Source organism: Carcharhinus amblyrhynchos, chromosome 34 (genome assembly GCF_965287045.1).
Source record: "Carcharhinus amblyrhynchos chromosome 34, sCarAmb.v2.hapA, whole genome shotgun sequence".
NCBI lineage: Eukaryota > Metazoa > Chordata > Chondrichthyes > Carcharhiniformes > Carcharhinidae > Carcharhinus > Carcharhinus amblyrhynchos.
Genome location: NC_137357.1, coordinates 17,077,120 through 17,179,681, shown reverse-complemented (window position 1 = coordinate 17,179,681; position 102,562 = coordinate 17,077,120). Strand labels below are relative to the sequence as shown.

Genomic DNA, 102,562 nt, shown 5'->3' with positions numbered 1-102,562 from the left:
CACAGGAAGATTGGGATTCGGAGCAGAAGTAGGCGATGAAGCCCCTCGAACCTTCTCCACCATTCAATCAGATCATGGCTGATCTTTCCCTGGTCTCAAATCCACCTCCCCACCTGTTCCCCAGATCCCTTTAACCTGCTTTTTTTTTTGAACCAGAAATATATCGTTCTCCTTCTGGAAATAATTTGGGGATTCAGACCCCACTGCACAAATTCAGCAGCCTGTGTGAGAAGTAGTTCCTCCCCATCTCAGTTTTCAATCTCCTGCCTCTCTGTCTGGACCTGAGACGAAGAGGAAACGTCTGATCCACATTTACTCCATCCCTCTCTTTCAAAACTTTATCTCCCTCGATCAGACTCCCTCCCTCTCACCCCTCTAGACCCCAGCCTACTTCATCTCTTGTCATACGCCAACCCTTTCACCCCTGGAATTTCCTCCAATGCCACACCATTCTTCCTCAAAGGAGACCAAAACTGGACACAGCACTCCAGATGTCACAGGTCCGTCCAATGGTGTCGAGGCTTTGATTTGAGATATCACCTCGCGCAATCTCAAGATGGACAATTGCTTTGTGGGGATGGGGTTGAGTTTGGAACATCAGGGAATGAGTGGATACAAAGATACCTGACTGATTTCCTCCACACGATGTCTCTCTACTCCCACCAACCCAACAGAAATTCTATCTGTGCGTGACGCTGCTGCAGCTGGCTGTGGAATACGGAGAATCAGCATGTGCCAGGAAACTTCAGAGTGTTACAGATATCGGTACGTCCTCCACCTTTCCAAACTTTACATTCGATCGGGCAAAACCAGCTAAACACGGGAACTGTGTCTGTCTGCATCCAATCTGCAACTGGGTGCTGCCGATGGTGAGGGGCCCCAGTGCCATCATAGTGGGGTGTTTGTCCCAGCCTTGGGTGGACTTCCCTGCATGCGTCTTTCACAGTGAGGCAGAGTGTCTTGGGCTACACGAGGATATAGACGAGATGCTCAAATGTTCAGACAAGTGGCAGATGGAATTTAACCCTGAAGTGTGTGAGGTGACACACTTTGGAAGGAGTAATTGAACAAGGAAGTATTCAATGAATGGTAGGACACTCAGGAGTCTGTGCAACCAAGGGACCTCGGTGTGTCTGTCCATTCATCTCTGAAGGCAGAAGGGCATATTAGTAGGGTGGTGAGAAAGGCCTTCATGAGTCAGGGCATAGATTACAGAAGATGGGAAGTCACATTGGAGTTTCATTGAACTTTGGTGAGGCCACAGCTGGAGAACTGTGTGCAGTCCTGGTCACCACATTGTCGGAAAGATGTGATTGCATTGGAGGGGATGCAGAGGGGATTCACCAGGATGCTGCCTGGGATGGAGCGTTTAGGTTATTCAAAGAGAGATTGGATAGGCTTGGGTTGTTTTCTCTGGAGCAGAGGAGACTGAGGGATGAGCTGATCAAGGTGTACAAGATAATGAGGGGCATAGACAGACTGGATTTGGAGCAGCTGTTCCCCTGAGTTGAAGGGTCAGTCGCGAGGGGACACAGGTTCAAGGTGAGGGGCAGGAGGTGTGGTGGGGGGATGTGAGGAGAAAGATTTTCACCCAGAAGAGTCTGGAATGTGCTGCCTGGGAGGATGATGGAGGGGGGATCTCTCACATCCTTGAAAAAGTATCTGAATGAGCACTTGGCACATCTAACATTCAGGGCTGTGGGCCATGGGCTGGCAGATGGGATAAGGTGGGGGTTGAGGTGTTTCTGAAGTGTTGGTGTGATTTGATGGGCCAAAGGGTCTTTTTGTGCTGTGTGATTCTAATGATCCCATGATTCAGTCCCACATCCACGCTCCAAGACACACGGACCTTTCCCTGAGGGATTGCCTTTCTCACTGCCCCCTTGAGCTCGCAGAGGGATTTGGACCAGTTCGAAAAATGGGCTGAAAAATGGCAGATGGGGTTTAATGCAGACAAGTGTGAGGTATTGCACTTTGGAAGGACGAACCAAGGGACAACATACAGGGTAAATGGTCGGACACTGAAGAGTGCTGTAGAACAGAGGGATCTGGGAATACAGATACATCATTCCCTAAAAGTGGTGTCACAGGTAGATAGGTTCTAAAGAGTGCTTTTGGAACACTGGCCTTTACAAATCAAAGTATTGGGTAGAAGAGTTGGAATGTTGTGGTGAGGTTGTATAAGACATTGGTGAGGCTGAATTTCGAGTATTGTGTACAGTTTTGGTCACCCAATTACAGAAAGGATATTAGTAGGATTGAAAGAGTGCAGAGAAGGTTTACAAAAGATGTTGCTGGGACTTGAGAAACTGAGTGACAGAGAAAGGTTGGATAGGTTCGGACATTATTCCCTGGAGCGAAGAAGAATGAGGGGAGATTTGATGGAGGTGTATAAAATTATGATGGGTATGGATAGAGTGAATACAAGCAGGTTTTTTCCACTGAGGCGAGGGGAGAAAAAAAAGGAGTGGACATGGGTGAAGGGTGAAGGTGGAAAAGTTTAAAGGGAATATTAGGGGGAGCTTCTTCACACAGAGAGTGGTGGGAGTGTGGAATGAGCTGCCAGATGAAGTGGTGAAAGCAGGCTCACTTTTCACATTTAAGAGAAGCTTGGACAGGTACATGGATTGGGGGCATGTGGGGGGAGATGGTCAGTGGGACTGGGCAGAAAAATGGTTCAGCACAGCCAAGAAGGGCCAAAGGGCCTGTTTCTGTGCTGTAAGGTATGGTTCTATGGTTCCCTGAGGGTCCAGGAAGGAATCGGCCAATATCCTGTCTTATCAAACGAGCAAACTCTGGTCCTCGGTGCCAAGACTTTCCGAAACAATACCAATGTGTGGATTCGACCGACAAACAGGCCGCGGGCTCATTGTGGTAACCACGGAAACACTTTCCCAGCACGTTACCCAAAGTCAGACCCAAACGTGTGGTGAGTCAGCTCCTGACCTTTAACCCAGCCCCAAGCAGGAGGAAGCAGCCAGGAGTCACTGAGGGTAGATCCTAACAGTTCCCAGATTCCCGGCTGTCAAATGCTCAGGGACGGATCCTCCTGGAAAAGGAAGCTGGCTCTTGCCAGGTCCATGGAGCTCAGTGACAGATACTAATGTGATCCAGTTCCCCAGGCAATCCTTCTAAAGCACAACACTCAATGTTTCCCCATTATACTGGTTCAGTCTGTGATGAGGCATTGACCGACTAACGTCTCTCTCTCTCTCCCTCATTCTCCAAATTAAACTGGAACCTCAGAATCATTGAGATGTCGAGGTGAGAAGGGAGACTTTTATAAAATAGGGGAAAGCTGGATCAGCTCAAGCTGCATGGAATGTACCTGTCTGGGTCAGTTTACATGGTGCTGTGCTCAGTAAGTGACCCTCTGCTATTCCACCTTGAGTATCTCTCATTTGTTGTTCTGCATTAATGCTTCTTATTAAAGCAGAAAGAAGGCCTGATTTAACAACCAGATATGGGAGCACATTCCACAATGCAGTGCCAATTATATAAAGCGAGAAGTCACTCATACAGGATCGTGGATCTAATTGTCGAGTCTCGCCGCACAAATACAAGGTCGGAAGATTGCAGCTGTCAGAGCTGTGCTCTGCTCTGCTCACTGGCAAAAGTGACACAAGGACTGGATCACATGACACACTTCCCTCCTGGTGATGTCACGTTGCTATCCCTACAAGGAATATTCTACATGTTCTGGGGAGTTTACTGACAGGGAAACAATCCCTGATTGATGGTTTCTGCTCAGCAGAAAAGTGAATCGAATGCAAAATCTCTGACCTCTCGTTCCCAGGTTCCTCAGCACCTCTTATCTCCTCAGCCCCTTCACAGCTTCCACATACAGGCATGGAATAATGGAGGGGAAGAAACAGGAGAGAGTGGAGTGAGGCTCAGGAAAACATTCCCAGACGGACATGAAACACAGATCTCCATTTGCTGGAGACAGGGAGGGCATGGAGAGAGAGAGAGAGAGAGTGGAGATGGAGGGAGGTTGGGAACAGGGGAAGGGGTGGGATGGAGAGAGTGGTGGAGAGGGAGGGAGTGGAGATGGAAGGAGGGAGTGGAGATGGAGAGGTGGGGTGGAGATGGAGGGAGGGAGTGGAGTGGAGAAGGAGGGAGGGAGGGAGGGAGTGGAGAAGGAGGGAGGGAGTGGAGATGGATGGAGGGGCAAAGATGGAGAGAGTGTTGCTTTGAAGAGATATTCTGTGATGTGTTTCTCTTGTCAGGGCCGATGGGAAATCTGTTCTCTGCTCTGCCGCTTTCCAATTGGCTAGTCAGGAACTGCTGGGGCAGAGTGGGGAAAGAAGGAAAATTCTCAATATTTGTTATTCACTTTACAGGAGTTCTTGGTGATATTGTTGAGTGAAACAGTACAGGAGGAATGTTACCCTGTGAGATTTCTGATACTTTACCCCTCTATCATTTCCAGGTATTTTGAACCTGTCAGTTTTCCAAACTATTGTGTCCTGGATTTTGACCCTGAGAGTTGTCGCTACAGTGTCCATGTGATGGGTGATCCCAGCGTTAAGTGTGAGGTGTATTCAGCTATTGGGAAATGAGAACCAAATTCTTTCCAGTTCTGTGGTAAAGGGGAAGTGAGTGTTGTGGGAGAATGGGGCTGCCTTCTCTCCTCTGTCAAACATCCGTATCACAATAAAGAGATTTCACAGTGCTTATTTTCTCAACTGTTATCTCTGATTTCAACACAAGTCTGTGTGTGCCAGTGTGTGTGTGTGTGTGTGTTCGTGTGTGCGCGAGTCTGTGTGTGTGCGCGCGCAAGTCTGTGTTTGTGTGTGTGTGTGTAAATGTGTGTGTGTGTGTGTATGTTAGTGTGTGTGTGTGTCTCTGTGTGAGTCTGTAAGTCTGTGTGTGTGTCTAAGTCTGTGTTTGTTTGTGTGTGTGTGTGTAAACGTAAATGTGTGTGTCTTTTAGTGTGTGTGCGAGAGTGTGTGTGTGTATGTTAGTGTGTGTGTCTCTGTGTGTGTGTATGTATGTTAGTGTGTGTGTGTGTAAATGTAAATGTGTGTGTCTGTTAGTGTGTGTGCGAGAGTGTGTGTGTGTGTATGTTAGTGTGTGTGTCTCTGTGTGTGTGTATGTATGTTAGTGTGTGTGTGTGTAAATGTAAATGTGTGTGTCTGTTAGTGTGTGTGCGAGAGTGTGTGTGTGTATGTTAGTGTGTGTGTCTCTGTGTGTGTGTATGTATGTTAGTGTGTGTGTGTGTAAATGTAAATGTGTGTGTCTGTTTGTGTGTGTGCGAGAGTGTGTGTGTGTGTATGTTAGTGTGTGTCTCTGTGTGTGTCCAGATGGGTGGCAGCATCAACAACATTCAAGAAGCTCGACACTCTCCAGGATAAAGCACCCCGCTCGATTGACACCCCATCCACAAACATCCACCCCCTCCACAAGGCACAGTGGCAGCAGTGTGTACCATCTACAAGATGCACTGCAGGATCTTGCCATCGCCCCTATTTTTGATCACTGTGAGTAGTACAGTGGCACAGTGGTTTGCACTGCTGCCTCAAAGCGCGAGGGACCCGGGTTCAATTCCTCGGGTCACTCTCTGTGTGGAGCTTGCACATTCTCCCCGTGTCTGTGTGGGTTTCTTCCAGGTGCTCCGGTTTCCTCCCATGCTCCAGAGATGTGTGGGTTAGTTGGAGTAACCACGCTCAAGAGCTGTCTCTCAGGGGGTTAGCTGGGGAAATCAGTGTGGTTGAGGGGACAGGGATGGGATAGGATCCTTCTCGATGCAGCCTTGTTGGGCTGAATGGTCTCCTTCTGCATGGGAGGATTCTGTGGTTCTAGAAGGACAAGGGCAGCAGATACATTGGAACACCGCCATCTGTAATCCTCCTCGGAGCCACTCGCCATCCCCACTTGGAAATATATCGCTGTTCCTTCACTGTCACTGGGTCAAAATCCTGAAATTCCCTCCCTAACAGCAGTGCGGGTGTACCTGCATCACAGGGGCTGCAGCAGTTCCCAGACAGCTCACCACCACCTTCTCAAGGGGCAATTAGGGATGGGCAATAAATGCTGGCCTTGCCAGTGACACCCACTTCCCACGGAAGAACGAAAGGAAGTGAGCCCGCATGTGGGAGCCACCATTCAGCCGCGAAGGCAGAGAAATCAATATCATCTTCACTGGGGAAATGTTTGTGCCTTGAAGGGTTCTGAGCCTGAGATTTCCACGGTCTCATCCTCCCGCCTGCTCCTCCAGTTCAGTTCCCAATTCCCAGCAAGGAGCCAAGAGCTGGGGTGTCATGGGGAGTGAGGGGCACAGTTTCATGGTGTTGTGTGTCCTTTGTAAAGGGGCCAGCTTTGAACTTGTCCCAGTCCCAGCAACACTCTCGCCGTGGGTAGCTTTTTACACGTCAAATCTTCAGCATGGTTTGCAAGCTTCATTTCAGCTGTTAGACGGGAAGTGAGATTTCCCAGGATATCGTTCCTTGCTGGACAATGGAGGGGGATAGGAGCAGGAGTGGGCCATTCAGACCCTCGAGTCACCAGACACATTGATGGGTTTGTTTTTGATGTTCCACATTTTGTGAAGTGTTGGACAAAGCTGCCTGTTTTATGAACCTCTGCAGTGAATAAAGACACAAAGTCAACTTTCAATATTGAACACAATGTCCTTCATTCTGTGGCTACTTTCATTGTAAATACCGGCAATGCAGAAACCAGATCTTTACTATCTGTTACCTTACTTAACTTCAGGTTAATTTCCGCTGACACATTACTTTGCGAAGGTGAGTCGATTTGTTGTTTCTAAAATTGTAAAAAAAGTGTAAAATGCTGAGAGGAGAAAGTATTTCATGGTTCTGCTTCAAAAAGCTTTCGTTCCTGTATGAAGAGATTAGGTGCATGCAGTACCCAGACTGAAACATTATCTCGAAAAGGGTTACTTTGATAACAAGCTTCAGGCATTTGAATCAGAACATGGGGTTTTGAACGTTAACCAATCAATTTAATCTTGGTATTTGAATAGCAGCAGCCTATCAGATTTGAATTTGACGTTTTGGTAACCTGTAAACCAATCCTATTGTGGGGATGTTGACATGTCATCAGGGGTATAAGAGCCAGCTCCCAGCTCCAGAGAGCCAGACACTCACTGCTGTCTCTCTCTGCCCCAGCGAATAGCTTCTCACTCAAGCCTCATCTGAATTGAAAAAAATACCAAAAGAAAGCCTGACCTCGATACTCAAGACAGAAAAAAATCAGCAAAAAATAAGAACATAAGAACATAAGAAATAGGAGCAGGAGTAGGCCATCTGGCCCTTTGAGCCTGCCCCGCCATTCAATAAGATCATGGCTGATCTGTCGTGGCTCAGTTCCACCTTCCCGCCCTCTCCCCATAACCCTTAATCCCCTCGCTTATCAAAAACCCATCAACCCGCGTCTTAAAAATATTTAGCGAGGCAGCCTCCACCACTTCAACGGGCAGAGAATTCCAGAGATTCACCACCCTTTGAGTGAAGAAGCTCCTCCTCAACTCCGTTCTAAACCGCCCCCCCTTTATCTTGAGGCGGTGCCCCCTAGTCCTACTGTCCTTTCTGAGCGGGAAGAGTCTCTCCACCTCTATCCTATCCATCCCATTCATCATCTTATACGTCTCAATGAGATCTCCCCTCATTCTTCTAAACTCTAACGAGTGCAAGCCTAGTTTATTCAGCCTCTCCTCATAGCTCAACCCCTTCAACTCCGGCATCAGCCTAGTAAACCTCCTCTGCACTCCCTCCAAGGCCAAAATATCCTTGCGTAAGTGAATAAAGAAGATTGCAGGGATAAAACCTGGTTGTATTTTGAGAGAGACAAAAAAATTCTGTTTTTTTGTGAATAAGTGGGAATTGTATTTGAAACAACACTCCATTAGAACAGTGTTTGATTGGGTTTGTTAATAGTTTAGTTAACCTGTTCACTGTTAGTTTGATTTCGTTACTTGTTGATTTTACAGAGACAGTCTCAGGTAGTTATTTTAATTTAGCCACTAAAAATTGAAGCGCAGTTATTCCCCCTTCTCACACTCACTTTAACAGATTATGAAGGGAGGGACTCCTGTTTGAGTGGTTGAGTGTTCGTTCTCACAGAGGAGATCAAACTTTCCCTTCATATACCCGGCCAGGATTTTGTCACGTGGAATCAGCCTTTCTTCTCTTCTTCTTCCAGATGTTCGCTGGAATTCAACAATCCCGCCCTCCACGGAATCGGAGTGGAAATGTGCGTTGGTCTTGGGTGGGGATTTCCAGTCTTGCTTGAACAAGGCTGTATAATCCCACCCGTTGTCTCTCCTTGTGACCTTGGTCCTCGGGTTTTTCACACTGCCTTTCTGAACAAGCTCTTTGTATTTGCAGAGTTAAATGCCAAAAGCTCCTTGGCGTACAGCCAATGGATTGATCAGAAAGCCCAATTGCGTTGTTGGATTTGGCCAATAGAGCAGAGGCAGAACAGGGCTACTGGTCACTCCAGGCTCCAGGTTTAGGCCCCCACCTGCATATTACTGACATTTCAATGCCCAGAAGGAACACTGGCTCCAACAGTCTGGAAACAACTCCTCTCTGCTCAGGACAGGTTGTTCAATAGAACACCTTGTGTCCTTTCATAAGGACACATACAATCCCCGCAGAGTAAAAACACTTTAACCAAAAATCAGGTTTGTTCGATTGAAGATCTTCCAGCATGTTCAAAGATTCTACTCAGCAGATCATTTAGCCACAGAAGGAAGGAAGTCGCATTCTTTCTCTTCCTGCTCCTGGAGGCACAGTTAGCAGAAAAAAGTGCACACACTTCCACCTGTTGCTGCAGCTTGTTCTTCCTGGAACAGCTTCCCACCCTGAAGACACAGCTGGATTGGCATCATTCCACATCAAACAGGAGCCTCCCCCACTGTCTGCCATACATCTGGCAATGAGCCTCCACCACCCTCCAGGCACAGCATCCTCGCCTGTCTCCGCCCTCTGGGTAAAAATCCTTTCCTCCTATCCTCCCGAAACTTCCTGCCCCTCACCTTGTCCGACCTGTGACCGTCCCTTTGACAATGAGGAGCAGCTGCTCCTTATCCTCTCTGCCCGTGTTCTTCATTATCTTAGAAACCTAAACAATACCCAACTATCCATTCCCATCAGTGTTAGAGAACATCCGGTAACAAATACAATATGAATCCCGGGAATCTCACCAACAACATATTCCCAGATGAAATAATGTATCCTCACAAACACAGATACAATCTCACTCAGACACACACGTACCATACTCAACCCAACGAGACACCTTTGCAGTCACGGACAGAGTCTTTTCCCTTCTGTTCTCTCAGGCGGTCCCGACTTTTATTCTTCCCTTTGAAGGTTACAAAGTTCAAGTTGTCAGAGAGCACAGCGATGCCCACGTCAGCACTAACCATTGGCTGTCAGTCAATGCCACTGATTGGAGACATTGTCCACACTGATACTGAGGCCAATGAGTTTGGAGAGGTCAGCCAGTGAACAAAGACCACAACACAAAGTCCTCAAACCTTGTTGGAAACAGTTTCTTGGGACCTTTTACAGTGAATGTCATCAGGAGCTTTGTTCAATGTGTGGTGTGACAGTGCAGCACTCCCTCAGTACAGGCTCACACACCCAGATGATTCACTTCCAATCCTTTGATTTGATTTATTACTGTCACGTCGATTAGTATACGGTTAAAAGAATTTTTTCCAGCATGCTATACAGACAGAGCATGCTGTTCAGAGAGGAGGAAACAAGAGAGTGCAGAATGTAGTGTTACAGTCATCGCTAGGGTGTAGAGAAAGATCAACTTAGTGCGAGGTAGGTCCATTCAAAAGTCTGACAGCAGCAGGGAAGAGACTGTTCCTGAGTCGGTTGGTACATGATCTCAGAATTTTATATTTTTTACCCGACAGAGAAAGGTGAAAGAGTGAATGTCCAGGGTGCGTGGGGCCCTTAATTTTGCTGACTGAAGTGTAGACAGAGTCAATGGATGGGAGGCTGGTTTGCGAGATGGATTGGGCTACATTCACGAGCTTTTGTAGTTCTTTGTGGTTGAAGACAGAGCCGGGGCCCATACCAAGCTGTGATCCAACCAGGAAGAATACTTCCTGTGGTCTATCTGTAAAGGGTCGTGAGAGTCGGAGCTGACATGCCAAATTCCCTCAGCCTTTGAGAAAGCAGAGATGTTGATGGGCTTTCTTAAGCATTGTGTCGGCATGGGGGGACCAGGATAGATTGTTGGTCATCTGGACACCGAGAAACTTGAAGCTCCATGTTAGCCAGGGTGATGCTGGGTAGAACGTCATTGACCACCACTGGACGGAAGGAGTCAGATCCCCGGCCAGTGTCTGCTGGTGATCTCCATTCCCTGGGCAAGAGGCCTCAGCAACATCACAGTTGACAGTGTGATTACTGTCTGGTGCAGTGCTGTGTCGCAGTGTGAGTGGGTTCAGGAGTGAGGAGGAACACTCTACAGGGTAGGCGCTGGGTGGGTGCAGAATGTTTAGCGGGAGGCTGGTGCAGTGCTGTATCCCAGTGTGAGAGGCACAAGCAAGGAAAGCGAAAAGGAGATTGTCACTGAGAAAGAAAGATCTTTCTCCTCAGTCCCATGGCTGGTCACAGAGTAACTGTGTGGAACTGGGAACAATGTTCCTCTGTTACCAATTCATGGATGGAATCGTGCGATCTCCAGACGACGTGCGATGGGGAACAGGGAGGCTGGAGCGATTGGTGTTGTACATCAGGCTGAGGAGGGGGCACCTATCCCCCCCTGGAGCTGGAGACCCTTATCAGGATGGGGGCAGTCCAGGCTTCTCACCCCCAGAGGACAGCTGCCAAGGTTATAAGAGGGAACGGGGTGTAGCAGGGTGCAGGCTTCCTCCACCTCTGCTGTGTGTGTCTCGGATGTAACCCAACATTGCCGAGTGTTGGAAAAGTGAGGATATACTCCGAGCACAACAGGGGCATGAGTTTCCACTCACAAAATCACATCTTTAAAACAATGGCAAATTGGCATTTATTGCTCGATAAGCTTCAGCTTGGGCAATTATTGATCAATACTTCTTGATTATGTAATTTAATTAACAATTGACTGCAAAACAGCGGGATAAAATTAATATGAAAAGACAAACCATTACAGGCAGCACTTGTATATCGTTCCGGATGAATAATTGTTGGTTTATGTTTAAACATGCCAGTCTCCAGAAGAAAGGAACATGAAGGGAGGCACGGTGGTGCAGTGATTAGCACTACTGCCTCACAGCACCAGGGACCCAGGTACAATTACCTGCTTGCATCACTGTCTGTGCAGAGTTGTACATTCTCCCCGTGTCTGCATGGGTTTTCTCTGGGTGCTCCAGTTTCTTCCACAGTCCGAAAGACGTGTGGGCTAGGTGCACTGGGCGTGCTCCGAACAGGCGTCAGAGTGTGGCGACTGGGGGATTTTCACAGTAACATCAGTGAGGTTACTCCAGTCACTCTCTGTTACCCGCTACCATTTGCCTGCACACTTTCTCACACAGACACACACCGACACGCTCACACAGGCACAGACAGACACATGAAGACATTTCTTGTTGGAATAACGGATGAGATTTGCAAATGGAAATGCAGTGAAATATCTTTATTGTAATACAGATGTTTCATTGAGAACACAAGGCATCCCCAGGTTCCCATGGTACTTTGATATCCCATGAATCTGATGGGTTCATATCATATCGGAGAACAATTGTAATTATTCTCATTTCCCTATACTACTGTACACTGGACATTCGACGGAAGGGTCAGTCTTTTTGAGGACCCTGTAGCGACAAAAATGACGGTCAAAAACTGAGAAACAGTCCCCTGGATATTGGACTGGTATTGAATATCTGGAAATGATAGAGGGGTAACGTATCAGAAATCTCACAGGGTAACATTTCTCCTGTACTGTTTCACTCAACAATATCACAAAGAACTCCTGTAAAGTGAATAACAAATATTGAGAATTTTCCGTCTTTCCCCACTCTGCCCCAGCAGTTCCTGACTAGCCAATTGGAAAGCGACAGAGCAGAGAACAGATTTCCCATGGGCCCTGACAAGAGAAGCAGATCACAGAATATCTCTTCAAAGGAACACTGTCTCCATCCCCACCTCTCCCCACCATCTCCACCCCTCCCTCCATCTCCAATTCCTCGATACCCACCCTTTCCTCCATCTGCACTCTCTGTCCATCTACACACTCTGGCTTGATGACGGAGGTCTGTGCTCCAGTGGGATATCTGTGTAATGGAATGATTTATTCTTCCCATTCCCATTCTATCCCCCTCCAAGCCTTGCCTCCATTGTGTGGGTGCCTGTGTGCAATGCAGTGTGCCGGTGAGATATTCCCTACTCCTATTTGCTGCTCACAAACCACTCGTGCTGTGTTGTTTCTCCATGTGTAAACGATGCTGGGTCTTGTTCTATCACTGCCGATAGAGATGGCAACATAACATCACCAGGAGGGAAGTGTGTCGTATGATCCAATCCTTGTTTCACTTTAGTCAATCAAAACAGCTCGAATACATTCATTCATTCAAAGTGTCCCCATGTGACTCGTGTCTACAAATAGACCCCCATCTTGGTTACACGATCTGGTCTGTGAAATAACTCCTCACAGGCCCTTCACCACATTCCCTTTATTTACAAATCCGACACCACTCCCAGAGTGCCCGTGGATCCGACACTCCCAGTTTTATTCACAGGGGAGGCTCCCTGCTTGGGCAGAGCAATCACTACCTCAATCAGGGAGCTCATACTCCAAGAGGCCAACCTCCTGGGCCTGTTTGTGTTCATTACAGTCTGAGTGATTGGTGTCTTCATATAATTAGAACAGCGTGACAGAGCGGGCCCCCCTCCCCCATGTCTGGCTGTTAAATCAAGCCCACTTTGTGCTTCAATGAGAAGCATCAATGCAGAATGAAACATCAGAGAGACTCGAGGTGGAGCAACAGAGAGTGACTTACGTTTGACAACAATTCATCTCTGGCCAGTTGCAGTGACAAGAATAGCAGTTGGAGTTTTTCCAGGTTTCCCCTGTTTCATGAAAGGTTCCATCATCATTGTCTCTACACTTCAATGATTCTGTTATTCCAGACAGAACTGGAGTGAGAATGAGATGAAAGAGAGAGAGAGTCAGTCAATGTCTCAGCAGAACCAGTCTAATGGGTAAACATTGAGTGTTGTGCTTTGGAAGGATTGCCTGGGGAACTGGATCACATTCATATCCATCACTGAGCTCCATGGACCTGGCAAGAGCCAGCTTCCTTTTCCAGGAGGATCCGTCCCTGAGCATTTGACAGTCGGGAATCTTGGAACAGTTAGGATCTGTGCCTGTGATTCCTGGCTGCTCCTTCTGCTCGGAGCTGGGTTCAAGGTCAGGAACAGACTGACTGCTTGTCAGCGTCTGAATTTGGGCGATGTGCTGGAGGAGTGTTTCCGTGGTTACCGCAATGAGCCCGTGGCCTGTTTGTATTGGTCAGGAAAGCTTTGACCCCTGGAGTTGGAGCTTGCTAGTTTGGCAAGACAGGATATTAGACCCTCGGGGAAGCGGGGAATGTGAAAGGTCCGTGTGTCTTGGAGCATTAACGTGAGACTGAATCATGCAATGATTAGATTCACACAGCACAAAGGAGGCTCTTCAGCCCATCGAGACTACAACCACACATTAGAAATGTCTGAACTCACACCGAATCCCACTTGCCTGAATGCGATGATGTGCCAAGTGCTCATCCAGATACTTTTTAAAGGATGTGAGGCATCCCAGGCAGCACCTTCCAAACCCTCACCCCATTCTGGGTGAAAAACCTTTTCTTCATAACCCTCCCTAAACCTCCCGTCCCTCACCTTGAACTTTAGTTCCCTCGTGACTGACCCTTCAACTCAGGGGAACAGTTGCTCCTTCTCCACTCTGTCCGCGTCTCTCACAATCTCATACCCCTCGATCAGCTCTTCCCTCAGTCTTCTCTGCTCCAATGAAAACAACTCAAGCTTCCCCAATCTCTCTTGAGAACTGAAATGCCCCGTCCCAGGCAGCACCCTGGTGATTCTCCTCTGCACCCCCTCCTGTGTGTTCATGTCCTTCCTCTCACGTGGGTGATTAGAACTGCAGACAGTACTCCAGCTGTGGCCTCACCAAAGTCCGACACAACCCCAACATGCCCTCTCTGCTTTTGCCATCGAAACTCACCTGATGAAGGGGCAACGCTCCAAAGCTCGTGCTACCAAATAAAGCTATGGGACTTGAGCCTGGTGTTGTGAGACGACTTACTTTGTCATCTATGCCTTGATTGATGAAGGCAAGTGTCCCATATTCCTTTCTCACACCCGACTCAGATGTCTTTCAGCTTTCAGAGATCTGTGGACAAACACACGAAGATCCTTTCGTCCTTCCTAGTGCCCTATCATTCATTGAGTCCTTCCTCGTCAAATTACTGTTTCCAAATTGTATCACCTCACACTTTTCAGGGTTAAAATCCATCGGCCACTGATCTGCCCATTTGACCATTCTGTCTATATCTTCTTGTCGACCAAGACGCTCTGCTTCACTGTTAAACACCCATGTGGGGAAGTCTACCTGAGACCATGATGGCATTGGGGCCCATCACCATTGGGAAAACCCAATTGGAGAGTGGATACACACAGACACGGTTCCCACGTTGAGCTGTTTTCGCCCAGACCGAGTTTACAAAGGTTGAAGATGTACCTTTCTTTTGATTTACCCGATAACAGGCCGATTCTCCATGTTCCACAGCCAGGAGCAGCAGAGTCACGCACACAAAGAATTTCTGTTGGGTTGGTGTTGGGTGGGAGTGAGGGGAAGGAGAAGAGAAGGTGTTGAGGAATGCTCTCAAGTTTAAGTTTCTGTCTTACTGTCACAGTCGACTCGCGTTAACATTGCAATGAAGTGAATGTGAAAATCCCTCAGTCGCCACCCTCTGGTGCCTGATCAGGTAGGCTGAGGGAGAATTTAGCACGGTCAATGCACCTAACCAGCACGTCTTTCAGACAGTGAGAGGAAACTGGAGCACCCGGAGGAAACCCACACAGACACGGGGAACAGACACTGCAGTCTTTGCACAGAGGGTGACCCAAGCCAGGATTGGAACTTGCTGGTTAGATGTATTATCCATGCTAAATTCTCCCTCAGTGTACCCGAACAGGTGCTGGAGTGTGGCGACCGAGGGATGTTCACGGTATCTTGGTTCAGTATTAATGTCAGCCTCCTCGCGACACAAATAAATAAAATTTAATTGTATAGTTCTGTGTTTGGAATCATGAGAGGAGCCATGAGAAACTCCCAATAACCTGCACAGTCACCGTGTAACAATTACTAAAGACTATTTATTGAACGAAATAAAGGAGCAATGCAGATGAATAGGACTGTAATACTCCAAGACAGTTAAATATATGAATCATAAACACATAAAAATTACCCCTTGTTCCAAGTTATGTCCATGATCCCTGAACTCCTTTTAGCCTTCCCAGCCCCAAATAACATACAAATTAAATAAACCTATCAGTTAATGCCACACAATACAAGGCGGATTATCAAGTCTGGGACATGTCTTTTCCTGCTCCAGTGAAGATATTTCAGTTGCCTTTATTAAGGTTTCTGCATCACACGCTTCTTAAACGTTAAACTGGCCTCTCAGCTGTTAGATGTTATAATGCCTGCCTTCTTCTGCAGCTGCTGACACTTGTATCCTGGTTCCTATTCGATACTCCTCATTCTGTATATTTGTTCTGTCTACATCTCAACTTTTGTGACGCTCAAAATTAGCATCTGTGCACCTCCACAGATTACTCAGTCCTCTAGATAAGCTGTTTCCTGATGATAGGGCTATTCGTTTCTGATTCAGTCTGGATAACTGCTAATCTCATCATTGGGAAATGTTGAATTGCACCATTCCCTTCGAATGCTGACTACTGCTGTTGGTAGACAGTTACCGTTGCTGACCATATCCTATCACTGCTTGTTAAATTGTCGTGCCTGCTGTTACGAGGCAGACCTGCGATATCATGGAAGAAACCTTTCAGCTCATTCCTGAGCCTGGACACTGGAAACATGGCAAACCCATACTGGTTTTGTTATTGGGGAAGTGCACTGAACCATTCTCGCTTTCCCTCTTCCCCATTTCCATTTGTCTGCTCATGCACACGTACGTCCATCTGAGCTCACGTTGACTGTGCGTAATTTATTCACAGAGGATTGAGAATGTTTCCAGGTTTATGGTTTGGGAAAATACACAACCATTGATAAAGGGGGAAATCGGAATGAAAGAAAACACCTTTCTGTTGATGGTTGGACAGAGACGGGGGAAAATCAGGGCTGTTTCTGTTGGACACTCCTCAATGTTTGCTCAGGAAACCCACCCCGGAAACATCCAGAGACAATGGGTTGGATTTTGTCGGGAGGATTGAGGAATAAAGTAAGAAGTGATTGGTTTAGGATGACCAATGAAAGAGTGAGTGGAACAAGGGATGCATCTCACAATCCTGATGTTACAAACTCTCCGCCATCCCCACAAACCAATTGTCCATCTTGAGATTGCACAAGGTGATATCTCGACTCAAAGCCTCTACAGGATTCGGACGGACCCCGTGACGTACGTATTGAGAAATAAACATTGCTGCGAGGGGGCAGTAATGCAGCCCAGCGCCAGTCTCCCGTCACTAACACCCTTTGCTGTGTACCAAGGGAAAGGCAGCTCCAGCAGTTTACATGATGTGGAGATACCAGGGTTGGACTGGGGTAAACACAGTAAGAAGTCTGACAACACCAGGTTTCACCTGACAAAGAGGGAAACCTGGAAAGCTTGTGAGTTTACTATCAAATAAATCGGTTGGGCTTAAAGCTGGTGTTGTGAGACTTCCAGCAGTTTACAATCAGGTAGACTTCACCTCAGGACATACAACACCAATCCTGCGAAACTTCAAATCCCCCCACTGTAGGGAGGGACTTCCTGGATTTTTGACCCAGTGATAGTTCAGGAACGGCCGATATATTTCCAGGTCAGGATGGTGAGTGGTTTGGAGGGGGTCAGAGGGGCTGCTATTGCCATGTATTTGCTGCCCTTCTCTGTTTGGAGCTGGGAGCTCGTACTGACCATTGTCAGTGAGCGGGTGACTCCGTGCTCACACTGAGCTGCTTCCCCCCATGTGGAACATCGCTGTCTCCACTTCTCCCATTTCTGCCGAGCTCTGCCAGGTATTTGCCACTCCATAATGCTTCAATTCCAGCCTCGACTCAGGATCAGGCTTGTGGACACCCTGGACACAGGAGCAAATATTGTGTGTTCCAGCCGTGTCTCCCAGCTCCCTGCTCTTAATGCTGAATGTGTCTAATGAACAACCTGGAAAGTCACCCGTTTACCCAACCGTCCATTCCCATCAATGTTAGAGAACATCCGATAACAAATACAATATGAATCCCGGGAATCTCACCAACAACATATTCCCAGATGAAATAACGTCTCCTCACAAACACAGATACAATCTCACTCAGACACACACGTACCATACTCAACCCAACGAGACACCTTTGCAGTCACGGACAGAGTCTTTTCCCTTCTGTTCTCTCAGGCGGTCCCGACTTTTATTCTTCACTTTGATGGTTACAAAGTTCAAGTTGTCAGAGAGCGCAGCGATGCCCACGTCAGCACTAACCATTGGCTGTCAGTCAATGCCACTGATCCGAGACATTGTCCACGCTGATACTGAGGCCAATGAGTTTGGAGAGGTCAGCCAGTGAATAAAGACCACAACACAAAGTCCTCAAACTTTGTTGAAAAAAGAGACGTCCTGGGATTTTTTACAGAATCCAGTGAATATAAACAGGAGCTTGGTTCAATCTACGGTTTGACAGTGGGGCGCTCCCTCAGAACGGGCTGACACACCCAGATGAATAATCTCCAATCTTTCGATTTGGTTTATTTTTGTCACATGTATTAATACACAGTGAAAAGTATTGTTTCTTGCATGCTATGTAGGCAGAGCATACCGTTCAGAGAGAAGGAAAGGAGAGAGTGCAGAATTTACTATCACAGTCATACTCGGGTGTAGAGAAAAATCAACTGAGTGCGAGGTAACTCTCGCACTATCAGAAATAACTATCATAAAAAATAACAAGAAATAAACAAGATGAGGCAACATGTCCAGGTGATTGTGTGAATGCACGCCTTCAAATCCTCCCAAGGCCTGTTCAGCTTCAGTTTCTCTCCCTCTTCTTGTCCCTCTCTGTTTGGCCGAGGGAAGCAGACATTTCACACACGTTCTTTATCTGTCAAACAGTATAACTGGAAAGGGACCAAAAAACCCTCGGGGGTGGTGGAGTCTCATATTCATGAACAATTACTCAGGCAGACACACTCTGTCACACACACTTGTGGGCCCTCTCACTCTCACTGCCACATGCACCCACACCCCCTCTGTCTTGCACACTCTTGTGTATTCTCCGTTCCCCTCTGTCATTTGCCTGCACGCTTTCTCACACGGACACACACTGACACGCTCACACAGGCACACACTTGCGGTGGGAATAATGGATGAGATTTGAGAATAGAGCGACAGTGAAATATCTTTATTGTAATACAGATGTTTCATTGAGGAAACCCAGGTTCACCCAGGTTCCCATGTTACTTTCATATCCTGTGAATTTGATGGGTTCATATCAGATTGGAGAGCAATTGTAATTCTTCTCATTTCCCTACACTACCGTACACTGGACATTCGATGGAAGGATCATCTATCTTGTGGACCCTGTAGCGACAATTCTCACGGTCAAAAACCGCGACACAATCCTCTGGATATTGGACTGGTGTTGAATACCTGGAAATGATAGAGGGGTAATGTATCAGAAATCTCACAGGGTAACATTTCTCCTGTACTGTTTCACTCAACAATATCACAAAGAACTCCTGTAAAGTGAATAACAAATATTGAGAATTTTCCGTCTTTCCCCACTCTGCCCCAGCAGTTCCTGACTAGCCAATTGGAAAGCGACAGAGCAGAGAACAGATTTCCCATGGGCCCTGACAAGAGAAGCAGATCACAGAATATCTCTTCAAAGGAACACTCCCTCCATCCCCACCATCTCCACCCATCCCTCCATCTCCAATTCCTCGATACCCACCCTTTCGTCCATCTGCACTCTCTGTCCATCTACACACTCTGGCTTGATGACGGAGGTCTGTGCTCCAGTGGGATATCTGTGTAATGGAATGATTTATTCTTCCCACTCCCATTCTATCCCCCTCCAAGCCTTGCCTCCATTGTGTGGGTGCCTGTGTGCAATGCAGTGTGCGGGTGAGATATTCCCTACTCCTATTTGCTGCTCACAAACCACTCGTGCTGTGTTGTTTCTCCATGTGTAAACGATGCTGGGTCTTGTTCTATCACTGCCGATAGAGATGGCAACATGACATCACCAGGAGGGAAGTGTGTCGTATGATCCAATCCTTGTTTCACTTTAGTCAATCAAAACAGCTCGAATACATTCATTCATTCAAAGTGTCCCCATGTGACTAGTGTCTACAAATAGACCCCCATCCTGGTTACACGATCCGGTCTGTGAAATAACTCCTCACAGGCCCTTCACCACATTCCCTTTATTTACAAATCCGACACCACTCCCAGAGTGCCCGTGGATCCGACGCTCCCAGTTTTATTCACAGGGGAGGCTCCCTGCTTGGGCAGAGCAATCACTACCTCAATCAGGGAGCTCATACTCCAAGAGGCCAACCTCCTGGGCCTGTTTGTGTTCATTACAGTCTGAGTGATTGGTGTCTTCATATAATTAGAACAGCGCGACTGAGCGGGCCCCCCTCCCCCATGTCTGGCTGTTAAATCAAGCCCACTTTGTGCTTCAATGAGAAGCATCAATGCAGAATGAAACATCAGAGAGACTCGAGGTGGAGCAACAGAGAGTGACTTACGTTTGACAACACTTCATCTCCGGCCAGCTGCAGTGACAAGAATAGCAGTTGGAGTTTATCCAGGTTTCTCCCCTTGAATGCCACGTTCCATCATCTTGGTCTTTACATTTCCGAAATGTTGGCGTTCCAGGTATACCTGGAGTGATAGAGAGAGAGAAAGAGTGAGAGACATTAGTCGGTCAATGCCTCATCACAGACTGAACCAGTATAATGGGGAAACGTTGAGTGTTGTGCTTTAGAAGGATTGCCTGGGGAACTGGATCACATTAGTATCTGTCACTGAGCTCCATGGACCTGGCAAGAGCCAGCTTCCTTTTCCAGGAGGATCCGTCCCTGAGCATTTGACAGTCGGGAATCTCGGAACAGTTAGGATCTGTGCCCGTGATTCCTGGCTGCTTCTTCCTGCTCGGGGCTGGGTTAAAGGTCAGGAACAGACTTGCTATTGTCTGACTGTGGGCAATGTGCTGGAGGAGTGTTTCCGTGGTTACTACAATGAGCCCGAGGCCACATCCACATTTGTATTGGTCAGGAAAGCTTTGGTTCTTGGAGTTCGAGCTTGCTAGTTTGGCAAGATAGGCTATATAGGGCATTGGTGAGGCCGCAGCTGGAGTACTGTGTGCAGTTTTGGGCGCCGTACTTACGCAAGGATATTTTGGCCTTGGAGGGAGTGCAGAGGAGGTTTACTCGGCTGATACCGGAGTTGAGGGGATTGAGCTATGAGGAGAGGCTGAATAAACTAGGCTTGTATTCGTTAGAGTTTAGAAGAATGAGGGGAGATCTCATTGAGACGTATAAGATGATGAATGGGATGGATAGGATAGAGGTGGAGAGACTCTTCCCACTCAGAAAGGACAGTAGGACTAGGGGGCACAGCCTCAAGATAAAGGGGGGGCGGTTTAGAACGGAGTTGAGGAGGAACTTCTTCACTCAAAGGGTGGTGAATCTCTGGAATTCTCTGCCTGTTGAGGTGGTGGAGGCTGCCTCGCTCAATATTTTTAAGACGCGGGTTGATGGGTTTTTGATAAGAGAGGGGATTAAGGGTTATGGGGAGAGGGCGGGAATGTGGAACTGAGACACGACAGATCAGCCATGATCTTGGGGAGAGTGATCATTGTATGGTGGAGTTTCTGGTGCAGATGGAGGAGGAGAAAGTGGGTTCCCGGACACGCGTCCTCTGTTTGAATAGAGGGGAGTATGCTAGGATGAGAGAAGAATTGGCGAATGTGGACTGGGGGAGCGCGTTGGAAGGTAGGTCTGCTGAGGAGCAGTGGATGATCTTTAAGGAGATCTTTCTTGGTGCTCAGCGGAAATTTATTCCGATGGTCAAAAAGGATAGTAGGAAGAGAGGTAATAAGCCGTGGATAACGAAGGAGGTGAAGGAAAGTGTTAAATTAAAAGCAGAGGAATTTAGAGTAGCTAAGAGCAGTGGGCGAGAAGAGGATTGGGAAAGGTTTAAATGTCAACAAAGATTGACAAAGAAGTTGATAAGGAAGGGTAGGAGAAACTATGAAGCTGGGCTAGCGCTTAATATAAAAAAGGATAGCAAGAGTTTTTATAAATATATAAAAAGGAAGAGGCTGGCTAGGGTGAATGTTGGTCCTTTAGAGGATGAGAAAGGGGAGCTAGTGGTAGGGGATGGGGATATGGCTAAGGTATTGAATAACTTTTTTGTTTCTGTCTTCATGGAGGAGGACGTGAATAATTTGCCGGGTGTTAGCGATGGAAAGGTGGTAGGACTGGAGGGTCTTAATGACATTACTGTTACTAGAGAGGCGGTGCTTGACAGACTGGAGGGGCTGATTGTGGACAAGTCCCCAGGACCGGATGGAATGCATCCGAGGATTCTGAAAGAAATGGCGGAGGTGATAGTGGATGCCTTGGTGGTTATTTTCCAGACGTCGCTGGATTCCGGGGAAGTGCCGGATGATTGGAAAACGGCTAATGTTACGCCGTTGTTTAAGAAGGGTGCCAGGCAAAAGGCGGGGAATTATAGGCCGGTTAGTTTAACGTCTGTGGTAGGTAAAATGTTAGAATCTGTCATTAAGGAGGAAATTGTGAAGCATCTTGAAGGGAATTGCTTGATAGAGCAGACGCAGCACGGTTTCATTAAAGGGAAGTCGTGTCTGACAAATTTACTGGAGTTCTATGAGGATGTGTCTAGGGTGGTGGATAGAGGAGAGCCGGTGGATGTGGTCTTTCTAGATTTTCAGAAGGCGTTTGACAAAGTACCTCACAAGAGGTTATTGCAGAAGGTCGAGGGACATGGAGTTGGGGGTAGGGTGTTAGCGTGGATAGAGGATTGGTTGTCAAATAGGAGGCAGAGAGTGGGGGTCAACGGGTGCTATTCGGATTGGCGGATGGTGACTAGTGGAGTGCCCCAGGGGTCGGTGCTGGGGCCTCACCTTTTTACCATTTATATAGATGATCTGGAGGAGGGAACCGAGTGTATGGTGTCGAAATTTGCTGATGACACCAAGATAGGGGGAACGGCAAATTGTGCAGAGGGTGTGGAGAGTCTGCAGAAGGATCTAGATAGGCTGGGCGAATGGGCCAGGAAATGGCAAATGGAATTTAATGTTGGCAAGTGTGAGGTGGTCCACTTTGGTAGGAAGAATGGTAGGAAGGACTATTACTTACGGGGTGAAAAAGTGCAGCAGGCGACGGTGCAGAGGGACCTCGGGGTCCTTGTGCATGAGTCGCAAAAACCCAGCCTGCAGGTGCAGCAGGTGGTCAGGAAGGCGAATGGGATGGTGGCCTTCATAGCGAGGGGGATTGAATATAAAAGTAGGGAGGTCTTGCTGCAGCTGTATAGGGCATTGGTGAGGCCGCAGCTGGAGTACTGTGTGCAGTTTTGGGCACCGCACCTGCGCAAAGATATTTTGGCCTTGGAGGGAGTGCAGAGGAGGTTTACTCGGCTGATACCGGAGTTGAGGGGATTGAGCTATGAGGAGAGGCTGAATAAACTGGGCTTGTACTCGTTAGAGTTTAGAAGAATGAGGGGAGATCTCATTGAGACGTATAAGATGATGAATGGGATGGATAGGATAGAGGTGGAAAGACTCTTCCTGCTCAAAAAAGACAGTAGGACTAGGGGGCACAGCCTCAAGATAAAAGGGGGGCGGTTTAGAACGCAGTTGAGGAAGAACTTCTTCACTCAAAGGGTGGTGAATCTCTGGAATTCTCTGCCCGTTGAAGTGGTGGAGGCTGCCTCGCTAAATATTTTTAAGACGTGGGTTGATGGGTTTTTGATAAGAGAGGGGATTAAGGGTTATGGGGAGAGGGGGGGAAAGTGGAACTGAGCCACAACAGATCAGCCATGATCTTATTGAATGGCGGGGCAGGCTCGAAGGGCTAGATGGCCTACTCCTGCTCCTATTTCTTATGTTCTTATGTTCTTATATTAGACCCTTGGGGAAGGGGGCAGTGTGTAAGGAAATTCCTGAGGGAAAAGTCCACGTGGCTTGGAGCATTAATGTGAAACTGGGACTTTCACTCCACCATGATGGCATCGGGGCCCATCACCATTGGGAAAACCCAGTTGGAGAGTGGATACACACAGACCCGGTTCCCACGTTGAGCTGTTTTTGCCCAGACTGAGTTTACAAAGGTTGAAGATGTACCTTCCTGTTGAACTGCCCTAAAACAGGCCGATTCTCCATGTTCCACAGCCAGGAGCAGCAGAGTCACGCACACAAAGAATTTCTGTTGGGTTGGTGTGGGGTGGGAGTGAGGGGAAGGAGAAGAGAAGATGTTGAGGAATGCACTCAAGTTTAAGTTTCTGTCTTACTGTCACAGTCGGCTCGCATTAACACTGCAATGAAGTGAATGTGAAAATCCCTCAGTCGCCACCCTCTGGTGCCTGATCAGGTAGGCTGAGGGAGGAATGCATCGAACCAGCACGTCTTTCAGACTGTGGGGGGAAACTGGAGCACCCGGAGGAAACCCACACAGAGACGGGGAGAAGACACTGCAAACTCCACAATGACAGTGACCCAAGCTGGGAATCAAATATGATAGTTTTTCACTAACTTCATTGCAATGTTAATGTAAGCCTCTGTGTGACACGAATAACTCAATTTTAGTTGTATAGTTTTGTGTTTGGAATGAGAAAATCTGAGTGAGAACTACCTGCCCAGACACCCTGTAACAATTACTCAAGACTATCTATGGAACGAAAGAGAGCAGTGCATTCCAGGCCCCGAACACCCTCTGTGGAAAAAATCTTCCCCTGCACAGCTCTGCTGTACCTTTCCCCGCTTAACTTACACCTCCTCCTAACTGTCATTTCTGCACCTGGGAAAAATCTTCCAACTGTTCACCTCATCTCTACCCCCTCATAGTCTATCAGGATGCCCCCTAAGCCTTTGTCCTTCTGGGGGAACAATCCTCGCCTATTCAATCTCTCCTCACAGCTAATAACCTCCATTCGAGGCAACATCCTTTTCTGCACTCTCTCCAACGCCTCCGCATCCTTTCGGTCGCGTGACGCACAGAATTGGACACAATATTCCAAATGTGGCCTAACCAATGTTTTATACAACTGGAACATAATTTGCCGACTTTTATACTCGAAGCCCCGTCTGATGACGGCAAGCATGGCATCGGCTTTCTTCACCACCTTTTCCACCAGTGCTGCCACTTTTAAGGATGTGTGGAGCTGCATGCCCAGATCTCTCTGTGTCTGTATGCTCCTGGAGGTTCCGCAAACAGCTCCCACCTGAATTGGATCTGTCAAAATGTATCACCTCGCATTTGTCCAGACTAAATTCCATCTCCCATCTCTCCAGCCAATTTTCCAGCCTATCAATATCCTGCTGTATTATCTGACAATCTTCATCACTGTCCACAACTTCGCCAATCTCAGTCTCATCTGCAATCTTGTTCATCAGACCAGCTATCTTTTCTTCCAAGTTATTTATCGATGTTGCAAACAGCAGAGGTCCCAGCACTGAGCCCTGCGGAACACCATGAGCTCCAGACCTCCACTCAGAAAAACACCCTTTCACCTCGACCCTCTGTCTTCCAGAACCAAGCCAGTTCTGTATCCAACTCGCAAGTTCACCTCTGATCCCATGAGATTTAATCTTCTTCACCAGCCTGTCATGTGGGATCTTGTCAATAGGGGCTGCTATTGCCATGTATTTGCTGCCCTTCTCTGTTTGGATCTGGGAGCTCGTACTGACCATTGTCAGTGAGCGGGTGACTCCGTGCTCACACTGAGCTGCTTCTCCCCATGTGGAACATCGCTGTCTCCCCTTCTCCCATTTCTGCCGAGCTCTGCCAGGTATTTGCCACTCCATAATGCTTCAATTCCAGCCTCGACTCAGGATCAGGCTTGTGGACACCCTGGACACAGGAGCAAATATTGTGTGTTCCAGCCGTGTCTCCCAGCTCCCTGCTCTTAATGCTGAATGTGTCTAATGAACAACCTGGAAAGTCACCCGTTTACCCAACCGTCCATTCCCATCAATGTTAGAGAACATCCGGTAACAAATACAACATGAATCCCGGGAATCTCACCAACAACATATTCCCGGATGAAATAACGTATCCTCACAAACACAGATACAATCTCACTCAGACACACATGTACCATACTCAACCCAACGAGACACCTTTGCAGTCACGGACAGAGTCTTTTCCCTTCTGTTCTCTCAGGCGGTCCCGACTTTTATTCTTCACTTTGGTGGTTACAAAGTTCAAGTTGTCAGAGAGCACAGCGATGCCCACGTCAGCACTAACCATTGGCTGTCAGTCAATGCCACTGATGGGAGAGATTGTCCACACTGATACTGAGGCTAATGAGTTTGGAGAGGTCAGCCAGTGAATAAAGACCACAACACAAAGTCCTCAAACCTTGTTGAAAACAGTATTTTTGGATGGTTTACAGAAACCAGTGAACGTAGACAGGAGTTTGGTCCAACATGTGTTGTGACAGTGCAGCGCCCCCTCAGTACGGGCTCACTCTGTCAGGTGAGTAAGTTCCAATCTGAGCTCCATGTTAGCCAGGGTGATGCTGGGTAGAACGTCATTGACCATCACTGGACGGAAGGAGTCAGATCCCCGGCCAGTGTCTGCTGGTGATCTCCATTCCCTGGGCAAGAGGCCTCAGCAACATCACAGTTGACGGTGTGGTTACTGTCTGGTGCAGTGCTGTGTCGCAGTGTGAGTGGGTTCAGGAGTGAGGAGGAACACTCTGCAGGGTAGGCGCTGGGTGGGTGCAGAATGTTTCGCGGGAGGCTGGTGCAGTGCTGTATCCCAGTGTGAGAGGCACAAGCAAGGAAAGCGAAAAGGAGATTGTCACTGAGAAAGAAAGATCTTTCTCCTCAGTCCCATGGCTGGTCACAGGGTAACTGTGTGGAACTGGGAACAATGTTCCTCTGTTATGTCTTCATGTAGCAAGGCGGGCATTGATGTGGCACAGCGGTGAGCACTGCAGCCTCAGTGCCAGGTTTCATTCGTGGCTTGCATGACACCTGCCCATGTTATGGGCGGCACGGTGGCACAATGGTTAGCACTGATGCCTCACAATACCAGGGAACTGGGTTCAATTCCTGGCTTGGGTCACTCTCTGTGTGGAGTTTGCACATTCTTCCCTTGTCTGCATGGGTTTCCTCCAGATGCTCTGGTTTCCTCCCACAGTCCAAAAGATGCACTGGTGAGCTGCATTGACCGCGCTCAATTCACCCTCAATGTACCTGAACAGGCACCAGAGTGTGGCAACTTGGGGATTTTCACAGTTACTTCATTGTAAATGTAAACCTACTTGTGACACTGATGAACAAACATTAACTGACCATGCCTCCTTGTCTCTGAGATCAGAGCTCTTTTCACTGTCCCTCTGAACACTGGTGCCAGTTATCCAGCAGGCACAGATTGCCACGAGCAGGCAATCCCGATCCCTTCTGACAACTGCATCCCAACTACCCCACAATATTCACCATGGGTTTGAATCCCAGCGCAGCGGCTGGGGAAATGTCAATTCAATCAAAAATACCTGGACTCTCCTGATGGCCACCAAACCATTGTCAATTGTCGGAAAAGCTGATCTGGCTTGCTCGTGCCCTCAGGGAAGGAAATCTGCCGTCCTTACCCGGTCTGGCCTCCATTCACACCAATGTGGTTGAATTCCAAATGCCTCTGTGAAATGGCTGAGTGAGACACTCAGTTGAAGGGCAGGGTGGGGAACACATCCTGGCTGAGCCAGTATCCCTGTGAATGCATTTCAAAAATGGTTCCCTTCCTTTCCCGATTCCCTTCCTGTGCAGCCTCGTTCTTGAGTGATTGGTCACAAAGCAGGGGGAAAGCGTTCATGCCTTCAAAGTGTGACATCAGCACTCGGAGCGGGAGGGTCGCCCACTTGCCCGCTCCAGGCTGCTCTCCCATTCACTGCGATCGTTGCTGATCTTGGCTGTCAGTTCCTGCCTCTTTCCCCTGTCACTCAGTTCCCCGAGAACTGGCAGGGAGGACTGGGAGGCTGGAGAATCGCACCCAAGTTATCTGTTTGTGTCCCCCTTAGAAATATCATCCAGAGCGCAGCGTCCACAACCCTCCAAGCTTGAGAATTCCAAACATCCACAAACCTTTCAGTGAAGGTTTTCCTCCTGATCTCAGTCCGAAAGGATTGGCCTCATTATCCTGAGCCTGTGTCCCTGTGCTTTTCATTCCGCATCCAAAGGACAAAGACCGAAGAAAGTTCCAGCGCAGGAACAGGCCCTTCACTCATAGGTTCATAGAGTCAGAGAGGTTTACAGCATGGAAACAGGCCCTTCGGCCCAACTTGTCCATGCTGCCCTTTTCTTAAAATCCCTACATTCATCCCAGTTTCCCGCATTTGGCCCATATCCCTCCGTCCCCATCGCACCCATGGAACTATCTGAATGCTTTTTAAAAGATAAAATTGTACCCGCCTCTACTACTACCTCTGGCACCTTGTTCCAGACACTCAACACCCTCTGGGTGAAAAAATTGGACAGTTTTGTATCTCTCCCCTCTCACCTTAAACCTATTCCCTCTAGTTTTAGACTCCCCTACCTTTGGGAAAAGATATCGACGATCTAGCTGATCTGTGCCGCTCATTATTTTATAGACCTCTAAAAGATCGCCCCTCAGCCTCCTAAGCTCCAGAGAAAAAAGTCCCAGTCTATCCAGCCTCTCCTTATAACTCAATCCATCAAGTCCCGATGCATCCTGATAAATCTTTTCTGCACTCTTTCCAGTTTAATAATATCCCATCTATAATAGGGTGACCAGAACCGCACACAGTATTCCAAGTGTGGCCTTACCAATGTCTTGTACAATTTCAACAAGATGTCCCAACTCCTGTGTTCAATGTTCTGACCAATGAAACCAAGCATGCTGAATGCCTTCTTCACCATTCTGTCCACCTGTGACTCCACTTTCAAGGAGCTATGAACATGTACCCCGAGATCTCTTTGTTCTGTAACTCTCCCCAACACCCTACCATTAATGAGTAAGTCCTGCCCTGGTTCAATCTATCAAAATGCATCACCTCACAGTTGTCTAAATTAAACTCCATCTGCCATTTGTCAGCCCACTGGCCCAATTGATAAAAATCCTGTTGCGATTGAAGTTAACTTTCTTCACTGTCCACCATGCCACCAATCTCGGTGTCATCTGCAAACTTACTAACCATGTCCCCTATATTCTCATCCAAATCATTTGTATGAATGACAAATAACAGTGGGCCCAGCACTGATCCCTGAGGCACACCGCTGGTCACAGGCTTCCAGTTTGAATAACAATTCTCTATAACCATCCTCTGGCTTCTGTCAAGAAGTCAATGTTGTATCTGTTTGGACACCTCAGGCTGGATCCTGTGAGATTTAACCTGATGAAACAATCTACCATGCCCTCCAAGCAGCCTTCCTATCCTGTGCAACTGAACTAAAACCCCTCCCTTTCCGGGCACCACATCCCTCTATTCCCATCCGATTCGTGTATTTGTCCAGACGCCCATTAAAACTCACTATCGTATCTGCTTTCACTCCCGCTCCTGGTAGCGGGTTCCAGGCAGTCACCACCCTCTGTGGAAAACATTTTGTGTTCAGACTCTTGTCCATTTCAATGAGATCTTCTTTCATTCTTAACCACAATCTCCCACCCTTCACCAGGCTGGCCTGTTTCTCACATTGGACAATGAAGCATCACAGCATTGTTACGGTGCAGACGTAGGCCATTCGGCCCATCGTCTCTGCACCCACTCTCCAAGGGAGCATCATGACTGAACCCCATTCCCCTGCCTTTTCCACTTGCTTCTCTTCCAGTGAATCATCTCATACCCTCTGGAAAGCCTCGATGGAAATGGCCTCCACCGCACTTCCAGGCAGAACATTCCGGAACCCAAACACTCGCTGCGTGAAAAAGATTTTCCTCACATCACACTTGCTTCTTCTGCAAATCACTTGAAATCTGTGCCATCTCATCCTTGATCCTTCCAAGAGTCGGGATAGTTTCTCCCTATCGACTGGGTCCAGTCCCCTCATCATTCTGAGCGTGTCTATTAAAGCTTCCTCTCTCCAAGGAGAACAGTGCTAACCCCTCCGATCTATCCTCATCACTGAAGCTTCTCGTTCCTGGAACACTGATGTGGCTGACTCTTAACTGTCACTGTTGTATTTCGAAAGGTCACCTCCTCAGGAGCAATTAGGGATAGCCCACAGCCCATGAATGAACCGAAAAGGAATTACTGAACACTGTGAGGGTCAATTCTGTAAATCTCCCATCTGTACCTCCTCAGAGACTGTCTCGTTCTTCATAGAAACATGGAAGATAGGAGCAGGAGGAGGCCATTCAGCCCTTCGAGCCTGCTCCGCCATTCATCACCATCATGGCTGGTCATCCAACTCAGCAGCCTCATCCTGCTTTCTCCCCATTACCTTTGATCCCGTTCGCCCCCAAGTGTGATATCCAGCTGCCTCTCGAATACACTCAATGTTTTGGCACCAACTCCTTCCTGTGGTAATGAATTCCACAGGCTCACTGCTCTTTGGGTGACGAAAGGTCTCCTCGTCTCCATCCTACATGTTCTCCCCTGAATCCTCAGACTGTGACTCCCTGGTTCTGGACTCCCCCACCATTGGGAACATCCTCCCTGCATCTACCCTGTTGAGTCCTATCAGAATTTTATGAGTCTCTGTGAGATCCAGCCTCATTCCTCTGAACTCCACAGTGAAAACACAATCCTGACCTGGTCAATCCCACCTCATACATCAGTCCCTCCGGAATCAGCCTGCTAAACCCTCACTGCACTCCCTCCACAGCAACAACATCCTTCCTCAGAAAAGGGAACCAAAATCTGCACACAATACTCGAGGTGTGGCCTCACCTGTATAATTACAACACATCCCTGCTCCTGTCCTCCAAACCTCTCGCAATGAGAAATAGAGAATCCAATCAGGAGGAGGCCATTCAGCCCGTCATGTTGGATGCTTGTGTTGCTTCTTAGTGTGCCATGTCCTGTTGCAGACTCACTAACTGGAGCAGGAGGAGGGATGGGAGCAGACTGTCCCGACACCGCAGCGGTTGATGAATCCAGGGCCATCTACTCACGTGCACAGCTCAGAGCGATAAACCATGTCGGAGTGAGTGTCCTCTGATCGAGATAGCAGCTACAGATATTCCAACTCATCACAGCAGTTTCCGCTCGCTCTGGGGCAAATGGTGAGTCTCTGGGCTTGCGGTGGGAACAGGATTGGCTCCTGTTGTGACACCTCCTGCAGTCAAATAGCTTCCAGTCTGGGCTCCCGCGTGAGGAATGGTGACACAGTGGATGTTCACCGGTTGCAATGAGCCAGCAACGTCACGAGGCTGGTGGCAGTGTGGAGAAGGAAAGGAATTCTCACCCTGACCTGTTCTGGCCAGCAACAACAGTGTGAAAGGCATTGACACATCTGACAGTCAGAATTCCTCCCCTTTCACCCAACCTCGTGCATTGTCCGATCAAAACAGTCCACACACCTCCCTGAAACCAAGTCTCAATTCAACTTGAGACATTTTGGAAGCTGCCAGCCTTTGTCTGTGTGCAGTGCACATTGAAAAGTATGGATGTTGTCACTCTGCTAAATACAGCACCCCTCAGCTTTCAACCCCTCTTGTCTTGTGCGATGAAGGCCCCTCCTTCTCAATCTTGCTCCTTGCCTGAGGTGGGGTGATCCCTGAAAGGGGAAAGCAGCCTGTGGTCATCTGGGACAATGGTGACTTTCCCTCATCTCCAATCCCAGCTGTGATGAGTCTGGACTGAAACAAAGTTCACAATCAATGAGAGACCTGTCCTTACACAGTTCAATGCCTTTGACCAGGCCCAGGAGGTTCTCCAGGTCTGTTCTATCAAACCTCTTTGGTTTGAGCCTCTCTTTGTTCATCCTCCCGTCTTATCTCAAGGACAGAAGTCCAGGTGGTTTTGATATTGATCTTTTTTGGAAATCATTGTGTGTGTGGGTTTCGTCTGGGTGCTCCGGTTTCCTCCAACAGTCCAAAGATGTGCAGGGTAAATGTGTGGGTTCCTGGGGTAGGGCCTGGGTGTGATTGTGATTGGTGCAGACTCGATGGGCTGAATGGCCTCCTTCTGCACTGTAGGAATGATCTGATTATCTTTTCCAGATGAACCATAGAAAGCCTTCTTTCTGGTTGGATCACAGCTTGGTCTGGCTCCTGTTCTGCCCAAAAGCCATGAATGTAGCCCAATCCATCACACAAACTCTGCCGACACTTCCAGCAGCTTCAGCAAAGCAGCCAGCATAAGTCAGGGATCCCACGCACCCCGGATCTTCTCTCTTTCATCTTCTTCCATCGGGAAAAGGATACCAACCACCCGGAGAGCCACGGTCAGCATCTTCCTCAACCCAATGCCAGACGTTGACCTGCTGGAGCGTTTGGAGTTAATGATGAGGGCAGTTTCCAGGAGGAAGTAGACCATGAGCAGAGAGAGAGAACAGTCAATGATTGCTCTGCCCAGTCAGGGAGCCTGACCTGTGGACTGGGACCTCAGCAAACTGTCAATCACTGAATCTCTACAACGCAGAAGGTGGCCATTCAGCCCATCGAGCTTGCATGGCAACCATTCCACCCAGGCCCTATCCCTGTAACCCCACATATTTACCTGGCTCATCCCCCTGACACGAAGGGACAATTTAGCATGGCCAGTTGACCCAACCTGCAGATCTTTGGAGTGACAGCCTAGTCAACCCAGAGAGCCCAAAATCCAAAACCTGGACAATCTAGAAGGGCAAACGTCACAGCAAAGAGGGACACTGGCCCATACATCTTGAGACTGTGGGAAGAAACTGGAGCACCCGAAGGAAACCCACGCAGATATGGGGAGAACATGCAAACTCCAAACAGACAGTGACCCAAGCCGGGAATTGAACCCGGATCCCTAACACTGTGAGGCAGCAGTGCTAACCACTGTGCCACCCACCTATAATCTGGTGTGGGTCGTGAAAAGAAAATCGCACAAAATGCAGAACAATCCACTTTTCCAGCCAGGACGTTGAAGTGTCCGCTGTGAGGTGAAGTCTCCATCCGTAGCATTGCTGCAGCTGTTCAGAGAGGCAGGAGATGCTGCTGACTGTGTTTGCAGGTTTAAAAATCTTCAGTTCCCAGCTCAGAGACCAGTTATCCAGGCAGCCAGGGCAGCAGCTGCAACCTGTCTCCAAGGCTTGAATCGTAAAACTGGGGAGGCTGGACTTCAAACATCTTCCTGCCCTCGTTGGTGTTGTGGGTAGTTTAAATGACAGGGCCTCCCCCGCACCACCCTCATCCTGCCCCATGTCCTGTTCGCAAGTTTGAACAAAGGTACCAACTGTGCGGTGGTGCCAGTCAGCCAGCGCCTCTGGGGAAATGTAAGGTTTCTCTGAGGGCTGTCAGTGGCTGGGAGAATGGAGGGTAAAGGGGGGAGCCTGGCACGCTGGCCTTCTGTAAAGAAACAGGCTCAGGTCGTGAGCCAGCCTTCATGCCATTCCTGACCATGTTCTTCAACCACAAGCTGGAACATTTCACACCACCTTGGCGTCTCTTCAAAGATTGGTGTTGTGTAATGTGGTTTGTTCATTTGTGATTTGAGTGAATCATTATAGCACACAAGGTCATTGACTCACTGTGTTACTGGAAAAATGGACCAGAATCAATAGGGAGACCTTGAGGGATTGGACGTGGCTCACACTTTGTCACAAGAACGATTTGAATGCATACAGCGCCGTGAATATGTGAAAATTCCCACGGTAGCATTCGAGGCAAGATTGGACCCTGAACGTGAGATGGTGATCAGAGCGGAGGACCTCAATGAGTTAAGGGGCTTCTTTAAGAGCAGTTGAGAGTTAGAATGATATGGCGAAGGAATGTTTCTCTTCTCATTGATGGGTGTGGGCATTGCTGGCTGGAACATTCCCAAACTGCTCTTGAACTGAGTGGCTTGCCGTGTTGGAATGTAACCAATGGTAACATTGGATCTCTTGTGGTGCGACCAATGGTAACATGCAGTTGGGGGTCAGCTGACCCAGTAACCAATGACAAAATGATGCACTAGTCAGCTGACTCAGTATGTTTCGGAAGCTGCTGGGGTTGGTGGGAGTTTGGAATGGCCCAGAGGGAGGCTTCAAGTGTTGAGCTTTCCTTATTAAACCTCTTTCTTGGATTTATACGTTGAAGTAAGTCTTGTTTGATTTTATTGCCTACAACTGAAGAGTTCCTTCTTTTGGACCATGCTTGGTTTGTGTATTCCCAGCTTTGACAAATGCTTCCTTTTCCTCTTTGACTAGGCTCACAATATCTCTCGTTATCCAAGGTTCCCAAAACCTGCCACACTACTTCATTCTTACAGCCATGTGATAGTCCTGAATCCTGGTCAACTTCCACTTGAAAGCCTCCCACACGCCAGATGTTGATTTACCCTTGAACATCTTCCCCCAATCAACATTCTTCAGTTGCTGCTTTAATACTGTTGTAATTAGCCTTCCCCCAGTTGAGCACCTTCACTTGAGGACTATGCTTAACTTTATCCATCAGTACCTTCAAGCTTTCTGAATTGTGGTCACTGTTCCTCAACTGCTCCCCTGCTGAAACATCGACCCCTGGTCGGGCTCATTCCCCAATACCAGGTCCAGTATGGCCCCTTCCCTAGTTGGACTATCTGCGTGTTGTTTCAGGAAGCCCTTCTGGATACTCCTTACAAACTCTGCCCCATCCACACCCCCAGCACTGAGTCCCAGTCAATATTGGGGAAATTAAAATCTCCCACCACACCAGCCCTGTTACTTTTATACTTTGCCAAAATCTGCCTCCATATCTGTTCCTCTCTGCCCTGCTGACTGTTGGGCAGCCTACAGTAAGCCTCCAACACTGTGACTACATCTTTTTCATGCCTGAGCGCTACCCATATTGCTTTCCTGCCTGAGACCTCTGAGGTGTCCTCCTGCAGTCCAGCTGTGATACACTCATGAACCAGCAATGCAACTCTCCCACCCCTGTTCTATCCCTCTCTCTCTCCTGCCTGAAACATCTGAATCCTGCAATGCTGAGCTGCCAATCCTGCCCTTCCCCTAACCAAGTCTCTGTCATGGCAACAACATGGTGTTTCCCTGTACTAATCCAAGCTCCAAGTTCACCTGCTTCACCAGTTCGACTTCTCACATCGAAACAAATGCACTTCAGGACACCAGCCCCTCTCCGATTCATAATCCTGCCTGCTCTTGCTGAGTCTGAGTGGCTCTGTTCTCTGGATCCCCTTCAGTAAATTCACCTTTGCTTTGGTAACGCCCTCCCCCGCCCCGACACAAACTAGTTTAAATCCTCTGGCGTGACACTGGCAAACCTCCTGGCCAGAATATTTGTGCCCTTCCAGTTTAGGTGCAACCTGTCCTTCTTGTACAGGTCCCACCTGCCCCAGAAAAGACGAGTCATCAATCTGTGTGTAACTGGTAGGACTGAGATGAAAACAAGGCCTGTGCAGAGCTGCGTATTGTAATGAACTTGACACAACTGCACTCAGCCAGAACCTGGGTCATTCTCATCGTCTAGCTGAGAGACCGATTCCCTGAGATCGACATCAAGGCCCTCAACATATGTGGTGGTGGCAGCAGCCTATCCGAGACACCATGGCCGATTCTCTCTCTGATCCACATTGCTGCTGGACTGAACTGGTGGAGAACGTGAAGGAATCATGAATACAAGTTACTGCTGAACTTCCTGTGATATCAGATCATTGTCCCAGAGGCACCCTGTCAGTGAATGGGAATGGAACTTGAATTCACTGTCACCAGATGTGTCCACACTGCAGATGTTGTTCAATTGAAAATGGGAATTTCTTGAAGATGATGTTGGTTGAAGTTGTTTATTTGTCTGCTGCACAGTCCTGCTCGCCGTTAGGAGATACAAGCTTTCCATTGTTGTCTACATACTGAAATTGGAGTACATCTCAGTGTCACATGTTGCCTGTTTGGAACTGACAACACACTGGCTCATTTACCAGTCAACTGTTCATTTTCTGCTGCTCTGCTTTGCATAATGTACCCGGACCTCTTAATTACAGACTTAGAATCATATTGTCATCGAGGTTTACAGCATGGAAACAGGCCTTTTGGCCCAACTTGTGCATGCTGCCCTTTTTTAATACCCCGAAACTCGCCCCAGTTGCCCACATTTGGTTGATACCCATTGTACCCATGTAACTGTCTAAATGCAGTTCAAAGACAAAATTGTACCCGCCTCTACAACTACCTCTGGAAGCTTGTTCCCAACACTCACCATCCTCTAGGTCAAAAAATTGTCCCTCTGGACACTTTTGTATCTCTCCCCTCTCACCTTAAACCTCTGCCCTCTAGTTTTAGACTCCCCTACCTTTGGGAAAAGACATTGATGTGTGTGTGTGTGTGTGTGTGTGTTTCTCTCTTTGTGAGTGTGAAGATATTGACTATCTACCTGGTCTGTGCCCCTCATTTTATAGATGTCTATAAGATCACCCCTCAGCCTTCACTGCTCCTGAGGAAAGAAGACCCAGTCTATCTGGTCTCTCCACATAACGCAAATTGTCAAATCTCGGCAGCATCCTAGTAAATCTTTTCCGCACTCTTTCTAGTTTAATAATATCCTTTCTGTAATAGGGTAACCAGAATTGCACACAGTGTCCCAAGTGTGGCCTGACTAATGTCTTGTACAACTTCAATAAGATGTCCCAACTCCTGTTTTCAATGTTCTGACCGATGAAACCAAGCATGCCGAATGCCTTCTTCACCACTCTGTCCACCTGTGACTCCACTTTCAAGGAGCTATGAACCTGTTCACTTAGATTTGTGTTCTGTAGCTCTCCCCTTGGGTATTGGCACACTTGTGTGTAATGAAATGGAAGGGATATTGAAGGGAAGGTTTGTTTCTGTTTTACGTCCTGCGATGTCTCACAAACACTCAACATGAGTTAAAATACTGCAGGAATTGAAAATCTCTAACACAAACAGAAAATGTTGGGGGAAAAACTCAACAGACCTGGCAGCTTGTCTAAGAGAAGCAGAATTGGTGAGCAATTTTTGGCCCTGTATCAAAGGGAGGATGTGTTGGCCTTGTGAATGTTCCAGCGGAGATTCACAAGCATGATTGTGGGAATGAAAAGCTTGATATCTGTGGAGCATTTGAGAAGTCTGGGTCTGTACTCGATGGAGCTGAGAAGGGGCGGGGGGGCAGGAGTCTCGCTGAAGCTAATAGAATACAGAAAGGCCCGGATAGAGTGGAGATGGGGAAGATGTTTGCATTACAGAGACTCGAATCCAAGGGCACAGGCTCAGAGTAAAGGGATGACTCTTTAAAACTGAGATAAGAAGGAATTTCTTTAGCCAGAGGGTGGTGAATCTGTGGAATTATTGCTACAGAGGGCTGTGGGGGCCAGGTTATTCAGTGTCTTTCAGACAGATGGATAGATTTTTGTTCGGTAAGGGGATCCAAGCTTGTGGGGAAAAGGCAGGAGAATGGGGTTATGGTATAGCAGACTCCACGGGCCGAATGGCCTGTTTCTGCCCCTATGTCTTATGATCTCTAAATTTTCAGGTTGATGATCTTCCATCCAAAATGGGAGAAGGTAGAGATTGAATTTTATAGTTGCTATGGTGATCAATGCAACAGGAAGCTGCTGCCCAGATGTTGAGTCTGGCAGGGCTACTAGACCAGGAAATTGGGCAAACTTTCTCGTTCCTTTTCTCTTTCTGGTGCCGTGGGATTTCAATACTGACCACCAAGACAGACAAACAGAGCCTTGGATTGATAAGGAAAGTCAGACTGACAATGACGCCCTCCCCCAGTGTCACCAGATCCTCAGAATGGTCACCAGGTCTTTGTATCCACCCAGTTCAGAGAGTGAGGTTCAGGCTCAAATCACACAACATCATCACAGTCAATTCTCCTCTCTGGAAACATGGGAGAAATGTCCTCCAGCACAAACAGGGCTTCAGTGAGAGGAGATATCATTGAGATGTACACTGAGACTGTTTAAAAAAGAAGGTAGACAAAAGACGGGTAACTACAATTCGCTTTACTTCTGTAGGAGGGAAAATGCTTGAACCGATCATCAAGGGAGAAACAGTGAGACATCCAGATATAAACTGTCCCATTGGTAAGATGCAGCATTGGTTCATGAAGGGCAGGTCGTGTTTGACTCATTTGGTGGAATTCTTTGAGAATGTTCCATGTGCAGTGGACGATGGGGAACCTGTGGATGTGATGTATCTGGATTTTCAGAAGGCATTTCACAAGGTGCTGCCCCAAAGACTGTGACACAAGACAAAGGTGCACAGTGTTAGGGGTAATGTATTAGCACAGATCGAGGATTGGTGAACTAACAGAAAGCAAAGAGTGGGGTAAATGGACATTTTTCTGGTTGGCGATCAGTGATTTAGTGGTGTGCCTTAGGGATCAGTGTTGGAACCACGACTGTTGACGATTGACATTGATGATTTGGAGTTGGGGACCAAGTGTAGTCTGTCAAAATTTGCAGATGACACAAAGATGGGTGGCTGAACCGAGTGTGCAAAGGGATATCGATAGTCTAACAGAGTGGGTGAGGGTCTGGCAGATGGAGTACAGTTCTGGTAAATGTGAGGTCATCCATTTTGATCGGAATAACAGCAAAATGGTCTGTTGTTTAAGTGGTAAAAAATTGCAGCATGCTGCTGTGCAGAGGGACCTGGGTGTCCTTGTACAGGAATCTCAAGGAGTTGGTTTGTTGGTACAGCAGCTAATTAAGAAGGCAAATGGAATTTTGTCCTTTATTGCTGGAGGGATGGGGTGTAAAAACAACGAGATTATGTTGAGCTGTATAAGGTGCTGGTGAGGCCACACTTGGAGATCTGTGTCCAGTTTTGCTGTCTTCACTTGAGAAAGGATAGACTGGCACTGGAGGGGGTGCAGAGGAGATTCACTAGGTTGATTCTGGAGTTGAGAGGGTTGGCTTATGAGAAGAGACTGAGTAGACTGGGGTTATACTCACTGGAATTCAGAAGAATGAGGGAAGATCTGAGAGAAACATATGAGATTATGAAAAGAATAGATAAGATAGAAGCAGGGAAGTTGTTTCCACTGGTGGGTGAAACTAGAATGAGGGGGCATGGCCTCAAAGTAAGGGGAGCAGATTTTGGACTGTGTTGAGGAGGAACTTCTTCACACAAAGGGTTGTGAATCTATGGAATTCCCTGCCCAGTGAAGCAGTTGAGGCAACCTCACTGTTTTTCAGGCAAGGATAGATGAATATTTGAACAGTCAAGTGTATTAACCAAGATTGAAATGTGTTAACCAGGGTACAGGGTGAACACATTCCTCTTAGAGTGAAGGGCAAGGCTGGCAGAAGTCGAACCCTGGATGACTCGGGATATCGAGGCCCTGGTCAAGAAGAAGAAAGAGGCAGGTGACATGCAGAGGCAGCTGGGATCAAGTGAATCCCTTGAAGAGCATAAGGGGTGTAGGATTAGAGCTAAGAGAGAAATCAGGAGGCAAAAAGGGGACGTGAGATTGCTTTGGCAGATAAAGCAAAGGAGAATCCAAAGACCTTCTACAAGTACATGAAGGACAAAAGAGTAACAAGGGAAAGAATAGAGCCTCTTAAGAATCAATAAGGTCATCTATGTGTGGATCCACAAGAGGTGGGTGAGATCCTAAGTCAATATTTCTCATCAGGATTTACTGTTGAGAAAAGCCTGGGTATCAGTGAAGTTGGAAATAAACATTGGTGTCTTGAGGAGTGTACATATGACAGAGAAGGAGGTGCTGGAAGTCTTAAAGCACTTCAAGACAGATAAATCCCCAGGATGTTGTGGGAGGCTAGGGAGGAAATTGCGGGTCCCCTAGCAGAGATATTTGAATCATTGATAGTCACGGGTGAGGTGCCTGAAGATTGGAGAGTGGCAAATGTTGTGTCTTTGTTTAAAAAGGGCTGCAGGGAAAAGCCTGGGAACTACAGGCCAGCGAGCCTCACATCTGTGGTGGGTAAATTGTTGGAAGGTATTTTGAGAGACAGGATCTATAGGCATTTAGATCTGCAAGCATTGATTAGGGACAGTCAGCATGGCTTTGTGAGTGGAAAATCACGTCTCACGAATTTAATTGAGTTTTTTGAAGGGGTAACCAAGAAGGTAGATGAGGGCAGTGCAGTTGATGTTGTCTACATGGACTTTAGCAAGGCCTTTGACAAGGTACCACATGGTAGGTTGTTGCATAAGGTTCAATCTCATGGGATCCAGGGTGAGGTATCAAGATGGATACAAAATTGACTTCTTGACAGAAGTGGTTGTAGAGAGTTGATTTTCAATCTGGAAGCCCAACGAGCAGTGTGCCTCAGGGATCAGTGCTGGACATTGGAATTTGTCATTTATATTCATGATTTGGATGAGAATATAGGGGACATGGTTAGTAAGTTTGCAGATGACACTAAGATTGGTGGCATGTGGACAGTGAGGAGAGTTATCTCCAATTGCAGTGGGATTTTGATCGATCGGGCCAGTGGGCTGATGAATGGCAGATGGGGTTTAATTTAGACAAATGCGAGGTGATGCATTTTGGTCGATTGAACCAGGGCAGGACTTACTCAGATAATGGTAGGTCATTGGCAAGACTAACAGAACAGAGATCTCGGCGTACAAGTTCATAGCTCCATGATAGTGGACTCACAGGTGGACAGAGTGGTGAAGAAGGCATTCGGCATGCTTGGTTTCATCGGTCAGAACATTGAATACAGGAGTTGGGACATCTTATTGAAGTTGTACAAGACATTGGTAAGACGACACTTGGAATACTGTGTGCAATTCTAGTCACCCTATTCGAGAAAGAGTACAAAAAAGATTTACTGGGATGCTACCGGGACTTGATGGATTGAGTTGTAAGGAGAGGCTGGATAGACTGGGACTTTTTTCTCTGGAGCATAGGAGGCTGAGGGGTGATCTTTTCGAGGTCTATAAAATAATGAGGGGCACAGATCAGCTCGATAGTCAATATCTTTTCCCAAAGGTAGGGGAGCCTAAAACTAGAGCGCACAGGTTTAAGGTGAGAGGGGAGAGACAGAAAAATGTCCAGAGGGGCAACCTTTTCACACAGAGGGTGGTGAGTGTCTGGAACAAGCTGCCAGAGGTAGTAGGAGAGGGGGTACAATTTTACCTTTTAAAAAGCATTTAGATAGTTCGATGGGTAGAGAGGGATAGGGACCAAATGCGGGCAATTGAGAATAGTTGATGGGCAAAGGGGACAAAATTGACAACGCCAGAATGGGCATGATGGGCTGAATGGACTTTTCCAATGGTGTCTGATTGTAAGGGTTTGGAATTGCCAGTTAGAGTAATGACAGTGTGATAATGAGTACCCTGGGCTGGCTCATGGAGAGAATCGAACAGAATCTTAATCTTACAGCCTGTTTGTACCAACTCACAAAGTGGACCTGGAGACGAGGTGGGTGCAGGGAACCGACCTCCCAGATAGCTTCAGGACAGAGTGAGGATAACACAGCCAGCACTCGCCTTGCTCACAATCTCTTTGCAGCAGGTACCCTGGCCACTTCCAGCTGCCACATGCAGAGGATCAATGCTGAGGGCCCTATCCTCAGGGGTTGCGGCAGAGGTTGGGGGTCGGATGTGAGAGGGCAGGGTGGGGGAATGATGTGGCAGTCAGATTTCTCCCCTCGGTGTGTCAGCAGCAGCTACGCACTCAGAAGTGAGCCCCACACAGCTTGGCCTGTCAGAGCTCCGGGAATCCCTGTGAAACCCAATCAAAAATCCTGTTTCTGTGACTCCTGCGTGAGTCTGACGCTGGCACAGACTGTCTGACAGATGGGCAAAGAGTCCCTCTCGAATGCCCAGCCCTCCCCTGTGGGAACACGTGGCTTTGTGCAGGAGGGTGTTTGGATTGGGAGGGTGTTTTGAACAAGGGCTCTCTGGCCTCCCCTCTCACACACGCTCTCTCTCTCTCTCTCTCTCTTTCTCGAAACTACAGAAACAGGAGGATTGAGGAACTTGTGCAATTTTTTTTGCTGGCCATTGCTGAGCTGTTCAGACACGTGACAGAGTTTATTTTTAACAGCTGCAAGAAGCACTTTGCGTGGCAACACCCAGGGGAAGTGTTGCCAGAGCCAGCATCTCCCCCCCGACACACACACACACAGACACACACACACAGACACACACACACAGACACACACACACACACACACACACACACACACACACACACACACAGATCGCGCGGCAACTGTTTAAAGTTGAAAGTTTGTTTGTTTATTAGTGTCACAAGTGAGCCTTTCGTTAACGCTGCAGTGATGTTAGTGTGAAAATCCCCGAGTCGCCACAATCCTGGTGCCTATTCCGGTACACAGAGGGGAAATTTAACAGGGCCACTGCCCCGAGTCAACACATTTCTGGAGAGTGAGAGGAAACCCATGCAGACATGGGGAGAACATGCAGTCTCTACATCGACAGTGACCCGAGCCGGGAATTGAACCCAGGTCCTTGGTGCTGTAAGGCATTAGTGCTAATCACTGTGCCACCCTGCTGACCCTCTAACCCTCAGCTCTATCTCAGTGGAAGTATTTTCTGTCTACAAGAGGAGATGCTATATTTTTATCCTCAGATTCCTGTGTGTAGATGGTTGTCTAAGTCTTAATTTGATTTGATTTATTCATATCACACGTATTGTGATACAGTGAAAAGTAATGTTTCCTGTGTGTTATCCAGGCAAAGCGTACTGTTCATGTGGTACATTGTACCACTGATGGTCTAGTGGTATTACCGCTTGACTATTAATCAAACTCAGCGAATGTTCTGGGGCCTCGGGTTCGAAACCTGTCACAGCAGATGGTGGAATAAAAAATATCTGGAATCTACTGACCATGAAACCATTGTCAAATATTGGAAAAATCCATCTGGTTCACTGATGTCCTTTAGGGAAGGAAATCTTACCTGGTCTGGCCTCCATGTGACTCCAGAACCACAGCAATGTGGTTGACTCTCAACTGCCCTCCAAGGGCAACTAGAAATGGGCAATAAATGCTGGCCTGGCCTAGCCTGCGACACCCATGTCCCATGAATGAATTGAAAAATATTAGGGGAGAAGGAAAGGAGAGGGTGCATAATGTAGTGTTACAGTCCTAGAACAAAGAATAAAGAAAATTACAGCACAGGAATAGGGCCCTTCGGCCCCCCAAGCCTACACTGACCATGATGCCCAACTGAACTCAAGCCCCCTACCCTTCCAGGGACCATATCCTTCTCTTCCCATCCTGTTCATGTATTTGTCAAGACGACCCTTAAAACTCACGACCGTATCCGCTTCCACTACCCCCCCCAGCAACGAGTTCCAGGCACCTACTACTCTGTATAAAAAATCTGCCTCGTACATCTCCTTTAAACCTTGCCCCTTGCACCTTAAACCTGTGCCCCCTTGTAATTGACTCTTCCACCCTGGGAAAAAGCTTCCGATTATCCACTCTGTCCGTGCCTCTCATAATCTTGTCGACTTCTGTCAGGTTGCCCCTAAATCTCTGTCATTCCAGTGAGAACAAACCAAGTTTCTTCAACCTCTCCTCATCGCTAATGCCCTCCATACCCAGCAACATCCTGGTAAATCTTTTCTGTACCCTCTCCAAAGCCTCCACATCCTTCTGGTAGTGTGGTGACCAGAATTGAACACTATATTCCAAGTGTGCCCTAACTGAGGTTCTATAAAGCTGCAACATGACTTGCCAATTGTTAAACTGAGTGCCCCGGCCAATGAAGGTAAGCATGCCGTATGCCTTTTTGACCACCTTCTCCTGCATTGTCACTTTCAGTGACCTGTCTACCTGTACACCCAGATCCCTCTGCCCATCAATACTCTTTAGGGTTCTGCCATTGACTGTATATTTCCTATCTGTATTCGACCTTCCAAAATGCATCACCTCACATTTGTCCAGATTGAACTCCATCTGCCATCCCTCTGCCCAAGTCTCCAACTGATCTATACCCTGTTGTATCCTCTGATAGTTCTCATTGCTATCCACAAATCCATCAACCTGTGTCGTCTGCAAACTTATTAATCAATCCAGTTACATTTTCCTCCAAATCATTGGTATATATTACAAACAGCAAAAGTTCCAGCACTGATCCCTGAGGAACACCACCTATCACAGCCCTCCATTCAGTAACGTACCCATCCACTGTTACCCTCTGTCTTCTGTGACTAAGTCAGTTTTGTATCCACCTTGCCAGCTCACCTCTGATCCCATGTGACTTGACCTTCTGCACCAGTCTGCCCTGAGGGACCTTGTCAAAGGCCTTACTGAAATCCATGTAGACAACATCCACTGCCCTACCCTCATCAATCATCATCTTCGCTTCTTTGAAAAAGTCGATCAAGTTCATGAGACACTATCTCCCCTTCATAAAACCACGTTGCCTCTCACTAATACATCCATTTATTTCCAAGTGGGAATAAATCCTGTCTCAGAGAATCCTCTCCAATAATTTCCCTATGCTGATGTCAGGCTCACTGGCCTGTAATTACCTGGACTATTCTAGCTAACCTTCTTAAACAAAGGAATATCATTGGGACCTCCGCTGTAGCCAGTGAGGACACAAAGATATCTTTCAAGGCCTGAGTAATTTTCTCCCTTCCCTCTCTCAGAATAGCTGGACTGCAGAGAAAGATCAGCTTTATATGAGGTAGGTCCTTTCAAAAGTCTGATGGCAACAGGAAGAAGCTGCTTTTGAGTCAGTTGGTGCGTGATCTCAGACTTCTGTATCATCCTTTCTGGATGTATCACAACTTGGTGTGGTTCCTGCTCTATCTGAAACAGCAAGAAGCTACAGAGAGTTGTGAACGTAGCCCAGTCCCTCACTCAAAACAGCCTCTCATCCATTCACCCTGTCTACGCTTCCTGCTGCCTTGGAAAAGCAGCCAGTCCAATCGGTGACCCTGCACACCCCAGACATTCTCTCTTCCACCACCTTCTCTCGGGGAAAAAGATAGTCAAGTCTGAGGGCCCATAGCAACCGACTCAAGAACAGCTTCTTCCCTGCTGCCGTCAACCTTCTGAATGGACCGACCTCGCATTCAGTTGATCTCTTTCTCTACACCCTCGCTATGACTGTAACACTACATTCTGCACTCTCTTCTTTCCTTCTCTATGAACGGTATGCTTTGTCTGGACAGTGTGCAGGAAACAATAATTTTCACTGTATCCCAACGCATGTGACAAGAATGAAGTAAATGCTGCCATGTCCATGGGGGTGACTGTGTGTGTGTGTGTGTCTCTTTAAATCTGACCAAGCGCATTGTCTGTCTGAGGCCCTTCCCTCGTCACCTCTGATTGGCTGGCCTTCCCTTTTGTTACTTTCACAGCAATGTTACCAATGAGGATTTGCAGCTGATTGGCCACTCGGTCCATCAATCATCTGAAACTAGCTGCTTCTCACAGAAGGAAGGGGAGATCCCATGGCCAGGGCTTTTGTTCAGAGTGAGCTGCTGCTGCTGGTGGGGGAGTGAGCAATCCATACAACAGTCCCTGAAGCCAGCTTCACTGAATTGATGGAAGAAAGAAGCCCTTCAACAAGGTAACAATGGACGTGGAAAGAACCCTTCTTCTTGTCTCCTTCCCTCCGCTTCTGGTTCCTCTTAACCCCCCCACTACATGCACACACACACAGCCAAGTCTTGTTCGGTTTAACAAGGGCAGACAGCGCACTGGTTCCTGGCGTTCGCTTCACTGAAATGACAGTCAGCCAGGAAGATGTGTGGGGATAGAGCAAGGAGTACATTTTATCCCCTCCGCCTCTTGCTCTCATCCCCCACCTTCTGAAGACAGGCTGTTCAGCAATAGCAGAGGGAGGGAGGGGAAGTGAAGATGGAAGTGGGGGGGTGGGGGGTGCGGGTGAATAGTCTGGGGTGCCCTCTGGGCTAGCACAGGGAAAGGGTTAACTCGCGAGGTGTCTGGCATTCACTGTCACGGTCTTGTCAGCGGGTCAGCATTGGAGTGGAAGTCACGTCCCAGAGCACAGGCAAAGGGGATGTCACTGTTTCCCTGTGTTAGAGACGGAGAGAGAGGAGGGAGGCTGGTGTCTGCCTGATTCCCCACAGCCTGGCGTGGAGGGGGGGAGCAGTATGTAGGGGTTTAAGAGGGAGGGAGAGAGATGGCTGGTGTCTGATACCTCCCCTCACCCCCAGCCTGCAGGATTACAGTGGTGTGTGGGGGATGAGAGAGAGAGAGAGAGAGATAGAGGGAAGTTGGCTGATGTCTCATTCCATCCCCCCCCACTGCCCAAACCCCAGCCTGCAGGATTGCAGTTGTGTGTGTGTGAGAGAGAGACAGAGGTTTGCTGGTATCTTATACCCCCCAGCCTGCAGAATGACAATGATGTGTGTGTGTGTGTGAGAGAGACAGTGCACTGACAATCTCATCCCACCACAGTCAAGTGTGGAAAACGCTCTGTCTCCCTCCCTCTCTATCGCTCTCTCTCTCTTTCTCTCTGTGTCTCTCTGTCTGTCTGTCTTAGTCTCTCTTTCTCTCCCTGTCTGTCTCTCCCTGTCTGTCTCTCTCTCTGTGTCTGTCTGTCCTCTCTCTCTCTCTCTCTCTCACTGTGGCACTGTTCCCACTCTGTATTCTGTAAACACATTCTGTAAGATTTTGACTGTGGTGAAATGCCACACTCTGTTCCTCTCTCAGACAGCACACCCCTTTCTCTTGAGTTATTCTCACCTCGAGTGCGAGGTGATCCGGTCAGTGCCGACAGGATGTTTAGCATTGTAACTTCAGCTCATTTAAGATGCTGCAGTGAGGAGTCAGAGAGACATTGCTGTGTGTTGTGGGAGGAGGTCAGCAGGAATTTGATGGAACCCAGATGTGAGCTGCAATGCTGGATTCTGCTGGGGAAAATGGTGTTGTGAATAGCTCCAGCGTCCACCCTGTGAAAGACACAGAGACACACACAGAGACACAGACACACACACACAGAGACACAGACACACACACACACACACACACAGAGACACACACACAGACACACACACACACACACAGACACCCAGCACTGTGTCTATACTGCTTGCTTACTTCTGTAAACCCATTCAGCATGTTTTTTTTGACCTTGCTGCAGCTTTCTGGGATCTTGGTTGTGGTCTGTCACCCACACATTTCCTGACTTGACGCCTGTTCACGGTGTTTCTACCAGTTTCTCTGTGACAGCTGCAGGCTGCATCATCCTGGAACCCAGGGCTAACTGCAGGAAGTCAGTGCCTGTAACTGCTGCTGCTGAAGGCAGCTGTTCTCTGCATGAACAGGGCCGAGCGAGTGCAGAATCCAGCCGGCTGCCCCATCCAGACAGGGTACAAAGCAGCTTCAGGAATGGGAATGAGGAGGCTCACAGCAGCAGAGAAGCTGTTCTCATTTGCAGTGAGGGTTCCCCACATCCAGCCTGCACTGACGACAATCCCACCCAGACTCTATGGCACCTACTTACCCTGCGATTTCCCAACACTAAAGGGGCAATTTACAATCCCGACAGTGCAGAAGGAAGTCGTTCGGCCCATTGAGTCTGCACTGGCTCTTATCCCTCAGCCCCATGTATATCATGGGCTCCCAGGAACAATTTAGCATGGCGTTTGCCCCTAACCAGCGAGTCTTTCAGACAGTGAGAGGAAACTGGAGGGGACCCACGCAGACACAGACTGACAGTGACCCAAGCTGGGAATCGAACCCAGGTCCCAGGCACTGTGAGGCAGCAGTGTGAGGCACTGTGCCACCGTGCCGTTCCGAGTGGAGTGTTCGAGATAAAAGGGTGCTGACTCCAGAATGAAATATCAGAGGGTGGGGACTGATCAGGACAGGGAGCAGTGGGAACACGCTGAATTAGAGTTACTGATTGAAGCAGAAACTTCTCCAGAGTTTATTCAGTGGATGCTTTGATGAGAAAAGGCTGAATGAAACATGAGGAAGGTGAGATGAGGATAGATCTGCACTGTTTGGGAATGGCTGCTAGTGCCAATGTTGTCTTTCTTCAATTATTCGCAGCATGTCTGCATCGCTGGCTGGGCCAGGATTTATTGCCCATCCCGAGTTGGGTGACGGCGAGCTGCCTTCTTGAACTGCTGCAGGACATGTGGTGTAGGTACACCCGCAAGGTGGCATGCTGGTACAGTGGTGAGCACTGCTGCTTCACAGTGCCAGGGACCCAGGTTTGATTCCGGCCTCGGATCACCGTCTGGAAGGAGTCCGCACATTCTCCCCATGTCTGCGTGGGTTTCCTCCGACTGCTCTGGTTTCTTCTCACAGTCCAAAAGACGTGTTGGTTCGGGTGCATTGGCCGTGCTAAATTCTCCCTCAGTGTACCCAAACAGGTGCCAGAGTGTGGCAACTTGGGGGTTTTCACAGTAACTTCATTGAAGTGTTAATGCAAGCCGACTTGGGACGGTAATAAATAAACTTTAAAAAGTGCAATTGGGGAGGGAGTTCCAGGATTTTGGCCCAGCAACTGCAAAGGAATGGCGATATATTTCCAGGTCAGGATGGTGAGTGATTTGGAGGGGAACTTGTAGGTGGTGGTGTTCCCAGGTATCGGCTGCCCTTGTCCTTGTAGATGGAAGTGGTTGTGGGTTTGGAAGGTGCTGTCGAAGGAACCATGGGGGTGCTGGGTGTCTTGTAGATGGTTGGACATCTGTGCTCTGCTCCCTCCATCTTTTTGTAATCCAAAGTGCAGCCTGTCACCCCCAGCGATGCTGGAGTGGATGTTTGTGGATGTGGTCCCAATCGAGTGGGGCTGCTTTGTCCTGGATGGTGTCGAGCTTCTTGAGTGTTGTTGGAGCTACACCCATCCAGGTAAGTGGGGAGGATTCCATCCTGACTTGTGCCTTCCAGATGGTGGGCAGGCTTTGGGGAGTCAGGGGGTGAGTTAGTCACCACAGGATTCCCAGTCTCTGACCTGCTCTTGCAGCCACTGTGTTAATGTAGTGAGTCCAGTTGAGTTTCTGGTCACTGGGAACCCCCCTCCCCCCCAGGCTGTGGGCAGTGGGGGATTCAGTGTAACACCATTGAATATCAATGGGCAATCTCCTGATCCCCCTGTGTTGGCGATGGTGAGTCATAACATAAGAACATAAGAAATAGGAGCAGGAGTAGGCCATCTAGCCCTTCGAGCCTGCCCCGCCATTCAATAAAATCATGGCTGATCTGTCGTGGCTCAGTTCCACATTCCCGCCCTCTCCCCATAACCCTTAATCCCCTCTCTTATCAAAAACCCATCAACCCGCGTCTTAAAAATATTTAGCGAGGCAGCCTCCACCAGTTCAACGGGCAGAGAATTCCAGAGATTCACCACCCTTTGAGTGAAGAAGTTCCTCCTCAACTCCGTTCTAAACTGCCCCCCCTTTATCTTGAGGCTGTGCCCCCTAGTCCTAGTGTCTTTTTTGAGCGGGAAGAGTCTCTCCACCTCTATCCTATCCATCCCATTCATCATCTTATATGTCTCAATGAGATCTCCCCTCATTCTTCTAAACTCTAACGAGTACAAGCCTAGTTTATTCAGCCTCTCCTCATAGTTCAATCCCCTCAAGACAGTATTACCGAGTGTCAGTGATCAACACCTGGACCCCCGGCTCACTTTCCGGCTGGAAAAGATTCCCAGTGAAAGAATTAAATCTCGGTTTTCTTGTTTTCGGGAGCTTGCAGGGTCAATCACCTCCTTCAGGGCTGTATAGGTTCCATTTGAAGCAATGTGCTGGCTCTTTGGCACACTGATATCAAGCACTTGTCCACTCTCCCCCTCAGGGTTATTTATCCTGTACCCTGGATTGGAGGATATTTCAGCATCACTGCAACTCTGGAAGATGATCTGACTTCTCTGAATGGGACTTCCCAACAGGAAAAGCTGCATCACCTTGCAGCTTCCTCCTCACCCTTCCCCCTCTCTCTTTCTCACCCTCTCTCTTTCTCTTTCTTTCTCTCTCTCCCTCTCTCTCTTTCTTTCTCTCTCTCCCTCTCTCTTTCTCTTTCTTTCTCTCTCTCTCTCCCTCTCTCTTTCTCTTTCTTTCTCTCTCTCTCTCTCTCCCTCTCTCTTTCTCTTTCTTTCTCTCTCTCTCTCCCTCTCTCTTTCTCTTTCTTTCTCTCTCTCTCTCTCTCCCTCTCTCTTTCTCTTTCTTTCTCTCTCTCTCTCCCTCTCTCTTTCTCTTTCTTTCTCTCTCTCTCTCCCTCTCTCTTTCTCTTTCTTTCTCTCTTTCTCTCTCTCCCTCTCTCTTTCTCTTTCTTTCTCTCTTTCTCTCTCTCCCTCTCTCTTTCTCTTTCTTTCTCTCTCTCTCCCTCTCTCTTTCTCTTTCTTTCTCTCTGTCTCTCCCTCTTTCTTTCTCTTTCTTTCTCTCTCTCCCTCTCTCTCTTTCTTTTTCTCTCTCTCCGTCTCTTCTCCTCCTCGCTCTCTCTTTTTCTCTCTCCCCCTCGCTCTCTCTTTTTCCCTCCAGCACCTTGAGGATGCTGCAGTGCACAAGTCTGTAATGTTCCCATTGGCGATGCCACACACACACACAGAGACACAGTGAGAAGAATGATATTATTACTGCATTTCCCTTAAACACCAATTCACAAGCAGTCAGTGTGAAGAGCAGCAGGAACAGACATTGGAGAACAGTGCTGTACCTTCAGGACACTATCTCAATGTCAGGAGAGTGATGATAAATGACTTGAGGGGTTCCCAGTGTCAGTCTGTCCCCTCCACACTCCCCACACTGCTAGCTCAGCACTGCAACTCTGCAGAAATATATTGAGCAACACCTTTCTCTGGAACGAAATGGGCATTTAGCACAAGGCGAGTCTCACAGAGGAAGTCAGAGCTCCAGATGCAGCTGCAATGAGCCATTGCCTCGCAACAACTGGTGTTGAGATACCACTGACTCTGAGAATGAGGATCTGAAAGTCTGTTTGAGTTCACCCATCTGGAGCAGCGTGTCTGTGTGTGTGTGTGTGTGTCTGTGTGTGTGTGTGTGTGTGTTCCAGAATTCCACTCTGTCACTGTTCATTGAATCCTGCGGTGAGGAAGGAGGCCATTCGATCCATCGAGCCTGCACCAACAACAATCCCAGTCAGGCCCTATCCTCATAACCCCACGTGTTTACTCCAGTTAGTCCCCCCTGACACGAAGGGGCAATTTCACAGTAACTTCATTGCAGTGTTAATGTAAGCCTGACTTGTGACGAACAAATAACCTTTCCCACATCATGGGCAATCCACCTAACCTGCTTATCATTTGGGGTGTGGGAGGACACCGGAGGAAACCCACGCAGACATGGGGAGAATGTGCAGATTCCTCTGCACAGTCAGTGACCCGAGCCAGGAATCGAACCTGGGTCCCTGGTGCTGAGAGGCAGCAGTGCTAACCACTGTGTTATTTGGCCTGAGTAGCTCTCTCTCTCTGAGAGTCTGGAGTGGTTTCTTGCCTGTTCAATCAGGGATCCTGCAGCCATCACATTCCTCAGGGAATGTCCTCTCCAGCTAAGCATTCCAACATCCTTCCCATTCTGCCTGGTCCGCAGTGTCCTCTCACACACACACAAACTGGAAGCAGCAGGAGGCCATCTGGCCCTTCCAGCCTGCTTCCCCATTCATTCACATCATGGCTGATCATCAGACTCAGTATCCTGATCCCTCCCTCCATATCCCTGGATCCCTTTAGCCCCAGGAGTTCCATCGAATTTCTTCTCGAAATCGCACAATGTTTTGGCCTGAACTACTTGCTGTGGGGGTGAATTCCACACATTCAGCACCCTCTGGGTGAAGAAATTTCTCCTCAACTCAGTTCATCGACTCATAGAATCCCCACAGTGCAGAAGGAGGCCATTCGGCCCATTGGATCTGCACCGACCATATCCCCATCACCTCACATCTTTCCCCTGCTACAGACAATTTCTCATGGCCAATCAACCGAACCTGCACATCTTTGGAGTGTGGGAGGAAACCCACGCAGACACGGGGAGAATGTGCAAACTCCACACAGACAGTCACCCAAGGCTAGAATTAAACCTGGGTCCTTGGCGCTGTGAGGCAGCAATGCACAAAGCACTGTGCCACCATGCCCCCCGTTCAAAATAGTTTACCCCTTATCCTCAAACTATGACCCCTGGTTCTGGACTCACCCACCATGGGGAACATTCTTTCTGAATCTCCCCTGTCTAACCCTGTTAGAATTTTATAAGTTTCTATGAGATCCCCTCTCACTCCTCTAAACTCCAGTGAATATCATCCCAACCGACTTAGTCTCTCCTCATAGGACAGACCTGCCACCCCTTGCTGTACTCCCTCTGCACAAGGACACCCTTCCTCAGATAAGGACACCAAAACTATACACAGTACTCCAGGTGTGACCTCACCAACATCCTATACAACAGTAACAATCCCTATCCCTGAACTCAAATCCTCTCGCTATGAAGGCCAACATGCCATTTACCTTCTCCACTGCCTGCTGCACCTGTGCACTTACTTTCGGTGACTGATGCATGAGGACACCGAGGTTTTGTAGACTATTGATCTACACCTTGCTCCTGTGCTGGAATGTGTAATGATGTATTTCAGTGTGGAGAGAGGGGCGGCGGTGGGGAAATCACTGCACTAACTGCCTACATTTCCATGAATCAAACACTTTGCCTTCTTCTCAGCCTGTGCAGTTTTGCAGCATCTGACTCCGCTCCCCATCCGATTCCCAGTGGGAAATGCTTCAGAAGGTCATGGGTTCAAACCCCACTCTTGGCAGGCTTGATACTTGATCAGCGGGGCTCAGGGAGTGCTACACTGTCAGAGGTGCAGTCTGTCGGATGAGGTGTGCTGAGGTGATTTGTTACAGACTGTCTATTGTCACTGTTCTGAAGCCAGGGGTAACAGTGCACGGTGAGGCGAGGTTGATGGATGAGAGCTGGAATGCAAGCAGAGCTTGTATCGTTGCTGCTGTATTGAGAAGATGGGGGTGGGGGGAGCTCAGTAGACTTCACTCAGACCAGAAAATCATCTCCTCCACTCACTGCCATCTTCCCTGTCTTTCTCACCAGAACCAGCCAATGATGACCGTTCCACCAATGATGGATGATCCCATTCGGATTGGGGAAGACAAGTACATTCCCAAGTGAGTGAATCCCAGGGAACCATGTCCAGCTGGCAAAGCAGAATTGTTATAAAGTTGCCTGTATAAGGTTTAAAAATATAGTGTTTGACAAATGTAAACAGTGAAAAGAAATGCTAAAATCAAAAAGAAGAAATCATACGTTATTGTCTCTTTAAAAGGTGTCTTTGTGCTTGGATTTTTAAATTGCAGAGAGCAGGCTGTAGAAACAGGTTTTTAACATTGCGTCAAAGCCTAGAGGTTAGTATTCCAGCAGAACAAAACAGGCTTTTGAATTGAACCATTAAGTTGAAAGGAAGTTTGCAGAAGCGCAAGACCAATGGGAATCAAATGTGAGTGTTGTTGACAGCTTCAAACCACTCAGATTGCAGGAATACTGTGAGGTCATTCCAGGGATATAAACCCGGACAAGGGGGAATAATGGTTAGAGGAAACTTGCCACCTCTTTATTCGGGAGGAGGGAGAGGCGAGGCTCTCGTCTAGAATACATGTCTTCACAAAGTCGCCATCTGAAGAGAAAGAGATACCAACTCAGAAAGTGTTCGAGACGGAAGCATCAAAAGCACTTTCTAGAACTCGGGGGCATGGCCTCAAAATAAGGGGGAGCAGATTTTGGACTGAGTTGAGGAGGAACTTCTTCACCCAAAGGGTTGTGAATCTATGGAATTCCCTGCCCAGTGAAGCAGTTGAGGCTCCCTCATTGAACGTTTTTAAGGCAAGGATCGATAAATTTTTGAACAGTAAAGGAATTAAGGGTTCTGGTGAGCGGGTGGGTAAGTGGAGCTGAGTCCATGAAAAGATCAGCCATGATCTTATTGAATGGGGGAGCAGGCTCGAGGGGCCAGATGGCCGACTCCTTCTCCTAGTTCTTCCACCAGACACCTGGTATTACATTATTTGAGCGTGACTTTATTCTGTAAGGATTTATTTTATTGTTCCTGAACGAGTCTTGTAATATCTGAACTGCATTCTACTGGGATTTTATTCAGTTAGTTAATTGTTTAATGAGGTTTAAAATAAAGACGTGTTAATTCTTCTTGAGAGAGAGTGTCAGATCCTGCTTTCATTTCACTAATAGCAGCAGTTTCCTATCAGCTCACACACTTTGGGATAAGATGATGAGGTGAGGTACCCCTTGGGGAGTGGGTTCCAAAATCATGCAGAGGGAAAAACCACCTCCGAGTCAAAACAGAATTGAGACCAGTACCTCCCACCTTCCGTTCCCATTCTTTGTCCCTCCCTCTCTCTAGCCCCACCCCCCTCTCTACTGCTCCTGCCACTCCCCGCCACCCCCCCCCCCCCCCGCCTCCCTATTTCTCCCTTTCTGTCGTGTGAGTGAGAGATTGAGACAGGCACTCCATCTGGACTTGCCAAGTTGGCCGTTATCAGATCCCTGGGTGCAGAGAGGACGCTTGCCCCGACTCTACAGGCTAGACTTGAGGTGGGTACCTCGGCATGAGGTACAGTAGGTGAAGTCACATGGGATCAGAGGTGAGCTGGCAAGGTGGATACCAAACTGGCTCGGTCATGGAAGACAGAGTGTAGCAGCGGGGCTGTGATTAATGGTGTTTCTCAGGGATCAGTGCTGGGACCTTTGCTGTTTGTAATATATAGAAATGATTCGGAGGAAAATGTAACAGGTTTGATTAGTAAGTTTGTGGATGACATGAAGGTTGGTGGATTTGTGGATAGTAATGAGGACCGTCAGAGGATACAGCAGGATATAGATCATTTGGAGACTTGGGCAGGGAGATGGCAGATGGAGTTTAATCCAGGCAAATGTGATATAATGCATTTTGGAAGGTCTAATAGAGATAGGAAATATACAGTAAATGGCAGAACCCTTAAGAGTATTGATAGGCAAACGGATCTGGGTGCACAGGTACACAGGTCACTGAAAGTGGTAATGCAGGTGGAGAAAGTGGTCAAGAAGGCACACGGCATGCTTGCCTTCATCGGCCGGGGTATTGAGTTTAAAACTTGGCAAGTCATGTTGCAGCTTTATAGAACCTTAGTTAGGCCGCACTTGGAATATAGTGTTCAATTCTGGGCACCACAGTCCCAGAAGGATGTGGAGGCTTTGGAGAGGGTACAGAAAGGATTTACCAGGATGTTGCCTGGTATGGAGGACATTAGCTATGAGGAGAGGTTGCAGAAACTTTGTTTGTTCTCACTGGAACAATGGAGGTTGGGTGGGCAAACTGATAGAAGTCTCCAAGATTCTGAGAGGCATGGACAGAGTGGATAGTCAGAAGCTTTTTCCCAGGGTGAAAGAGTCAATTACTGGGGACACAGGTTTAAGGTGCGAGGGGCAAGGTCTAAAGGAAATATAGGAGGTAGATTTTTTACACAGAGAGAACTGGGTGCTATCGGAGGAGCTAGTGGAAGTGGATAAGGTACTGAGTTTTAAGGGGCTTCTGGACAAATACATGACTAGGATAGGAATTGAGGGATATGGTACCCGGAAGGGTTGGGGGTTTCAGTTCAGTCAGATAGCATGGTCGGTGCAGGCTTGGAGGGCCGAAGGGCCTGTTCCTGTGCTGTCATTTTCCATGTTTTTTGAAGAGGTGGGGGAATTTTACCACTGGGGGGATAGTGAGTGTCCGGGGGGGGCCTCTGGATGCTAACTTGTTGAGGATATTCAAGGCTGAGATTGCTAAGAGTTTTGAACACGGTGGAATCCAGGGATGTGAGGGAGGGGATGGAGATAGATCAACCACGGTCTCGCTGAGCGGCAGAGCTGGGTCGAGGGGGCCCACTCATCGATTGGCCTGACTCTGTGCTGTACATTCAGCCCACCATGCCTGCTACCAATTCTTCCATTCTTGCCTTCCCCATCGAGCATATCTCACAATTCTTCACTCCTGTTTCTCTGTTTGGGCCTCACTGAGTGTCAGAAACTGCAATGGAGGATTTGGAAAGCAGCAAAGGGTTGGAGGGAGAGGCCACCAGGAAAGGGAACAGTCTCCCCTCATCCTGGGTTGTTGAGTGGGGTCACTGGGGTGGGGGAGGCAGTAAGAGGGAGCCCTCACTTTTAAAACAAGGGTGAGCTCAGGACATAGAATTGTGGATCACAGAATCATTTATCCCAGGGAATGGCTGAAGCTGTGATCATCTCAACTTGGTAAAGAAAATGGGAGGAATATTGGGAAGAAACATGGATTTGATTTGATTTATTATTGTCACATGGATTAACATACAGTGAAAAGTATTGTTTCTTCGCGCTACACAGACAAAAGCATACCATTCATAGAGAAGGAAAGGAGAGTGCAGAATGTCGTGTGACAGTCAGAGCTAGGGTGGAGAGAAAGATCAACTTAATGCGAAGTAGGACCATTCAAAAGTCTGACAGCAGCAGGGAAGAAGCTGTTCTTAGTCAGTTGGTACGTGATCTCAGAGTATTGTATCTTTTTCCCGAAGGAAGAAGGTGGAAGAGAGAATGTGTGAGGGTCCTTAATTATCCTGGCTGCTTTTCCCGAGGCAGTGGGAAGTGTAGACAGAGTCAGTGGATGGGAGGCTGGTTTGTGTGATGGACTGGGCTACGTTCATGAGCTTTTGTAGTTCCTTGTGGTCTTGGGCAGAGCAGGAGCCCATACCAAGCTGTGACATAACCAGAAAGAATGCTTTCTATGGGGCATCTGTAAAAGCTGGTGAGAGTCGTAGCTGACATGCCAAATTTCATTAGTCTGATAAAGTAGAGGCGTTGGTGGGGCTTTCTTAACGATAGTGTCAGCATGGCGGGGACCAGGACAGGTTGGTGGTGATCTGGACACCTAAAGACTTGAATCTCTCAACACTTTCTGTTTCATCCCCATTGATGTAGACAGGGGCATGTTCTCCTTTACACTTCCTGAAGTCAATGACAATCTCCTTTGTTTTGTTGACATTGAGGGAGAGATTATTGTTATTATTATTATTATTATTATTATTGTTGCCACACCAGTTCACCAGATAAGAACATAAGAACATAAGAACATAAGAACATAAGAAATAGGAGCAGGAGTAGGCCATCTGGCCCTTCGAGCCTGCCCCGCCATTCAATAAGATCATGGCTGATCTGTCGTGGCTCAGTTCCACTTTCCCGCCCTCTATCTCATTCCTGCACTCTGTCCCGTCATTGTTTGTGATCCAACCCACTGTGGTAGTGTCGTCAGCAAACTTGAAAATTGAATTGGAGGGGAGTTTGGCCACACAGTGATAGTGTATAAGGAGTATAGGAGGGGTCTGAGAACACAGCCTTGTGGGGCACCGGTGTTGAGGATGATTGGGGAGGAGGTTTTGTTCCCTATCCTTTCTGATTGTGGTCTCTGAGTTAGGAAGTTCAGGATCCAGTGGCACAGGGAGGTGCCGAGGCCCAGGCCACGGAGTTTGGAGATGAGTTTTGTGGGAATAATAGTGTTGATGGCTGAGCTGTCGTCAATAAATAGGAGTCTGACAGAAGTGTCCTTGTAATCGAGATGTTCCAGGGTTGAGAGCAGGGCCAGGGAGATGGTGTCTGCAGTGGACCTGTTGCGGCAGTCGGCAAACTGTAGTGGATCCAGGTAGTCCGGGAGGCTGGGATTGATTCGTGCCATGACTAAACTTTCAAAGTATTTCATCATGATAGATATCAGAGCCACCGGCCAATAGTCCTTAAGGCACACTGCCTGGTTGTCCTTAGGTACCGGAATGATGGTCATCTTCTTGAAGCAGACAGGGACCTCAGATTGTTGGAAAGAAAGGTTGAAGATGTCTGTGAAGATCTGCACCAACTGATCCATGCAGAATGTAGTTAGCACTGCTGCCTTACAGCACCAGGGACCTGGGTTCAATTCCCAGCCTGGGTCCCTGTCTGTGTGGAGTCTGCACGTTCTCCCCGTGTCTGCATGGGTTTCCTCCGGGTGCCCAACAATGTGAAAGACATGCTGGTTCGGTGGATTGGCCATGCTAAATTCTCCTTCAGGCGCCAGAGTGTGGCGACTAGGGGATTTTCACAGTAATATCATTGCGGTGTTAACGTAATCCTGACTTGTGGCTCTGATCAATAAATGTAAAAGGTGGAGATCTGAGGAGGGAGAATGGCAGGAAGGATCCTGGATGGATTGATTCGGAGTGAGCACAGACAGAAACCTCAGTGTGGTCAGTACTTGAGGAATTCAAGATAGTATTTGCAGCGATCAGAGAGATGAATGGGAGAGACCTGGAGCAGATGTGTTCGTTATTCCTGTGTTATTGGTCAAGTATTCATTTTCTTGTAAGGGCTATTTGACCGGGTGTGTGGTTAGGAGTGAGTGTTGACCTTCCTTGAGAAAGGATATACTGGCACTGGAGGGGGCGCAGAGGAGATTCACTGGGCTGATTCCGGAGTTGAGAGGGTTGGCTGATGAGGAGAGACTGAGGAGACTGGGGCTATACTCATTGGAATTCAGAAGAATGAGGGGAGATCTTATGGAAACATATAAGATTATGAAGGGAACAGATAAGATAGAAGCAGGGAAGTTGTTTCCACTGACAGGTGAAACGAGAACTAATGGGCATAGCCTCAAAATAAAGGGGAAGCAGATTTAGGACTGAGTTGAGGAGGAACTTCTTCACACAAAGGGTTGTGAATCAGTGGGATTCACTGCCCAGTAGGGGAGTCTAAAATGAGAGGGCAGAGGTTTAAGGTGAGAGGGGAGAGATACAAAAGGATCCAGAGGGGCAATTTTTTCACAGAGGGTGGTGAGTGTCTGGAACAAGCTGCCAGAGGTAGGAGTAGAGGGGGTACAATTTTGTCTTTTAAAAAGTGTTTAGTTACATGGGTGCGATGGGTATAGAGGGATGTGGGCAACTGGGACAAGCTAAGGGGTTTAAAAAGAATGGACAGCATGGACAAGTTGGGCCGAAGGGCCTGTTTCCATGCTGTAATCCTCTAGGACTCTATGAAGCAGTTGAGGTACCTCAATAAATGTTTTTAAGGCAAGGACAGATAAATTTTTGACAGTGAAGGAATTAAGGGTTATGGTGAGCAGGTGGGTAAGTGGAGCTGAGTCCATGAAAAGATCAGCCATGATCTTATTGAATGGGGGAGCAGGCTCGAGGGGCCAGATGGCCGACTCCTGCTCCCAGTTCTGATGTTCTTGTGACGAAAGCTTGAAGAACATGTCCGACTGGAGGAGCTAGGCTTACAGGAGGGGGTGGAATGGCCAGATTCTGAGGCACAAGCATTTGCTTTGTGGATTTTTTCATTTGTTGATGGGACATGTGTGTCATTGGCTGGGCCAGCATTGACTGACCTGTCCTCATTACCCTTGAAACGGGTGTCCCCCTCGCCCATCTCACAGGGGAGCTGAGAGCCCACCACGTCACCATGGCTCTGGAGTCACGTGTAGGCCAGACCGGGTAAGGACGGCAGATTTCCTTCCCTGAAGGGACATGAGTGAACCATCGACAATGGTTTCGCAGGAATCGGTAGATTCTTAATTCCAGATTCTTTTGTTGAATTCAAATTCCATCTTCTGCCGTGGTGGGGTTTGAACCCCGGGTCCCCAGAGCAGGAGCCGAGTTTCTGGGTTCGCAGCCTGGGAAACGAGTGCAGTCAGGAGTTCCTTGTTGCCTGTGTGTAGAGGCGATGGGCTGAATGGCCTCCTGTGCTGGACATGTCAGTGAATGGATGTTGAGAGTGGTGGGGGAGGGGGGGGGGGGGGGGGGGGGTTGCTTTGGGGCGTGACATGCCCATTGTGGTTGAATAGCCTGCCGTGAGTTATTGTGAGAGGGAACAGAGGTTGCCTGGGAGTCGGAGTCAGCGGGGCCACACAAAGGGAGGGAGAGAATGGTTGGTTGGCTGGCAGGGGGTGTGGGTCAGACCCTGGGGGATACACAGAGGAGCTTTGTTCCGTTTGTGTGGGGTTCGTATTACTGATTCAGCTCAGAGGAATGGACTCCCTCCTGTCCTGCACTTTCTGATAGAAAGTTCCCCGTCCTCCTGTTCACCACATGACTGCCAGCTCTCCGTCTGCAAACCGCTCATGTGACTTTCACAAGCCCGACTGAAAGCGCAGACAGAGAGAACGCGTCCGACCGTCTGACTGCTCCCCTTGTTTGCTGCCTGGCTCCATAGCAACCGCTGGTGTCAAAGACCTTCCCGAGTCTCCCCTTTGTCGTCAAGCGCCTTGAAACCAAACAGCCATTCCATATTCATGACCTGTTACTCTGGGACACACGTCCCCCCCATTCCCGTCACTGCTTCCTCGGCTCCGGAATTCCCTCCTTCAGCCTCTCCGTCTTTCCTTCCCCCCACCCCCCCCACTGGACTGAGTTTCTGTTTCCCCACCGCCCCCCCCAATGGTGCAGTTTGGTGAGGCTGCGATGAAGGAGTCCCTCAAAGCGAGAAGCAGGAGGAGGCCATTCAGCCCTTCGAGCCTGCCCCACCGTTCATTTTGATCACGGCTGAACGTTGAATTCAATCTCCTGATTTCCCCTTCCCTGCCATATCCCTCCATCCCGTTCACCCCAAGAGTGATATCTAATCTCTTCTTGAAATCACACAATGTTTTGGCCTCGACTCTTCTCTGTGGGAGTGAATTCCACACGTTCACCACCTCTCCTCACCTCTGTCCTAAATTTTCTCAGTGACTTCACTGCAGCGTTAATGATCCGAATAAATAAACTCAACTCAAACAGTCTGCCCTGTATCCTCAGACTCCTGGTTCTGGAGTCCCCACCATCCTGAATCTGCCCTGTCTAACCCTGTTAGAATTTTATCAGTCTCGATAAGAGACTTGTTCGGAAAGCAATCGCAATCAACTCAATCTCCCCTCGTACGTCAGTACCCCCCCATCCCGGGAATCAGCCGGGTAAACCTTCGCTGCACTCCCTTCAGAGCAAGGACACCCTTCCTCAGATAAGGACACCAAAACTGCAAACAATATTCGACAAGGCCCTGTCTACTGATAAGAAGGCATCCCTGCCCCCGGACTCAAATCCTCTCACGATCAAGGTTTTATTTGTCTCATTAATCTGACCTGGATGAATGTGTTGGCGAAGGGAGGGCTGGCTGGGAGATTGGATCTTACTGCTTTCTCTCTGTTGATGTGGAGACAGTGGTGGACAGAGTAAGAAGTCTCACAACACCAGGTTAAAGTGCAACAGGTTTATTTGGAATCAGGAGCACTGCCCCTTGGTCAGTTTAGCTCTAACCTTCACTCACCTGCTGAAGGAGCAGTGCTCCGAAAGCTCGTGATTCCAAATAAACCTGTTGGACTTTAACCTGGTGTTGTGAGACTTCATACTGATTCCTGAGCTTGTGAAACAAGAATACTTTCCTTGGAAGCCTGAAGAGACTGAGGGGAAAAGAGATTGGATTGTTTTATTTCTCCCACCTATTGTATAGTTTACAGCTGAGAGCGATGTAAAGATGACAATAGTTTTCGTGGGCAGAATTTGATGGTGTGGGGTTTGCCAATTGGCCAAAGCCGGTGGGTTTTCGAATCACCGCGATGGTGTTGTAAGTCCCACCGTGCGTGTGGAACCTGTTTCATTCACCGTGCTTTCAAATCTCTGTCCCCTGCTTCAACTCCAGCTCTCCCTCATTGCATCTGACTTTACTCTGAGTCCACACCCAGGCTTAACCAATCAACCACAGCAAGCCTCAATGTGAAACAGACATGCAGAACGGTTCAACATGAGAACACCTCCCGAGAGATATTCCCAACCTCTGACAAGGAAATATTAATTTGTAATTATTTGTTTCTAAATATTAGTTGGACCTTAGTCAGGTTGAAGGTGCGAGCTGCAGTTTCTGATTGACTTCATAACAGTGCGGCGCTCCCTCGGCACTGACCCTCTGGTGCTGCGGCACTCCCTCGGCACTGACCCTCTGGCGGTGCGGCGCTCCCTCGGCGCTGACCCTCTGGCGGTGCGGCGCTCCCTCGGCGCTGACCCTCTGGCGGTGCGGCGCTCCCTCGGCGCTGACCCTCTGGCAGTGCGGCGCTCCCTCGGCGCTGACCCTCTGACAGTGCGGCGCTCCCTCGGCACTGACCCTCTGACAGTGCGGCACTCCCTCGGCGCTGACCCTCTGGCAGTGCGGCGCTCCCTCGGCACTGACCCTCTGGCAGTGCGGCGCTCCCTCAGCACTGACCCTCTGGCAGTGCGGCGCTCCCTCGGCACTGACCCTCTGACAGTGCGGCACTCCCTCAGCACTGACCCTCTGGCAGTGCGGCGCTCCCTCGGCACTGACCCTCTGGCAGTGCGGCGCTCCCTCGGCACTGACCCTCTGGCAGTGCGGCACTCCCTCAGCACTGACCCTCTGACAGTGCGGCACTCCCTCAGCACTGACCCTCTGACAGTGCGGCACTCCCTCAGCACTGACCCTCTGACAGTGCGGCACTCCCTCAGCACTGACCCTCTGACAGTGCGGCACTCCCTCAGCACTGACCCTCTGACAGTGCGGCACTCCCTCAGCACTGACCCTCTGACAGTGCGGCACTCCCTCAGCACTGACCCTCTGACAGTGCGGCACTCCCTCAGCACTGACCCTCTGACAGTGCGGCACTCCCTCAGCACTGACCCTCTGACAGTGCGGCACTCCCTCAGCACTGACCCTCTGACAGTGCGGCACTCCCTCAGCACTGACCCTCTGACAGTGCGGCACTCCCTCAGCACTGACCCTCTGACAGTGCGGCACTCCCTCAGCACTGACCCTCTGACAGTGCGGCACTCCCTCAGCACTGACCCTCTGACAGTGCGGCACTCCCTCAGCACTGACCCTCTGACAGTGCGGCACTCCCTCAGCACTGACCCTCTGACAGTGCGGCACTCCCTCAGCACTGACCCTCTGACAGTGCGGCACTCCCTCAGCACTGACCCGGGTGGGTGTACTCACTGTGAGATAGCTGTTATGTGTGGTGATGGGAATGGAGAGACGATAAATGAATATAAGCACACTCTTTGATCTCTTCCCTCTAGGAAGGAGTTACTGGGACACTTGAAGACGTATAACTATTATTATGAAGGACAGACTGCCCAGCTGCGACACAGAGAGGTAAACTCTTCACTTGAATTCAGTGTGGCTGACAGTGACCCCAGGGTCCAGGCCTGGTGTCGTTAGGGTGACCCCAGGGCCCAGGCCTGGTATCGTTAGGGTGACCCCAGGGCCCAGGCCTGGTATCGTTAGGGTGACCCCAGGGTCCAGGCCTGGTGTCGTTAGGGTGACCCCAGTGCCCCAGGCCTGGTATCGTTACGGTGACCCCAGGGCCCAGGCCTGGTATCGTTAGGGTGACTCCAGTGCCCAGGCCTGGTATCGTTAGGGTGACCCCAGGGTCCAGGCCTGGTATCGTTAGGGTGACCCCAGGGTCCAGGCCTGGTGTCGTTAGGGTGACCCCAGTGCCCAGGCCTGGTATCGTTAGGGTGACTCCAGTGCCCAGGCCTGGTATCGTTAGGGTGACCCCAGGGTCCAGGCCTGGTATCGTTAGGGTGACTCCAGTGCCCAGGCCTGGTGTCGTAACGGTGACTCCAGTGCCCAGGCCTGGTATCGTTAGGGTGACTCCAGTGCCCAGGCCTGGTATCGTTAGGGTGACCCCAGTGCCCCAGGCCTGGTATCGTTAGGGTGACCCCAGTGCCCCAGGCCTGGTATCGTTACGGTGACCCCAGGGCCCAGGCCTGGTATCGTTAGGGTGACCCCAGGGCCCAGGCCTGGTGTCATAACGGTGACCCCAGGGCCCAGGCCTGGTGTCATAACGGTGACCCCAGTGCCCAGGCCTGGTGTCGTTGCAGTGACCCCAGTGCCCCAGGCCTGGTGTCGTTACAGTGACCCCAGTGCCCCAGGCCTGGTGTCGTTACAGTGACAACCCACAGGATAGACCTGGTTTAGTTCAAACTGATCACACAAACTCAATCTCACTGGCCCCACGGTCTGGAGTTCTCTCCTTCATCCTCTGTCTCCCATTTGAATCTTCCTGAGGATGTCTCTCTGACTCGGGGCAGAGTGCCAAGGCATCCCAGAAAGCACTGGGATGTGGTCATCACTAACATGGCCAGCATTTATTACCCATCCCTCATTTCCCCACAAACTGAGCATCCCACTCAGCCATTTCAGAGGCAGTTAAGATTCAACCCCACTGGTAATTATACAATCCTCACAGTGCAGAAGAGGCCATTCGTCCCATTGAGGTCTTTGCTGACTCTCTGACAGAGTATCTGACCCAGGCCCTCTCCCCCACCGTGGTTACCATGGCTCATCCATCTAACCTAGACATCTTGAGACAGTAAGGAGCAATTCAGCGCGTCCAGTCCCCCGAACCTGCACATCTTTGGAGTGTGGGAGGAAACCCACGCTGACACGGGGAGAAGGCGCAGACTCTGCACAGACAGTGACCCGAGGCTGGAACTGAACCTGGGTCCCTGGCACTGTGTGGCAGCAGTGCCAACCACTGTGATTGAGGCCAGACCGGGTAAGGATGGCAGGTTTCCTTCTCACCTGGTTTATTCACGTCCACAGGAAGGAAATCTGCTGTCCTTACCCGGCCTGGCCTCCATGTGAGTCCAGAGCCACAGCAATGTGGTTGACTCTTAATTTCCCTGAGGGCTGGGTGATAAACGGCGGCTCAGCCAGTGACTCCTGTACCCCGTGAATGAGTCAATAAAATAGCAGGAGCACCATGCAGTGCTTGCTGAACCCACAGGAGGGCAGCAGTGTATCAGGTACATCAGGCCTGTCCAGCAGGGTCGGAGGGGGACGTGTCTACCTCCCCCCCCCCCACCCCGTCTTAAATCCATTTCCCCCTCTTGTGTTTGTCCAGTATCCCCTGAAATCTATCTACATTCATCTTCACCGCTCCCCATGGGGGCGACTCCCCCCGGGAATATTGGCACAGGAGGCCGTTCTGCCCTTTGAGCCGATGCTGTTTCCCTGGTGGATTTCTCTCAGTGCTGAGCTAAGCCTGTGGACCATTCCCACTGACGGTGTACAGAGAGGGTCACGCTCTCCCTCAACCCCGGGCCCTGTGGCCTTGGACCATCAGCCAACAGGAGTTCCTCTTCGTTGTCCGCCTGGATTAGACCTTCCCTCGATCTCGGTCACTCTGAGGGGAACGACCCTGCCTCCCCGAGGCCGATCTGACGAATCTCCCTCCCCACCCTCGGTAGGAAGAAGAGGAGCTGATCATCGAGGGACTCCTCAACATCTCGTGGGGACTGCGCCGGCCAATCAGATTGCAGATGCAGGATGATAATGAGCGGATTCGACCCCCGCCTTCATCAACCTCCTGGCATTCCGGATGTAGCATCGAAGCACAGAGGTAGGAGGAGGAGGGAATACTGGGGCTGATCCCATCCGGAACCCCCCGCGCTGACCGGAACCCCCACACTGAGGTTAATCCCATCCCGAACCCCCACACTGAGGATAATCCCATCCCGAACCCCCACACTGTCCCGAACCCCCACACTGAGGATAATCCCATCCGGAACCCCCCGCACTGAGGTTAATCCCATCCCGAACCCCCACACTGTCCCGAACCCCCACACTGAGGATAATCCCATCCGGAACCCCCCGCACTGAGGTTAATCCTATCCCGAACCCCCACACTGTCCAGAACCCTTCCACTGACCGGAACCCCCACGCTGAGGTTAATCCCATCCCGAACCCCCACACTGTCCCGAACCCCCACACTGAGGATAATCCCATCCGGAACCCCCCGCACTGAGGTTAATCCCATCCCGAACCCCCACGCTGAGGATAATCCCATCCCGAACCCCCACACTGAGGTTAATCCCATCCCGAACCCCCACGCTGAGGATAATCCCATCCGGAACCCCCACACTGAGGTTAATCCCATCCCGAACCCCCACGCTGAGGATAATCCCATCCGGAACCCCCACACTGAGGTTAATCCCATCCGGAACCCCCCACGCTGACCGGCACCCCCACGCTGAGGTTAATCCCATCCCGAACCCCCACACTGAGGTTAATCCCATCCCGAACCCCCCACGCTGACCGGCACCCCCACGCTGAGGTTAATCCCATCCGGAACCCCAAAACTGTCCAGAACCCTTCCACTGACCGGCACCCCCACACTGAGGTTAATCCCAGTCCAAACCCCCACACTGTCCGGAACCCCCCGCACTGAGGATAATCCCATCTGGAACCCCCACACTGAGGATAATCCCATCCGGAACCCCCACACTGAGGTTAATCCCATCCGGAACCCCCACACTGAGGTTAATCCCATCCCGAACCCCCACACTGTCCCGAACCCCCACACTGAGGAAAATCCCATCCGGAACCCCCACACTGAGGATAATCCCATCCGGAACCCCCACACTGAGGATAATCCCATCCGGAACCCCCATACTGAGGTTAATCCCATCCCGAACCCCCACACTGTCCCGAACCCCCACACTGAGGATAATCCCATCCGGAACCCCCACACTGAGGATAATCCCATCCGGAACCCCCACACTGAGGATAATCCCATCCGGAACCCCCACACTGAGGATAATCCCATCCGGAACCCCCACACTGAGGATAATCCCATCCGGAACCCCCACACTGAGGTTAATCCCATCCGGAACCCCCACACTGAGGATAATCCCATCCGGAACCCCCACACTGAGGTTAATCCCATCCCGAACCCCCACACTGAGGATAATCCCATCCGGAACCCCCACACTGAGGATAATCCCATCCGGAACCCCCACACTGAGGATAATCCCATCCGGAACCCCCACACTGAGGTTAATCCCATCCGGAACCCCCACACTGAGGATAATCCCATCCGGAACCCCCACACTGAGGATAATCCCATCCGGAACCCCCACACTGAGGTTAATCCCATCCGGAACCCCCACACTGAGGATAATCCCATCCGGAACCCCCACACTGAGGATAATCCCATCCGGAACCCCCACACTGAGGTTAATCCCATCCGGAACCCCCACACTGAGGATAATCCCATCCCGAACCCCCACACTGAGGTTAATCCCATCCGGAACCCCCACACTGAGGTTAATCCCATCCAGAACCCCCACACTGAGGATAATCCCATCCGGAACCCCCACACTGAGGTTAATCCCATCCGGAACCCCTGCACTATCCGGAACCCCCAAATTGAGGTTCTTCCCATCCTGAACCCCCACAACTGTCTGGAACCCCCATACTGAGGCTGACCCCATCCTGAACCCCCATACTGGGGCTAATTCCACCCTGAACCCCCACACTGTCCGGAAACCCTACGCTGGCACTGAGCCCATTGCCGTGCCAATCCTCACCCTGCCAGCAGGGCATCCCTAATTCCATACCAAGCACAAGGCTGTTTCCGATGGGATTGAGTTGAGTTCTCTCCCACTTCCCGATCTCTCCAAACCATTGTCCAATATTCGGATACATGCTTACCCTTGCCATAATCCAGCTTGATAATGAGCTAATGTTGAATGTTGCTTTGGCCACATTTGGAGTACTGCTTCCAGTTCTGGTCGCCACACGACCAGAAGGACGTAGAGGCTTTGGAGAGAGTACCGAAAAGGTTTACCAGGATGTTGCCTGGTACGGAGGGCATTAGCTGTGAGGAGAGATTGGGTAAACTGGGCTTGTTCTCCCTGGGCAGACGGAGGATGAGAGGAGACCTGATAGAGGTGTATGAAATTATGAAGGGCAGAGATAGGGTGAACAGTGGGAAGCTTTTTCCCAGGTCAGAGGTGACAAACACAAGGGGTCACAGGTTAAAGGTGAAGGGGGCAAGGTTTAACTCAGACATGCGGGGGGTGTATTTTACACAGAGGGTGGTGGGGGCCTGGAATGCGCTGCCAGGCAAGGTGGTTGAGGCGGACACACTGGGATCGTTTAAGACTGATCCAGATAGCCACATGAACAGACTGGGAATAGAGGGGTACAAACAAATGGTCTAGTTGGACCAATGAGCGGGACAGGCTTGGAGGGCCGAAGGGCCTGTTTCCTGTGCTGTATTCTTCTCTGTTCTTTGAAGAGTGGGAAAGGGAACAGGGGGAAGAGGGTAGGGGTGGGAGGAGAAACTGGACACAGCGGGGGTGGGGGGGGTAACGGGCTGAGATTGGATCAGGGTGGTGGTTTTATCGGAAAGGGTGTTTTCCAATTGCACCGTCAGTTGGGAGAAGTTCCTGAGTTCGCTGTGTAATGAGTGTTCTGATAACTCACTCTCTCTATCTATCTCACACAGACCCACAAAGACAACATTTGTTATCCCCGATGTGAAGGTGGAGGAGGCAGAGAGTGTACCCCAGAACAAGGAAACACACAGTGACAAAGGTCAGATCATTCTCAATCCAGGTTCCAAATGTGGATCAGGAGAAGGCCATTCAGCCCCTAATGTATCCTCTGTATTTAAAACCCATCCCCCTGACTTTTCCAGTTCATGTCTCCTGACCTATGTAGATTCTCCCTATGTCACTCCAAAGATGTGTCGGTTATGTGGATTGGCCATGGTAAATTGCCCCTTCGTGTCCAAAGATGTGTAAATTGGGGGATTAGCCGTGGTAAATTGCCCCTTAGGTGTGCAGGTTCGGGGGAATTAGCATGGTAAATACATGGGGTTCTGAGAATATGACCCTGGGTGAGATACATTGTCGGAGGGTCAGTGCAGGCTGGATGGGCTGAATGGCCTCCTTGTCCATTGGAGGGATTCTGTGATTTGAGCTGGAAACTGATGGATTGAGAGGGTTGCTAACTCCCCAGCATTGTCCTGGAGTCTCCAGGAATAGGAAGGTAAATCTCCGGGATCCTGCTGTATCCAACCCAGGAGAAGAATCATCCAGGCATTGAGAAAAACTGAGCACTTGCATCATTTTCTTTAAACATTTCTCTTTGCCAGATAAAAGAAATGGTGAAAATGGCTGGGGACAGGGGGAGGGAGAAGGCTGGCTCGTTGCCAGTTGAACATTCTCCAGTTGGGGGGTAATGGGTCTTCTTGCTTTGCGATGGGCTTTAGAAGGATATGGATGTGTTGGCCGGCTCGTGGCCGGAGAGGTGGTGGTTGGGTGGGGGGCATGGTGCGACGGCGAGGCATGTGATGGAAGCTCCAGGGGAATCCATGGAATCACAGTTGGCAACGCGACGAGAGAGAGAGAGTTGCTCACGTCTCCCAGGACTTGTGTGAAAAAGTATTTTCTAAATCTAGCCTGCACGAGCTGGCTCAGAGTGGCAAGTCCCCCATCCCGCCCGGTTTTATTGATCTACCCTGCAAAATCCCCCCCACCCCCTCTATCGATCGGCCATGACCAAGCGAAGGGCTCATTCAGTCTCAGGTGGGCCACTCCAATTAATGTCCACCCTTATTGATGATCAGTCCCAGGAACTCTCCGGACAGGGTGGGTGGTTGGGTTCTGCCTTCTGTATCCCCCCTACCCAGCCCTCCCCCAGCCTTCCTTCGACCTCCGCTCCCGCCTTCCCAGTGCGGCTCCCTCGGTCAGTCAGAGTCACCAAGAGGAAGGTTGACTTTGTCCTTGACCGTACACCAGGAGGAAGAGACGGGGCTGGGATTCGGATGGTGATCTTTGTGATCAGCCGCGTTTCTCTATCCAGCAGCCGGGACTGGTGAAGAGCGGGGAGGGGGACATGTCTGCCTGGAGTTTGCACATTCTCCTCGTGTCTGCCTGGGTTTCCTCCCACAGTCCAAAGATGTGCGGGTTAGGTTGATTGGCCATGCTAATTTGACCGTCGATGCATGGGTTAGAGAGGATTAGTGGGTAAAATATGTACGGTTTGGGGGTAGGCCTGGGTGGGATTGTGGTAGGTGCAGACTCGATGGGCCGAAGGGCCTCTCTTTGTCCTGTGGGGTTTCTATGTTTCATTCTTCCTTGGTTAGCCTGACTGCCTGCCCACGGAGGAAAGGTGCACTGAGGGGGTCAGGCTTGGACAAACCTGGAACCAAGGCCACTCTTTGTGCATTCACCTGGGCTCCAACACACACAGTCTGATGGTTTGGTGGCTCAAACTTTCCTTTTGTCCTTTTTTGAGTAACACGAGTGACCTCATTACAGAACAAGTGGCACTGATTTGGTTTGATTTATTATTGTCACATGTATTAACAGACAGTGAAACGTATTGTTTCTTGCACGCTATACAGACAAAGCTTACCATTCATAGAGAAGGAAACGAGAGACAGTGCAGAATGGTTTTATTGATATCTGCCTCAGGGGCCCAGGGTTCGATTCCTGGCTTAGGTCACTGTCTGTGTGGAGTCTGCATGTTCTCCCCATGTCTGCGTGGGCTTCCTCCCACACTCCAAAGATGTGTGCGTTGGATGGATTGGCCATGCTAAATTGCCCCTGGGTGTCAGGGAGACGAGCTAGGGTAAATGCATGGGGTTATCGGGGTAGGGCCTGGGTGGGATTGTGGTTGGTGCAGGATCGATGGGCTGAATGGCCTCCTTCTGCACTGCAGGGATTCTGTGACTCTCTGTGGGTTGGGTGTACAGACTTGGACGCGTGGTTGGGCTTTGTGGGTTCAGCTGAGAGGGCAGGAGACTGGCAGCGGGGAAATGAACACACTCTGTTCTCCTTTCCCTTCCCCAGCTTCCCAGGATGGTACTTCGGGTGACCCAGGGGGCTCACAGCTCATGCGCACCAAGAGCGACGCTGGAGCCCTGATCTTACGAAGAGCGAATCTGCGCTCACCAAGCGACAAGAGGAGAATCAGACGCCATCGCTTCTCCATCAACGGCCATTTCTATAACCATAAGGTAGGTCCTGGGAGAGGGTCAGAGACAGTGCCAATGTGTGGCACAGCACTGCCAACGGGCCTAACCATGCCCAGTGTGCAAGGTCAGGAGCATTCAACTGCCTGTTAGCTTGGCAATGGCTCTTGTACCCGTTAGCTGATTGCCTGCTCAATCAGGGGGCAGGCAGTGGCATTGTCACTGGGCTAGGCATCTCCAGGAACGTCCCCTGGGGCTGGAGCTCCAATCCCAGATGCTGAAAACTGAATTCAATAAAGATCCAGAACCAAGAATGAAACCATTGTTGGAAAAACCCATCTGGTTTCACCAATGTCCCTTTAGGGAAGGGAATCTGCCGTCCTTACCCCGGTCTGGCCCACACGTTCTCTTGTAGAACACAATCTCTCCCGAGCAAGTATAAATGCCATGGGCTGAATGGCCTCCATCGGCACCGCAGGGATTGTGTGATGAACACACTCTCTCCCGAGCAGGTACAGACACGATGGGCTGAATGGCCTCCATCGGCACTAAATGGATTCTATGATGAATGCACTCTGTCCCGAGCAGGTACAGATGTGATGGGCTGAATGGCCTCCGTCTGCACGGTAACAGTTCTCTGATTCTCTCTCCCCGTCTCTCTCTTTACACAGACGTCTGTCTTTACTCCTGCATTTGGCTCTGTGACGAATGTCCGTGTAAACAGCACGATGAGCACTGTTCAGGTGCTGAACCTACTCCTCAACAAGTTTAAGGTGAGCATTGATGGTTATGAAGCAGTCTCTGTCAGCTATTGGCAGGGAAGGGGAGGGCGCGGAGAAATCGGTCATCATTAGGATGAAGTGGTTCCAGTGTCTGGCGACTGCACAGCCACCTTGCTCGCATCTGGCCATTCCCTCAGACAAAACAGGTCCCTTCGCAGGAGAGCAACTCTGAAGCTTTTTAAAACTTCAAGTTCACAAGGCTCACATTAACACTGCAATGAAGTTACTGTGAAAATCCCCTCATCGCCACACTCTGGCACCTGTTTGGGTACACGGAGGGAGAGTTTAGCATGGCCAATGCACCCTAACCAGCACATCTTTGGACTATTGGAAGGAAACCCACGCAGACACGGGGAGAATGTGCAGCCTCCACACAGAAAGCGAACCAAGGCCAGGAATCAAATCCAGGTTCCTGGCGCTGTGAGTCAGCAGTGCTAGCCACCGTGCCACCCCTATGTCTGAGTGTCCAGAACAGGCCACCTTGTTGTCAGGTTGGATTGACCAAGTTGCACACATTAAGCCATTAACACCGCAATGAAGTTACTGTGAAAACCCCCTTGTCACCACAGTCCAGCGCCTGTCCCGGTACACTGAAGGAGAATTTAGCACAGCCAATGCACCTAACCAGCACGTCTTTTTGGAGTGTGGGAGGAAACCAGAGCACCCAGAGGAAACCCACGCAGACATGGAAAGAATGTGCAGACTCCGCACAGACAGTGACCCAAGCCAAGAATTGAACCCAAGTCCCTTGAAACATACAAGATTAAGAAGGGAATAGATAAGACAGAAGCAAGGAGGTTGTTTCCACTGGCGGGTGAAACTGGAACTCGGGGGCATGGCCTCAAAATAAGGGGGAGCAGATTTAGGACTGAGTTGAGGAGGAACTTCTTCACACAAAGGGTTGTGAATCTGTGGAATTCCCTGCCCAGTGAAGCAGTTGAGGTGACCTCATTGAATGTTTTTCAGGCAAGGATAGATACATTTTTGACAGTAAAGGAATTAAGGGTTATGGTGAGCAGGCGGGTAAGTGGAGCTGAGTCCACAGAAAGATCAGCCATGATCTTATTGAATGGTGGAGCAGGCTCGAGGGGCCAGGTGGCCCACTCCTGCTCCCAGTTCTTATGTTCAAATCCATCTCTGGCTGAGTTCTCAGTTCCCCTCCTCCCTTCCCCCTCCGCCACCTCTGGAACTACCTCCCCTCTTTTGGCTCAATGTCCGTTCTTCACTCTGGTTGGTTGGGAAGAGCCAATGGGACCTGTTATTTTATCGTAAAGCTGCCACACAAATGCCAGTTGTTGTTGGTCAGCGCCTGGCACGAAAGGAGATTGGTGGGAAATGGGGGGGGTGGACCTATGGCAGGTGGATCAGAAAGCTGAGAGCTTTTCCTTCTGCACGGGCAGAGGTCTTGACCTGTTTTGTGATGATTAACTTTCTCCCTCCCCATCCCTTCTTTGCAGATTGAAAACAGTTCGGATGAATTTGCACTTTATATTGTCCACACCAGCGGAGGTGAGTTGAGGTCTGTCTCGAGATCTTGGGGAGGATGGTTTGACATCCAGGGGAGAAGGGAACCAGCCTCTCAGACTGGGTAAAAGCAGACAGCAGGTTACTCCAGATCACCAGGCCTGTTTGGATAAGTACCCCTCTGTCACACAGCTCGGTGGGTGGTGTGCCTCCATCACACCAGCCTCACCCACCTTAACTTTGGCAGAGATTGGCAGATGTTCACCTGTTCACCGGGGGCCGGGTGGGGGAGGGGGTGGGTTAGTCCTGCTTGCTTGGGTTTCTGTCATTCAACCCTCACTCACCCCCTGCTGTCAGCCTCAGCACGTTTGTCTTTGCCATTGCAGTTTGTTTCTCATTGAGTTGTGGGACCTCTTTGCAAAGTGATCTCAGGTTGGGCATGATGTGAGTTCTCCCCGCTCACCAGGATGACTTCTCGCCGCGGGTCACCCCACCCCCGTGCCTGTGTGTCAGGGCGTGTGTTATGAACCCCACTGATTTTAAATGCCAGGGGATCCCAAAATCCAGAAGGGGAGCTCACACCGGTTTGTCGTGGTGTATACTTTCCAATTTGGTGTCATGTGGGAAATGATACACAAAGCGGTGAGGAACTGTACAGTCTTATTGTGATCAATTATTAAAGAATATTTATTAATTTATAAAAGAAAACACGCAGTAAGAAAGACTTCACAACAGTCCAGTGAACTAAACAGAAGGTTATACACAGGGAGTATATCATGAAACTGCCCCTTGTTCCCTGCTACCTGTGTTCCCTGAACTTGTCCTAAACAATATCAAAAGTCTCGGAGCTGAATCCAGTCGTGAGATGCCACCCATGGGTTATTTTGCTGGTTTGGGAAGACCTTCAGCTCAGCTCAGAAGTCCTGTGTTTGAGTTTTGTTTTAAAGTGCTGCCTTTCAGCGATAACTTGTTTTCCCGAGAGTCAGTTTTCTCCAGCTGGATGTGGCTGTGTTGGTGGCGTCTGTCTCTGACCCTTTTCTCTCCAGTTACCCTGCGATGGATATGTTGTTTTTTCACCCTTTGATGTTACCCACCCCCATGGACCAGGATTTTAGCCCATCGGGCAAAGTATCCCGTTGTCTTCTCACTTCCACACACCATTGTTTACCCCTGGGGAAACACTTGTTTCCCTCCGGCTGGGCTAATTTATATATCAGAAAACACCCCTTCAGACAACTGCACTCAGCAGTTCTCCCTTTATCCAATTGATCTATCCCAGTTTCAATTTTAATTTTGATTGTACTCCATTCTTAACAGTCACGGGGTGTAACTTTACAGGGATATAGAGTCATGTTTTGACGTAAAATTATCAGATAGAGAAGCAGAAGGAGGCCATTTGGCCCATCAGGTCTGCTGCACCATTCAATGAGATCATGACGACTCTGACATAATGCACAAGTCCACTTTTCCACCACATTAGAGTACTGCTCCGATAGTGAGAACGTTGGAAATGTTGATGTTTCTGAGGGGACCCACACAACAAACACAAAGTTAACATGTCAGCATGGCAAACATTCAGGCTATCAGATCCAACACTGCTCTGCATTGCAAGGGGATTGGAGTGCAGCAACAAAGGATGTGTGGTGACGATTACATGTGGCCACATCTGGAACGCTGCGTGCAGTTTTGGTCTCCATATTTAAGGATATAGTTGTATTGGAGGTGGTACAGTGACGGTTCACGACACTGGTCCCTGGGCTGAGAGAGTTGTGATGTGGAGATGCTGGCGTTGGATTGGGGGAAACACAGTAAGAGGTCTCACAACACCAGGTTCAAGTCCAACCAGTTGAGAACTTTCCACACACCTGACGAAGGAACAGCGTTTCTGAAAGCTTGTGGGTTTACTATCAAATCAACTGGTTGGACTTTAACCTGGTGTTGTGAGCCTACTGACTGTGCCCACCTCAGTCCAAAGCCAGCAACTCCATATTGAGGTTCTCGTGTACACCGAGAACCAGGCACACTGCCTCTCATTGATGTGGTGAGGACACGGAAGAATTTTAGCTGGGATTAGAAAGGCTTAGCTCCCTAATCTTTTCAATGGTATCACTCTCTCCAGAAAGAACAAAACTGAAGGATGCAGACTATCCTCTGATCTCCCGAGTTCTTCAGGGACCCTGTGAAGCCATAGCTAAAATCTTTCTGATGGAGAAGGACCTGGGTGAAGAGGTCACCTATGATGTGAGTCCCTTTTACTGTTCTACACGTTAGCCATCAGTATAATTACCTGACAGCTTACAGCTCAAGAAATTCACAATCAATAAACTATGGTTTTTGATGGGTAGAGATTGAGAGCGAGATGGGCTGCCGGCGCGTGAGAGAGTCACAATTTTGATTTGATTTATTATTGTCACATCCTTAGAGTACAGAAGGAGGCCATTTGGCCCATCAAGTCTGTACTGACCACAATCCCACCCATAACCCTTCACATTTACCCTGACACTAAGGGCCAATTTAACATGGCCAATCAACCTAACCTGCACACCTTTGGAGAATGGGAGGAAACCCGTGCAGACATGGGGAGAACGTGCAAACTCACCACAGACAATGATCCGAGCCAGGGTCCCTGGTGCTGCAAAGCAGCAGTGAGAGCCACTGTGCCAACCCAATGATGAATATTGTGCATTGGCAGAGCATCTTACCCAAGCTCTATCCCTGTAACCCCTCATATTCACCCCATTCATCCCTCTAACCCAGACATCTTGAGACACAAAGGGGCAATTTAGCATGGCCAGTGACCTAACCTGCATATCTTTGGAAATGTATTGGGATACAGTGAAAAGTATTGGTTCTTGCGAGCTACACAGACAGGCATACCATTCATAGAGTAGATAGGTGAGAAGGAAAGGAGAGAGTGCAGAATGTAGCGTTACAGTCATAGCGAGGGCGTAGAGAAAGATCAACTTAATGCGAGGTAAGTCCATTCAAAAGTCTGATGGCAGCAGGGAAGAAGCTGTTCTTGAGTCAGTTGGTACGTGACGTCAGATTTTTGTATCTTTTTCCCGACGGAAGAAGGTGGAAGAGAGAATGTCCGGGGTGCATGGGGTCCTAAATTATGCTGTGAATGGGAGGCTGGTTTGTGTGACGGACTGGTTTCGTTCATGACCTTTGTCTGGGGTGTGTGGGAAGGGCTGAAAGTGAAGTAAGGATGTGCTGTTTATCTGCCTGTTTCTATGCTGTAAACCTCTGTGATTATTCGCCATCTCACTATCAGGGATGAGCTGAGTTTTGCCAACCAGGTTCCCCGTGAGGCACCCTGACTCTCTGGGTCTGATGGCAAACAGACAGCAAGAGTTGTCTCCGAGATGCCCAGGTGAGGCGCTGCAGTGCCACCACAGGCACCAGGGTGTCATTACAGTGTGACTGGTTTACATAGGAATTTACTATTATCACAAATTATAGATGTTTTTCGTACATCTGGATCAAAATCTCATTTCCCCCCTAAACTGAGTACAATCGAGTTGAGCTGCTCAGCCAGGACATGAGGAGGGAGATGTCTCAGTGCTGGATTCATGGTGTAGTCTTTCCGTATCTCTGTCAGGGTTTGTACATGTACCTGATTCTGATCCTCTCTCCGACCCTCACCCAGGTTGCTCAGTACATCAAGTTTGAAATGCCGGTGCTGCAGAGTTTTATTGTAAAGCTGAAGGAAGAGGAAGATCGAGAGGTGAAAAAGTTAACACGCAAGTGAGTTCCTGTCCAAATCTGGCTCAACTGAGGGCGTGGGAGGGAGGTGGTGGTGGGGGCGGTGGGTTCGGGGAGGGCTGGAGCCAATTTCAGCCAACAGGAAGCTGCATCATTGCTCACTATTCTAACTTTGACTGGAGAAATGAGCGCTTCTGGGTTAACTTAGAGAGTCTGAAACACTGGCACGAGACACAAGGCGGCACAATGGTTAGCACTGCTGCCTCACAGAGCCAGGGACCCAGGTTCGATTCCTGGCTTGGGCCACTGTCTGCGTGGTGTAAGCACGTTCTCTCCATGTCTGTGTGTGTGTGTCTGTCTGTGTGTTGCTCTTACGAACTCAGCAGTTAATGGGGAGCGGGGCACGGGTGTGTGGGTACAAAGGCATTTCGCAGATTCTCCCACAGTGCAGAAAGAGGCCATTCAGTAACATGGAGCCCGCACTAACTCTCCGACAGAGCAGTGGGCAGCACGGTGGTTAGCACTGCTGCCTCGCAGAGCCAGGGACCCGGGCTCAATTCCCAACCTTGGGTCACTGTCTGTGTGTGGAGTCTGCATGTTCTCCCCGTGTCTGCATGGGTTTCCACGGGGTGCTCCACTTTCGTCCCACAGTCCGCAAGACGTGCTGGTCAGGTGCATTGGCCGTGCTAAATTCTCCCTCAGTGTCCCTGAATCGGTGACCGAGCATGGCCAGTCCAGGGTTTTCACAGTAACTTCATTGCGGTGTTAATGTCAGCCTACTTGTGACACTAATAAATAAGGTGAAACTTTGAAGTTCCACTCGTGAGCAGTGAACGCAGGTCCTGGCCCAGCACTGAGGTCACTGGCGACGGAGTCTGACGCTGTGATGTTTGTGTTTCCCAGGTATTCAGTGATGCGAGCTGTCATCGAAACACGTGTCCAAGAACTGACCGAGTCCTGGGCACAGATCTGAGACCCAGCACAACTGTCGATGGACTGACTGTACAGGGTGGCCCCGAACAGGCGCTCTTGGCTACTGGCGCCTGTGCAATGAAGCAGAGACTATGCACTTCACCGCTTATGGACTGAGTGGGACATTCAGGCACCTTCCAGGCTGTCACCCGTGAGCAAATGTCACCTGGTCAGGGGCGGGGAGGGTTCTGGAATGGGGTTGCCAGCTCTCTTGTATTGCCCCAAGGTTAAGGATGGATCTTGACATCAGTCTTCCGCACAAAATCTGGGTCTCAGGGGCATCACCTTTATGTCACCCTGTACCCCCAGTATTTTCTTTGAATATGCGCAATAACTGCTGAGAAAAGACATTTGGTCGAAGCTTTTCTTCTTGCACTCATCAGGACAATGGCAAGTATACCAGTGCCAGGGGGGAAACAGGAATTTACACTGGTTGTAAAGAGGATGTTGATTGGTACAAAGAGAATTGATACAGGCATTGACATGGAGAATGCACCGGTTAATAATGGCAGATAGTTAACTGCCAAGCGTTGTTTGACATTTAAACCAGGTAGCTTGACTCTGGTCAAGATATTGCCCTGAGGAATGAACCAGTAAATAGCTATCACTTTTTTTCATAGCTGAAACCACTGCAATGTGTATACCTGTCCTTTCTGTCTGCAAAGAACACTCCCTTCTCAGAGAGCAGAAAGTTGCTGTTCCCCCTGACATGGTATTCTTGTGATTGCCTGATGAGTGCCAGACCAGAAGCTTCAACAAAATGCCTTTCTTCAACAATACTCAAGTTTTGTATGACCATCTGACTCATCACAATTATTGAAAAATACAGGAGTTGAAGGGGAGAGGACTGTTTGAGAGGCGAGAATCCATGAAATGAGTGATCACGGCCTGTGGGTGTTGTGAAAGGGTGGGGAGACAATGTGGGTCAACATGGCAGGGATGGGGAAGGGTCATGTGTGAGACCTCTTGGAATACATCCAATCAGAGCAGGCAATCCTATTCCTGAACCATCCCAGCATGGACATCATGGGCTGAATGGCCTTCATAACTGTTGCTATAATGCGCCCCTGACCACTCCATTTTGCTACTTTTTAAATCGTTGTGGTAGAACAGACTGGAAAGCTCAGGGTGTTTGGATCTCTGGAGCTCTCTGAGTATTGGTACTCAGCTGAGGTGAACCATGTCTTTGGAAGCAAATGTTTTATTGAAATGCAAAGCACAAGGACATGAAACAATTGGTGCAGAATCCTGTTGGGAGTCTCTGTGAAATCTGTGTTCTGTCCAGCAATAACCTGGTTGAAGTGAGGCGTATATGTGAGCACAGCCATGTCCCTTTCCAGATATTGTTGTTTCTTTGCCTTTCCCATTACTCTCTGGATCTTCCCAAGGAGCTGCTGTCCTGCCTCTCTGTCAGAAAGCTGCTGATCCAGACAGTTCCCCACACAATTCTTTTCATGGTGTGCTGGACTGCGGAGTGAGGCTTTTCACTGTGAGAGACCGTCTCGCCCCTCACGGGATCAGTCAAAGCTTCAGGCTACTGTTTTTGTAGAAGATTGAACGAGTTCTCCCCAGTGTTCTGGCCAACATTTCATTCCAACTGACGTCACTGAAATAGGTCATCTGGTCCCTGATCATCTTTCTGTTTCTGGGATCTTGCTGTGTGAAAATTTCCTACTGCGTCTCAGACAATGCAACAGGAGTGCAAAGCGTTTTGGGAAGGTCCTGTTTTGTGAAAGGTGCTCCATCAATGGCAAGCTTGTTCTTTTTCCCTCTCATTTAATATGACATCTTCAGTTTGGAAATTGATGCAGTGTGGACTATCTAGAAGATGCACTTCAGAAATTCACCAAAGATCCGTAGACAACACCTTCCAAACCCACAACCACCTCCATCGAGACGGACAAGGGCAGCAGATAGCTGGGAACACCACCACCTGCAAGTTCACCTCCGAGCCAACTTGGGAATATATCGGCCGTTCCTTCACAGTCACTGGGTCAAAATCCTGGAATTCCCTCTCCAACAGCATTGTGGGTCAATCCACAGCTCATGGACTGCAGCGATTCAAGAAGGCAGCTCACCACCGCCATCTAGGGATGGGCAATAAAACTGCCAGCCCAGCCAGCGACGCCCATGTCCCATGAATCAATACATTTAGTATTGCGCCCTTGTGGGGCGGCCTGGGGAAGCCATCGAGCAGATGGACAATTCCAATCTTGATGTAAATCAGCCAGGGAGGGTTGGCCTGAAACACCTCACACTGGAGCGCTGGTTAACGGTTCCAGGCGATGAGAGCTCGGACACTCCCACGGGTCTCCCTTGTGGAGTAGGAACATCTTGCCTCAAGGGAAGAGACTGGTGTTGCTTTATCTACTCTACCCATCAGGGTGCGCTGAAGGAAACGTAACATTTTTATCTGGCACTTAACACGATGGCACCCTCTCCTCCTGTAGTCACTGTTGGAATTTGGGAAGTACAGCAGCAAATTCCCCAGTGCACAGCAAGATCCCATATACAGCAACATGCTAATGAACAGATGATCCGTTTTTGTTTGCTGAGGGCTACGACTTGTGCAGGACGTTGACGAGAACAACCCTGCCCTTATTCAAAATGGCGCCGTGAGGATTTTCACTCCCACCCTCCCTACAGCTGTGAGACAGGAGAGGACTTGGCATCTCGTGTGCCAGTGCAGCATTCCCTCAGCGCCGCACCGGGGTGTTGGCTTGATTCTTGTGCTCAACCCTTGGGAGTGGGATTTGAACCTTGTGACGTGTACCTGTGGGAGCTCAAGTGGTGACATGAGAGGGAGGGACTCGTACAGTGGAGAAGAGGCCCTTCGGCCCATCGAGTCTGCACCGACACGCGAGAAACACCCAACCTTCCACCTAATTCCATTGACCAGTGCTTGGCCCATAGTCTTGGTGTGGCTCAGCTCAACACCACTGAGTCATTCAGGAGGTGAATTATCACTCGACTCTTAATCCAGCTAATGTTTTGGGAACCCAGTTTCAAATCCCACCACGGCAGATGATGGAATTTGAATTCAATAAAAAATAGCCTGGATTTGAGATGACCATGAAACCACTGTCGATTGTTGGAAAAACCCATCTGGTTCACTCATGTCCCTTAGGGAAGGAAATCCACTGTCCTTACCTGGTCTGGCCTACATGTGACTCCAGAGCCACAGAAATGTGGTTGACTCTCAACTGCCCTCCAAGGGCAACTAGGGATGGGCAATAAATGCTGGCCCAGCCAGCGATACCCATGTCCCACGAATGAATAATTGAGCCCAAGCCTGTGAAATAGTCACCTGTAAAACAAAGGGGCCCTGGTCTGAGCAGAAAGGTAGAAACCTCCACATGGAGATTATTACAGAGGTAGGCAGGATGGACTGTGGATCTAGTTGGCTTTTCCAAATTTTATTACGATGGGTTTCATGTGCCATATGGTCAGCAGGTAATGGATGATATTTCAAACATGAAGATTGATGCAATATTGTAATGTCATAAACTACATTCTAGGTATGGAAAGCACACTGAAAATGTCCAGTACAGAATCTACTTGCACTTTTGATGGACAAACTCCAACCTTGGACTTTTGGGAATGAGGTGAGGGAATGTGAATGGAATCCTGGTTTGACTTCCGTTCATGGGCTTTCAGAGGAAGTAAATGGTTTGCAACAAAAGCACAGTCTTCATTGGACACACGTGTTTACAAACAAAGAGATGTTTCAGGGTTCCCCTTCCTTGGAAAGTGGTGGTAGATTTGGCCAGTTCACTTCTGGCTCATTGTCTTCATTTCTCTTTCATTGGGTTGGTATAGAGGAAGCGTTGCAGAGGAGCACTGTGTGTGAATTTAAAGGGGGGGGGTGGGGGCAATGATTGTATTTGGGGCTGAAAAGTGTGACACAAGCTCAGGGTTCACAACCCAAATGTGGGAATGAAAAGTGAATGCTTCCCCAGTGAAAGCAGTACATGGTCCAATCTCTCTCTCCAGATTCGTCACGATGTGGAGATGCCAACTGGGGTGGGTACAGTGAGAAGTCTCACAACACCAGGTTAAAGTCCACAGGTTAATTTGATAGTAAACAGACTATCAACTAAACCTGGTCTTGTGAGACTTTGTACTGTGTCCAGATTAGTAACACAGAGGGACTGAGAGGTCAGGATTGACGGAATGAAGCTTGCAAACTCCCCACTGTTCCCTTTCTCTCCTTCACCAAGTCTCTGCACGTGTCCTTAGTCCCGGTCCCTACTGTCTTCCAGGAAACAACATTCCTGTTTTCCCCTTTTCATCCACCTGAACTGAGTGCTGAGCTGTTCCCACAACATGAAGAGCCCATCAGTCTTCTACCTAACTTGAATGAATTGTAAGAAATATATATATTTTTCTGTCGCACTATTTCATGACATACATACATTTGGCTAATTAAAATGTGAGCTATTTTTAAAAAGAAAGATGGAGTTAAATAAAGTCTAACAAATTTGTTTTTGTGTGTGGTATTTTCATTTGCTATGAGTGAAGGCTGGACCAGAATTTGAGATTGTTTTATTGTCTTGATCACCCTTATTATAACTTGTCTATCTTCCTTCACCCCCTCTTCCAAACAGAGCTCTGAGTTCGAGCAGCCAGGCACAACTGATTCCAAGGATCTGTGTGCTATTTATTTTGTACTATACAGTATCTTCAGCTGTATTAATACTGGTATTGAGTCGAAGGAGGTTATGTTTTAGTTCTCAGGGTGGGAGACTGCAGCCAGGTCGGAGGGCCATACTCAAGGAAAGATGTCAAGATGTTGGACAGAGTCCAGAGGAGGTTCACAAGAATCATTCCAGAGACAAGGAACTGTTGCTACAAGGATAGTCTCAAACAGTTGGGACTGTTTTCCTTGGAGAAAAGAAGGCTGAGGGGAGACTTGATAGAGGGATTCGGGATGCAGAGAGGTAGGGACAGAGTAAATAGTGAGAAGGGAGTTGAGAGAGTTGGCTTATGAGGAAAGACTGAGTGGACAATATACATCATAATTTAGAAGAATGAGAGGGATCTTAGAAAAACATAAAAAGTTATGAAGGGAATAGATAAAACAGAAGGAGGGAGATTGCTGGCAGGTGAGACCAGAACTAGGGGGCATGGCCTCAAAGTAAGGGGGGGGGGGGGTGCAGATTTAGGACTGAGTTGAGGAGGAACTTCTTCAGACAAAGGGTTGTGAATCTGTGGAATTCCCTGCCCAGTGAAGTAGTTAAGGCTCCCTCATTGAATGTTTTTAAGGCAGAGACAGATGGATTTTTGAAGGGTAAAGGAATTCGGGGTTATGGTGAGCGGGTGGGTAAGTGGAGCTGAGTCCGCAAAAAGATCAACCAAACAAACCAGTTTCTCCAACATCTCCTCATAGTTAATGCCCTCCACACCAGGCAACATCCTGGTAAATCTTTTCTGTAGCCTCTCCAAAGCCTCCATATCCTTCTGGTAGGTGACCAGAATTGAAAACTATATTCCAAGTGCGGCCTAACTAAGGTTCTACAAAGCTGCACCATGACTTGCCAATTTTTAATCTCAGTGCCCTGGCCAATGAAGGTAAGCATGCTGTAGCCTTCTTACCACTTTCAGTGACCTGTGTACCTGTACACCCAGATCCCTCTGCCTATCAATACTCTTAAGGGTTCTGCCATTTACTGTATAATTCCTATCTGTATCAGACCTTCCAAAATGCATTACCTAAAATTGTCCAGATAAAACTCCACCTGCCATCTCTCTGCCCAAGTCTCCAGCTGATCTATCTCCTGCTGTAGCCTCTGATGGTCCTCATCTTTGTCTGCAAATCCACCAACCTTTGTGTCGTCCACAAACTTACTGATCAATCCAGTTACGTTTTCCTCCAAATCATTTATAGATTTATATTACAAACAGCAAAGGTCCCAGCACTGATCCCTGAGGAACACCACTTGTCTCAGCCCTCCATTTAGAAACACACCCTTCCACTGCTACCCTCTGTCTTCTCTGACCGAGCTAGTTTTGTATCCACCTTGCGAACTTGGGTCTGATCCCCTCTGACTTCATCTTCTGTACCAATCTGCCATAAGGACCTTGTCAGGAGGAGATGAGAGATAGGGATTGTTGTAAAGGGTTACAGAGATAAGGAGTGTGCAAGTTTATTTATGAATGTCACAAATAGGCTGACGTTAACATTGCAATGAAGTTAGTGTGAAAATTCCCGAAGGCACATTGGCTATGCTAAATTCTCTAACCAGCACACCTTTCACATTGTGGGGAGAAACCAGAGCAGCTGGAGGAAACCCACACAGACATAGGGAGAATGTGCAGACTCCACACAATGACCCAAGCCGGGAATCGAACCCAGGTCCCTGGTGCTGTGAGGCCATGATGTGGAGATACTGGTGTTGGACTGTGGTAAACACAGTAAGTAGTCTCACCACACCAGGTTTAGTTGGTAGCAAAAGTCACGAGCTTTTGGAGCACTGCCCCTTTGTCAGGTGAAATCCCACTTCCCCGACGAAGGAGCTGTGATGATGTGGAGATGCCGGTGTTGGACTGGGGTAAACACAGTAAGAAGTCTCACAACACCAGGTTGAAGTCCAACAGGTTTATTTGGTAGTAAATGCTACTCGCTTTCGGAACGCTGGCTGCCCCTTCGTCAGGTGAGTGGGAGTTCTGTTCACAAACAGGGCATAATAAAGACACCAACTCAATTTACACAATCATGTTTGGAATGCGAGTCTTGACAGGCAATCAAGTCTGAAAGGTGCAGACAGTGTGAGTGGAGAGAGGGTTAAGCACAGCTTAAAGGGTTGGGTATTGTCTCCAGACAGGGCAGTGAGTGAGACTTTGCAAGTCCAAAGAGGTTGCAGACAGTGTGAAGGAGCTGTGAGGCAGCAGGGAGGGTTGTGGGGACTGGAGGGATGTTCTAGAGATGGTGAGGGGTGATGAGACTGAGTGTTAAAGCAGGTTGTGATGAATGGGGAATGTCTCTCTCTCTCTCTCCCTCCTCCAGATGGCAGTGTCCTGGGTGTCAGTTTCCCCTGCAGCAGGGCGGGGAGTGCGCATGCTCCGGAATGTATCCATTCTCTGGAGTGTTGCAAAGCTGCCGGAAGCAGTGTGTGTGAGTGAGTGAGTGCTTTCAAACAAAGCCAGGGCACATTCATCTGTAAGTAATACATTGTCCAGCTGAAACTGGGCAGTTTGAGTGCTGTGTGTTTGTTCTGGCAGTTTGTGCTGCTTTCTGTCTCTGATCCTGAGAGCTGGCTTCTGCTGTTCCTCCAACAACCCAACAGCAGAATCCATGGACCAGAGTGTTCCTCATGTCCCTGGCAACCTGGAGGACACTGCCCTGCTTTCTGTGTCATCCTGCCACTCTGTTCCTGGGGAAGGGAGAGGTTCTGGGGCATCACTGCCTGCCTGCCTGCCCTTCCAAACATTGCTGTGTCAGGGCTTTTCTCTGTGCATGGGGCTTAGTGCTCAGACTGATCTTTATTCACTCGCCTCGGAGCTCTGTACTGCTGCATCAGGGAGCGGTTTCCTCCACTGAAAGAAGTGGTGCAACTTCTCTAGGTCATTTAACACACAAAGCACTACAGGTTTAGCCCAGCGGAGATAGACTTGGAAAGCTGATTGGTATCGAGAAACTTGAGTTGAACTGGGGCAAGTCCATACTTTGTAAAATTTTATTTATTAGTGTCGCAAGTAGGCTCACGTTAACACTGCGATGAAGTTACTGTGAAAATCCCCCAGTCGCCACACTCTGGGGCCTGTTCGGGTACACTGAGGGAGAATTTCGCACGGCCAATCCACCTAACCAGCAGGTCTTTTGGACTGTGGGGGGAAACCGGAGCGCCCGGAGGGAACCCGTGCAGACACAGGGAGAACGTGCAGACTCCACGCAGACGGTGACCCAAGTTGGGAATCGAACCTGGGTTCCTGATGTTGTGATGCAGCTGTGCCTCCGTGTTGCACTTGGAGAACTGCACACCTTTCCAGTCTCCATATTGGAGTACTGGAATGCCGGAACGGAGAAGTTTCACCCATCTGTTGAAGTGGAATAGGCTGGGGTGACCTGGGAGAATTGTTTGGTTCGATGTGGGGGAGATGGAGCAGTCCCACAATATCACACATGTAGGCTGGTGGTTAGTAAATGCAGTGGGGAATTCAGGATGTGTATTCAGACAACAGCTTTCATTTTCCTAGGATATTCTTGGGACCAGGCAGTGAAGTATTTTTGCAATGGAGGGACTGCTGTAACAGTCACCTTAACATTCAGCAAACTCCCAGAAACAGCAATCAGACAGTGAGCAGATCATCTCTTTTTACTGACTGCTTGAGGGATTAATATTGGCCAGAGCTGCAGAGAGAACACCCATGTTCTTCCAAGGGGCAAGTGCTCAGGGATCTGTGACATTGACTGTGGAGAGCAGACTGGGGCCATGACTGAATGTCTCATCTGAAAGACCTTACCTCTGACTGAGTCGCACTCCGTCAGTACCGCACTCGAGTGCCAAGGTCTCAAGTTGCTGGACTGGGAATCCGTCAGCCTGTGAGCTGAGATAAGGGTAAAGCCAGGATACCATGTGGCTGGGTGCAGATGGGGGAGTGCGTTTATAAGCAGCTTATGCACTTTCCCATCCTTGTGATACAGAACAACATACAGAGTTGGCTCTGGAGAGCTGTACGCAGGGGTTGGATTGGAAATTGTATGGAAGATGAGGAATTGGGTGAAGATCTCTCTGAGTTGTCATTTTAGTGCAGTCCTGTTGCTGGTACTTTGGAGTCTGGTGTTGTGTCATTCCTTTTGCAGGTTGGTGTGGCCGACTGTCCTTCATCCTGGCTGTGTTCCGTCTGGATGGTGTTTATCTTTCCAAAGAAGAAGATGAATTTGTGGGTAAAATTACCCAGGAGCTGGAAGGTTTCCTTTCGAAAACGGTGGACAATCCAAACAAGTGAGTAAGATGAGTGTCAGCAGGAATGTTTGTCTGCAGTTTCGCTGTCCTGTCTGCCCAGTTGCTAGTACACTCTTAGTACTCGCACACTCTCCAAATCACAAGGTTCTGGGTTCGAGTCCCACTCCGGGACTTGAGTACCAAATAAAAAATCAAGGCTGACACTCTTGTGCATGAGAGAGTTTTGTGTCTTTCAGATGAGATGCCATGCCAAGATTCCAACTGATCTAAAAGAACCCCTTGCACTAACTTGCCCCTGCCTTGGAAAAGCAGACAGCATAATTGAGGACCTCATGCAACCCGGACATTGTCTTTTCCACCTCCTCCCATCAGGAAAAAGATACAAAAGTCTGAGGTCGCGTAATAAACTGAATCAAGAACAGCTTCTTCCCTGCTGCTGTCAGACTTTTGAATGGACCTACCTCACATTAAACTGATCTTTCTCTGCACCCTAGCTGTGACTGTAACACTACTTTCTGCATTCTCTTGTTCCCCTATGTACTCTATGAACAGTATACTTTGTCGAGCGTACAAAAAAACAATACTTTTCACTTTATCCCAATACAAGTGACATAATAAATCCAATCACATATTCAGTTGATCTTTCTCTGCACCTTAGCTGTGACTGTAACATGACATTGTACACCCTCTCCTTTCCTTCTCCTCTATGCACTCTATGAACAGTGTGCTTTGTCTGCACAAGAAACAATGCTTTTCACTGTATCCCAAGACATGTGACAATAAGTCATACCATTTGAAGATGAGCAGGGGAGTTATCCTCACAGTCCTGATTTATCCTGTCACTAAAACAGATTCTCTGCTCAGAATCTCACTGCTGTTTGAGGGAGTTCGCTGAGTGCTCATCAGTTGCAACATGTGAAAAGTAGTGTCTGTGTAAACACAGTCTTCACTGGCCACACCATGAAGGTGAGAAATGAGGCAGCTAGGGTCACGTGCTGTGTGTACCTTGACTGGAAAAGCAAACAGCTGCGAGGGGGATTTGGCCTCTTTCTCTCTCTCTGTCTTTCTCTCACACACTCCATTGTGGGCTGTGCTCTCAGTTCTGTCTAGGAACACAGGAACAGGCCCTTCAGCCCTCCAAGCCTGCACTGACCATGCTGCCTGACTGAACTGAAACCCCCTACCCTTCCGGGGACCATATCCCTCCATTCGTCAAGATGCTCCTTAAACCTCACCAGTGTATCTGCTTCCACTACCTCCCCTGGCAATGAGTTCCAGGCACCCACCATCCTCTGTGTGAAATATCTGCCTTGCCCCTCGCACCTTAAACCTGTGCCCCCAAGTAATTGACTCTTCCACTCTGGGAAAAAGCTTCTGACTATCCACTCTGTCCATGCCCCTCATAATCTTGTAGACTTCTATCAGGTCGCTCCTCGACCTCCATCATTCCAGTGAGAACAAACCAAGTTTCTCCAACCTCTCCTCGTAGCTAATGCCCTCCATACCAGGGCAACATCCTGCTAAGTCTTTCCTGTACCCTCTCCAAAGCCTCCACATCCTTCTGGTAGTGTGGCGACCAGAATTGAACATTATATTCCAAGTGCAGCCCAACTAAACTTCTATAGAGGTGCAACATGTCAATTTTTAAACTCGGTGCCCTGGCCGATGAACGCAAGCAGACCGTATATCTTCTTGACGACCTTCTCCACCTGTGTTGCCACTTTCAGTGACCTGTGTACCTGTACACTGTCCCACTGACATTGAAGGGACAGTCAGAAGGCAGGTGGTTGTTTGTTGCTCACTTTGGTTTTCCTGTGTCCCACCTGCAGGGTCCTGCTCTTTCCGCCACTGCCCAGCCGTTTGAGGTATCTAATCCATCGGATTGTGGAGAACTTTGACCCACTGGACAGCTTCTCGGTGGGAGAGGGAGCCAGCCGCCAGACAGCTGTCTGTCTGGCTGGTAAGAGGTGAGTCTGAGGGGAGAATGTTGGCCCTGTCAGTTCACACGGCCTCACCGTGGTAACGGTGCAGATTCTGATCAGCAACAAGAGTCATCACACCAGCAAACATTGCCAACGTCACCGTTTGGAGTTCAGGGTGTCAGAGGGAGTTGCCGGGGGGAGGGGGAGGGGGGGGTGCGGGGATTGGAGGTTTGACAGTGCTGTGAAACAATCATGAGTAAGTAATCTCACAACACCAGGTTAAAGTCCAACAGGTTTAATTTGGTAGCACAAGCTTTCGGAGCGCTGCCCCTTCATCAGGTGAATGCAGGATTTGGTTCACAAACAGGGCATAAAGAGACACAAACTCAATTCCAAGATAATAGTTGGAATGCGAGTCTTAAAGGTACAGACAGTGTGAGTGGAGAGTGGGTTAAGCACAGGTTAAAGAGATGTGTATTGTCTCCAGCTGGGACAGTGAGTGAGATTTTGCAAGCCCAGGCAAGTCACGGGGGTTACAGATAGTGTGACATGAACCCAAGATCCCGGTTGGGACCGTCCTCGTGTGCGGAACTTGGCTATCAGTCTCTGCTCAGCGACTCTGCGTTATCGTGTGTCGTGAAGGCCGCCTTGGAGAATGTTTACCCGAAGATCAGAGGCTGAATGCCTGTGGCATTCTCATCCTTGTTCCAAACCCTTTCCCACCTGTGTAATCTCGGAGATGTCTGTTCTCCTCTCGTGCCGATGCCTTGAGCATTCCGAATTATAATGATTGCATCATTGGTGGCTGTCCCTTCAGTTGCTGGAATTCCATCGCTCTGACTATCCACTCTTGTCCATGTCCCTCAGAATCTTGTAGACTTCTATCAGGGGTTGAAAAGAAGGGGTGGCATGGACATGTTGGGCCGAAGGGCCTGTTTCAATGCTGTAAAGCTCTATGACTGTGACAGATTCTGCTCCAGCATCTTTCACTCACACAGCCAAGACAGACAGACCATTCCGGGAAGGTCAGGTGGAACTGGAGCCCTGGGCTCAGTAATGGGCCTTGATAGTTTGTAACTGGCTGTTTTTAATTCCAGATTATCTCCACCTCTGGAAGGGAGTCGCAGCAGTAATCATTCTCAAAGTCACCAGACAGACCCGAACAGCAATGATAAGCAGACAGAGGCGTTTAGAGTGTTTCCTGATAGGGCCTCAAGATACCAAAAGCTGCCTCCTGGCAAGTTCAGGAACAGGCCCGACAAAGCCTACTATACTGCCAGGCCTCACTGTCAGAACAGTGGCAAGAACAGGAGGTTCCATTCCCGACGGGAAGCGGAGAACAGCGGTAGCAGGAAGAGGGATGGGAGAAGAGACCCAGGAGACGGGAGGAGCAATCACGTCAACTTGCCCGTGGAAAAGGAGCAAGTGGAGAGCGGGCAGCTTTCTCAAGAGACCACTCCACTCTGTGCGCTTCCCAGAGGAGAGACCACTGGGACTGAGGAAGGCAAGAAAGCCAATCGCTCCGACCTGCAGCAAACAGAAGGTGACTTCCACAAGGAGCAGCCAACTGAAGACTCAGCAGCTGATGATATTTTGAATGGAAGTTCCCGGGAATCCGAGGCCCAGCGAGGTCCACGCTCAGAGGAGGAGATCCAATTCCCATCCACTGACAAGAGAGCAGCAAAGGATGCATCCCAATTGGACAGCCAGGGAAATCTGTCAGAGAACATTAGACCGTTGGTGGGTCTTACCGAGGGTGTGATTGGAGACCACCTTGTCCATGGTGGGAGTCAGTCACCCCCGCACACCTCAAAGATAACGGAAGCCCCCACCACCAGCCCAAGGGCGGACTGTCATCTTCAGTCTGAGGGCAGCAACGCTGTCCTCAATGAGGAATGGTCGCTGAGAAGCGGCTCTGAGAACATGGCCAGTGTCCCAGAGGGTCAGCACGCGGTGAGCGAGGAGCACAAGGAGAACCACTGCCCGGATCGGATAACGAACGCTGGAGCACACACAGCAGAAGCTGAACAAGGTGCAGTCGGAGTGGACACTGAACAAGGTGCAGTCGGAGTGGACACTGAACAAGGTGCAGTCGGAGTGGACACTGAACAAGGTGCAGTCGGAGTGGACACTGAACAAGGTGCAGTCGGAGTGGACACTGAACAAGGTGCAGTCGGAGTGGACACTGAACAAGGTGCAGTCGGAGTGGACGCTGAACAAGGTGCAGTCGGAGTGGACACTGAACGCAGTGAAACAAAAACTCCTGGAGCTGCCTTGATAAGTTTACTCAAAGAGGTAAGAAAATGGTTGGAGTTGTATTCACAAATACCTCATTGCAAGCACAATGGGAAATGGAACATTGAAGTTCTGGAGACAGGTTGGGTCGGTTTGGGTTGTTTTCATTGGAGCAGAGAAGATTGAGGGGTAGCCTGATGGAGGTGTATAAGATGATGAGAGACATGGACAGAGTGGGTCAGGAGCAGCTGTTCTCCTGAGTTGAAGGGTCAGTCACGAGGGGACACAGGTTCAAGGTGAGGGGCAGGAGGATATGAGGAAAATCTTCTTTTACCCAGAAGATGGTGACGGTTTGGAAAAGTTTTTAAAGTTTATTCATCAGTATCACAAATAGGCTTGCATTAATATGGCGGCAAGTGGTTAGCGCTGCTGCTTCACAGCACCAGGGACCTGGGTTCGATTCCCGGTCTGGGTCACAGCCTGTGCGGAGTCTGCATGGTCTCCCCATGTCTGCATGGGTTTCCTCCAGGCGCTCCGGTTTCTTCCTACAGTCCAAAGATGTGTGGATTAGGTGGATTGGCCATGCTTAATTGCCCCTTCGTGTCCGCTAGGGGAAATGCAAGAGGTTATGGGATAGAGCCTGGGTGGGATTATGGTCAGTGCAGAGTTGATGGGCCAAATGGCCTCCTTCTGCACTGTAAGATCCTATGATTCTATGAAGTTCCTGTGAAAACCCCCCAGTCGCCACAGTCCGGTGCCTGTTCGGGTACACTGAGGGCGAATTTAGCACGGCCAGTGTACCTAACCTTTGGACTGTGGAAGGAAACTGGAGCACCCGGATGAAACCCATGCAGACACAGGGAGAACATGCAGGCCCTGCACTGACAGTGACCCAGGGCCAAGAATTGAACCCAGGTACCTGGCACTGTGAGGCAGGAATGCTAACTGCTGTGCCACCAATGTGCTGCCTGGGAGGGTGGTGGAGGTGGGTTGCCTCACATCCTTTAAACAGTACCTGGATAAGCCCTTGGCATAGCCTCACATTCAGGGCTATAGGTCAAGTGCTGGCAGATAGGATTAGCTGAGAGTTCAGGTGTTTTCACGTGTCAGTGCAGGCTCGATAGGCCAAAGGGCCTCTTCTGCACTCGATGTTTCTGTGACACATCTGCAGACTTGTAAAGAACAAAAAGAACACAACCATTGACAAACTCTACAATCTGCTTCTCACAACTTTCTTTCGAACAGAGTTCATTGAATTGTGATTGGTGTTTTGGGGTCAACAATTCCAATTTCTTGGCCTTTAAGGTCATGCCATGGTGGCACAGTGGTTAGCAGTGCTGCCTCACGGTTCAATTCCCGGCTTGGCTCACTGTCTGTATGGAGTCTGCACGTTCTCCCTGTCTCTGCGTGGGTTTCTTCCAGGTGTTCCGGTTCCCTCCCACACTCCGAATCTGGTCTTGCTCACTCTCCAGTGAAGGCCGAATGTTACTGGGCTTACGCAGACGAGGATTAGCCTGTTCATAGCAGGTTAGGTGCATTGGCCGTGTTGAATTGCCCCTTAGCGTCCTGTAGGTTAGCAGGGTAAATAGGTGAGGTTATGGGGATAGGCTCTGGGTGGGATTGTTTGTTGGTGCACACTCGATGGGCTGAAAGGCCTCCTTCTGCACTGTGGGGATTCTGTGCCTACTTGCTGCGAATAAATAAAAGACCCTGTGTTGCTGCGAGTGCTGTTGAAATGTTTTTTTGGCTTGGCTGCGTTGTCTGAACCTGCTTTCTGTTGGTTGCAGCTTTCTGCTTGCCTGGGCGAGATGTGTATCAGTATTGAAGAACCTCTGTCTGATTACTCCAGCTATCTGGCAGGGGATGACCCTGCAGCCCAGCTGGAGTTTGGACACATCATTGAAATCTATGACTTCCCAGCCCAGCTGAAAACGGAAGACATATACGAGGCCTTTACCAGTTTCCAGTAAGTGTCCGGATTTCCTCGGAGTCTCCTCTGCCTGGAAGCTCCTGCTTTCTCTGGTGTAGCTTAGGATGGTTCCATGGCAGGACGATTACACACTGTGGGTTTAGTGAGGTCTGAGCAAACCACAAGACTCATCATGAACTTGGAGCTGAAAACATGGCCTATTCAGTCTTCTGTACTGGAACAAGTCTCTCTCCCTCTCCTTCCCCTTTCTCACAGGGGAGGGACATTCATATCATTTGTGTTAAGATTGGAATTATAAAATTGATTTGGTGGAAATTTTTCAAAATTCTTGTGAGCATTGTCTGCATATTTATTGCCCATCCTTAATTGCCCCTTGAGAAGGTGGTGGTGGTGAGCTGTCTTCTTGAACCTGGGCAGTCCTTGTCGTGTCGGTACACCCACAGCGCTGTTAGGGAGGGAGTTCCAGGATTTTGACCCAATAACAGTGAAGGAATGGGGATATATTTCCAAGTCAGGATGGTGAGTGGCGTGGAGGGGAACTTGGAGTTGGTGGTGTTCCCCATGTATCTGCTGCCCTTGTCCTCCCAGATGGAAAGAGTTGTGTGTTTGGAAGGTGCTGTCTGAGGATCTTTGGTGAGTTGCTGCAGTGCACCTTGTAGATGGTACACACTGCTGTCACTGTGCTTTGTGGAGGGAGTGAATGTTTGTGGATGTGGTGCCAATCGAGCGGGTTGCTTTATCCTGGATGGTGTCGAGCTTCTTGAGTGTGGTTGGAGCTGCCCCCATCCAGGCAAGTGGAGAGTATTCCTTCACACTCCTGACTTGTAGATGGCACATCGATTTCAGGGAATCAAGAGATGAGCACACTGACTAAGACACATCTTGAAAACTAAATGTTACGCTTGTTGTGAGCTGAGCTGAAATGATAAATGTGATTAATGAGAATAACTGCAAAGTGAAGCACCTTAAGATCAGTGCTTTCCAAGTTTGCACTGAGACTTGAGTCAGTTACTGAGAATGTTAGATCTGTATTCTTCAGAATGCTGCACTTGCTGGAGAGACGTGAGGCAGAGAATACAGATGCTTTGCATAACTGTTAATTTTCTTGGAACACGTCGCTAGCCAGAATCCTGAGGCTCTAACTCGAGGGGCACGACTCCATAGGGGGCGCAGTGGTTAACATTGCAGCCTCACAGCATCAGTGACCCAGGTTCAATTCCGGCCTCGGGTCACTGTCCGTGTGGAGTCTGCACGTTCTCCCCGTGTCTGTGTGGGTTTCCTGCAGGAGCTCCGGTTCCCTCCCACGCTCCAAAGATGTGCGGGTGAGGTTGATGGGCCGTGCTGAATTGCCCCTTGGTGTTAGGGGGAACGGCACAATAATTGCATGGGGTTACGGGGGATAGAGTCTGGGTGGGATTGTTGTCGGCGAGGGCTCAAAGGGACAAATTGTCTTCTCTTCTGCACTGTGGGCACACTACGATTCTTCGCCCCAGCCAGTGGCATTGGAAGAAATTGCAGGTTACACCGATTGGGCCACGTACCAAACACACCTTCCTTTACCATCAAGTCCTAAAGTGGGACGGGAACCCAGACCCTCTGCCTTAAAGGCAGTGACACCTCCCACTGTGCCATCAAACCACCCGGGAGGGGTTGATGGTGGGGGGTAACGGACGGTGACCAGACATGCCAATCCTTCCTGAGACTTAACCATTGCTTTTTTCTTGCCAGCGACACAGGATTCCGAATAAAATGGGTGGACAGCACACACGCCTTGGGAATATTTTCCTGTGCGGATTCAGGTGAGGGAATTGTGTGGGACGTGCTGACTGTCGCTGTCGGATTTTTGGATGGGATTCCCAGATCACTTTCTGGGATGTGAGAGGTATTTCCCACGCGTGAGATTGACCACAGAGAGAAGTCAAATCTTGGTCAGTGAGGGGAGGGGGTGGTTCTGAATGGAAATCTCAATCTGTGTTTAAAACCAAATCTTCACAACTCCTGAAGCTGTTTCTGAGACAATGTCATAATGATACATTTCCCTTTCCTGCCACTCAGTCCTTCTGTTTATCCTGATAAGGCTCACACCCCAGACCACCTTCAGTTCTTGAGTAGCTTCATTTGAATCGATCCCACTATCGGCGGCCACTCAATGGTTCATTCAACCATGAATCCTCGACTCCAGAATTCTTTCCCCAAACCTCCCCCAAAGATCCTCCCTCAAACCTATTTCAGAGATCCTGGGTCCCAGCAATCCAAGGCACTCTCAGTCAGTTTGAGTTCAAACAGTCCGAGACATCATCCGTAATCTGATACGAGGCCTTGAATGACTTGTGCTGTCCTGCAAGTGTTTCTGACGTTACAGACAAACAATTTGGCAATTATGGTTAACTCCAGCAAATCAGAAACGAGCAATTTTTCTCATCCTCCATTTGCATACATATTTGCAGATTAAATCCTGGCTTTTCACCCTTTCTCAGTCAATGAAAAACTGACTGCTGCTCATCCTTCATTTGCATAGCATATCCCCATAACTCACCTTTGGTATTTGTTGTGGAAAAATCTGGTCTTGCTCACTCTCCAGTGAAGGCCGAATGTTATTGGGCTTACGCAGACGAGGATTAGCCTGTTCATAGCAGACACTGACCTCTCTCAAAGATCTACAGATAAACATTTTCCACTGCTCTATGGAGAAGGCGTAAAACTTTAATTTGACCGTTTTAACTTCCGCACAACTGAGCTTCCAAACTATGAAACTTCATTCTGAACATTTTAACTCCCACACCTACCTCTTTGAATGAGCTTCAATCAGGCTTCCTCAGATTTCCTTTTGGAGCTCAGCACTAAAGTTTTATCAGGTAACTCTCCCAGTCAAGCCTCTCGATGTGCTAGATACAGTAGAGAATTAACCAGACCATGCACAGTGAGTACTCAAAAACTACGCCTTTATTGCTTGTGCGCAAGGAGAACAACCACAGTGGGTCTCATTATGATTTTCCGATCAGGTTCAATGAAACAGTTTCCATGATAGTATTTTGCAGCCAATATATGTCAGTTAAAACACAGTCAGAAGTCTCACGACACCAGGTTAAAGTCCAACAGGTTTATTTGGTAGCCAAAGCCATGAGCTTTTGGAGCGCTGCCCCTTCATCAGGTGAGTGGGAGTTCTGTTCACAAACAGGGCATAATAAAGTCACAAACTCAATTTACAAAATAAGGGTTGGAATGCGAGTCCTTACAGATAATCAAGTCTTAAAGGTACAGACAATGTGAGTGGAGAGAGGGTGAAGCACAGGTGAAAGAGATGGAAATTGTCTCCAGCCAGGACAGTTGGTGAGCTTTTGCAAGCCCAGGCAAGTCATGGGGGTTACAGATAGTGTAACTCCCACTCACCTGATGAAGGGGCAGTGCTCTGAAAGCTAGTGGCTTGTGCTACGAAATAAACCTGTTGGACTTTTTAACCTGGTGTTGTGAGACTTGTTACTGTGTTTACCCCAGTCCAACGCTGGCATCTCCACATCACAGTTAAAACACCAACAGCATTACAGTTTGGTGTACACTTTCAACCAGTACAATCCAGCATCTTTTCAATCCTTGGTTTGTATATTTATTGCTGTACATGTCGACGCACAGAGTCCTTGACTTTTTAGCACACACTGTTTAGTAAACCTTCTTCTCCTCCCTAACCACAACGGGTCTCAATACTTACTTATGCTGATCAAGCAGACCCACGCCTTTCACTTGCTAACGGCTGACTCCAGCTCCCACGGTGCTATCTGAATGTGAAGTGTTAGGGTCTGGACCAAAATCTCAAATTACCTGAGGAAGCCAGACTTTCCCCCAAACAATTATTCTGTTTTGGCATAAACGTGAGGATAGGATAATTCGCTCCAGGAGTTATTCTGCAGACAAATAAGGGATCTTCGACTGTAAAAACAAACTTTATTTAATAACACAGTTTAACTATAACTCAAACCAAATGAAGCAGTTTAACTCATAACAATTGAACAGTAGTTTAAAAATGAAAGAAGACAACTTTAATTTCTAACGTCGCTATTTTAGTTCCAAGTCAGCAACATTCCTCTTACAGGCTTAAAATGCCACTTGAAATCGAGTTAGCAATCATAAATATACTTGCTGTAAGGGGTGTAGTCAGTCTTGAAGCTTTCAGAGAGGTGTTTTGATTTTTAGAGCAGCTTGCAGACTTCTGTCTTTTAAGAAACCCCAGCCTGAACTGAAAGCAGTTTCTTCTCTGCTACATATCTCCAATGAATCACCTTATCGCAGGACCCTGCCAATCAACCTAACCAAATACCCGAGGGGAAATCGTTATCTGTCAACAAGAATCCATTGCTGTCTCCTCAGTAAACACTACATGGCTAAAATGAGTAATTACCCTGCTCTCCCAGCATCCGAGCTGTATTCCCAACAGACGTACTGACTGCCTGCAGAAATAAACTGAAGTTTAAGACATTCCCCTTAAACGTAAACTATCTCGACCGCACAGTATCATCAGAGGTATTCTCCTGGCAGGCAGAACTGCTGATCATCTGCTCTCTGATCTCTCGGAGTCCACCCCGAGTGACTCTGAACTCGATCTGGGGTGTCCCACGGATCGGAATGCTTGATAAGTTTCACGCAGGCAGGATACAGAAGAACGGGTGACTGTGGATCTGTTTGAGAAGCTGGAGAGAATCGGAACATAACAAGCTGTGTATTGGGGATGAGAAAATGTGTGGAGAGAAACTGGAGTGATTTGGTTTTCCCTCTGTGTTCTTATATTTCAGCCTCCCAGGCCCTGTCACTCAGTCATTCCCAGCTGAAAGCACGCCCTTTGTCAGAAGCCACAAAACAGTCAAAGCTGAAAGTGGCGAGGAGTTCAGGTAATCGCTAGACAGATGGTTTGTCTGGGGCAGGGGGGGGAGTTACTCTGTGTCCTGTCAGTGTGTCAAACCGTCCTTTCAGGTGAGATTAAACCCAGGCTCAGCCTGTCCCCTCAGCTGCATGGTTTGAGTCACCGCGGTTGTGGTTCGAAAGATTATCTCGTGTTCTGGCCGATATTTATTGCTGAATCGTTGTCACTTTTTATTTTTTTGTTCCTGTGCGTTGCTGTTTGTGGGAACCCGCTGTGTTTCCGACACAAGGACACCGTGGTTAGCACTGCTGCCTCACAGAGCCGGGGACCCCCAGGTTCGATTCCCGACTTGTGTCTCCTGTCTGTGTGGGGTCTGCACGTTCTCCCCGTGTCGGCGTGGGTTTTACTCCGGGTGCTCCGGTTTCCTCCCACAGTCCAAAGATGCCCAGGTTAGGTGTATTGGGCCATGGTAAACTGCCCCATCGTGTCCCAGGATGCGTCGGTTTGGGGGATGAGCGGGGTAAATACGTGGGGTTGTGGGGATAGGGCCTTGGGAAGATGCAATGTTGGAGGGTCAGTGCGGACTCAAAGGGCTGAATGGCCTCCTGTAATGTCGGGATTCTATAATTCTGTGATATTAATACAATCCAAACTTCAGACTGGAACACACTTTGGAATCACTGAAGTCCTTTAGGGAAGGAAATGTGCCGTCCTTACCCAGTCTGGCCTATATGTGACTCCAGAGCCACAGCAACGTGGTTGACTCTTAACAGCCTGTCTGGAATGACCAAGCAAGACACTCAGTTCCAGGGTGACGAGGGATGGGCAATAAATGCTGGTCAGCATTTGGAATGTCCTGAGCCGTGAAACGCAAGAGAAATCCCCGGCTGTCACACTTTGTTGTTGTGCGTTTGTATTCCTGGATAAATTGCCCCTCTGCCCCGTGATTTTCCTGATCCCTGTGCCGGGGAACGGACTTGCCGTTGCCTTCGCCCTGTGTGTGTTGGTATCGGGTCAGTCCCAGGCTCAGAGCGTGCAGTTTGAGGGCCCGGCCACGCGGTGTCGGCTGGCGTTGCGGCACAGGGCTGAGGGAGGGTGCCGCGTGGTCTGGATGGTAAAGGACACTCGATCGTGTTAGTCACCTCCGGGGGGGGGGGGGAGGGGGGAAGCCCCTCGCACGCTGTTTACAGGTGCCGGACACTTCTCCTGCTGACACCGTCTGGAGCAGGCTGACTTTCTGGTCTCTCGTTCTGCGGCATGTGGGATCTTGCTGTGCGTAAATGAGTCGCTGCACCTGCATACCAACACAGCACATTAATTTTCAGAAAAATTTGGGGCCTCTTCTGCAGGAGATTGTTATAAATTCACTTCTTCCATCGGGAAAAAGATACTGAAGTCTGAGGTCACGTACCAACCAATTGGAAAACAGCTTCTTCCCTATTGCCATCAGACTTCTGAATGGATCTACCTTATATTGAGCTGATCTTTCTCCACACCCTAGCTAAGATTGTAACACCACATTCTGCGCACTCTCCTTTCCCCCTCCCCTATATACTCGATGAACGGTATACTTTGTCTTGCACGCAAGAAATAATACTTTTCGTTGCATACGAATACATGTGACAATTATGAGAAGAAAGAACATATAGTGTTACAAGTAGCTTACATTGACACTGCAATGAAGTTACTGTGAAAATCCCCTCGTTACCACATTCTGGCGCCTGTTCAGGTACACTGGGGGAGAATTTAGTACGGCTCATCCCCCTAACCAACACGTCTTTCAGACTGTGAGAGGAAACCAGAGCAGACGTGGGGATAATGTGCAAACTCCACACAGACGGTGACCCAAGTCGGGAATCGCATCTGGGTCCCTGACGCCGTGAGGCAGCAGTGCTAACCACTGTATTATAAATCAAATCAAATAGTTTAGAATCAAGGCCCGCTTTTCTTGTCTCACTGTCTCTACCTTCACAGTGTTTTGGACAATTCCTGTCAGCTTCCAGTTGGGAAACGCTGAGAAGAACATAGGAACTCAGAGCAGGAGTCGGCCATCTGGCCCCTGGAGCCTGCTCCGCCATTCAATAAGATCATGGCTGATCTTTTCGTGGACTCAGCTCCACTTACCCACCCGCTCACCGTAACCCTTAATTCCTTTACTGTTCAAAAATTTATCTATCCTTGCCTTAAAAACATTCAATGAGGGAGCCTCAACTGCTTCACTGGGCAGGGAATTCCACAGATTCACAACCCTTTGTGTGAAGAAGTTCCTCCTCAACTCAGTCCGAAATCTGCTCCCCCTTATTTTGAGGCCATGCCCCCTAGTTCTAGTTTCACCCGCCAGTGGAAACAACTTCCCTGCTTCTATCTTATCTATTCCCTTCATAATCTTATATGTTTCTCCAAGACCTCCTCTCATTCCAATGAGTCTCACCACAGTCTACTCAGTCTTTCCTCATAAGCCAACCCTCTCAACTCCGGAATCAGCCCAGTGAATCTCCTCTGCACCCCCTCCAGTGCCAGTATATCCTTTCTCAAGTCAGGAGACCAAAACTGTACGCAGTACTTCAGGGGTGGCCTCACCAGCACCTTATACGGCTGCAACATAACCTCACTGTTTTTAAACGAGTTGATATTTTCACTTGCAGAATTCCTGCAGCCGGTGAAAGAGAGGGCACAGACCAACACTGTGATCGCTAAGAGGCTGGTCTTCAGAGCTCTGGGACTGCAGATGAATGAACGCAAAGGGCAGCGAGACCCCAGACCCAAGGCCCTGGGTGAACGGAAAGGTGAGTTACAAACCTGGTTCTTCAAAGCGTCAGGATTGATCTCATTCCATCAGGAGAGAGAGAGATTGGAATGACCACAGACGGGTATTTCAGACCCTTTGCGCTGGCAGGATTTTCCAGACCTGCTGATATTGACCCACCCGCCCCTGACATCGGCAGCCTTGGTGAGCCACATCCAGCGTGGGATAAGCTGCTGGGGGCAAGGGGTGGAGGGCAGGGGGATTGGCAGTACCACTGGACTTGTGATCCAGAAGCTGTGGACAAAACCTCTGGGGATATCGGTTCAAATCCCACCACGGTAGCTGGTGGAATTGCAATTCCATGAACAAAATCTGGAATGTAAAAGCCAGTCTAAGTAATGGTGTCGATTGTCGGGAAAACCCGTCTGGTTCAGTAATGTCCCTTTAGGGAAGGAAATCTGCCGTCCTTACCCGGTCTGGCCTACATGTGACTCCAGAGCCACAGCAATGTGGTTGCTTCCTAACTGCCCTCTGAAATGGCCTCGCGAGCCACTCAGTTCAAGGGGCAATTAAGAATGGGTGACAGATGCTGACCCAACCAGCGACACAACTCCCCTGAACCCATGAGAGAATAAATAACAATACTGGGACACTGGAAATGGGTCTGGAGGTACGTACTGCTCCCCAGACACTCGGTGGACCATTTCTGATTGGTTGTGTTGTCCTGTGAAATCTTGTCTCTCAACGTGAGACCTCGGTTGTCAAAGGTCCCATGGCATTTCCATCCCGAGAGGAGCTGGGGAGTTCTCCTCAGGCATCCCTCAACCAACATCCCTTGATTAAAAACCCAGGTTGTTGCTGTTTCTGGGATCTTGCTTTGCAGCATGTGGCTGCAACCCTCCCCTACGTTGCGGGACTGAGGACGATTCAGAAGTGGCTGAGGGGGGGTCATGAGGGAGGTCGTGTGGTGGGGGAAAGGGTGATGTCTGGCTGGAAGAGTGAGAAGTCTTCTGGGCTTGTGGACAGGCTGGCTATTTTGGCAGAGCTAGGCCCTGGGCCTCTTGCTCAATACATCTTTCTGTCTTATCTTTCCAGCTCAGCCTCACAGGAAGTCTGAAGACAGCAATGATGACACACTGGTATGTGCTTCCGCTCGTCGATATAGACCACCTCGTGGAGCCCATTGATCTGTATTTGGCTCCCTCTTTGTCTTCTTTCCTCGTTTGAACTCTCCCTTCCTGGCATGTTGCTTTCCCCTGTGATTTTGTATAATTCTACAGTCTTACAGCAGACAGAAAGGCCATTCAGCCCTTTTGAGTCTGTACTGGTTTTTGAACATTGGCCAAGACACTGTGGTGAACCCAGCCCCTGTCCCTTCTCTCTGTGGAGATCAGAAACACACAGTAACCTTGTAGTGCAGAAGGAGGCCATTTGGCCCATTGGACCTGCACCGACCACAATCCCACCCATATCCTATCCCCGTAGCCCCACGTACTTACCCTGCTAATCCACCTGAGCAACTTCGCATGGCCAATCCATCCAACTCGCTCATATTTGGAGTTGGGGAGGAAACCGGAGCATCCAGAGGAAACCCACTCAGACACGGGGAGAACATGCAGACTCCACACAGACAGTGACCCAAAGCCAGTAATTGAACCCAGGTCCTTGGCGCTGTGAGGCAGCAGTGCTAACCACTGTGCCAGGTTATTTTTGTATCAGCCTATGGGGGAATGGAAGGGGGCCCAGGTTGAATATCGTATTTGAAAGACGGCAGGTGTGACAGTGCGGCACCCCCTCAGTACTGAGTGGGATCTCCAGCAGCCTGTGGTGTGCTCCGATTCTGGGATATTCGAATGGGGAGCCAGTACGGGCACCATGGGTAAATGGCCCTTGCGCCCAAGCCATTCTGTTGGGAGTCGGTACGGTACATCCTGATAAATGTTCTTTTTATTTCTCATGTTGCAGGATACTGCTGGTGACGCAGCTGCTGAATGATGACTGAACAGCTGGACATCCCAACGTCTGACACAGATTATACACACACACACACAGTTCACACACTAACACACAGTTCACACATCATTCATACATACACAGACAAATCGCGTTTTCTCTCTCTCTCACACACACACACACATTTGTAAAAAGGTTCCATGCACTTTGACGAAACATTAAAGCTATCTCTGGCTGAGAGGTTTGTGTATGCAGCCTGATTTCTTTCTCCCCGCATACTTCGTACTGTCTGTCAATGAGTTAGCCCAACAGTCCCTATAATAAGGCTGGCATCAGGAACTAGAGCAGGAACATTTTTTCAGGCCTTTTCAGAGAATCCCACCAGTGCTGAAGGAGGCCATTCGGCCCATTCAGTGTATACCAACTCTCCCAAAGAGCATCCGCCCAAGCCCTACCCCAACAATTCCATGTTGTTACCACATCTGTGGAAAGGGACACTTTAGCCTGGCCAATCCACCTAACCTGTACGTCATTGGACTGTGGGAGGAACCTGAAGGAAAGCCACGCAGACACAGGGAGAAAGTGCCTCTCAGCGCCAGAGAGGGGGGTTCAATGCTGGAGGCAACTGAAGGATTTTCACAGTAACTTCACTGCAGTGTTAATGTAAGCCTTACTTGTGACACTAATAAGCTAAAGTAAACCAAAGTGCGTGACAGTAGAAAAGCAACAACCTCAAAAAGCAGGGGGTCGTCCAGATCCATTTGTGGTGGGGCAATACCTCCTCTTTTCAATTCCCAATTCCCTCCTTAGCTTTCAGTCCATCATCCTCCAGTCTACAACCCTCCCCTTCTCAATTCAGACCTCGAACACAATACTGCAGCCACTCACTCCTCCAATGAGCTCTGAAACCTCCCCGCCCTGCTCCCTGATTCTTTCTT

At 49.1% G+C, this 102,562-nt stretch overlaps 3 protein-coding genes across 3 annotated transcripts; 2 read left to right on the top strand and 1 right to left on the bottom strand.

Annotated features, from left to right (window-relative positions):
• Positions 1 to 18,570: 18,570 nt before the first annotated feature.
• LOC145361216 (uncharacterized) lies at positions 18,571 to 25,619 on the bottom strand. Its single transcript, XM_080216852.1, has 5 exons — positions 25,533 to 25,619; positions 23,560 to 23,641; positions 19,940 to 20,105; positions 19,348 to 19,402; positions 18,571 to 18,988 (listed from the first exon to the last, which is right to left on the bottom strand). Exons 1-5 carry the CDS (start codon positions 25,533 to 25,535, stop codon positions 18,704 to 18,706), a joined length of 591 nt encoding a protein of 196 aa, XP_080072978.1. The 5' UTR covers positions 25,536 to 25,619; the 3' UTR covers positions 18,571 to 18,703.
• A 19,231-nt stretch (positions 25,620 to 44,850) lies between these two features.
• rassf2a (Ras association domain family member 2a) lies at positions 44,851 to 81,564 on the top strand. Its single transcript, XM_080216981.1, has 11 exons — positions 44,851 to 45,003; positions 52,466 to 52,539; positions 62,461 to 62,536; positions 64,639 to 64,790; positions 67,683 to 67,771; positions 70,036 to 70,202; positions 70,829 to 70,930; positions 72,397 to 72,448; positions 74,523 to 74,644; positions 76,053 to 76,150; positions 77,012 to 81,564. The coding sequence occupies exons 2-11, from the start codon at positions 52,475 to 52,477 to the stop codon at positions 77,079 to 77,081; spliced, it is 993 nt and encodes a 330-aa protein (XP_080073107.1). The 5' UTR covers positions 44,851 to 45,003; positions 52,466 to 52,474; the 3' UTR covers positions 77,082 to 81,564.
• Positions 81,565 to 82,142: 578 nt separating this feature from the next.
• Positions 82,143 to 101,807, top strand: LOC145361274 (uncharacterized). Its single transcript, XM_080216905.1, has 10 exons — positions 82,143 to 82,185; positions 85,884 to 86,025; positions 87,816 to 87,953; positions 89,006 to 90,203; positions 91,931 to 92,109; positions 93,802 to 93,872; positions 96,858 to 96,953; positions 99,571 to 99,711; positions 100,767 to 100,810; positions 101,637 to 101,807. The coding sequence occupies exons 1-10, from the start codon at positions 82,143 to 82,145 to the stop codon at positions 101,664 to 101,666; spliced, it is 2,082 nt and encodes a 693-aa protein (XP_080073031.1). The 3' UTR covers positions 101,667 to 101,807.
• Positions 101,808 to 102,562: the final 755 nt, after the last annotated feature.

What these genes read in the sequence shown, in the direction of transcription:
- LOC145361216 (XM_080216852.1), bottom strand. An exon ending in GAGATGAAGTGTTGTCAAAC is followed by an intron (nt 19,403 to 19,939) that starts GTAAGTCACTCT and finishes CTCTATCGGCAG; the next exon opens with TGATAGAACAAGACCCAGCA. An exon ending in GAAACAACACAGCACGAGTG is followed by an intron (nt 18,989 to 19,347) that starts GTTTGTGAGCAG and finishes CCAATTGGCTAG; the next exon opens with TCAGGAACTGCTGGGGCAGA.
- rassf2a (XM_080216981.1), top strand. Translation starts at nt 52,475, where the DNA reads ATGATGACCGTTCCACCAATGATGGATGATCCCATTCGGATTGGGGAA. An exon ending in CCCAGCTGCGACACAGAGAG is followed by an intron (nt 62,537 to 64,638) that starts GTAAACTCTTCA and finishes CACCCTCGGTAG; the next exon opens with GAAGAAGAGGAGCTGATCAT. An exon ending in TACTCCTCAACAAGTTTAAG is followed by an intron (nt 70,931 to 72,396) that starts GTGAGCATTGAT and finishes CCTTCTTTGCAG; the next exon opens with ATTGAAAACAGTTCGGATGA.
- LOC145361274 (XM_080216905.1), top strand. Translation starts at nt 82,143, where the DNA reads ATGAAGGGAATAGATAAAACAGAAGGAGGGAGATTGCTGGCAG. An exon ending in ATTTTCCTGTGCGGATTCAG is followed by an intron (nt 93,873 to 96,857) that starts GTGAGGGAATTG and finishes CTTATATTTCAG; the next exon opens with CCTCCCAGGCCCTGTCACTC. An exon ending in GAAAGTGGCGAGGAGTTCAG is followed by an intron (nt 96,954 to 99,570) that starts GTAATCGCTAGA and finishes TTTCACTTGCAG; the next exon opens with AATTCCTGCAGCCGGTGAAA.